We start from the raw sequence: 144179 nt of genomic DNA on the forward strand, positions 1-144179 counted from the left end.
ATTGGAACACGTCTCCCGATCACACGGTTGATCATATTCTGGGTTCCACATGCATGTTTTAGCTGAAGGAAGAATACCTTAAACCTGGAGAGTTGAGACCCGTGGAATGGGTACCATGCAATATGACTTCAAAGGGTCTTCATTTGCTCACCGAACCTCTCCAATCCTATCACTGCTGCGTTTATGCCCCTGTACACACGCTTGATTCTCTTTTGGAGACATAGCAATCCATAGGTTTTAAGATACTTACTAGTCAGGTACATTCTTAGGCGTTTAATATGCGGTGTTGAGTCCATTTCATTGAGCAAGGAGTAGATCTTGTCTATTCCATATTTGGCTTAAGGAACTTTATCTGTGCTCATTTCAATCTCTGGTTTTATGCAGCACCCCAACTCACCTTTCCCCTTAAGCAAGCAGAAGTTGGTTTTCTAAATTTGAGACCCTGTTCTGTTTTGGAATTCAGTTCCTGTGTAGCCAAGTTTACATTCCGTGTATTAGTGATATCTTATGATGTTTCTTTTTCTGTGTGACTTATTTCAGTTAGAATCATCGTACCTGAATCCACTCATTATGCTGCTACGGGCCTGATGACATAGATTTCATTGCTGAGTGATACTGCATTGTACGTAAGTACCACAAGTTCTTTATCCATTTTTCACTTTCTGTGATATTGAACTTGTACGGTAAATGAGGTTCTTGTAAACAGAGGCGTCCCAAACATTGGGGTGGCTGTGTCTTTTTGATTTTAATTTCCCTAAGCTATAGGACCATAAGTGGAAGTGCCCTAGGCTCTGTTGCTTTGTTTTTTAGATGTTTCAGGAAACACCATACACTTCTCCTGAGTGTCTGTTGGCAATTTACATCCCGCCCATCAGCATAACAAGGCTCCTAGTTCTCCATGGCCTGTCCTGCCTTTCTGGATTTTACACTTTTTTCAGATGGCCCTTTTGACTGCGGGGAAGTGAGACTTCATTGTAGTGCAGATTTCCTTTGCAAGCTTGCTTGGTTGGCCAAAAAGGGCGTATGCGTTTTTTCCTGAATATATTCAGGAAAAAACGCATACGCCCTTTTTTGCCAAGTGCATCATTGTGGACGTTCTGCCTCTTTTCCTATGCTTTCAATGCAATTCCAGTCTACCTCCTGAAATCGGTTTCCTGCAATTCTGCCCCGCTTTCAAGTCCTCTTGGCAGCCTTACTTCAGTATATTTTTGGACGATAGCTGTCATTTATAACTCTGCAGGTTTGTGAATTACACTGCCCCTGAGCTCCTTTCTTCAACTCGCTTTCTTGTGACCTGGCCGCAACACCGCAGGATGGCTTCAGGCCCTAATGTGGATCCGGCACGGCATGCTGAGCCTTTGGTTATTTCCTCTTCCTGGTGGGAAATGAGAGTTAAATTTGCCCGTCCAGACACCTCCAGCTAGTCTCTCATTGGTTCTCCCTATTCCTGTTCATCTTCCGCAGAAATTGCAAACTGGGCCAAACAGGAGGTTAAAGGCGCTGACTCTCCAAGAGGGGAGAGTGTTAGTAAAGCATCTGGAATGTTGCACCCGAGTAGCAGGGGAGGAAAACTGAGACAAATTTAAACACGTCTCCCGTTCACACGGTTGATCATACTCTGGGTTCCACATGCATGTTTTAGCTGAAGGAAGAATACCTTAAACCCGGAGAGTTGAGACCCGTGGAATGGGTACCATGCAATATGACTTCAAAGGGTCTTCATTTGCTCACCGAACCTCTCCAATCCTATCACTGCTGTGTTTATGCCCCTGTACACACGCTTGATTCTCTTATCGAGACATAGCAATCCATAGGTTTTAAGATACTTACTAGTCAGGTACATTCTTAGGCGTTTAATATGTGGTGTTGAGTCCATTTCGTTGAGCAAGGAGTAGCTCTTGTCTATTACATATTTGGCTTAAGGAACTTTATCTGTGCTCATTTCAATCTCTGGTTTTATGCAGCACCCCAACTCACCTTTCCCCTTAAGCAAGCATAAGTTGGTTTTCTAAATTTGAGACCCTGTTCTGTTTTGGAATTCAGGTCCTGTATAGCCCAGTTTACATTCCGTGTATTAGTGATACCTTATGATGTTTCTTTTTCTGTGTGACTTATTTCAGTTAGAATCATCGTACCTGAATCCACTCATTATGCTGCTACGGGCCTGATGACATAGATTTCATTGCTGAGTGATACTGCATTGTACGTAAGTACCACAAGTTCTTTATCCATTTTTCACTTTCTGTGATATTGAACTGGTACGGTAAACGAGGTTCTTGTAAACAGAGGTGTCCCAACTTTGGGGTGGCTGTGTCTTTTTGATTTTAATTTCCCTAAGCTATAGGACCATAAGTGGAAGTGCCCTAGGCTCTGTTGCTTTGTTTTTTAGATGTTTCAGGAAACACCATACACTTCCCCCGAGTGTCTGTTGGCAATTTACATCCCGCCCATCAGCATAACAAGGCTCCCAGTTCTCCATGGCCTGTCCTGCCTTTCTGGATTTTACACTTTTTTCAGATGGCCCTTTTGACCGGGGGGAAGTGAGACTTCATTGTAGTGCAGATTTCCTTTGCAAGCTTGCTTGGTTGGCCAAAAAGGGCGTATGCGTTTTTTCCTGAATATATTCAGGAAAAAACGCATACGCCCTTTTTGGCCAAGTGCATCATTGTGGACGTTCTGCCTCTTTTCCTATGCTTTCAATGCAATTCCAGTCTACCTCTTGAAATCGGTTTCCTGCAATTCTGCCCCGCTTTCAAGTCCTCTTGGCAGCCTTACTTCAGTCTATTTTTGGACGATAGCTGTCATTTATAACTCTGCAGGTTTGTGAATTACAGTGCCCCTGAGCTCCTTTCTTCAACTCGCTTTCTTGTGACCTGGCCGCAACACCGCAGGATGGCTTCAGGCCCTAATCTGGTTCCGGCACGGCACGCTGAGCCTTTGGTTATTTCCTCTTCCTGGTGGGAAATGAGTGTTAAATTTGCCCGTCCAGACACCTCCAGCTAGTCTCTCATTGGTTCTCCCTATTCCTGTTCATCTTCCGCAGAAATTGCAAACTGGGCCAAACAGGAGGTTAAAGGCGCTGACTCTCCAAGTGGGGAGAGTGTTAGTAAAGCATCTGGAATGTTGCACCCGAGTACCAGGGGAGGAAAACTGAGACATATTTGAACATGTCTCCCGTTCACATGGTTGATCATACTCTGGGTTCCACATGCATGATTTAGCTGAAGGAAGAATACCTTAAACCTGGAGAGTTGAGACCCGTGGAATGGGTACCATGCAATATGACTTCAAAGGGTCTTCATTTGCTCACCGAACCTCTCCAATCCTATCACTGCTGCGTTTATGCCCCTGTACACACGCTTGATTCTCTTTTGGAGACATAGCAATCCATAGGTTTTAAGATACTTACTACTCAGGTACATTCTTAGGCGTTTAATATGGGGTGTTGAGTCCATTTCGTTGAGCAAGGAGTAGCTCTTGTCTATTCCATATTTGGCTTAAGGAACTTTATCTGAGCTCATTTCAATCTCTGGTTTTATGCAGCACCCCAACTCACCTTTCCCCTTAAGCAAGCATAAGTTGGTTTTCTAAATTTGAGACCCTGTTCTGTTTTGGAATTCAGGTCCTGTATAGCCCAGTTTACATTCTGTGTATTAGTGATATCTTATGATGTTTCTTTTTCTGTGTGACTTATTTCAGTTAGAATCATCATACCTGAATCCACTCATTGTGCTGCTAAGGGCCTGATGACATAGATTTCATTGGTGAGTGATATTGCTTTGTAAGTAAATACCACAACTTCTTTATCCATTTTTCACTTTCTGTGATGTTGAACTTGTACTGTAAACGAGGTTCTTGTAAACAGAGGCGTCCCAAACTTTGGGGTGGCTGTGTCTTTTTTATTTTAATTTCCCTAAGCTATAGGACCATAAGTGGAAGTGCCCTAGGCTCTGTTGCTTTGTTTTTTAGATGTTTCAGGAAACACCATACACTTCTCCCGAGTGTCTGTTGGCAATTTACATCCCGCCCATCAGCATAACAAGGCTCCCAGTTCTCCATGGCCTGTCCTGCCTTTCTGGATTTTACACTTTTTTCAGATTGCCCTTTTGACCAGGGGGAAGTGAGACTTCATTGTAGTGCAGATTTCCTTTGCAAGCTTGCTTGGTTGGCCAAAAAGGGCGTATGCGTTTTTTCCTGAATATATTCAGGAAAAAACGCATACGCCCTTTTTGGCCAAGTGCATCATTGTGGACGTTCTGCCTCTTTTCCTATGCTTTCAATGCAATTCCAGTCTACCTCCTGAAATCGGTTTCCTGCAATTCTGCCCCGCTTTCAAGTCCTCTTGGCAGCCTAACTTCAGTATATTTTTGGACGATAGCTGTCATTTATAACTCTACAGGTTTGTGAATTACAGTGCCCCTGAGCTCCTTTCTTCAACTCGCTTTCTTTTGAGGTGGCCGCAACACCGCAGGATGGCTTCAGGCCCTAATCTGGTTCCGGCACGGCACGCTGAGCCTTTGGTTATTTCCTCTTCCTGGTGGGAAATGAGAGTTAAATTTGCCCGTCCAGACACCTCCAGCTAGTCTCTCATTGGTTCTCCCTATTCCTGTTCATCTTCCGCAGAAATTGCAAACTGGGCCAAACAGGAGGTTAAAGGGACTGACTCTCCAAGTCGGGAGAGTGTTAGTAAAGCGTCTGGAATGTTGCACCCGAGTACCAGGGTACGAAAACTGAGACATATTTGAACACGTCTCCCGATCACATGGTTGATCATACTCTGGGTTCCACATGCATGTTTTAGCTGAAGGAAGAATACCTTAAACCTGGAGAGTTGAGACCCGTGGAATGGGTACCATGCAATATGACTTCAAAGGGTCTTCATTTGCTCACCGAACCTCTCCAATCCTATCACTGCTGCGTTTATGCCCCTGTACACACGCTTGATTCTCTTTCGGAGACATAGCAATCCATAGGTTTTAAGATACTTACTAGTCAGGTACATTCTTAGGCGTTTAATATGTGGTGTTGAGTCCATTTCGTTGAGCAAGGAGTAGCTCTTGTCTATTCCATATTTGGCTTAAGGAACTTTATCTGTGCTCATTTCAATCTCTGGTTTTATGCAGCACCCCAACTCACCTTTCCCCTTGAGCAAGCATAAGTTGGTTTTCTAAATTTGAGACCCTGTTCTGTTTTGGAATTCAGTTCCTGTGTAGCCAAGTTTACATTCCGTGTATTAGTGATATCTTATGATGTTTCTTTTTCTGTGTGACTTATTTCAGTTAGAATCATCATACCTGAATCCACTCATTGTGCTGCTAAGAGCCTGATGACATAGATTTCATTGCTGAGTGATATTGCTTTGTAAGTAAATACCACAACATCTTTATCCATTTTTCACTTTCTGCGATGTTGAACTTGTACTGTAAACAAGGTTCTTGTAAACAGAGGCGTCCCAAACTTTGGGGTGGTTGTGTCTTTTTGATTTTAATTTCCCTAAGCTATAGGACCATAAGTGGAAGTGCCCTAGGCTCTGTTGCTTTGTTTTTTAGATGTTTCAGGAAACACCATACACTCCTCCCGAGTGTCTGTTGGCAATTTACATCCTGCCCATCAGCATAACAAGGCTCACAGTTCTCCATGGCCTGTCCTGCCTTTCTGGATTTTACACTTTTATCAGATGGCCCTTTTGACCGGGGGGAAGTGAGACTTCATTGTAGTGCAGATTTCCTTTGCAAGCTTGCTTGGTTGGCCAAAAAGGGCGTATGCGTTTTTTCCTGAATATATTCAGGAAAAAACGCATACGCCCTTTTTGGCCAAGTGCATCATTGTGGACGTTCTGCCTCTTTTCCTATGCTTTCAATGCAATTCCAGTCTACCTCTTGAAATCGGTTTCCTGCAATTCTGCCCCGCTTTCAAGTCCTCTTGGCAGCCTTACTTCAGTCTATTTTTGGACGATAGCTGTCATTTATAACTCTGCAGGTTTGTGAATTACAGTGCCCCTGAGCTCCTTTCTTCAACTCGCTTTCTTGTGACCTGGCCGCAACACCGCAGGATGGCTTCAGGCCCTAATCTGGTTCCGGCACGGCACGCTGAGCCTTTGGTTATTTCCTCTTCCTGGTGGGAAATGAGTGTTAAATTTGCCCGTCCAGACACCTCCAGCTAGTCTCTCATTGGTTCTCCCTATTCCTGTTCATCTTCCGCAGAAATTGCAAACTGGGCCAAACAGGAGGTTAAAGGCGCTGACTCTCCAAGTGGGGAGAGTGTTAGTAAAGCATCTGGAATGTTGCACCCGAGTACCAGGGGAGGAAAACTGAGACATATTTGAACATGTCTCCCGTTCACATGGTTGATCATACTCTGGGTTCCACATGCATGATTTAGCTGAAGGAAGAATACCTTAAACCTGGAGAGTTGAGACCCGTGGAATGGGTACCATGCAATATGACTTCAAAGGGTCTTCATTTGCTCACCGAACCTCTCCAATCCTATCACTGCTGCGTTTATGCCCCTGTACACACGCTTGATTCTCTTTCGGAGACATAGCAATCCATAGGTTTTAAGATACTTACTAGTCAGGTACATTCTTAGGCGTTTAATATGTGGTGTTGAGTCCATTTCGTTGAGCAAGGAGTAGCTCTTGTCTATTCCATATTTGGCTTAAGGAACTTTATCTGTGCTCATTTCAATCTCTGGTTTTATGCAGCACCCCAACTCACCTTTCCCCTTGAGCAAGCATAAGTTGGTTTTCTAAATTTGAGACCCTGTTCTGTTTTGGAATTCAGTTCCTGTGTAGCCAAGTTTACATTCCGTGTATTAGTGATATCTTATGATGTTTCTTTTTCTGTGTGACTTATTTCAGTTAGAATCATCATACCTGAATCCACTCATTGTGCTGCTAAGAGCCTGATGACATAGATTTCATTGCTGAGTGATATTGCTTTGTAAGTAAATACCACAACATCTTTATCCATTTTTCACTTTCTGCGATGTTGAACTTGTACTGTAAACAAGGTTCTTGTAAACAGAGGCGTCCCAAACTTTGGGGTGGTTGTGTCTTTTTGATTTTAATTTCCCTAAGCTATAGGACCATAAGTGGAAGTGCCCTAGGCTCTGTTGCTTTGTTTTTTAGATGTTTCAGGAAACACCATACACTCCTCCCGAGTGTCTGTTGGCAATTTACATCCTGCCCATCAGCATAACAAGGCTCACAGTTCTCCATGGCCTGTCCTGCCTTTCTGGATTTTACACTTTTATCAGATGGCCCTTTTGACCGGGGGGAAGTGAGACTTCATTGTAGTGCAGATTTCCTTTGCAAGTTTACTTGGTTGGCCAAAAAGGGCGTATGCGTTTTTTCCTGAATATATTCAGGAAAAAACGCATACGCCCTTTTTGGCCAAGTGCATCATTGTGGACGTTCTGCCTCTTTTCCTATGCTTTCAATGCAATTCCAGTCTACCTCCTGAAATCGGATTCCTGCAATTCTGCCCCGCTTTCAAGTCCTCTTGGCAGCCTTACTTCAGTATATTTTTGGACGATAGCTGTCATTTATAACTCTGCAGGTTTGTGAATTGCAGTGCTCCTGAGCTCCTTTCTTCAACTCGCTTTCTTGTGACCTGGCCGCAACACCGCAGGATGGCTTCAGGCCCTAATCTGGTTCCAGCATGGCACGCTGAGCCTTTGGTTAATTCCTCTTCCTGGTGGGAAATGAGAGTTAAATTTGCCCGTCCAGACACCTCCAGCTAGTCTCTCATTGGTTCTTGCTATTCCTGTTCATCTTCCGCAGAAATTGCAAACTGGGCCAAACAGGAGGTTAAAGGGACTGACTCTCCAAGTCGGGAGAGTGTTAGTAAAGCGTCTGGAATGTTGCACCCGAGTACCAGGGGAGGAAAACTGAGACATATTTGAACACGTCTCCCGATCACATGGTTGATCATACTCTAGGTTCCACATGCATGTTTTAGCTGAAGGAAGAATACCTTAAACCTGGGTAGTTGAAACCCGTGGAATGGGTACCATGCAATATGACTTCAAAGGGTCTTCATTTGCTCACCGAACCTCTCCAATCCTATCACTGCTGCGTTTATGTCCCTGTACACATGCTTGATTCTCTTTCGGAGACATAGCAATCCATAGGTTTTAAGATACTTACTAGTCAGGTACATTCTTAGGCGTTTAATATGCAGTGTTGAGTCCATTTCGTTGAGCAAGGAGTAGCTCTTGTCTATTCCATATTTGGCTTAAGGAACTTTATCTGTGCTCATTTCAATCTCTGGTTTTATGCAGCACCCCAACTCACCTTTCCCCTTAAGCAAGCATAAGTTGGTTTTCTAAATTTGAGACCCTGTTCTGTTTTGGAATTCAGTTCCTGTGTAGCCAAGTTTACATTCCATGTATTAGTGATATCTTATGATGTTTCTTTTTCTGTGTGACTTATTTCAGTTAGAATCATCGTACCTTAATCCACTCATTATGCTGCTACGGGCCTGATGACATAGATTTCATTGCTGAGTGATACTGCATTGTACGTAAGTACCACAAGTTCTTTATCCATTTTTCACTTTCTGTGATATTGAACTTGTACGGTAAATGAGGTTCTTCTAAACAGAGGCGTCCCAAACTTTGGGGTGGCTGTGTCTTTTTGATTTTAATTTCCCTAAGCTATAGGACCATAAGTGGAAGTGCCCTAGGCTCTGTTGCTTTGTTTTTCAGATGTTTCAGGAAACACCATACACTTCTCCCGAGTGTCTGTTGGCAATTTACATCCCGCCCATCAGCATAACAAGGCTCCCAGTTCTCCATGGCCTGTCCTGCCTTTCTGGATTTTACACTTTTTTCAGATTGCCCTTTTGACCGGGGGGAAGTGAGACTTCATTGTAGTGCAGATTTTCTTTGCAAGCTTGCTTGGTTGGCCAAAAAGGGCGTATGCGTTTTTTCCTGAATATATTCAGGAAAAAACGCATACGCCCTTTTTGGCCAAGTGCATCATTGTGGACGTTCTGCCTCTTTTCCTATGCTTTCAATGCAATTCCAGTCTACCTCCTGAAATCGGTTTCCTGCAATTCTGCCCCGCTTTCAAGTCCTCTTGGCAGCCTTACTTCAGTATATTTTTGGACGATATCTGTCATTTATAACTCTGCAGGTTTGTGAATTACAGTGCCCCTGAGCTCCTTTCCTCAACTCGCTTTCTTTTGAGCTGGCCGCAATACCACAGGATGGCTTCAGGCCCTAATGTGGTTCCGGCACGGCACGCTGAGCCTTTGGTTAATTCCTCTTCCTGGTGGGAAATGAGAGTTAAATTTGCCCGTCCAGACACCTCCAGCTAGTCTCTCATTGGTTCTCCCTATTCCTGTTCATCTTCCGCAGAAATTGCAAACTGGGCCAAACAGGAGGTTAAAGGCGCTGACTCTCCAAGTCGGGAGAGTGTTAGTAAAGCCTCTGGAATGTTGCACCCGAGTACCAGGGGAGGAAAACTGAGACATATTGGAACACGTCTCCCGATCACACGGTTGATCATATTCTGGGTTCCACATGCATGTTTTAGCTGAAGGAAGAATACCTTAAACCTGGAGAGTTGAGACCCGTGGAATGGGTACCATGCAATATGACTTCAAAGGGTCTTCATTTGCTCACCGAACCTCTCCAATCCTATCACTGCTGCGTTTATGCCCCTGTACACATGCTTGATTCTCTTTCAGAGACATAGCAATCCATAGGTTTTAAGATACTTACTAGTCAGGTACATTCTTAGGCGTTTAATTTGGGGTTTTGAGTCCATTTCGTTGAGCAAGGAGTAGCTCTTGTCTATTCCATATTTGGCTTAAGGAACTTTATCTGTGCTCATTTCAATCTCTGGTTTTATGCAGCACCCCAACTCACCTTTCCCCTTAAGCAAGCATAAGTTGGTTTTCTAAATTTGAGACCCTGTTCTGTTTTGGAATTCAGTTCCTTTGTAGCCAAGTTTACATTCCGTGTATTAGTGATATCTTATGATGTTTCTTTTTCTGTGTGACTTATTTCAGTTAGAATCATCGTACCTGAATCCACTCATTATGCTGCTACGGGCCTGATGACATAGATTTCATTGCTGAGTGATACTGCATTGTACGTAAGTACCACAAGTTCTTTATCCATTTTTCACTTTCTGTGATATTGAACTTGTATGGTAAACAAGGTTCTTGTAAACAGAGGCGTCCCAAACTTTGGGGTGGCTGTGTCTTTTTGATTTTAATTTCCCTAAGCTATAGGACCATAAGTGGAAGTGCCCTAGGCTCTGTTGCTTTGTTTTTTAGATGTTTCAGGAAACACCATACACTTCTCCGGAGTGTCTGTTGGCAATTTACATCCCGCCCATCAGCATAACAAGGCTCCCAGTTCTCCATGGCCTGTCCTGCCTTTCTGGATTTTACACTTTTTTCAGATGGCCCTTTTGACTGCGGGGAAGTGAGACTTCATTGTAGTGCAGATTTCCTTTGCAAGCTTGCTTGGTTGGCCAAAAAGGGCGTATGCGTTTTTTCCTGAATATATTCAGGAAAAAACGCATACGCCCTTTTTGGCCAAGTGCATCATTGTGGACGTTCTGCCTCTTTTCCTATGCTTTCAATGCAATTCCAGTCTACCTCCTGAAATCGGTTTCCTGCAATTCTGCCCCGCTTTCAAGTCCTCTTGGCAGCCTAACTTCAGTATATTTTTGGACGATAGCTGTCATTTATAACTCTACAGGTTTGTGAATTACAGTGCCCCTGAGCTCCTTTCTTCAACTCGCTTTCTTTTGAGGTGGCTGCAACACCGCAGGATGGCTTCAGGCCCTAATCTGGTTCCGGCACGGCACGCTGAGCCTTTGGTTATTTCCTCTTCCTGGTGGGAAATGAGAGTTAAATTTGCCCGTCCAGACACCTCCAGCTAGTCTCTCATTGGTTCTCCCTATTCCTGTTCATCTTCCGCAGAAATTGCAAACTGGGCCAAACAGGAGGTTAAAGGGACTGACTCTCCAAGTCGGGAGAGTGTTAGTAAAGCGTCTGGAATGTTGCACCCGAGTACCAGGGTACGAAAACTGAGACATATTTGAACACGTCTCCCGATCACATGGTTGATCATACTCTGGGTTCCACATGCATGTTTTAGCTGAAGGAAGAATACCTTAAACCTGGAGAGTTGAGACCCGTGGAATGGGTACCATGCAATATGACTTCAAAGGGTCTTCATTTGCTCACCGAACCTCTCCAATCCTATCACTGCTGCGTTTATGCCCCTGTACACACGCTTGATTCTCTTTCGGAGACATAGCAATCCATAGGTTTTAAGATACTTACTAGTCAGGTACATTCTTAGGCGTTTAATATGTGGTGTTGAGTCCATTTCGTTGAGCAAGGAGTAGCTCTTGTCTATTCCATATTTGGCTTAAGGAACTTTATCTGTGCTCATTTCAATCTCTGGTTTTATGCAGCACCCCAACTCACCTTTCCCCTTGAGCAAGCATAAGTTGGTTTTCTAAATTTGAGACCCTGTTCTGTTTTGGAATTCAGTTCCTGTGTAGCCAAGTTTACATTCCGTGTATTAGTGATATCTTATGATGTTTCTTTTTCTGTGTGACTTATTTCAGTTAGAATCATCATACCTGAATCCACTCATTGTGCTGCTAAGAGCCTGATGACATAGATTTCATTGCTGAGTGATATTGCTTTGTAAGTAAATACCACAACATCTTTATCCATTTTTCACTTTCTGCGATGTTGAACTTGTACTGTAAACAAGGTTCTTGTAAACAGAGGCGTCCCAAACTTTGGGGTGGTTGTGTCTTTTTGATTTTAATTTCCCTAAGCTATAGGACCATAAGTGGAAGTGCCCTAGGCTCTGTTGCTTTGTTTTTTAGATGTTTCAGGAAACACCATACACTCCTCCCGAGTGTCTGTTGGCAATTTACATCCTGCCCATCAGCATAACAAGGCTCACAGTTCTCCATGGCCTGTCCTGCCTTTCTGGATTTTACACTTTTATCAGATGGCCCTTTTGACCGGGGGGAAGTGAGACTTCATTGTAGTGCAGATTTCCTTTGCAAGTTTACTTGGTTGGCCAAAAAGGGCGTATGCGTTTTTTCCTGAATATATTCAGGAAAAAACGCATACGCCCTTTTTGGCCAAGTGCATCATTGTGGACGTTCTGCCTCTTTTCCTATGCTTTCAATGCAATTCCAGTCTACCTCCTGAAATCGGTTTCCTGCAATTCTGCCCCGCTTTCAAGTCCTCTTGGCAGCCTTACTTCAGTATATTTTTGGACGATAGCTGTCATTTATAACTCTGCAGGTTTGTGAATTGCAGTGCTCCTGAGCTCCTTTCTTCAACTCGCTTTCTTGTGACCTGGCCGCAACACCGCAGGATGGCTTCAGGCCCTAATCTGGTTCCAGCATGGCACGCTGAGCCTTTGGTTAATTCCTCTTCCTGGTGGGAAATGAGAGTTAAATTTGCCCGTCCAGACACCTCCAGCTAGTCTCTCATTGGTTCTTGCTATTCCTGTTCATCTTCCGCAGAAATTGCAAACTGGGCCAAACAGGAGGTTAAAGGGACTGACTCTCCAAGTCGGGAGAGTGTTAGTAAAGCGTCTGGAATGTTGCACCCGAGTACCAGGGGAGGAAAACTGAGACATATTTGAACACGTCTCCCGATCACATGGTTGATCATACTCTAGGTTCCACATGCATGTTTTAGCTGAAGGAAGAATACCTTAAACCTGGGTAGTTGAAACCCGTGGAATGGGTACCATGCAATATGACTTCAAAGGGTCTTCATTTGCTCACCGAACCTCTCCAATCCTATCACTGCTGCGTTTATGTCCCTGTACACATGCTTGATTCTCTTTCGGAGACATAGCAATCCATAGGTTTTAAGATACTTACTAGTCAGGTACATTCTTAGGCGTTTAATATGCAGTGTTGAGTCCATTTCGTTGAGCAAGGAGTAGCTCTTGTCTATTCCATATTTGGCTTAAGGAACTTTATCTGTGCTCATTTCAATCTCTGGTTTTATGCAGCACCCCAACTCACCTTTCCCCTTAAGCAAGCATAAGTTGGTTTTCTAAATTTGAGACCCTGTTCTGTTTTGGAATTCAGTTCCTGTGTAGCCAAGTTTACATTCCATGTATTAGTGATATCTTATGATGTTTCTTTTTCTGTGTGACTTATTTCAGTTAGAATCATCGTACCTTAATCCACTCATTATGCTGCTACGGGCCTGATGACATAGATTTCATTGCTGAGTGATACTGCATTGTACGTAAGTACCACAAGTTCTTTATCCATTTTTCACTTTCTGTGATATTGAACTTGTACGGTAAATGAGGTTCTTCTAAACAGAGGCGTCCCAAACTTTGGGGTGGCTGTGTCTTTTTGATTTTAATTTCCCTAAGCTATAGGACCATAAGTGGAAGTGCCCTAGGCTCTGTTGCTTTGTTTTTCAGATGTTTCAGGAAACACCATACACTTCTCCCGAGTGTCTGTTGGCAATTTACATCCCGCCCATCAGCATAACAAGGCTCCCAGTTCTCCATGGCCTGTCCTGCCTTTCTGGATTTTACACTTTTTTCAGATTGCCCTTTTGACCGGGGGGAAGTGAGACTTCATTGTAGTGCAGATTTCCTTTGCAAGCTTGCTTGGTTGGCCAAAAAGGGCGTATGCGTTTTTTCCTGAATATATTCAGGAAAAAACGCATACGCCCTTTTTGGCCAAGTGCATCATTGTGGACGTTCTGCCTCTTTTCCTATGCTTTCAATGCAATTCCAGTCTACCTCTTGAAATCGGTTTCCTGCAATTCTGCCCCGCTTTCAAGTCCTCTTGGCAGCCTTACTTCAGTCTATTTTTGGACGATAGCTGTCATTTATAACTCTGCAGGTTTGTGAATTACAGTGCCCCTGAGCTCCTTTCTTCAACTCGCTTTCTTGTGACCTGGCCGCAACACCGCAGGATGGCTTCAGGCCCTAATCTGGTTCCGGCACGGCACGCTGAGCCTTTGGTTATTTCTTCTTCCTGGTGGGAAATGAGTGTTAAATTTGCCCGTCCAGACACCTCCAGCTAGTCTCTCATTGGTTCTCCCTATTCCTGTTCATCTTCCGCAGAAATTGCAAACTGGGCCAAACAGGAGGTTAAAGGCGCTGACTCTCCAAGTGGGGAGAGTGTTAGTAAAGCATCTGGAATGTTGCACCCGAGTACCAGGGGAGGAAAACTGAGACATATTTGAACATGTCTCCCGTTCACATGGTTGATCATACTCTGGGTTCCACATGCATGATTTAGCTGAAGGAAGAATACCTTAAACCTGGAGAGTTGAGACCCGTGGAATGGGTACCATGCAATATGACTTCAAAGGGTCTTCATTTGCTCACCGAACCTCTCCAATCCTATCACTGCTGCGTTTATGCCCCTGTACACACGCTTGATTCTCTTTTGGAGACATAGCAATCCATAGGTTTTAAGATACTTACTACTCAGGTACATTCTTAGGCGTTTAATATGGGGTGTTGAGTCCATTTCGTTGAGCAAGGAGTAGCTCTTGTCTATTCCATATTTGGCTTAAGGAACTTTATCTGAGCTCATTTCAATCTCTGGTTTTATGCAGCACCCCAACTCACCTTTCCCCTTAAGCAAGCATAAGTTGGTTTTCTAAATTTGAGACCCTGTTCTGTTTTGGAATTCAGGTCCTGTATAGCCCAGTTTACATTCTGTGTATTAGTGATATCTTATGATGTTTCTTTTTCTGTGTGACTTATTTCAGTTAGAATCATCATACCTGAATCCACTCATTGTGCTGCTAAGGGCCTGATGACATAGATTTCATTGGTGAGTGATATTGCTTTGTAAGTAAATACCACAACTTCTTTATCCATTTTTCACTTTCTGTGATGTTGAACTTGTACTGTAAACGAGGTTCTTGTAAACAGAGGCGTCCCAAACTTTGGGGTGGCTGTGTCTTTTTTATTTTAATTTCCCTAAGCTATAGGACCATAAGTGGAAGTGCCCTAGGCTCTGTTGCTTTGTTTTTTAGATGTTTCAGGAAACACCATACACTTCTCCCAAGTGTCTGTTGGCAATTTACATCCCGCCCATCAGCATAACAAGGCTCCCAGTTCTCCATGGCCTGTCCTGCCTTTCTGGATTTTACACTTTTTTCAGATTGCCCTTTTGACCAGGGGGAAGTGAGACTTCATTGTAGTGCAGATTTCCTTTGCAAGCTTGCTTGGTTGGCCAAAAAGTGCGTATGCGTTTTTTCCTGAATATATTCAGGAAAAAACGCATACGCCCTTTTTGGCCAAGTGCATCATTGTGGACGTTCTGCCTCTTTTCCTATGCTTTCAATGCAATTCCAGTCTACCTCCTGAAATCGGTTTCCTGCAATTCTGCCCCGCTTTCAAGTCCTCTTGGCAGCCTAACTTCAGTATATTTTTGGACGATAGCTGTCATTTATAACTCTACAGGTTTGTGAATTACAGTGCCCCTGAGCTCCTTTCTTCAACTCGCTTTCTTTTGAGGTGGCCGCAACACCGCAGGATGGCTTCAGGCCCTAATCTGGTTCCGGCACGGCACGCTGAGCCTTTGGTTATTTCCTCTTCCTGGTGGGAAATGAGAGTTAAATTTGCCCGTCCAGACACCTCCAGCTAGTCTCTCATTGGTTCTCCCTATTCCTGTTCATCTTCCGCAGAAATTGCAAACTGGGCCAAACAGGAGGTTAAAGGGACTGACTCTCCAAGTCGGGAGAGTGTTAGTAAAGCGTCTGGAATGTTGCACCCGAGTACCAGGGTACGAAAACTGAGACATATTTGAACACGTCTCCCGATCACATGGTTGATCATACTCTGGGTTCCACATGCATGTTTTAGCTGAAGGAAGAATACCTTAAACCTGGAGAGTTGAGACCCGTGGAATGGGTACCATGCAATATGACTTCAAAGGGTCTTCATTTGCTCACCGAACCTCTCCAATCCTATCACTGCTGCGTTTATGCCCCTGTACACACGCTTGATTCTCTTTCGGAGACATAGCAATCCATAGGTTTTAAGATACTTACTAGTCAGGTACATTCTTAGGCGTTTAATATGTGGTGTTGAGTCCATTTCGTTGAGCAAGGAGTAGCTCTTGTCTATTCCATATTTGGCTTAAGGAACTTTATCTGTGCTCATTTCAATCTCTGGTTTTATGCAGCACCCCAACTCACCTTTCCCCTTGAGCAAGCATAAGTTGGTTTTCTAAATTTGAGACCCTGTTCTGTTTTGGAATTCAGTTCCTGTGTAGCCAAGTTTACATTCCGTGTATTAGTGATATCTTATGATGTTTCTTTTTCTGTGTGACTTATTTCAGTTAGAATCATCATACCTGAATCCACTCATTGTGCTGCTAAGAGCCTGATGACATAGATTTCATTGCTGAGTGATATTGCTTTGTAAGTAAATACCACAACATCTTTATCCATTTTTCACTTTCTGCGATGTTGAACTTGTACTGTAAACAAGGTTCTTGTAAACAGAGGCGTCCCAAACTTTGGGGTGGTTGTGTCTTTTTGATTTTAATTTCCCTAAGCTATAGGACCATAAGTGGAAGTGCCCTAGGCTCTGTTGCTTTGTTTTTTAGATGTTTCAGGAAACACCATACACTCCTCCCGAGTGTCTGTTGGCAATTTACATCCTGCCCATCAGCATAACAAGGCTCACAGTTCTCCATGGCCTGTCCTGCCTTTCTGGATTTTACACTTTTATCAGATGGCCCTTTTGACCGGGGGGAAGTGAGACTTCATTGTAGTGCAGATTTCCTTTGCAAGTTTACTTGGTTGGCCAAAAAGGGCGTATGCGTTTTTTCCTGAATATATTCAGGAAAAAACGCATACGCCCTTTTTGGCCAAGTGCATCATTGTGGACGTTCTGCCTCTTTTCCTATGCTTTCAATGCAATTCCAGTCTACCTCCTGAAATCGGTTTCCTGCAATTCTGCCCCGCTTTCAAGTCCTCTTGGCAGCCTTACTTCAGTATATTTTTGGACGATAGCTGTCATTTATAACTCTGCAGGTTTGTGAATTGCAGTGCTCCTGAGCTCCTTTCTTCAACTCGCTTTCTTGTGACCTGGCCGCAACACCGCAGGATGGCTTCAGGCCCTAATCTGGTTCCAGCATGGCACGCTAAGCCTTTGGTTAATTCCTCTTCCTGGTGGGAAATGAGAGTTAAATTTGCCCGTCCAGACACCTCCAGCTAGTCTCTCATTGGTTCTTGCTATTCCTGTTCATCTTCCGCAGAAATTGCAAACTGGGCCAAACAGGAGGTTAAAGGGACTGACTCTCCAAGTCGGGAGAGTGTTAGTAAAGCGTCTGGAATGTTGCACCCGAGTACCAGGGGAGGAAAACTGAGACATATTTGAACACGTCTCCCGATCACATGGTTGATCATACTCTAGGTTCCACATGCATGTTTTAGCTGAAGGAAGAATACCTTAAACCTGGGTAGTTGAAACCCGTGGAATGGGTACCATGCAATATGACTTCAAAGGGTCTTCATTTGCTCACCGAACCTCTCCAATCCTATCACTGCTGCGTTTATGCCCCTGTACACATGCTTGATTCTCTTTCGGAGACATAGCAATCCATAGGTTTTAAGATACTTACTAGTCAGGTACATTCTTAGGCGTTTAATATGCAGTGTTGAGTCCATTTCGTTGAGCAAGGAGTAGCTCTTGTCTATTCCATATTTGGCTTAAGGAACTTTATCTGTGCTCATTTCAATCTCTGGTTTTATGCAGCACCCCAACTCACCTTTCCCCTTAAGCAAGCATAAGTTGGTTTTCTAAATTTGAGACCCTGTTCTGTTTTGGAATTCAGTTCCTGTGTAGCCAAGTTTACATTCCATGTATTAGTGATATCTTATGATGTTTCTTTTTCTGTGTGACTTATTTCAGTTAGAATCATCGTACCTTAATCCACTCATTATGCTGCTACGGGCCTGATGACATAGATTTCATTGCTGAGTGATACTGCATTGTACGTAAGTACCACAAGTTCTTTATCCATTTTTCACTTTCTGTGATATTGAACTTGTACGGTAAATGAGGTTCTTCTAAACAGAGGCGTCCCAAACTTTGGGGTGGCTGTGTCTTTTTGATTTTAATTTCCCTAAGCTATAGGACCATAAGTGGAAGTGCCCTAGGCTCTGTTGCTTTGTTTTTCAGATGTTTCAGGAAACACCATACACTTCTCCCGAGTGTCTGTTGGCAATTTACATCCCGCCCATCAGCATAACAAGGCTCCCAGTTCTCCATGGCCTGTCCTGCCTTTCTGGATTTTACACTTTTTTCAGATTGCCCTTTTGACCGGGGGGAAGTGAGACTTCATTGTAGTGCAGATTTTCTTTGCAAGCTTGCTTGGTTGGCCAAAAAGGGCGTATGCGTTTTTTCCTGAATATATTCAGGAAAAAACGCATACGCCCTTTTTGGCCAAGTGCATCATTGTGGACGTTCTGCCTCTTTTCCTATGCTTTCAATGCAATTCCAGTCTACCTCCTGAAATCGGTTTCCTGCCATTCTGCCCCGCTTTCAAGTCCTCTTGGCAGCCTTACTTCAGTATATTTTTGGACGATATCTGTCATTTATAACTCTGCAGGTTTGTGAATTACAGTGCCCCTGAGCTCCTTTCCTCAACTCGCTTTCTTTTGAGCTGGCCGCAATACCACAGGATGGCTTCAGGCCCTAATGTGGTTCCGGCACGGCACGCTGAGCCTTTGGTTAATTCCTCTTCCTGGTGGGAAATGAGAGTTAAATTTGCCCGTCCAGACACCTCCAGCTAGTCTCTCATTGGTTCTCCCTATTCCTGTTCATCTTCCGCAGAAATTGCAAACTGGGCCAAACAGGAGGTTAAAGGCGCTGACTCTCCAAGTCGGGAGAGTGTTAGTAAAGCCTCTGGAATGTTGCACCCGAGTACCAGGGGAGGAAAACTGAGACATATTGGAACACTTCTCCCGATCACACGGTTGATCATATTCTGGGTTCCACATGCATGTTTTAGCTGAAGGAAGAATACCTTAAACCTGGAGAGTTGAGACCCGTGGAATGGGTACCATGCAATATGACTTCAAAGGGTCTTCATTTGCTCACCGAACCTCTCCAATCCTATCACTGCTGCGTTTATGCCCCTGTACACATGCTTGATTCTCTTTCAGAGACATAGCAATCCATAGGTTTTAAGATACTTACTAGTCAGGTACATTCTTAGGCGTTTAATTTGGGGTTTTGAGTCCATTTCGTTGAGCAAGGAGTAGCTCTTGTCTATTCCATATTTGGCTTAAGGAACTTTATCTGTGCTCATTTCAATCTCTGGTTTTATGCAGCACCCCAACTCACCTTTCCCCTTAAGCAAGCATAAGTTGGTTTTCTAAATTTGAGACCCTGTTCTGTTTTGGAATTCAGTTCCTTTGTAGCCAAGTTTACATTCCGTGTATTAGTGATATCTTATGATGTTTCTTTTTCTGTGTGACTTATTTCAGTTAGAATCATCGTACCTGAATCCACTCATTATGCTGCTACGGGCCTGATGACATAGATTTCATTGCTGAGTGATACTGCATTGTACGTAAGTACCACAAGTTCTTTATCCATTTTTCACTTTCTGTGATATTGAACTTGTACGGTAAACAAGGTTCTTGTAAACAGAGGCGTCCCAAACTTTGGGGTGGCTGTGTCTTTTTGATTTTAATTTCCCTAAGCTATAGGACCATAAGTGGAAGTGCCCTAGGCTCTGTTGCTTTGTTTTTTAGATGTTTCAGGAAACACCATACACTTCTCCGGAGTGTCTGTTGGCAATTTACATCCCGCCCATCAGCATAACAAGGCTCCCAGTTCTCCATGGCCTGTCCTGCCTTTCTGGATTTTACACTTTTTTCAGATGGCCCTTTTGATTGGGGGGAAGTGAGACTTCATTGTAGTGCAGATTTCCTTTGCAAGCTTGCTTGGTTGGCCAAAAAGGGCGTATGCGTTTTTTCCTGAATATATTCAGGAAAAAACGCATACGCCCTTTTTGGCCAAGTGCATCATTGTGGACGTTCTGCCTCTTTTCCTATGCTTTCAATGCAATTCCAGTCTACCTCCTGAAATCGGTTTCCTGCAATTCTGCCCCGCTTTCAAGTCCTCTTGGCAGCCTAACTTCAGTATATTTTTGGACGATAGCTGTCATTTATAACTCTACAGGTTTGTGAATTACAGTGCCCCTGAGCTCCTTTCTTCAACTCGCTTTCTTTTGAGGTGGCCGCAACACCGCAGGATGGCTTCAGGCCCTAATCTGGTTCCGGCACGGCACGCTGAGCCTTTGGTTATTTCCTCTTCCTGGTGGGAAATGAGAGTTAAATTTGCCCGTCCAGACACCTCCAGCTAGTCTCTCATTGGTTCTCCCTATTCCTGTTCATCTTCCGCAGAAATTGCAAACTGGGCCAAACAGGAGGTTAAAGGGACTGACTCTCCAAGTCGGGAGAGTGTTAGTAAAGCGTCTGGAATGTTGCACCCGAGTACCAGGGTACGAAAACTGAGACATATTTGAACACGTCTCCCGATCACATGGTTGATCATACTCTGGGTTCCACATGCATGTTTTAGCTGAAGGAAGAATACCTTAAACCTGGAGAGTTGAGACCCGTGGAATGGGTACCATGCAATATGACTTCAAAGGGTCTTCATTTGCTCACCGAACCTCTCCAATCCTATCACTGCTGCGTTTATGCCCCTGTACACACACTTGATTCTCTTTCGGAGACATAGCAATCCATAGGTTTTAAGATACTTACTAGTCAGGTACATTCTTAGGCGTTTAATATGTGGTGTTGAGTCCATTTCGTTGAGCAAGGAGTAGCTCTTGTCTATTCCATATTTGGCTTAAGGAACTTTATCTGTGCTCATTTCAATCTCTGGTTTTATGCAGCACCCCAACTCACCTTTCCCCTTGAGCAAGCATAAGTTGGTTTTCTAAATTTGAGACCCTGTTCTGTTTTGGAATTCAGTTCCTGTGTAGCCAAGTTTACATTCCGTGTATTAGTGATATCTTATGATGTTTCTTTTTCTGTGTGACTTATTTCAGTTAGAATCATCATACCTGAATCCACTCATTGTGCTGCTAAGAGCCTGATGACATAGATTTCATTGCTGAGTGATATTGCTTTGTAAGTAAATACCACAACATCTTTATCCATTTTTCACTTTCTGCGATGTTGAACTTGTACTGTAAACAAGGTTCTTGTAAACAGAGGCGTCCCAAACTTTGGGGTGGTTGTGTCTTTTTGATTTTAATTTCCCTAAGCTATAGGACCATAAGTGGAAGTGCCCTAGGCTCTGTTGCTTTGTTTTTTAGATGTTTCAGGAAACACCATACACTCCTCCCGAGTGTCTGTTGGCGATTTACATCCTGCCCATCAGCATAACAAGGCTCACAGTTCTCCATGGCCTGTCCTGCCTTTCTGGATTTTACACTTTTATCAGATGGCCCTTTTGACCGGGGGGAAGTGAGACTTCATTGTAGTGCAGATTTCCTTTGCAAGTTTACTTGGTTGGCCAAAAAGGGCGTATGCGTTTTTTCCTGAATATATTCAGGAAAAAACGCATACGCCCTTTTTGGCCAAGTGCATCATTGTGGACGTTCTGCCTCTTTTCCTATGCTTTCAATGCAATTCCAGTCTACCTCCTGAAATCGGTTTCCTGCAATTCTGCCCCGCTTTCAAGTCCTCTTGGCAGCCTTACTTCAGTATATTTTTGGACGATAGCTGTCATTTATAACTCTGCAGGTTTGTGAATTGCAGTGCTCCTGAGCTCCTTTCTTCAACTCGCTTTCTTGTGACCTGGCCGCAACACCGCAGGATGGCTTCAGGCCCTAATCTGGTTCCAGCATGGCACGCTGAGCCTTTGGTTAATTCCTCTTCCTGGTGGGAAATGAGAGTTAAATTTGCCCGTCCAGACACCTCCAGCTAGTCTCTCATTGGTTCTTGCTATTCCTGTTCATCTTCCGCAGAAATTGCAAACTGGGCCAAACAGGAGGTTAAAGGGACTGACTCTCCAAGTCGGGAGAGTGTTAGTAAAGCGTCTGGAATGTTGCACCCGAGTACCAGGGGAGGAAAACTGAGACATATTTGAACACGTCTCCCGATCACATGGTTGATCATACTCTAGGTTCCACATGCATGTTTTAGCTGAAGGAAGAATACCTTAAACCTGGGTAGTTGAAACCCGTGGAATGGGTACCATGCAATATGACTTCAAAGGGTCTTCATTTGCTCACCGAACCTCTCCAATCCTATCACTGCTGCGTTTATGTCCCTGTACACATGCTTGATTCTCTTTTGGAGACATAGCAATCCATAGGTTTTAAGATACTTACTAGTCAGGTACATTCTTAGGCGTTTAATATGCAGTGTTGAGTCCATTTCGTTGAGCAAGGAGTAGCTCTTGTCTATTCCATATTTGGCTTAAGGAACTTTATCTGTGCTCATTTCAATCTCTGGTTTTATGCAGCACCCCAACTCACCTTTCCCCTTAAGCAAGCATAAGTTGGTTTTCTAAATTTGAGACCCTGTTCTGTTTTGGAATTCAGTTCCTGTGTAGCCAAGTTTACATTCCATGTATTAGTGATATCTAATGATGTTTCTTTTTCTGTGTGACTTATTTCAGTTAGAATCATCGTACCTTAATCCACTCATTATGCTGCTACGGGCCTGATGACATAGATTTCATTGCTGAGTGATACTGCATTGTACGTAAGTACCACAAGTTCTTTATCCATTTTTCACTTTCTGTGATATTGAACTTGTACGGTAAATGAGGTTCTTCTAAACAGAGGCGTCCCAAACTTTGGGGTGGCTGTGTCTTTTTGATTTTAATTTCCCTAAGCTATAGGACCATAAGTGGAAGTGCCCTAGGCTCTGTTGCTTTGTTTTTCAGATGTTTCAGGAAACACCATACACTTCTCCCGAGTGTCTGTTGGCAATTTACATCCCGCCCATCAGCATAACAAGGCTCCCAGTTCTCCATGGCCTGTCCTGCCTTTCTGGATTTTACACTTTTTTCAGATTGCCCTTTTGACCTGGGGGAAGCGAGACTTCATTGTAGTGCAGATTTTCTTTGCAAGCTTGCTTGGTTGGCCAAAAAGGGCGTATGCGTTTTTTCCTGAATATATTCAGGAAAAAACGCATACGCCCTTTTTGGCCAAGTGCATCATTGTGGACGTTCTGCCTCTTTTCCTATGCTTTCAATGCAATTCCAGTCTACCTCCTGAAATCGGTTTCCTGCCATTCTGCCCCGCTTTCAAGTCCTCTTGGCAGCCTTACTTCAGTATATTTTTGGACGATATCTGTCATTTATAACTCTGCAGGTTTGTGAATTACAGTGCCCCTGAGCTCCTTTCCTCAACTCGCTTTCTTTTGAGCTGGCCGCAATACCACAGGATGGCTTCAGGCCCTAATGTGGTTCCGGCACGGCACGCTGAGCCTTTGGTTAATTCCTCTTCCTGGTGGGAAATGAGAGTTAAATTTGCCCGTCCAGACACCTCCAGCTAGTCTCTCATTGGTTCTCCCTATTCCTGTTCATCTTCCGCAGAAATTGCAAACTGGGCCAAACAGGAGGTTAAAGGCGCTGACTCTCCAAGTCGGGAGAGTGTTAGTAAAGCCTCTGGAATGTTGCACCCGAGTACCAGGGGAGGAAAACTGAGACATATTGGAACACGTCTCCCGATCACACGGTTGATCATATTCTGGGTTCCACATGCATGTTTTAGCTGAAGGAAGAATACCTTAAACCTGGAGAGTTGAGACCCGTGGAATGGGTACCATGCAATATGACTTCAAAGGGTCTTCATTTGCTCACCGAACCTCTCCAATCCTATCACTGCTGCGTTTATGCCCCTGTACACATGCTTGATTCTCTTTCAGAGACATAGCAATCCATAGGTTTTAAGATACTTACTAGTCAGGTACATTCTTAGGCGTTTAATTTGGGGTTTTGAGTCCATTTCGTTGAGCAAGGAGTAGCTCTTGTCTATTCCATATTTGGCTTAAGGAACTTTATCTGTGCTCATTTCAATCTCTGGTTTTATGCAGCACCCCAACTCACCTTTCCCCTTAAGCAAGCATAAGTTGGTTTTCTAAATTTGAGACCCTGTTCTGTTTTGGAATTCAGTTCCTTTGTAGCCAAGTTTACATTCCGTGTATTAGTGATATCTTATGATGTTTCTTTTTCTGTGTGACTTATTTCAGTTAGAATCATCGTACCTGAATCCACTCATTATGCTGCTACGGGCCTGATGACATAGATTTCATTGCTGAGTGATACTGCATTGTACGTAAGTACCACAAGTTCTTTATCCATTTTTCACTTTCTGTGATATTGAACTTGTACGGTAAACAAGGTTCTTGTAAACAGAGGCGTCCCAAACTTTGGGGTGGCTGTGTCTTTTTGATTTTAATTTCCCTAAGCTATAGGACCATAAGTGGAAGTGCCCTAGGCTCTGTTGCTTTGTTTTTTAGATGTTTCAGGAAACACCATACACTTCTCCGGAGTGTCTGTTGGCAATTTACATCCCGCCCATCAGCATAACAAGGCTCCCAGTTCTCCATGGCCTGTCCTGCCTTTCTGGATTTTACACTTTTTTCAGATGGCCCTTTTGATTGGGGGGAAGTGAGACTTCATTGTAGTGCAGATTTCCTTTGCAAGCTTGCTTGGTTGGCCAAAAAGGGCGTATGCGTTTTTTCCTGAATATATTCAGGAAAAAACGCATACGCCCTTTTTGGCCAAGTGCATCATTGTGGACGTTCTGCCTCTTTTCCTATGCTTTCAATGCAATTCCAGTCTACCTCCTGAAATCGGTTTCCTGCAATTCTGCCCCGCTTTCAAGTCCTCTTGGCAGCCTTACTTCAGTATATTTTTGGACGATATCTGTAATTTATAACTCTGCAGGTTTGTGAATTACACTGCCCCTGAGCTCCTTTCTTCAACTCGCTTTCTTGTGACCTGGCCGCAACACCGCATGATGGCTTCAGGCCCTAATCTGGTTCCGGCACGGCACGCTGAGCCTTTGGTTATTTGCTCTTCCTGGTGGGAAATGAGAGTTAAATTTGCCCGTCCAGACACCTCCAGCTAGTCTCTCATTGGTTCTCCCTATTCCTGTTCATCTTCCGCAGAAATTGCAAACTGGGCCAAACACGAGGTTAAAGGCGCTGACTCTCCAAGTGGGGAGAGTGTTATAAAGCACCTGGAATGTTGCACCCGAGTAGCAGGGGAGAAAAACTGAGACATATTTGAACACGTCTCCCGATCACATGGTTGATCATACTCTAGGTTCCACATGCATGTTTTAGCTGAAGGAAGAATACCTTAAAACTGGGTAGTTGAAACCCGTGGAATGGGTACCATGCAATATGACTTCAAAGGGTCTTCATTTGCTCACCGAACCTCTCCAATCCTATCACTGCTGCGTTTATGCCCCTGTACACACGCTTGATTCTCTTATCGAGACATAGCAATCCATAGGTTTTAAGATACTTACTAGTCAGGTACATTATTCGGCGTTTAATATGGGGTGTTGTGTCCATTTCGTTGAGCAAGGAGTAGCTCTTGTCTATTCCATATTTGGCTTAAGGAACTTTATCTGTGCTCATTTCAATCTCTGGTTTTATGCAGCACCCTAACTCACCTTTCCCCTTAAGCAAGCATAAGTTGGTTTTCTAAATTTGAGACCCTGTTCTGTTTTGGAATTCAGGTCCTGTATAGCCCAGTTTACATTCCGTGTATTAGTGATACCTTATGATGTTTCTTTTTCTGTGTGACTTATTTCAGTTAGAATCATCGTACCTGAATCCACTCATTATGCTGCTACGGGCCTGATGACATAGATTTCATTGCTGAGTGATACTGCATTGTACATAAGTACCACAATTTCTTTATCTATTTTTCACTTTCTGTGATATTGAACATGTACGGTAAACGAGGTTCTTGTAAACAGAGGTGTCCCAAACTTTGGGGTGGCTGTGTCTTTTTGATTTTAATTTCCCTAAGCTATAGGACCATAAGTGGAAGTGCACTAGGCTCTGTTGCTTTGTTTTTTAGATGTTTCAGGAAACACCATACACTTTTCCCGAGTGTCTCTTGGCAATTTACATCCCGCCCATCAGCATAACAAGGCTCCCCGTTCTCCATGGCCTGTCCTGCCTTTCTGGATTTTACACTTTTTTCAGATGGCCCTTTTGACCGGGGGGAAGTGAGACTTCATTGTAGTGCAGATTTCCTTTGCAAGCTTGCTTGGTTGGCCAAAAAGGGCGTATGCGTTTTTTCCTGAATATATTCAGGAAAAGACGCATACGCCCTTTTTGGCCAAGTGCATCATTGTGGACGTTCTGCCTCTTTTCCTATGCTTTCAATTCAATTCCAGTCTACCTCCTGAAATCGGTTTCCTGCAATTCTGCCCCGCTTTCAAGTCCTCTTGTCAGCCTTACTTCAGTCTATTTTTGGACGATAGCTGTCATTTATAACTCTGCAGGTTTGTGAATTACAGTGCCCCTGAGCTCCTTTCTTCAACTCGCTTTCTTGTGAGCTGGCCGCAACACCGCAGGATGGCTTCAGGCCCTAATCTGGTTCCGGCACGGCACGCTGAGCCTTTGGTTATTTCCTCTTCCTGGTGGGAAATGAGAGTTAAATTTGCCCGTCCAGACACCTCCAGCTAGTCTCTCATTGGTTCTCCCTATTCCTGTTCATCTTCCGGAGAAATTGCAAACTGGGCCAAACAGGAGGTTAAAGGCGCTGACTCTCCAAGTGGGGAGAGTGTTAGTAAAGCATCTGGAATGTTGCACCCGAGTACCAGGGGAGGAAAACTGAGACGTATTTGAACATGTCTCCCGTTCACATGGTTGATCATACTCTGGGTTCCACATGCATGATTTAGCTGAAGGAAGAATACCTTAAACCTGGAGAGTTGAGACCCGTGTAATGGGTACCATGCAATATGACTTCAAAGGGTCTTCATTTGCTCACCGAACCTCTCCAATCCTATCACTGCTGCGTTTATGCCCCTGTACACACGCTTGATTCTCTTTTGGAGACATAGCAATCCATAGGTTTTAAGATACTTACTAGTCAGGTACATTCTTAGGCGTTTAATATGGGGTGTTGAGTCTATTTCGTTGAGCAAGGAGTAGCTCTTGTCTATTCCATATTTGGCTTAAGGAACTTTATCTGTGCTCATTTCAATCTCTGGTTTTATGCAGCACCCCAACTCACCTTTCCCCTTAAGCAAGCATAAGTTGGTTTTCTAAATTTGAGACCCTGTTCTGTTTTGGAATTCAGGTCCTGTATAGCCCAGTTTACATTCTGTGTATTAGTGATACCTTATGATGTTTCTTTTTCTGTGTGACTTATTTCAGTTAGAATCATCATACCTGAATCCACTCATTGTGCTGCTAAGGGCCTGATGACATAGATTTCATTGGTGAGTGATATTGCTTTGTAAGTAAATACCACAACTTCTTTATCCATTTTTCACTTTCTGTGATGTTGAACTTGTACTGTAAACGAGGTTCTTGTAAACAGAGGCGTCCCAAACTTTGGGGTGGCTGTGTCTTTTTGATTTTAATTTCCCTAAGCTATAGGACCATAAGTGGAAGTGCCCTAGGCTCTGTTGCTTTGTTTTTAGATGTTTCAGGAAACACCATACACTTCTCCCGAGTGTCTGTTGGCAATTTACATCCCGCCCATCAGCATAACAAGGCTCCCAGTTCTCCATGGCCTGTCCTGCCTTTCTGGATTTTACACTTTTTTCAGATGGCCCTTTTGACCAGGGGGAAGTGAGACTTCATTGTAGTGCAGATTTCCGTTGCAAGCTTGCTTGGTTGGCCAAAAAGGGCGTATGCGTTTTTTCCTGAATATATTCAGGAAAAAACGCATACGCCCTTTTTGGCCAAGTGCATCATTGTGGACGTTCTGCCTCTTTTCCTATGCTTTCAATGCAATTCCAGTCTACCTCCTGAAATCGGTTTCCTGCAATTCTGCCCCGCTTTCAAGTCCTCTTGGCAGCCTTACTTCAGTATATTTTTGGACGATAGCTGTCATTTATAACTCTGCAGGTTTGTGAATTACAGTGCCCCTGAGCTCCTTTCTTCAACTCGCTTTCTTGTGAGCTGGCCGCAACACCACAGGATGGCTTCAGGCCCTAATCTGGTTCCGGCACGGCACACTGAGCCTTTGGTTATTTCCTCTTCCTGGTGGGAAATGAGAGTTAAATTTGCCCGTCCAGACACCTCCAGCTAGTCTCTCATTGGTTCTCCCTATTCCTGTTCATCTTCCGCAGAAATTGCAAACTGGGCCAAACAGGAGGTTAAAGGCGCTGACTCTCCAAGTGGGGAGAGTGTTAGTAAAGCATCTGGAATGTTGCACCCGAGTAGCAGGGGAGGAAAACTGAGACATATTTGAACACGTCTCCCGATCACATGGTTGATCATACTCTAGGTTCCACATGCATGTTTTAGCTGAAGGAAGAATACCTTAAAACTGGGTAGTTGAAACCCGTGGAATGGGTACCATGCAATATGACTTCAAAGGGTCTTCATTTGCTCACCGAACCTCTCCAATCCTATCACTGCTGCGTTTATGCCCCTGTACACACGCTTGATTCTCTTATCGAGACATAGCAATCCATAGGTTTTAAGATACTTACTAGTCAGGTATATTCTTAGGCGTTTAATATGGTGTGTTGAGTCCATTTCGTTGAGCAAGGAGTAGCTCTTGTCTATTCCATATTTGGCTTAAGGAACTTTATCTGTGCTCATTTCAATCTCTGGTTTTATGCAGCACCCCAACTCACCTTTCCCCTTAAGCAAGCATAAGTTGGTTTTCTAAATTTGAGACCCTGTTCTGTTTTGGAATTCAGGTCCTGTATAGCCCAGTTTACATTCCGTGTATTAGTGATACCTTATGATGTTTCTTTTTCTGTGTGACTTATTTCAGTTAGAATCATCGTACCTGAATCCACTCATTATGCTGCTACGGGCCTGATGACATAGATTTCATTGGTGAGTGATATTGCTTTGTAAGTAAATACCACAACTTCTTTATCCATTTTTCACTTTCTGTGATGTTGAACTTGTACTGTAAACGAGGTTCTTGTAAACAGAGGCGTCCCAAACTTTGGGGTGGCTGTGTCTTTTTGATTTTAATTTCCCTAAGCTATAGGACCATAAGTGGAAGTGCCCTAGGCTCTGTTGCTTTGTTTTTAGATGTTTCAGGAAACACCATACACTTCTCCCGAGTGTCTGTTGGCAATTTACATCCCGCCCATCAGCATAACAAGGCTCCCAGTTCTCCATGGCCTGTCCTGCCTTTCTGGATTTTACACTTTTTTCAGATTGCCCTTTTGACCGGGGGGAAGTGAGACTTCATTGTAGTGCAGATTTCCTTTGCAAGCTTGCTTGGTTGGCCAAAAAGGGCGTATGCGTTTTTGCTGAATATATTCAGGAAAAAACGCATACGCCCTTTTTGGCCAAGTGCATCATTGTGGACGTTCTGCCTCTTTTCCTATGCTTTCAATGCAATTCCAGTCTACCTCCTGAAATTGGTTTCCTGCAATTCGGCCCCGCTTTCAAGTCCTCTTGGCAGCCTTACTTCAGTATATTTTTGGACGATAGCTGTCATTTATAACTCTGCAGGTTTGTGAATTACAGTACCCCTGAGCTCCTTTCTTCAACTTGCTTTCTTTTGAGTGGCCGCAACACCGCAGGATGGCTTCAGGCCCTAATCTGGTTCCGGCACGGCATGCTGAGCCTTTGGTTATTTCCTCTACCAGGTGGGAAATGAGAGTTAAATTTGCCCGTCCAGACACCTCCAGCTAGTCTCTCATTGGTTCTCCCTATTCCTGTTCATCTTCCGCAGAAATTTCAAACTGGGCCAAACAGGAGGTTAAAGGCGCTGACTCTCCAAGTGGGGAGAGTGTTAGTAAAGCACCTGGAAGGTTGCGCCCGAGTACCAGGGGAGGAAAACTGAGACATATTTGAACACGTCTCCCGTTCACACGGTTGATCAACTCTGGGTTCCTCATGCATGTTTTAGCTGAAGGAAGAATACCATAAAACAGGAGAGTTGAGACCCGTGGAATGGGTACCATGCAATATGACTTCAAAGGGTCTTCATTTGCTCACCGAACCTCTCCAATCCTATCACTGCTGCATTTATGCCCCTGTACACATGCTTGATTCTCTTTTGGAGACATAGCAATCCATAGGTTTTAAGATACTTACTAGTCAGGTACATTCTTAGGCATTTAATATGGGGTGTTGAGTCCATTTCGTTGAGCAAGGCGTAGCTCTTGACTATTCCATATTTGGCTTAAGGAAGTTTATCTGTGCTCATTTCAATCTCTGGTTTTATGCAGCACCCCAACTCACCTTTACCCTTAAGCAAGCATAAGTTGGTTTCCTAAATTTGAGACCCTGTTCTGTTCTGTAATTCAGTTCCTGTGTAGCCAAGTTTGCATTCCGTGTATTACTGATATCTTATGATGTTTCTTTTTCTGTGTGACTTATTTCAGTTAGAATCATCATACCTGAATCTACTCATTGTGCTGCTAAGGGCCTGATGACATAGATTTCATTGGTGAGTGATATTGCTTTGTAAGTAAATACCACAACTTCTTTATCCATTTTTCACTTTCTGCGATGGTGAACTTGTACTGTAAACGAGATTCTTGTAAGCCGAGCCGTTCCAGAATTTGGGATGGCTGTGGCTTATTGATTTTAATTTCCTAAGCTATAGGACCATAAGTGGAAGTGCCCTACGCTCTGTTGCTTTGTTTTTTAAATGTTTCAGGAAACACCATACACTTCTCCCGAGTGTCTGTTGGCAATTTACATCCCGCCCATCATCATAACAAGGATCCCAGTTCTCCATGGCCTGTCCTGCCTTCTGGACTTTATACTTTTTTCAGATGGCCCTTTTGAACGGGGGGAAGTGAGACTTCATTGTAGTGCAGATTTCCTTTGCAAGCTTGTTTGGTTGGCCAAAAAGGGCGTATACGTTTTTTCCTCAATTCAGGAAATATATTCAGGAAAATATATTCAGGCAATATATTCAGGAATATATTCAGGAAATATATTCAGGAAAAAATGTATACACCCTTTTTGACCAAGTGCATCGTTGTGGACGTTCTGCCTCTTTTCCTATGCTTTCTATGCAATTCCAGTCTACCTCCTGAAATCCGTTTCCTGCAATTCTGCCCCACGCTCAAGTCCTCTTGGCAGCTTCACTTCAATATATTTTTGGACGATAGCTGTCATTTATAACTCTGCAGGTTTGTGAATTACAGTGCCCCTGAGCTCCTTTCTTCAACTCGCTTTCTTGTGAGCTGGCCGCAACACCGCAGGATGGCTGCAGGCCCTAATCTGGTTCCAGCACGGCACGCTGAGCCTTTGGTTAATTCCTCTTCCTGGTGGGAAATGAGAGTTAAATTTGCCCGTCCAGACACCTCCAGCTAGTCTCTCATTGGTTCTCGCTATTCCTGTTCATCTTCCGCAGAAATTGCAAACTGGGCCAAACAGGAGGTTAAAGGGACTGACTCTAAAAGTCGGGAGAGTGTTAGTAAAGCGTCTGGAATGTTGCACCCGAGTACCAGGGGCGGAAAACTGAGACATATTTGAACACGTCTCCCATTGACACGGTTGATCATACTCTGGGTTCCACATGCATGTTTAGGCTGAAGGAAGAATACCTTAATCCTGGAGAGTCGAGACCCGTGTAATGGGTACCATGCAATATGACTTCAAAGGGTCTTCATTTGCTCACCGAACCTCTCCAATCCTATCACTGCTGCGTTTATGCCCCTGTACACACGCTTGATTCTCTTTCAGAGACATAGCCATCCATAGGTTTTAAGATACTTACTAGTCAGGTACATTCTTAGGCGTTTAATATGGGGTGTTGAATCCATTTCATTGACCAAGGAGTAGCTCTTGTCTATTCCATATTTGGCTTAAGGAACTTTATCTGTGCTCATTTCAATCTCTGGTTTTATGCAGCACCCCAACTCACCTTTCCCCATAAGCAAGCATAAGTTGCTTTTCTAAATTTGAGACCCTGTTCTGTTTTGGAATTCAGTTCCTGTGTAGCCAAGTTTACATTCCGTGTATTAGTGATATCTTATGATGTTTCTTTTTCTGTGTGACTTATTTCAGTTAGAATCATCGTACCTGAATCCACTCATTATGCTGCTATGGGCCTGATGACATAGATTTCATTGCTGAGTGATACTGCATTGTACGTAAGTACCACAAGTTCTTTATCCATTTTTCACTTTCTGTGATATTGAACTTGTACGGGAAACGAGGTTCTTGTAAACAGAGGCGTCCCAAACTTTGGGGTGGCTGTGTCTTTTTGATTTTAATTTCCCTAAGCTATAGGACCATAAGTGGAAGTGCCCTAGGCTCTGTTACTTTGTGTTTTAGATGTTTAAGGAAACACCATACACTTCTCCCCAGTGTCTGTTGGCAATTTACATCCCGCCCATCAGCATAACAAGGCTCCCAGTTCTCCATGGCCTGTCCTGCCTTTCTGGATTTTACACTTTTTTCAGATGGCCCTTTTGACCGGGGGGAAGTGAGACTTCATTGTAGTGCAGATTTCCTTTGCAAGCTTGCTTGGTTGGCCAAAAAGGGCATATGCCTTTTTTCCTGAATATATTCAGGAAAAAACGCATACGCCCTTTTTGGCCAAGTGCATCATTGTGGACGTTCTGCCTCTTTTCCTATGCTTTCAATGCAATTCCAGTCTACCTCCTGAAATCGGTTTCCTGCAATTCTGCCCCGCTTTCAAGTCCTCTTGGCAGCCTTACTTCAGTATATTTTTGGACGATAGCTGTCATTTATAACTCTGCAGGTTTGTGAATTACAGTGCCCCTGAGCTCCTTTCTTCAACTCGCTTTCTTATGACCTGGCCGCAACACCGCAGGATGGCTTCAGGCCCTAATCTGGTTCCGGCACGGCACGCTGAGCCTTTGGTTAATTCCTCTTCCTGGTGGGAAATGAGAGTTAAATTTGCCCGTCCAGACACCTCCAGCTAGTCTCTCATTGGTTCTCGCTATTCCTGTTCATCTTCCACAGAAATTGCAAACTGGGCCAAACAGGAGGTTAAAGGGACTGACTCTCCAAGTCCGGAGAGTGTTAGTAAAGCGTCTGGAATGTTGCACCCGGGTACCAGGGGAGGAAAACTGAGACATATTTGAACACGTCTCCCGTTCACACGGTTGATCATACTCTGGGTTCCATATGCATATTTTAGCTGAAGGAAGAATACCTTAAACCTGGAGAGTTGAGACCCGTGGAATGGGTACCATGCAATATGACTTCAAAGGGTCTTCATTTGCTCACCGAACCTCTCCAATCCTATCACTGCTGCATTCATGCCCCTGTACACACGCTTGATTCTCTTTTGGAGACATAGCAATCCATAGGTTTTAAGATACTTACTAGTCAGGTACATTCTTAGGCGTTTAATATGGGGTGTTGAGTCCATTTCTTTGAGCAAGGAGTAGCTCTTGTCTATTCCATATTTGGCTTAAGGAACTTTATCTGTGCTCATTTCAATCTCTGGTTTTATACAGCACCCCAACTCACCTTTCCCCTTAAGCATGCATAAGTTGGTTTTCTAAATTTGAGACCCTCTTCTGTTCTGTAATTCAGTTCCTGTGTAGCCAAGTTTACATTCTGTGTATTACTGATATCTTATGATGTTTCTTTTTCTGTGTGACTTATTTCAGTTAGAATCATCATACCTGAATCCACTCATTGTGCTGCTAAGGGCCTGATGACATAGATTTCATTGCTGAGTGATATTGCTTTGTAAGTAAATACCACAACTTCTTTATCCATTTTTCACTTTCTGCGATGTTGAACTTGTACTGTAAACGAGGTTCTTGTAAACAGAGGCGTTCCAAACGTTGGGGTGGCTGTGTCTTTTTGATTTTAATTTCCCTAAGCTATAGGACCATAAGTGGAAGTGCCCTAGGATCTGTTGCTTTGATTTTTAGATGTTTCAGGAAACACCATACACTTCTCCCGAGTATCTGTTGGCAATTTACATCCCGCCCATCAGCATAACAAGGCTCCCAGTTCTCCATGGCCTGTCCTGCCTTTCTGGATTTTACACATTTTTCAGATGGCCCTTTTGACCGGGGGGAAGTGAGACTTCATTGTAGTGCAGATTTCCTTTGCAAGCTTGCTTGGTTGGCCAAAAAGGGCGTATGCGTTTTTTCCTGAATATATTCAGGAAAAAACGCATACGCCCTTTTTGGCCAAGTGCATCATGGTGGACGTTCTGCCTCTTTTCCTATGCTTTCAATGCAATCCCAGTCTACCTCCTGAAATCGGTTTCCTGCAATTCTGCCCCGCTTTCAAGTCCTCTTGGCAGCCTTACTTCAGTATATTTTTGGACGATAGCTGTCATTTATAACTCTGCAGGTTTGTGAATTACAGTGCCCCTGAGCTCCTTTCTTCAACTCGCTTTCTTGTGACCTGGCCGCAACACCGCAGGATGGCTTCAGGCCCTAATCTGGTTCCGGCACGGCACGCTGAGCCTTTGGTTAATTCCTCTTCCTGGTGGGAAATGAGAGTTAAATTTGCCCGTCCAGACACCTCCAGCTAGTCTCTCATTGGTTCTCGCTATTCCTGTTCATCTTCCACAGAAATTGCAAACTGGGCCAAACAGGAGGTTAAAGGGACTGACTCTCCAAGTCCGGAGAGTGTTAGTAAAGCGTCTGGAATGTTGCACCCGGGTACCAGGGGAGGAAAACTGAGACATATTTGAACACGTCTCCCGTTCACACGGTTGATCATACTCTGGGTTCCATATGCATATTTTAGCTGAAGGAAGAATACCTTAAACCTGGAGAGTTGAGACCCGTGGAATGGGTACCATGCAATATGACTTCAAAGGGTCTTCATTTGCTCACCGAACCTCTCCAATCCTATCACTGCTGCGTTCATGCCCCTGTACACACGCTTGATTCTCTTTTGGAGACATAGCAATCCATAGGTTTTAAGATACTTACTAGTCAGGTACATTCTTAGGCGTTTAATATGGGGTGTTGAGTCCATTTCTTTGAGCAAGGAGTAGCTCTTGTCTATTCCATATTTGGCTTAAGGAACTTTATCTGTGCTCATTTCAATCTCTGGTTTTATACAGCACCCCAACTCACCTTTCCCCTTAAGCATGCATAAGTTGGTTTTCTAAATTTGAGACCCTCTTCTGTTCTGTAATTCAGTTCCTGTGTAGCCAAGTTTACATTCTGTGTATTACTGATATCTTATGATGTTTCTTTTTCTGTGTGACTTATTTCAGTTAGAATCATCATACCTGAATCCACTCATTGTGCTGCTAAGGGCCTGATGACATAGATTTCATTGCTGAGTGATATTGCTTTGTAAGTAAATACCACAACTTCTTTATCCATTTTTCACTTTCTGCGATGTTGAACTTGTACTGTAAACGAGGTTCTTGTAAACAGAGGCGTTCCAAACGTTGGGGTGGCTGTGTCTTTTTGATTTTAATTTCCCTAAGCTATAGGACCATAAGTGGAAGTGCCCTAGGATCTGTTGCTTTGATTTTTAGATGTTTCAGGAAACACCATACACTTCTCCCGAGTATCTGTTGGCAATTTACATCCCGCCCATCAGCATAACAAGGCTCCCAGTTCTCCATGGCCTGTCCTGCCTTTCTGGATTTTACACATTTTTCAGATGGCCCTTTTGACCGGGGGGAAGTGAGACTTCATTGTAGTGCAGATTTCCTTTGCAAGCTTGCTTGGTTGGCCAAAAAGGGCGTATGCGTTTTTTCCTGAATATATTCAGGAAAAAACGCATACGCCCTTTTTGGCCAAGTGCATCATGGTGGACGTTCTGCCTCTTTTCCTATGCTTTCAATGCAATCCCAGTCTACCTCCTGAAATCGGTTTCCTGCAATTCTGCCCCGCTTTCAAGTCCTCTTGGCAGCCTTACTTCAGTATATTTTTGGACGATAGCTGTCATTTATAACTCTGCAGGTTTGTGAATTACAGTGCCCCTGAGCTCGTTTCTTCAACTCGCTTTCTTTTGAGCTGGCCGCAGCACCACAGGATGGCTTCAGGCCCTAATCTGGTTCCGGCACGGCTCGCTGAGCCTTTGGTTATTTCCTCTTCCTGGTGGGAAATGAGAGTTAAATTTGCCCGGCCAGATACCTCCAGCTAGTCTCTCATTGGTTCTCCCTATTCCTGTTCATCTTCCGCAGAAATTGCAAACTGGGCCAAACAGGAGGTTAAAGGCACTGACTCTCCAAGTCGGGAGAGTGTTAGTAAAGCGTCTGGAATGTTGCACCCGAGTACCAGGGTACGAAAACTGAGACATATTTTAACTCGTCTCCCGATCACATGGTTGATCATACTCTAGGTTCCACATGCATGTTTTAGCTGAAGGAAGAATACCTTAAATCTGGGTAGTTGAAACCCTTGGAATGGGTACCATGGAATATGACTTCAAAGGGTCTTCATTTGCTCACCGAACCTCTCCAATCCTATCACTGCTGCGTTTATGCCCCTGTACACACTCTTGATTCTCTTTTGGAGACATAGCAATCCATAGGTTTTAAGATACTTACTAGTCAGGTACATTCTTAGGCATTTAATATGGGGTGTTGAGTCCATTTCGTTGAGCAAGGAGTAGCTCTTGTCTATTCCATATTTGGCTTAAGGAACTTTATCTGTGCTCATTTCAATCTCTGGTTTTATGCAGCACCCCAACTCACCTTTACCCTTAAGCAAGCATAAGTTGCTTTTCTAAATTTGAGACCCTGTTCTGTTCTGTAATTCAGTTCCTGTGTAGCCAAGTTTACATTCCGTGTATTACTGATATCTTATGATGTTTCTTTTTCTGTGTGACTTATTTCAGTTAGAGTCATCATACCTGAATCCACTCATTGTGCTGCTACAGGCCTGATGACATAGATTTCATTGCTGAGTGATATTGCTTTGTAAGTAAATACCACAACTTCTTTATCCATTTTTCACCTTCTGCGATGTTGAACTTGTACTGTAAACGAGGTTCTTGTAAACAGAGGCGTCCCAAACTTTGGGGTGGCTGTGTCTTTTTGATTTTAATTTCCCTAAGCTATAGGACCATAAGTGGAAGTGCCCTAGGCTCTGTTGCTTTGTTTTTTAGATGTTTCAGGAAACACCATACACTTCTCCTGAGTGTCTGTTGGCAATTTACATCTCGCCCATCAGCATAACAAGGCTCCCAGTTCTCCATGGCCTGTCCTGCCTTTCTGGATTTTACACTTTTTTCAGATGGCCCTTTTGACCGGGGGGAAGTGAGACTTCATTGTAGTGCAGGTTTCCTTTGCAAGCTTGCTTGGTTGGCCAAAAAGGGCCTATGCGTTTTTTCCTGAATATATTCAGGGAAAAACGCATACGCCCTTTTTGGCCAAGTGCATCATTGTGGACGTTCTGCCTCTTTTTCTATGCTTTCAATGCAATTCCAGTCTACCTCCTGAAATCGGTTTCCTGCAATTCTGCCCCGCTTTCAAGACCTCTTGGCAGCCTTACTTCAGTATATTTTTGGACGATAGCTGTCATTTATAACTCTGCAGGTTTGTGAATTACAGTGCCCCTGAGCTCCTTTCTTCAACTCGCTTTCTTGTGACCTGGCTGCAACACCGCAGGATGGCTTCAGGCCCTAATCTGGTTCCGGCACGGCATGCTGAGCCTTTGGTTATTTCCTCTTCCTGGTGGGAAATGAGAGTTAAATTTGCCCGTCCAGACACCTCCAGCTAGTCTCTCATTGGTTCTCGCTATTCCTGTTCATCTTCCGCAGAAATTGCAAACTGGGCCAATCAGGAGGTTAAAGGCGCTGACTCTCCAAGTGGGGAGAGTGTTAGTAAAGCATCTGGAATGTTGCACCCGAGTACCAGGGGAGGAAACCTGAGACATATTTGAACACGTCTCCCGTTCACACGGTTGATCATACTCTGGGTTCCACATGCATGTTTTAGCTGAAGGAAGATCTTAAACCTGGAGAGTTGAGACCCGAGGAATGGGTACCATGCAATATGACTTCAAAGGGTCTTCATTTGCTCACCGAGCCTCTCCAATCCTATCACTGCTGCGTTTATGCCCCTGTACACATGCTTGATTCTCTTTCGGAGACATAGCAATCCATAGGTTTTAAGATATTTACTAGTCAGGTACATTCTTAGGCATTTAATATGGGGTGTTGAGTCCATTTCATTGAGCAAGGAGTAGCTCTTGTCTATTCCATATTTGGCTTAAGGAACTTTATCTGTGCTCATTTCAATCTCTGGTTTTATGCAGCACCCCAACTCACCTTTCCCCTTAAGCAAGCATAAGTTGGTTTTCTAAATTTGAGACCCTGTTCTGTTTTGGAATTCAGTTCCTGTGTAGCCAAGTTTACATTCCGTGTATTACTGATATCTTATGATGTTTCTTTTTCTGTGTGACTTATTTCAGTTAGAATCATCGTACCTGAATCCACTCATTATGCTGCTACGGGGCTGATGACGTAGATTTCATTGCTGAGTGATACTGCATTGTACGTAAGTACCACAAGATCTTTATCCATTTTTCACTTTCTGTGATATTGAACTTGTACGGTAAACGAGGTTCTTGTAAACAGAGGCGTCCCAAACTTTGGGGTGGCTGTGTCTTTTTGATTTTAATTTCTCTAAGCTATAGGACCATAAGTGGAAGTGTCCTAGGCTCTGTTGCTTTGTGTTTTAGATGTTTAAGGAAACACCATACACTTCTCCCGAGTGTCTGTTGGCAATTTACATCCCACCCATCAGCATAATAAGGCTCCCAGTTCTCCATGGCCTGTCCTGCCTTTCTGGATTTTACACTTTTTTCAGATGGCCCTTTTGACCAGGGGGAAGTGAGACTTCATTGTAGTGCCGATTTCCTTTGCAAGTTTGCTTGGTTGGCCAAAAAGGGCGTATGCGTTTTTTCCTGAATATATTCAGGAAAAAACGCATACGCCCTTTTTGGTCAAGTGCATCATTGTGGACGTTCTGCCTCTTTTCCTATGCTTTCAATGCAATTCCAGTCTACCTCCTGAAATTGGTTTCTTGCAATTCTGCCCCGCTTTCAGGTCCTCTTGGCAGCCTTACTTCAGTATATTTTTGGACGATAGCTGTCATTTATAACTCTGCAGGTTTGTGAATTACAGTGCCCCTGAGCTCCTTTCTTCAACTCGCTTTCTTCTGACCTGGCCGCAACACCGCAGGATGGCTTCAGGCCCTAATCTGGTTCCGGCACGGGACGCTGAGCCTTTGGTTAATTCCTCTTCCTGGTGGGAAATGAGAGTTAAATTTGCCCGTCCAGACACCTCCAGCTAGTCTCTCATTGGTTCTCGCTATTCCTGTTCATCTTCCGCAGAAATTGCAAACTGGGCCAAACAGGAGGTTACAGGGACTGACTGTCAAAGTCGGGAGAGTGTTAGTAAAGCGTCTGGAATGTTGCACCCGAGTACCAGGGTACGAAAACTGAGACATATTTGAACATGTATCCCGATCACATGGTTGATCATACTCTAGGTTCCACATGCATGTTTTAGCTGAAGGAAGAATACCTTAAACCTGGGTAGTTGAAACCCGTGGAATGGGTACCATGCAATATGACTTCAAAGGGTCTTCATTTGCTCACCGAGCCTCTGCAATCCTATCACTGCTGCGTTTATGCCCCTGTACACATGCTTGATTCTCTTTCGGAGACATAGCAATCCATAGGTTTTAAGATACTTACTAGTCAGGTACATTCTTAGGCGTTAAATATGGTGTGTTGAGTCCATTTCGTTGAGCAAGGAGTAGCTCTTGTCTATTCCATATTTGGCTTAAGGAACTTTATCTGTGCTCATTTCAATCTCTGGTTTTATGCAGCACCCCAACTCACCTTTCCCCTTAAGCAAGCATAAGTTGCTTTTCTAAATTTGAGACCCTGTTCTGTTTTGGAATTCAGTTCCTGTGTAGCCAAGTTTACATTCCGTGTATTAGTGATATCTTATGATGTTTCTTTTTCTGTGTGACTTATTTCAGTTAGAATCATCGTACCTGAATCCACTCATTATGCTGCTACGGGCCTGATGACATAGATTTCATTGCTGAGTGATACTGCATTGTACGTAAGTACCACAAGATCTTTATCCATTTTTCACTTTCTGTGATATTGAACTTGTACGGTAAACGAGGTTCTTGTAAACAGAGGCGTCCCAAACTTTGGGGTGGCTGTGTCTTTTTGATTTTAATTTCTCTAAGCTATAGGACCATAAGTGGAAGTGTCCTAGGCTCTGTTGCTTTGTGTTTTAGATGTTTAAGGAAACACCATACACTTCTCCCGAGTGTCTGTTGGCAATTTACATCCCACCCATCAGCATAATAAGGCTCCCAGTTCTCCATGGCCTGTCCTGCCTTTCTGGATTTTACACTTTTTTCAGATGGCCCTTTTGACCAGGGGGAAGTGAGACTTCATTGTAGTGCAGATTTCTTTTACAAGTTTGCTTGGTTGGCCCAAAAGGGCGTATGCGTTTTTTCCTGAATATATTCAGGAAAAAACGCATATGCCCTTTTTGGCCAAGTGCATCATTGTGGACGTTCTGCCTCTTTTCCTATGCTTTCAATGCAATTCCAGTCTACCTCCTGAAATCGGTTTCCTGCAATTCTGCCCCGCTTTCAAGTCCTCTTCGCAGCCTTATTTCAGTATATTTTTGGACGATAGCTGTCATTTATAACTCTGCAGTTTTGTGAATTACAGTGACCCTGAGCTCCTTTCTTCAACTCGCTTTCTTGTGACCTGGCCGCAACACCACAGGATGGCTTCAGGCCCTAATCTGGTTCCGGCACGGCATGCTGAGCCTTTGGTTATTTCCTCTTCCTGGTGGGAAATGAGAGTTAAATTTGCCCGTCCAGACACCTCCAGCTAGTCTCTCATTGGTTCTCGCTATTCCTGTTCATCTTCCGCAGAAATTGCAAACTGGGCCAAACAGGAGGTTAAAGGCGCTGACTCTCCAAGTGGGGAGAGTGTTAGTAAAGCATCTGGAATGTTGCACCCGAGTACCAGGGGAGGAAAACTGAGACATATTTGAACACGTCTCCAGTTCACATGGTTTATCATACTCTGGGTTCCACATGCATGTTTTAGCTGAAGGAAGAATACCTTAAACCTGGAGAGTTGAAACCCGTGGAATGGGTACCATGCAATATGACTTCAAAGGGTCTTCATTTGCTCACCGAACCTCTCCAATCCTATCAGTGCTGCGTTTATGCCCCTGTACACACGCTTGATTCTCTTTTGGAGACATAGCAATCCATAGGTTTTAAGATACTTACTAGTCAGGTACATTCTTAGGCGTTTAATATGGGGTGTTGAGTCCATTTCGTTGAGCAAGGAGTAGCTCTTGTCTATTCCATATTTGGCTTAAGGAAATTTATCTGTGCTCATTTCAATCTCTGGTTTTATGCAGCACCCCAACTCACCTTTCCCCTTAAGCAAGCATAAGTTGGTTTTCTAAATTTGAGACCCTGTTCTGTTTTGGAATTCAGTTCCTGTGTAGTCAAGTTTACATTCCGTATATTAGTGATATCTTATGATGTTTCTTTTTCTGTGTGACTTATTTCAGGTAGAATCATCATACCTGAATCCACTCATTGTGCTGCTAAGGGCCTGATGACATAGATTTCATTGCTGAGTGATACTGCATTGTACGTAAGTACCACAAGATCTTTATCCATTTTTCACTTTCTGTGATATTGAACTTGTACGGTAAACGAGGTTCTTGTAAACAGAGGCGTCCCAAACTTTGGGGTGGCTGTGTCTTTTTGATTTTAATTTCCCTAAGCTATAGGACCATAAGTGGAAGTGTCCTAGGCTCTGTTGCTTTGTGTTTTAGATGTTTAAGGAAACACCATACACTTCTCCCGAGTGTCTGTTGGCAATTTACATCCCACCCATCAGCATAATAAGGCTCCCAGTTCTCCATGGCCTGTCCTGCCTTTCTGGATTTTACACTTTTTTCAGATGGCCCTTTTGACCAGGGGGAAGTGAGACTTCATTGTAGTGCCGATTTCCTTTGCAAGTTTGCTTGGTTGGCCAAAAAGGGCGTATGCGTTTTTTCCTGAATATATTCAGGAAAAAACGCATACGCCCTTTTTGGTCAAGTGCATCATTGTGGACGTTCTGCCTCTTTTCCTATGCTTTCAATGCAATTCCAGTCTACCTCCTGAAATTGGTTTCCTGCAATTCTGCCCCGCTTTCAGGTCCTCTTGGCAGCCTTACTTCAGTATATTTTTGGACGATAGCTGTCATTTATAACTCTGCAGGTTTGTGAATTACAGTGCCCCTGAGCTCCTTTCTTCAACTCGCTTTCTTGTGACCTGGCCGCAACACCGCAGGATGGCTTCAGGCCCTAATCTTGTTCCGGCACGGGACGCTGAGCCTTTGGTTAATTCCTCTTCCTGGTGGGAAATGAGAGTTAAATTTGCCCGTCCAGACACCTCCAGCTAGTCTCTCATTGGTTCTCGCTATTCCTGTTCATCTTCCGCAGAAATTGCAAACTGGGCCAAACAGGAGGTTAAAGGGACTGACTGTCAAAGTCGGGAGAGTGTTAGTAAAGCGTCTAGAATGTTGCACCCGAGTACCAGGGTACGAAAACTGAGACATATTTGAACATGTATCCCGATCACATGGTTGATCATACTCTAGGTTCCACATGCATGTTTTAGCTGAAGGAAGAATACCTTAATCCTGGGTAGTTGAAACCCGTGGAATGGGTACCATGCAATATGACTTCAAAGGGTCTTCATTTGCTCACCGAACCTCTCCAATCCTATCACTGCTGCGTTTATGCCCCTGTACACATGCTTGATTCTCTTTCGGAGACACAGCAATCCATAGGTTTTAAGATACTTACTAGTCAGGTACATTCTTAGGCGTTTAATATGGTGTGTTGAGTCCATTTCGTTGAGCAAGGAGTAGCTCTTGTCTATTCCATATTTGGCTTAAGGAACTTTATCTGTGCTCATTTCAATCTCTGGTTTTATGCAGCACCCCAACTCACCTTTCCCCTTAAGCAAGCATAAGTTGCTTTTCTAAATTTGAGACCCTGTTCTGTTTTGGAATTCAGTTCCTGTGTAGCCAAGTTTACATTCCGTGTATTAGTGATATCTTATGATGTTTCTTTTTCTGTGTGACTTATTTCAGTTAGAATCATCGTACCTGAATCCACTCATTATGCTGCTACGGGCCTGATGACATAGATTTCATTGCTGAGTGATACTGCATTGTACGTAAGTACCACAAGATCTTTATCCATTTTTCACTTTCTGTGATATTGAACTTGTACGGTAAACGAGGTTCTTGTAAACAGAGGCGTCCCAAACTTTGGGGTGGCTGTGTCTTTTTGATTTTAATTTCCCTAAGCTATAGGACCATAAGTGGAAGTGCCCTAGGCTCTGTTGCTTTGTGTTTTAGATGTTTAAGGAAACACCATACACTTCTCCCGAGTGTCTGTTGGCAATTTACATCCCACCCATCAGCATAATAAGGCTCCCAGTTCTCCATGGCCTGTCCTGCCTTTCTGGATTTTACACTTTTTTCAGATGGCCCTTTTGACCAGGGGGAAGTGAGACTTCATTGTAGTGCCGATTTCCTTTGCAAGTTTGCTTGGTTGGCCAAAAAGTGCGTATGCGTTTTTTCCTGAATATATTCAGGAAAAAACGCATACGCCCTTTTTGGTCAAGTGCATCATTGTGGACGTTCTGCCTCTTTTCCTATGCTTTCAATGCAATTCCAGTCTACCTCCTGAAATCGGTTTCCTGCAATTCTGCCCCGCTTTCAGGTCCTCTTGGCAGCCTTACTTCAGTATATTTTTGGACGATAGCTGTCATTTATAACTCTGCAGGTTTGTGAATTACAGTGACCCTGAGCTCCTTTCTTCAACTCGCTTTCTTGTGACCTGGCCGCAACACCGCAGGATGGCTTCAGGCCCTAATCTGGTTCCGGCACGGCACGCTGAGCCTTTGGTTAATTCCTCTTCCTGGTGGGAAATGAGAGTTAAATTTGCCCGTCCAGACACCTCCAGCTAGTCTCTCATTGGTTCTCGCTATTCCTGTTCATCTTCCGCAGAAATTGCAAACTGGGCCAAACAGGAGGTTAAAGGGACTGACTGTCAAAGTCGGGAGAGTGTTAGTAAAGCGTCTAGAATGTTGCACCCGAGTACCAGGGTACGAAAACTGAGACATATTTGAACATGTATCCCGATCACATGGTTGATCATACTCTAGGTTCCACATGCATGTTTTAGCTGAAGGAAGAATACCTTAATCCTGGGTAGTTGAAACCCGTGGAATGGGTACCATGCAATATGACTTCAAAGGGTCTTCATTTGCTCACCGAGCCTCTGCAATCCTATCACTGCTGCGTTTATGCCCCTGTACACATGCTTGATTGTCTTTCGGAGACATAGCAATCCATAGGTTTTAAGATACTTACTAGTCAGGTACATTCTTAGGCGTTTAATATGGTGTGTTGAGTCCATTTCGTTGAGCAAGGAGTAGCTCTTGTCTATTCCATATTTGGCTTAAGGAACTTTATCTGTGCTCATTTCAATCTCTGGTTTTATGCAGCACCCCAACTCACCTTTCCCCTTAAGCAAGCATAAGTTGCTTTTCTAAATTTGAGACCCTGTTCTGTTTTGGAATTCAGTTCCTGTGTAGCCAAGTTTACATTCTGTGTATTAGTGATATCTTATGATGTTTCTTTTTCTGTGTGACTTATTTCAGTTAGAATCATCGTACCTGAATCCACTCATTATGCTGCTACGGGCCTGATGACATCGATTTCATTGCTGAGTGATACTGCATTGTACGTAAGTACCACAACTTCTTTATCCATTTTTCACTTTCTGTGATGTTGAACTTGTACGGTAAACGAGGTTCTTGTAAACAGAGGCGTCCCAAACTTTGGGGTGGCTGTGTCTTTCTGATTTTAATTTCCCTAAGCTATAGGACCATAAGTGGAAGTGCCCTAGGTTCTGTTGCTTTGTTTTTTACATGTCTCAGGAAACACCATACACTTCTCCCGAGTGGTTGTTGGCAATTTACATCCCGCCCATCAGCATAACAAGGCTCCCAGTTGTCCATGGCCTGTCCTGCCTTTCTGGATTTTACACTTTTTTCAGATGGCCCTTTTGACCGGGGGGAAGTGAGACTTCATTGTAGTGCAGATTTCCTTTGCAAGCTTGCTTGGTTGGCCAAAAAGGGCGTATGCGTTTTTTCCTGAATATATTCAGGAAAAAACGCATACGCCCTTTTTGGCCAAGTGCATCATTGTGGACGTTCTGCCTCTTTTCCTATGCTTTCAATGCAATTCCAGTCTACCTCCTGAAATCGGTTTCCTGCAATTCTGCCCCGCTTTCAAGTCCTCTTGGCAGCCTTACTTCAGTCTATTTTTGGACGATAGCTGTCATTTATAACTCTGCAGGTTTGTGAATTACAGTGCCCCTGAGCTCCTTTCTTCAACTCGCTTTCTTGTGAGCTGGCCGCAACACCGCAGGATGGCTTCAGGCCCTAATCTTGTTCCGGCACGGCACGCTGAGCCTTTGGTTATTTCCTCTTCCTGGTGGGAAATGAGAGTTAAATTTGCCCGTCAAGACACCTCCAGCTAGTCTCTCATTGGTTCTCGCTATTCCTGTTCATCTTCCGCAGAAATTGCAAACTGGGCCAAACAGGAGGTTAAAGGTGCTGACTCTCCAAGTGGGGAGAGTGTTAGTAAAGCGTCTGGAATGTTGCACCCGAGTACCAGGGTACGAAAACTGAGACATATTTGAACACGTCTCCCGATCACATGGTTGATCATACTCTGGGTTCCACATGCATGTTTTAGCTGAAGGAAGAATACCTAAAACCTGGGTAGTTGAAACCCGTGGAATGGGTACCATGCAATATGACTTCAAAGGGTCTTCATTTGCTCACCGAACCTCTCCAATCCTATCACTGCTGCGTTTATGCCCCTGTACACATGCTTGATTCTCTTTCGGAGACATAGCAATCCATAGGTTTTAAGATACTTACTAGTCAGGTACATTCTTAGGCGTTTAATATGCGGTGTTGAGTCCATTTCGTTGAGCAAGGAGTAGCTCTTGTCTATTCCATATTTGGCTTAAGGAACTTTATCTGTGCTCATTTCAATCTCTGGTTTTATGCAGCACCCCAACTCACCTTTCCCCCTAAGCAAGCATAAGTTGGTTTTCTAAATTTGAGACCCTGTTCTGTTCTGTAATTCAGTTCCTGTGTAGCCAAGTTTACATTCCGTGTATTACTGATATCTTATGATGTTTCTTTTTCTGTGTGACTTATTTCAGTTAGAATCATCATACCTGAATCCACTCATTGTGCTGCTAAGGGCCTGATGACACAGATTTCATTGCTGAGTGATATTGCTTTGTACGTAAATACCACAACTTCTTTCTCCATTTTTCACTTTCTGCGATGTTGAACTTGTACTGTAAACGAGGTTCTTGTAAACAGAGCCGTTCCAAACTTTCGGGTGGCTGTGTCTTTCTGATTTTAATTTCCCTAAGCTATAGGACCATAAGTGGAAGTGCCCTAGGTTCTGTTGCTTTGTTTTTTACATATTTCAGGAAACACCATACACTTCTCCCGAGTGGTTGTTGGCAATTTACATCCCGCCCATCAGCATAACAAGGCTCCCAGTTCTCCATGGCCTGTCCTGCCTTTCTGGATTTTACACTTTTTTCAGATGGCCCTTTTGACCGGGGGGAAGTGAGACTTCATTGTAGTGCAGATTTCCTTTGCAAGCTTGCTTGGTTGGCCAAAAAGTGCGTATGCGTTTTTTCCTGAATATATTCAGGAAAAAACGCATACGCCCTTTTTGGCCAAGTGCATCATTGTGGACGTTCTGCCTCTTTTCCTATGCTTTCAATGCAATTCCAGTCTACCTCCTGAAATCGGTTTCCTGCAATTCTGCCCCGCTTTCAAGTCCTCTTGGCAGCCTTACTTCAGTGTATTTTTGGACGATAGCTGTCATTTATAACTCTGCAGGTTTGTGAATTACAGTGCCCCTGAGCTCCTTTCTTCAACTCGCTTTCTTGTGACCTGGCCGCAACACCGCAGGATGGCTTCAGGCCGTAATCTTGTTCCGGACCGGCATGCTGAGCCTTTGGTTAATTCGTCTTCCTGGTGGGAAATGAGAGTTAAATTTGCCCGTCCAGACACCTCCAGCTAGTCTGTCATTGGTTCTCGCTATTCCTGTTCATCTTCCGCAGAAATTGCAAACTGGGCCAAACAGGAGGTTAAAGGGACTGACTCTCCAAGTCGGGAGAGTGTTAGTAAAGCGTCTGGAATGTTGCACCCGAGTACCAGTGGAGGAAAACTGAGACATATTTGAACACGTCTCCCGTTCACATGGTTGATCATACTCTGGGTCCCACATGCATGTTTTAGCTGAAGGAAGAATACCTTAAACCTGGAGAGTTGAGACCCATGTAATGGGTACCATGCAATATGACTTCAAAGGGTCTTCATTTGCTCACCGAACCTCTCCAATCCTATCACTGCTGCGTTTATGCCCCTGTACACACGCTTGATTCTCTTTTGGAGACATAGCAATCCATAGGTTTTAAGATACTTACTAGTCAGGTACATTCTTAGGCGTTTAATATGGGGTTTTGAGTCCATTTCGTTGAGCAAGGAGTAGCTCTTGTCTATTCCATATTTGGCTTAAGCAACTTTATCTGTGCTCATTTCAATCTCTGGTTTTATGCAGCACCCCAACTCACCTTTCCCCTTAAGCAAGCATAAGTTGGTTTTCTAAATTTGAGACCCTGTTCTGTTTTGGAATGCAGTTCCTGTGTAGCCAAGTTTACATTCCGTGTATTAGTGATATCTTATGATGTTTCTTTTTCTGTGTGACTTATTTCAGTTAGAATCATCGTACCTGAATCCACTCATTATGCTGCTACGGGCCTGATGACATAGATTTCATTGCTGAGTGATACTGCATTGTACGTAAGTACCACAAGTTCTTTATCCATTTTTCACTTTCTGCGATGTTGAACTTGTACGGTAAACGAGGTTCTTGTAAACAGAGCCATTCCAAACTTTGGGGTGGCTGTGTCTTTTTGATTTTAATTTCCCTAAGCTATAGGACCATAAGTGGAAGTGCCCTAGGTTCTGTTGCTTTGTTTTTTAGATGTTTCAGGAAACACCATACACTTCTCCCGAGTGGTTGTTGGCAATTTACATCCCGCCCATCAGCATAACAAGGCTCCCAGTTCTCCATGGCCTGTCCTGCCTTTCTGGATTTTACACTTTTTTCAGATGGCCCTTTTGACGGGGGGAAGTGAGACTTCATTGTAGTGCAGATTTCCTTTGCAAGCTTGCTTGGTTGGCCAAAAAGGGCGTATGCGTTTTTTCCTGAATATATTCAGGAAAAAACGCATACGCCCTTTTTGGCCAAGTGCATCATTGTGGACGTTCTGCCTCTTTTCCTATGCTTTCAATGCAATTCCAGTCTACATCCTGAAATCGGTTTCCTGCAATTCTGCCCCGCTTTCAAGTCCTCTTGGCAGCCTTACTTCAGTCTATTTTTGGACGATAGCTGTCATTTATAACTCTGCAGGTTTGTGAATTACAGTGCCCCTGAGCTCCTTTCTTCTACTCGTTTTCTTGTGAGCTGGCCGCAACACCGCAGGATGGCTTCAGGCCCTAATCTGGTTCCGGCACGGCACGCTGAGCCTTTGGTTCATTCCACTTCCTGGTGGGAAATGAGAGTTAAATTTGCCCGTCCAGACACCTCCAGCTAGCCTCTCATTGGTTCTCGCTATTCCTGTTCATCTTCCGCAGAAATTGCAAACTGGGCCATACAGGAGGTTAAAGGGACTGACTCTCCAAGTCGGGAGAGTGTTAGTAAAGCGTCTGGAATGTTGCACCAGAGTCCCAGGGTACGAAAACTGAGACATATTTAAACACGTCTCCCGATCACATGGTTGATCATACTCTAGGTTCCACATGCATGTTTTAGCTGAAGGAAGAATACCTTAAACCTGGGTAGTTGAAACCCGTGGAATGGGTACCATGCAATATGACTTCAAAGGGTCTTCATTTGTTCACCGAACCTCTCCAATCCTATCACTGCTGTGTTTATGTCCCTGTACACATGCTTGATTCTCTTTTGGAGACATAGCAATCCATAGGTTTTAAGATACTTACAAGTCAGGTACATTCTTAGGCGTTTAATATGCGGTGTTGAGTCCATTTCGTTGAGCAAGGAGTAGCTCTTGTCTATTCCATATTTGGCTTAAGGAACTTTATCTGTGCTCATTTCAATCTCTGGTTTTATGCAGCACCCCAACTCACCTTTCCCCTTAAGCAAGCATAAGTTGTTTTTCTAAATTTGAGACCCTGTTCTGTTCTGTAATTCAGTTCCTGTGTAGCCAAGTTTACATTCCGTGTATTACTGATATCTTATGATGTTTCTTTTTCTGTGTGACTTATTTCAGTTAGAATCATCATACCTGAATCCACTCATTGTGCTGCTAAGGGCCTGATGACACAGATTTCATTGCTGAGTGATATTGCTTTGTAAGTAAATACCACAACTTCTTTATCCATTTTTCACTTTCTGCGATGTTGAACTTGAACTGTAAACGAGGTTCTTGTAAACAGAGCCATTCCAAACTTTGGGGTGGCTGTGTCTTTTTGATTTTAATTTCCCTAAGCTATAGGACCATAAGTGGAATTGCCCGAGGTTCTGTTGCTTTGTTTTTTAGATGTTTCAGGAAACACCATACACTTCTCCCGAGTGGTTATTGGCAATTTACATCCCGCCCATCAGCATAACAAGGCTCCCAGTTCTCCATGGCCTGTCCTGCCTTTCTGGATTTTACACTTTTTTCAGATGGCCCTTTTGACCAGGGGGGAAGTGAGACTTCATTGTAGTGCAGATTTCCTTTGCAAGCTTGCTTGGTTGGCCAAAAAGGGCGTATGCGTTTTTTCCTGAATATACTCAGGAAAAAACGCATACGCCCTTTTTGGCCAAGTGCATCATTGTGGACGTTCTGCCTCTTTTCCTATGCTTTCAATGCAATTCCAGTCTACCTCCTGAAATCGGTTTCCTGCAATTCTGCCCTGCTTTCAAGTCCTCTTGGCAGCCTTACTTCAGTCTATTTTTGGACGATAGCTGTCATTTATAACTCTGCAGGTTTGTGAATTACAGTGCCCCTGAGCTCCTTTCTTCAACTCGCTTTCTTGTGACCTGGCCGCAACACCGCAGGATGGCTTCAGGCCCTAATCTTGTTCCGGCACGGCATGCTGAGCCTTTGGTTAATTCCTCTTCCTGGTGGGAAATGAGAGTTAAATTTGCCCGTCCAGACACCTCCAGCTAGCCTCTCATTGGTTCTCGCTATTCCTGTTCATCTTCCGCAGAAATTGCAAACTGGGCCAAACAGGAGGTTAAAGGGACTGACTCTCCAAGTGGGGAGAGTGTTAGTAAAGCGTCTGGAATGTTGCACCCGAGTACCAGGGGAGGAAAACTGAGACATATTTGAACACGTCTCCCGATCACATGGTTGATCATACTCTAGGTTCCACATGCATGTTTTAGCTGAAGGAAGAATACCTTAAACCTGGGTAGTTGAAACCCGTGGAATGGGTACCATGCAATATGACTTCAAAGGGTCTTCATTTGCTCACCGAACCTCTCCAATCCTATCACTGCTGCGTTTATGCCCCTTTACACATGCTTGATTCTCTTTCGGAGACATAGCAATCCATAGGTTTTAAGATACTTACTAGTCAGGTACATTCTTAGGCGTTTAATATGGGGTTCTGTGTCCATTTCGTTGAGCAAGGAGTAGCTCTTGTCTATTCCATATTTGGCTTAAGGAACTTTATCTGTGCTCATTTCAATCTCTGGTTTTATGCAGCACCCCAACTCACCTTTCCCCTTAAGCAAGCATAAGTTGGTTTTCTAAATTTGAGACCCTGTTCTGTTTTGGAATGCAGTTCCTGTGTAGCCAAGTTTACATTCCGTGTATTAGTGATATCTTATGATGTTTCTTTTTCTGTGTGACTTATTTCAGTTAGAATCATCGTACCTGAATCCACTCATTATGCTGCTACGGGCCTGATGACATAGATTTCATTGCTGAGTGATACTGTATTGTACGTAAGTACCACAAGTTCTTTTTCCATTTTTCACTTTCTGTGATATTGAACTTGTACGGTAAACGAGGTTCTTGTAAACGGAGGCGTACGAAATTTGGGGTGGCTGTGTCTTTTTGATTTTAATTTCCCTAAGCTATAGGACCATAAGTGGAAGTGCCCTAGGCTCTGTTGCTTTGTTTTTTAGATGTTTCAGGAAACACCATACACTTCTCCCGAGTGTCTGTTGGCAATTTACATCCCGCCCATCAGCATAACAAGGCTCCCAGTTCTCCATGGCCTGTCCTGCCTTTCTGGATTTTACACTTTTTTCAGATCGCCCTTTTGACCGGGGGGAAGTGAGACTTCATTGTAGTGCAGATTTCCTTTGCAAGCTTGCTTGGTTGGCCAAAAAGGGCGTATGCGTTTTTTCCTGAATATATTCAGGAAAAAACGCATACGCCCTTTTTGGCCAAGTGCATCATTGTGGACGTTCTGCCTCTTTTCCTATGCTTTCAATGCAATTCCAGTCTACCTCCTGAAATCGGTTTCCTGCAATTCTGCCCCGCTTTCAAGTCCTCTTGGCAGCCTTACTTCAGTCTATTTTTGGACGATAGCTGTCATTTATAACTCTGCAGGTTTGTGAATTACAGTGCCCCTGAGCTCCTTTCTTCAACTCGCTTTCTTGTGAACTGGCCGCAACACCGCATGATGGCTTCAGGCCCTAATCTTGTTCCGGCACGGCATGCTGAGCCTTTGGTTAATTCCTCTTCCTGGTGGGAAATGAGAGTTAAATTTGCCCGTCCAGACACCTCCAGCTAGCCTCTCATTGGTTCTCGCTATTCCTGTTCATCTTCCGCAGAAATTGCAAACTGGGCCAAACAGGAGGTTAAAGGGACTGACTCTCCAAGTCGGGAGAGTGTTAGTAAAGCGTCTGGAATGTTGCACCCGAGTACCAGGGGAGGAAAACTGAGACATATTTGAACACGTCTCCCGTTCACATGGTTGATCATACTCTGGGTTCCACATGCATGTTTTAGCTGAAGGAAGAATACCTTAAACCTAGAGAGTTGAGACCCGTGTAATGGGTACCATGCAATATGACTTCAAAGGGTCTTCATTTGCTCACCGAACCTCTCCAATCCTATCACTGCTGCGTTTATGCCCCTGTACACACGCTTGATTCTCTTTTGGAGACATAGCAATCCATAGGTTTTAAGATACTTACTAGTCAGGTACATTCTTAGGCGTTTAATATGGGGTTTTGAGTCCATTTCGTTGAGCAAGGAGTAGCTCTTGTCTATTCCATATTTGGCTTAAGGAACTTTATCTGTGCTCATTTCAATCTCTGGTTTTATGCAGCACCCCAACTCACCTTTCCCCTTAAGCAAGCATAAGTTGGTTTTCTAAATTTGAGACCCTGTTCTGTTTTGGAATGCAGTTCCTGTGTAGCCAAGTTTACATTCCGTGTATTAGTGATATCTTATGATGTTTCTTTTTCTGTGTGACTTATTTCAGTTAGAATCATCGTACCTGAATCCACTCATTATGCTGCTACGGGCCTGATGACATAGATTTCATTGCTGAGTGATACTGCATTGTACGTAAGTACCACAAGTTCTTTATCCATTTTTCACTTTCTATGATATTGAACTTGTACGGTAAACGAGGTTCTTGTAAACGGAGGCGTCCCAAACTTTGGGGTGGCTGTGTCTTTTTGATTTTAATTTCCCTAAGCTATAGGACCATAAGTGGAAGTGCCCTAGGCTCTGTTGCTTTGTTTTTTAGATGTTTCAGGAAACACCATACACTTCTCCCTAGTGTCTGTTGGCAATTTACATCCCGCCCATCAGCATAACAAGGCTCCCAGTTCTCCATGGCCTGTCCTGCCTTTCTGGATTTTACACTTTTTTCAGATGGCCCTTTTGACCGGGGGGAAGTGAGACTTCATTGTAGTGCAGATTTCCTTTGCAAGCTTGCTTGGTTGGCCAAAAAGGGCGTATGCGTTTTTTCCTGAATATATTCAGGAAAAAACGCATACGCCCTTTTTGGCCAAGTGCATCATTGTGGACGTTCTGCCTCTTTTCCTATGCTTTCAATGCAATTCCAGTCTACCTCCTGAAATCGGTTTCCTGCAATTCTGCCCTGCTTTCAAGTCCTCTTGGCAGCCTTACTTCAGTCTATTTTTGGACGATAGCTGTCATTTATAACTCTGCAGGTTTGTGAATTACAGTGCCCCTGAGCTCCTTTCTTCAACTCGCTTTCTTGTGAGCTGGCCGCAACACCGCAGGATGGCTTCAGGCCCTAATCTGGTTCCGGCACGGCACGCTGAGCCTTTGGTTAATTCCTCTTCCTGGTGGGAAATGAGAGTTAAATTTGCCCGTCCAGACACCTCCAGCTAGTCTCTCATTGGTTCTCGCTATTCCTGTTCATCTTCCGCAGAAATTGCAAACTGGGCCAAACAGGAGGTTAAAGGTGCTTACTCTCCAAGTGGGGAGAGTGTTAGTAAAGCGTCTGGAATGTTGCACCCGAGTACCAGGGTACGAAAACTGAGACATATTTGAACACGTCTCCCGATCACATGGTTGATCATACTCTGGGTTCCACATGCATGTTTTAGCTGAAGGAAGAATACCTAAAACCTGGGTAGTTGAAACCCGTGGAATGGGTACCATGCAATATGACTTCAAAGGGTCTTCATTTGCTCACCGAACCTCTCCAATCCTATCACTGCTGCGTTTATGCCCCTGTACACATGCTTGATTCCCCTTCGGAGACATAGCAATCCATAGGTTTTAAGATACTTACTAGTCAGGTACATTCTTAGGCGTTTAATATGCCGTGTTGAGTCCATTTCATTGAGCAAGGAGTAGCTCTTGTCTATTCCATATTTGGCTTAAGGAACTTTATCTGTGCTCATTTCAATCTCTGGTTTTATGCAGCACCCCAACTCACCTTTCCCCTTAAGCAAGCATAAGTTGGTTTTCTAAATTTGAGACCCTGTTCTGTTTTGGAATGCAGTTCCTGTGTAGCCAAGTTTACATTCCGTGTATTAGTGATATCTTATGATGTTTCTTTTTCTGTGTGACTTATTTCAGTTAGAATCATCGTACCTGAATCCACTCATTATGCTGCTACGGGCCTGATGACATAGATTTCATTGCTGAGTGATACTGCATTGTACGTAAGTACCACAAGTTCTTTATCCATTTTTCACTTTCTGTGATATTGAACTTGTACGGTAAACGAGGTTCTTGTAAACAGAGGCGTCCCAAATTTGGGGTGGCTGTGTCTTTTTGATTTTAATTTCCCTAAGCTATAGGACCATAAGTGGAAGTGCCCTAGGCTCTGTTGCTTTGTTTTTTAGATGTTTCAGGAAACACCATACACTTCTCCCGAGTGTCTGTTGGCAATTTACATCCCGCCCATCAGCATAACAAGGCTCCCAGTTCTCCATGGCCTGTCCTGCCTTTCTGGATTTTACACTTTTTTCAGATGGCCCTTTTGACCGGGGGGAAGTGAAACTTCATTGTAGTGCAGATTTCCTTTGCAAGCTTGCTTGGTTGGCCAAAAAGGGCGTATGCGTTTTTTCCTGAATATATTCAGGAAAAAACGCATACGCCCTTTTTGGCCAAGTGCATCATTGTGGACGTTCTGCCTCTTTTCCTATGCTTTCAATGCAATTCCAGTCTACCTCCTGAAATTGGTTTCCTGCAATTCTGCCCCGCTTTCAAGTCCTCTTGGCAGTCTTACTTCAGTCTATTTTTGGACGATAGCTGTCATTTATAACTCTGCAGGTTTGTGAATTACAGTGCCCCTGAGCTCCTTTCTTCAACTCGCTTTCTTGTGAGCTGGCCGCAACACCGCAGGATGGCTTCAGGCCCTAATCTGGTTCCGGCACGGCACGCTGAGCCTTTGGTTAATTCCTCTTCCTGGTGGGAAATGAGAGTTAAATTTGCCCGTCCAGACACCTCCAGCTAGTCTCTCATTGGTTCTCGCTATTCCTGTTCATCTTCCGCAGAAATTGCAAACTGGGCCAAACAGGAGGTTAAAGGTGCTGACTCTCCAAGTGGGGAGAGTGTTAGTAAAGCGTCTGGAATGTTGCACCCGAGTACCAGGGTACGAAAACTGAGACATATTTGAACACGTCTCCCGATCACATGGTTGATCATACTCTGGGTTCCACATGCATGTTTTAGCTGAAGGAAGAATACCTTAAACCTGGGTAGTTGAAACCCGTGGAATGGGTACCATGCAATATGACTTCAAAGGGTCTTCATTTGCTCACCGAACCTCTCCAATCCTATCACTGCTGCGTTTATGCCCCTGTACACATGCTTGATTCCCCTTCGGAGACATAGCAATCCATAGGTTTTAAGATACTTACTAGTCAGGTACATTCTTAGGCGTTTAATATGCGGTGTTGAGTCCATTTCGTTGAGCAAGGAGTAGCTCTTGTCTATTCCATATTTGGCTTAAGGAACTTTATCTGTGTTCATTTCAATCTCTGGTTTTATGCAGCACCCCAACTCACCTTTACCCTTAAGCAAGCATAAGTTGGTTTTCTAAATTTGAGACCCTGTTCTGTTCTGTAATTCAGTTCCTGTGTAGCCACGTTTCCATTCCGTGTATTATTGATATCTTATGATGTTTCCTTTTCTGTGTGACTTATTTCAGTTAGAATCATCATACCTGAATCCACTCATTGTGCTGCTAAGGGCCTGATGACACAGATTTCATTGCTGAGTGATATTGCTTTGTAAGTAAATACCACAACTTCTTTATCCATTTTTCACTTTCTGCGATGTTGAACTTGAACTGTAAACGAGGTTCTTGTAAACAGAGCCATTCCAAACTTTGGGGTGGCTGTGTCTTTTTGATTTTAATTTCCCTAAGCTATAGGACCATAAGTGGAATTGCCCGAGGTTCTGTTGCTTTGTTTTTTAGATGTTTCAGGAAACACCATACACTTCTCCCGAGTGGTTATTGGCAATTTACATCCCGCCCATCAGCATAACAAGGCTCCCAGTTCTCCATGGCCTGTCCTGCCTTTCTGGATTTTACACTTTTTTCAGATGGCCCTTTTGACCAGGGGGGAAGTGAGACTTCATTGTAGTGCAGATTTCCTTTGCAAGCTTGCTTGGTTGGCCAAAAAGGGCGTATGCGTTTTTTCCTGAATATACTCAGGAAAAAACGCATACGCCCTTTTTGGCCAAGTGCATCATTGTGGACGTTCTGCCTCTTTTCCTATGCTTTCAATGCAATTCCAGTCTACCTCCTGAAATCGGTTTCCTGCAATTCTGCCCTGCTTTCAAGTCCTCTTGGCAGCCTTACTTCAGTCTATTTTTGGACGATAGCTGTCATTTATAACTCTGCAGGTTTGTGAATTACAGTGCCCCTGAGCTCCTTTCTTCAACTCGCTTTCTTGTGACCTGGCCGCAACACCGCAGGATGGCTTCAGGCCCTAATCTTGTTCCGGCACGGCATGCTGAGCCTTTGGTTAATTCCTCTTCCTGGTGGGAAATGAGAGTTAAATTTGCCCGTCCAGACACCTCCAGCTAGCCTCTCATTGGTTCTCGCTATTCCTGTTCATCTTCCGCAGAAATTGCAAACTGGGCCAAACAGGAGGTTAAAGGGACTGACTCTCCAAGTGGGGAGAGTGTTAGTAAAGCGTCTGGAATGTTGCACCCGAGTACCAGGGGAGGAAAACTGAGACATATTTGAACACGTCTCCCGATCACATGGTTGATCATACTCTAGGTTCCACATGCATGTTTTAGCTGAAGGAAGAATACCTTAAACCTGGGTAGTTGAAACCCGTGGAATGGGTACCATGCAATATGACTTCAAAGGGTCTTCATTTGCTCACCGAACCTCTCCAATCCTATCACTGCTGCGTTTATGCCCCTGTACACATGCTTGATTCTCTTTCGGAGACATAGCAATCCATAGGTTTTAAGATACTTACTAGTCAGGTACATTCTTAGGCGTTTAATATGGGGTTCTGTGTCCATTTCGTTGAGCAAGGAGTAGCTCTTGTCTATTCCATATTTGGCTTAAGGAACTTTATCTGTGCTCATTTCAATCTCTGGTTTTATGCAGCACCCCAACTCACCTTTCCCCTTAAGCAAGCATAAGTTGGTTTTCTAAATTTGAGACCCTGTTCTGTTTTGGAATGCAGTTCCTGTGTAGCCAAGTTTACATTCCGTGTATTAGTGATATCTTATGATGTTTCTTTTTCTGTGTGACTTATTTCAGTTAGAATCATCGTACCTGAATCCACTCATTATGCTGCTACGGGCCTGATGACATAGATTTCATTGCTGAGTGATACTGTATTGTACGTAAGTACCACAAGTTCTTTTTCCATTTTTCACTTTCTGTGATATTGAACTTGTACGGTAAACGAGGTTCTTGTAAACGGAGGCGTACGAAATTTGGGGTGGCTGTGTCTTTTTGATTTTAATTTCCCTAAGCTATAGGACCATAAGTGGAAGTGCCCTAGGCTCTGTTGCTTTGTTTTTTAGATGTTTCAGGAAACACCATACACTTCTCCCGAGTGTCTGTTGGCAATTTACATCCCGCCCATCAGCATAACAAGGCTCCCAGTTCTCCATGGCCTGTCCTGCCTTTCTGGATTTTACACTTTTTTCAGATGGCCCTTTTGACCGGGGGGAAGTGAGACTTCATTGTAGTGCAGATTTCCTTTGCAAGCTTGCTTGGTTGGCCAAAAAGGGCGTATGCGTTTTTTCCTGAATATATTCAGGAAAAAACGCATACGCCCTTTTTGGCCAAGTGCATCATTGTGGACATTCTGCCTCTTTTCCTATGCTTTCAATGCAATTCCAGTCTACCTCCTGAAATCGGTTTCCTGCAATTCTGCCCCGCTTTCAAGTCCTCTTGGCAGCCTTACTTCAGTCTATTTTTGGACGATAGCTGTCATTTATAACTCTGCAGGTTTGTGAATTACAGTGCCCCTGAGCTCCTTTCTTCAACTCGCTTTCTTGTGAACTGGCCGCAACACCGCATGATGGCTTCAGGCCCTAATCTTGTTCCGGCACGGCATGCTGAGCCTTTGGTTAATTCCTCTTCCTGGTGGGAAATGAGAGTTAAATTTGCCCGTCCAGACACCTCCAGCTAGCCTCTCATTGGTTCTCGCTATTCCTGTTCATCTTCCGCAGAAATTGCAAACTGGGCCAAACAGGAGGTTAAAGGGACTGACTCTCCAAGTCGGGAGAGTGTTAGTAAAGCGTCTGGAATGTTGCACCCGAGTACCAGGGGAGGAAAACTGAGACATATTTGAACACGTCTCCCGTTCACATGGTTGATCATACTCTGGGTTCCACATGCATGTTTTAGCTGAAGGAAGAATACCTTAAACCTAGAGAGTTGAGACCCGTGTAATGGGTACCATGCAATATGACTTCAAAGGGTCTTCATTTGCTCACCGAACCTCTCCAATCCTATCACTGCTGCGTTTATGCCCCTGTACACACGCTTGATTCTCTTTTGGAGACATAGCAATCCATAGGTTTTAAGATACTTACTAGTCAGGTACATTCTTAGGCGTTTAATATGGGGTTTTGAGTCCATTTCGTTGAGCAAGGAGTAGCTCTTGTCTATTCCATATTTGGCTTAAGGAACTTTATCTGTGCTCATTTCAATCTCTGGTTTTATGCAGCACCCCAACTCACCTTTCCCCTTAAGCAAGCATAAGTTGGTTTTCTAAATTTGAGACCCTGTTCTGTTTTGGAATGCAGTTCCTGTGTAGCCAAGTTTACATTCCGTGTATTAGTGATATCTTATGATGTTTCTTTTTCTGTGTGACTTATTTCAGTTAGAATCATCGTACCTGAATCCACTCATTATGCTGCTACGGGCCTGATGACATAGATTTCATTGCTGAGTGATACTGCATTGTACGTAAGTACCACAAGTTCTTTATCCATTTTTCACTTTCTATGATATTGAACTTGTACGGTAAACGAGGTTCTTGTAAACGGAGGCGTCCCAAACTTTGGGGTGGCTGTGTCTTTTTGATTTTAATTTCCCTAAGCTATAGGACCATAAGTGGAAGTGCCCTAGGCTCTGTTGCTTTGTTTTTTAGATGTTTCAGGAAACACCATACACTTCTCCCTAGTGTCTGTTGGCAATTTACATCCCGCCCATCAGCATAACAAGGCTCCCAGTTCTCCATGGCCTGTCCTGCCTTTCTGGATTTTACACTTTTTTCAGATGGCCCTTTTGACCGGGGGGAAGTGAGACTTCATTGTAGTGCAGATTTCCTTTGCAAGCTTGCTTGGTTGGCCAAAAAGGGCGTATGCGTTTTTTCCTGAATATATTCAGGAAAAAACGCATACGCCCTTTTTGGCCAAGTGCATCATTGTGGACGTTCTGCCTCTTTTCCTATGCTTTCAATGCAATTCCAGTCTACCTCCTGAAATCGGTTTCCTGCAATTCTGCCCTGCTTTCAAGTCCTCTTGGCAGCCTTACTTCAGTCTATTTTTGGACGATAGCTGTCATTTATAACTCTGCAGGTTTGTGAATTACAGTGCCCCTGAGCTCCTTTCTTCAACTCGCTTTCTTGTGAGCTGGCCGCAACACCGCAGGATGGCTTCAGGCCCTAATCTGGTTCCGGCACGGCACGCTGAGCCTTTGGTTAATTCCTCTTCCTGGTGGGAAATGAGAGTTAAATTTGCCCGTCCAGACACCTCCAGCTAGTCTCTCATTGGTTCTCGCTATTCCTGTTCATCTTCCGCAGAAATTGCAAACTGGGCCAAACAGGAGGTTAAAGGTGCTTACTCTCCAAGTGGGGAGAGTGTTAGTAAAGCGTCTGGAATGTTGCACCCGAGTACCAGGGTACGAAAACTGAGACATATTTGAACACGTCTCCCGATCACATGGTTGATCATACTCTGGGTTCCACATGCATGTTTTAGCTGAAGGAAGAATACCTAAAACCTGGGTAGTTGAAACCCGTGGAATGGGTACCATGCAATATGACTTCAAAGGGTCTTCATTTGCTCACCGAACCTCTCCAATCCTATCACTGCTGCGTTTATGCCCCTGTACACATGCTTGATTCCCCTTCGGAGACATAGCAATCCATAGGTTTTAAGATACTTACTAGTCAGGTACATTCTTAGGCGTTTAATATGCCGTGTTGAGTCCATTTCATTGAGCAAGGAGTAGCTCTTGTCTATTCCATATTTGGCTTAAGGAACTTTATCTGTGCTCATTTCAATCTCTGGTTTTATGCAGCACCCCAACTCACCTTTCCCCTTAAGCAAGCATAAGTTGGTTTTCTAAATTTGAGACCCTGTTCTGTTTTGGAATGCAGTTCCTGTGTAGCCAAGTTTACATTCCGTGTATTAGTGATATCTTATGATGTTTCTTTTTCTGTGTGACTTATTTCAGTTAGAATCATCGTACCTGAATCCACTCATTATGCTGCTACGGGCCTGATGACATAGATTTCATTGCTGAGTGATACTGCATTGTACGTAAGTACCACAAGTTCTTTATCCATTTTTCACTTTCTGTGATATTGAACTTGTACGGTAAACGAGGTTCTTGTAAACAGAGGCGTCCCAAATTTGGGGTGGCTGTGTCTTTTTGATTTTAATTTCCCTAAGCTATAGGACCATAAGTGGAAGTGCCCTAGGCTCTGTTGCTTTGTTTTTTAGATGTTTCAGGAAACACCATACACTTCTCCCGAGTGTCTGTTGGCAATTTACATCCCGCCCATCAGCATAACAAGGCTCCCAGTTCTCCATGGCCTGTCCTGCCTTTCTGGATTTTACACTTTTTTCAGATGGCCCTTTTGACCGGGGGGAAGTGAAACTTCATTGTAGTGCAGATTTCCTTTGCAAGCTTGCTTGGTTGGCCAAAAAGGGCGTATGCGTTTTTTCCTGAATATATTCAGGAAAAAACGCATACGCCCTTTTTGGCCAAGTGCATCATTGTGGACGTTCTGCCTCTTTTCCTATGCTTTCAATGCAATTCCAGTCTACCTCCTGAAATTGGTTTCCTGCAATTCTGCCCCGCTTTCAAGTCCTCTTGGCAGTCTTACTTCAGTCTATTTTTGGACGATAGCTGTCATTTATAACTCTGCAGGTTTGTGAATTACAGTGCCCCTGAGCTCCTTTCTTCAACTCGCTTTCTTGTTAGCTGGCCGCAACACCGCAGGATGGCTTCAGGCCCTAATCTGGTTCCGGCACGGCACGCTGAGCCTTTGGTTAATTCCTCTTCCTGGTGGGAAATGAGAGTTAAATTTGCCCGTCCAGACACCTCCAGCTAGTCTCTCATTGGTTCTCGCTATTCCTGTTCATCTTCCGCAGAAATTGCAAACTGGGCCAAACAGGAGGTTAAAGGTGCTGACTCTCCAAGTGGGGAGAGTGTTAGTAAAGCGTCTGGAATGTTGCACCCGAGTACCAGGGTACGAAAACTGAGACATATTTGAACACGTCTCCCGATCACATGGTTGATCATACTCTGGGTTCCACATGCATGTTTTAGCTGAAGGAAGAATACCTTAAACCTGGGTAGTTGAAACCCGTGGAATGGGTACCATGCAATATGACTTCAAAGGGTCTTCATTTGCTCACCGAACCTCTCCAATCCTATCACTGCTGCGTTTATGCCCCTGTACACATGCTTGATTCCCCTTCGGAGACATAGCAATCCATAGGTTTTAAGATACTTACTAGTCAGGTACATTCTTAGGCGTTTAATATGCGGTGTTGAGTCCATTTCGTTGAGCAAGGAGTAGCTCTTGTCTATTCCATATTTGGCTTAAGGAACTTTATCTGTGTTCATTTCAATCTCTGGTTTTATGCAGCACCCCAACTCACCTTTACCCTTAAGCAAGCATAAGTTGGTTTTCTAAATTTGAGACCCTGTTCTGTTCTGTAATTCAGTTCCTGTGTAGCCACGTTTCAATTCCGTGTATTATTGATATCTTATGATGTTTCCTTTTCTGTGTCACTTATTTCAGTTAGAATCATCATACCTGAATCCACTCATTGTGCTGCTACGGGCCTGATGACATAGATTTCATTGCTCTGTGATATTGCTTTCTAAGTGAATACCACAACTTCTTTATCAATTTTTCAATTTCGGCGATGTTGAACTTGTACTGTAAACGAGGTTCTTGTAAACAGAGCCGTTCCAAACTTTGGGGTGGCTGTGTCTTTTTGATTTTAATTTCCCTAAGCTATAGGACCATAAGTGGAAGTGCCCTAGGCTCTGTTGCTTTGTTTTTTAGATGTTTCAGGAAACACCATACACTTCTCCCGAGTGTCTGTTGGCAATTTACATCCCGCCCATCAGCATAACAAGGCTCCCAGTTCTCCATGGCCTGTCCTGCCTTTCTGGATTTTACACTTTTTTCAGATGGCCCTTTTGACCGGGGGGAAGTGAAACTTCATTGTAGTGCAGATTTCCTTTGCAAGCTTGCTTGGTTGGCCAAAAAGGGCGTATGCGTTTTTTCCTGAATATATTCTGGAAAAAACGCATACGCCCTTTTTGGCCAAGTGCATCGTTGTGGACGTTCTGCCTCTTTTCCTATGCTTTCAATGCAATTCCAGTCTACCTCCTGAAATCGGTTTCCTGCAATTCTGCCCCGCTTTCAAGTCCTCTTGGCAGCCTTACTTCAGTCTATTTTTGGACGATAGCTGTCATTTATAACTCTGCAGGTTTGTGAATTACAGTGCCCCTGTGCTCCTTTCTTCAACTCACTTTCTTGTGACCTGGCCGCAACACCGCAGGATGGCTTCAGGCCCTAATCTGGTTCCGGCCCGGCATGCTGAGCCTTTGGTTAATTCCTCTTCCTGGTGCGAAATGAGAGTTAAATTTGCCCGTCCAGACACCTCCAGCTAGCCTCTCATTGGTTCTCGCTATTCCTGTTCATCTTCCGCAGAAATTGCAAACTGGGCCAAACAGGAGGTTAAAGGGACTGACTCTCCAAGTCGGGAGAGTGTTAGTAAAGCGTCTGGAATGTTGCACCCGAGTACCAGGGTACGAAAACTGAGACATATTTGAACACGTGTCCTGATCACATGGTTGATCATACTCTGGGTTCCACATGCATGTTTTAGCTGAAGGAAGAATACCTAAAACCTGGGTAGTTGAAACCCGTGGAAAAGGTACCATGCAATATGACTTCAAAGGGTCTTCATTTGCTCACCGAACCTCTCCAATCCTATCACTGCTGCGTTTATGCCCCTGTACACATGCTTGATTCCCCTTCGGAGACATAGCAATCCATAGGTTTTAAGATACTTACTAGTCAGGTACATTCTTAGGCGTTTAATATGCGGTGTTGAGTCCATTTCGTTGAGAAAGGAGTAGCTCTTGTCTATTCAATATTTGGCTTAAGGAACTTTATCTGTGCTCATTTCAATCTCTGGTTTTATGCAGCACCCCAACTCACCTTTCCCCTTAAGCAAGCATAAGTTGGTTTTCTAAATTTGAGACCCTGTTCTGTTTTGGAATGCAGTTCCTGTGTAGCCAAGTTTACATTCCGTGTATTAGTGATATCTTATGATGTTTCTTTTTCTGTGTGACTTATTTCAGTTAGAATCATCGTACCTGAATCCACTCATTATGCTGCTACGGGCCTGATGACATAGATTTCTTTGCTGAGTGATACTGCATTGTACGTAAGTACCACAAGTTCTTTATCCATTTTTCACTTTCTGTGATATTGAACTTGTACGGTAAACGAGGTTCTTGTAAACGGAGGCGTCCCAAATTTGGGGTGGCTGTGTCTTTTTGATTTTAATTTCCCTAAGCTATAGGACCATAAGTGGAAGTGCCCTAGGCTCTGTTGCTTTGTTTTTTAGATGTTTCAGGAAACACCATACACTTCTCCCGAGTGTCTGTTGGCAATTTACATCCCGCCCATCAGCATAACAAGGCTCCCAGTTCTCCATGGCCTGTCCTGCCTTTCTGGATTTTACACTTTTTTCAGATGGCCCTTTTGACCGGGGGGAAGTGAAACTTCATTGTAGTGCAGATTTCCTTTGCAAGCTTGCTTGGTTGGCCAAAAAGGGCGTATGCGTTTTTTCCTGAATATATTCAGGAAAAAACGCATACGCCCTTTTTGGCCAAGTGCATCATTGTGGACGTTCTGCCTCTTTTCCTATGCTTTCAATGCAATTCCAGTCTACCTCCTGAAATCGGTTTCCTGCAATTCTGCCCCGCTTTCAAGTCCTCTTGGCAGCCTTACTTCAGTCTATTTTTGGACGATAGCTGTCATTTATAACTCTGCAGGTTTGTGAATTACAGTGCCCCTGAGCTCCTTTCTTCAACTCGCTTTCTTGTGAGCTGGCCGCAACACCGCAGGATGGCTTCAGGCCCTAATCTGGTTCCGGCACGGCACGCTGAGCCTTTGGTTAATTCCTCTTCCTGGTGGGAAATGAGAGTTAAATTTGCCCGTCCAGACACCTCCAGCTAGTCTCTCATTGGTTCTCGTTATTCCTGTTCATCTTCCGCAGAAATTGCGAACTGGGCCAAACAGGAGGTTAAAGGTGCTGACTCACCAAGTGGGGAGAGTGTTAGTAAAGCGTCTGGAATGTTTCACCCGAGTACCAGGGTACGAAAACTGAGACATATTTGAACATGTCTCCCGATCACATGGTTGATCATACTCTGGGTTCCACATGCATGTTTTAGCTGAAGGAAGAATACCTAAAACCTGGGTAGTTGAAACCCGTGGAATGGGTACCATGCAATATGACTTCAAAGGGTCTTCATTTGCTCACCGAACCTCTCCAATCCTATCACTGCTGCGTTTATGCCCCTGTACACATGCTTGATTCCCCTTCGGAGACATAGCAATCCATAGGTTTTAAGATACTTACTAGTCAGGTACATTCTTAGGCGTTTAATATGCGGTGTTGAGTCCATTTCGTTGAGCAAGGCGTAGCTCTTGTCTATTCCATATTTGGCTTAAGGAACTTTATCTGTGCTCATTTCAATCTCTGGTTTTATGCAGCACCCCAACTCACCTTTCCCCTTAAGCAAGCATAAGTTGGTTTTCTAAATTTGAGACCCTGTTCTGTTTTGGAATGCAGTTCCTGTGTAGCCAAGTTTACATTCCGTGTATTAGTGATATCTTATGATGTTTCTTTTTCTGTGTGACTTATTTCAGTTAGAATCATCGTACCTGAATCCACTCATTATGCTGCTACGGGCCTGATGACATAGATTTCATTGCTGAGTGATACTGCATTGTACGTAAGTACCACAAGTTCTTTATCCATTTTTCACTTTCTGTGATATTGAACTTGTACGGTAAACGAGGTTCTTGTAAACGGAGGCGTCCCAAACTTTGGGGTGGCTGTGTCTTTTTGATTTTAATTTCCCTAAGCTATAGGACCATAAGTGGCAGTGCCCTAGGCTCTGTTGCTTTGTTTTTTAGATGTTTCAGGAAACACCATACACTTCTCCCGAGTGTCTGTTGGCAATTTACATCCCGCCCATCAGCATAACAAGGCTCCCAGTTCTCCATGGCCTGTCCTGCCTTTCTGGATTTTACACTTTTTTCAGATGGCCCTTTTGACCGGGGGGAAGTGAGACTTCATTGTAGTGCAGATTTCCTTTGCAAGCTTGCTTGGTTGGCCAAAAAGGGCGTATGCGTTTTTTCCTGAATATATTCAGGAAAAAACGCATACGCCCTTTTTGGCCAAGTGCATCATTGTGGACGTTCTGCCTCTTTTCCTATGCTTTCAATGCAATTCCAGTCTACCTCCTGAAATTGGTTTCCTGCAATTCTGCCCCGCTTTCAAGTCCTCTTGGCAGCCTTACTTCAGTCTATTTTTGGACGATAGCTGTCATTTATAACTCTGCAGGTTTGTGAATTACAGTGCCCCTGAGCTCCTTTCTTCAACTCGCTTTCTTGTGAGCTGGCCGCAACACCGCAGGATGGCTTCAGGCCCTAATCTGGTTCCGGCACGGCACGCTGAGCCTTTGGTTAATTCCTCTTCCTGGTGGGAAATGAGAGTTAAATTTGCCCGTCCAGACACCTCCAGCTAGTCTCTCATTGGTTCTCGCTATTCCTGTTCATCTTCCGCAGAATTTGCAAACTGGGCCAAACAGGAGGTTAAAGGTGCTGACTCTCCAAGTGGGGAGAGTGTTAGTAAAGCGTCTGGAATGTTGCACCCGAGTACCAGGGTACGAAAACTGAGACATATTTGAACACGTCTCCCGATCACATGGTTGATCATACTCTGGGTTCCACATGCATGTTTTAGCTGAAGGAAGAATACCTTAAACCTGGGTAGTTGAAACCCGTGGAATGGGTACCATGCAATATGACTTCAAAGGGTCTTCATTTGCTCACCGAACCTCTCCAATCCTATCACTGCTGCGTTTATGCCCCTGTACACATGCTTGATTCCCCTTCGGAGACATAGCAATCCATAGGTTTTAAGATACTTACTAGTCAGGTACATTCTTAGGCGTTTAATATGCGGTGTTGAGTCCATTTCGTTGAGCAAGGAGTAGCTCTTGTCTATTCCATATTTGGCTTAAGGAACTTTATCTGTGTTCATTTCAATCTCTGGTTTTATGCAGCACCCCAACTCACCTTTACCCTTAAGCAAGCATAAGTTGGTTTTCTAAATTTGAGACCCTGTTCTGTTCTGTAATTCAGTTCCTGTGTAGCCACGTTTCCATTCCGTGTATTATTGATATCTTATGATGTTTCCTTTTCTGTGTCACTTATTTCAGTTAGAATCATCATACCTGAATCCACTCATTGTGCTGCTACGGGCCTGATGACATAGATTTCATTGCTCTGTGATATTGCTTTCTAAGTGAATACCACAACTTCTTTATCAATTTTTCACTTTCGGCGATGTTGAACTTGTACTGTAAACGAGGTTCTTTTAAACAGAGCCGTTCCAAACTTTGGGGTGGCTGTGTCTTTTTGATTTTAATTTCCCTAAGCTATAGGACCATAAGTGGAAGTGCCCTAGGCTCTGTTGCTTTGTTTTTTAGATGTTTCAGGAAACACCATACACTTCTCCCGAGTGTCTGTTGGCAATTTACATCCCGCCCATCAGCATAACAAGGCTCCCAGTTCTCCATGGCCTGTCCTGCCTTTCTGGATTTTACACTTTTTTCAGATGGCCCTTTTGACCGGGGGGAAGTGAAACTTCATTGTAGTGCAGATTTCCTTTGCAAGCTTGCTTGGTTGGCAAAAAAGGGCGTATGCGTTTTTTCCTGAATATATTCTGGAAAAAACGCATACGCCCTTTTTGGCCAACTGCATCGTTGTGGACGTTCTGCCTCTTTTCCTATGCTTTCAATGCAATTCCAGTCTACCTCCTGAAATCGGTTTCCTGCAATTCTGCCCCGCTTTCAAGTCCTCTTGGCAGCCTTACTTCAGTCTATTTTTGGACGATAGCTGTCATTTATAACTCTGCAGGTTTGTGAATTACAGTGCCCCTGAGCTCCTTTCTTCAACTCACTTTCTTGTGACCTGGCCGCAACACCGCAGGATGGCTTCAGGCCCTAATCTGGTTCCGGCCCGGCATGCTGAGCCTTTGGTTAATTCCTCTTCCTGGTGCGAAATGAGAGTTAAATTTGCCCGTCCAGACACCTCCAGCTAGCCTCTCATTGGTTCTCGCTATTCCTGTTCATCTTCCGTAGAAATTGCAAACTGGGCCAAACAGGAGGTTAAAGGGACTGACTCTCCAAGTCGGGAGAGTGTTAGTAAAGCGTCTGGAATGTTGCACCCGAGTACCAGGGTACGAAAACTGAGACATATTTGAACACGTGTCCTGATCACATGGTTGATCATACTCTGGGTTCCACATGCATGTTTTAGCTGAAGGAAGAATACCTAAAACCTGGGTAGTTGAAACCCGTGGAATGGGTACCATGCAATATGACTTCAAAAGGTCTTCATTTGCTCACCGAACCTCTCCAATCCTATCACTGCTGCGTTTATGCCCCTGTACACATGCTTGATTCCCCTTCGGAGACATAGCAATCCATAGGTTTTAAGATACTTACTAGTCAGGTACATTCTTAGGCGTTTAATATGCGGTGTTGAGTCCATTTCGTTGAGCAAGGAGTAGCTCTTGTCTATTCCATATTTGGCTTAAGGAACTTTATCTGTGCTCATTTCAATCTCTGGTTTTATGCAGCACCCCAACTCACCTTTCCCCTTAAGCAAGCATAAGTTGGTTTTCTAAATTTGAGACCCTGTTCTGTTTTGGAATGCAGTTCCTGTGTAGCCAAGTTTACATTCCGTGTATTAGTGATATCTTATGATGTTTCTTTTTCTGTGTGACTTATTTCAGTTAGAATCATCGTACCTGAATCCACTCATTATGCTGCTACGGGCCTGATGACATAGATTTCATTGCTGAGTGATACTGCATTTTACGTAAGTACCACAAGTTCTTTATCCATTTTTCACTTTATGTGATATTGAACTTGTACGGTAAACGGGGTTCTTGTAAACGGAGGCGTCCCAAACTTTGGGGTGGCTGTGTCTTTTTGATTTTAATTTCCCTAAACTATAGGACCATAAGTGGAAGTGCCCGAGGCTATGTTGCTTTGTTTTTTACATGTTTCAGGAAACACCATACACTTCTCCTGAGTGGTTGTTGGCAATTTACATCCCGCCCATCAGCATAACAAGGCTCCCAGTTGTCCATGGCCTGTCCTGCCTTTCTGGATTTTACACTTTTTTCAGATGGCCCTTTTGACCGGGGGGAAGTGAGACTTCATTGTAGTGCAGATTTCCTTTGCAAGCTTGCTTGGTTGGCCAAAAAGGGCGTATGCGTTTTTTCCTGAATATATTCAGGAAAAAACGCATACGCCCTTTTTGGCCAAGTGCATCATTGTGGACGTTCTGCCTCTTTTCCTATGCTTTCAATGCAATTCCAGTCTACCTCCTGAAATCGGTTTCCTGCAATTCTGCCCCGCTTTCAAGTCCTCTTGGCAGCCTTACTTCAGTCTATTTTTGGACGATAGCTGTCATTTATAACTCTGCAGGTTTGTGAATTACAGTGCCCCTGAGCTCCTTTCTTCAACTCGCTTTCTTGTGACCTGGCCGCAACACCGCAGGATGGCTTCAGGCCCTAATCTGGTTCCGGCACGGCACGCTGAGCCTTTGGTTATTTCCTCTTCCTGGTGGGAAATGAGAGTTAAATTTGCCCGTCCAGACACCTCCAGCTAGTCTCTCATTGGTTCTCGCTATTCCTGTTCATCTTCCGCAGAAATTGCAAACTGGGCCAAACAGGAGGTTAAAGGTGCTGACTCTCCAAGTGGGGAGAGTGTTAGTAAAGCGTCTGGAATGTTGCACCCGAGTACCAGGGTACGAAAACTGAGACATATTTGAACACGTCTCCCGATCACATGGTTGATCATACTCTGGGTTCCACATGCATGTTTTAGCTGAAGGAAGAATACCTAAAACCTGGGTAGTTGAAACCCGTGGAATGGGTACCATGCAATATGACTTCAAAGGGTCTTCATTTGCTCACCGAACCTCTCCAATCCTATCACTGCTGCGTTTATGCCCCTGTACACATGCTTGATTCTCTTTCGGAGACATAGCAATCCATAGGTTTTAAGATACTTACTAGTCAGGTACATTCTTAGGCGTTTAATATGCGGTGTTGAGTCCATTTCGTTGAGCAAGGAGTAGCTCTTGTCTATTCCATATTTGGCTTAAGGAACTTTATCTGTGCTCATTTCAATCTCTGGTTTTATGCAGCACCCCAACTCACCTTTCCCCTTAAGCAAGCATAAGTTGGTTTTCTAAATTTGAGACCCTGTTCTGTTCTGTAATTCAGTTCCTGTGTAGCCAAGTTTACATTCCATGTATTACTGATATCTTATGATGTTTCTTTTTCTGTGTGACTTATTTCAGTTAGAATCATCATACCTGAATCCACTCATTGTGCTGCTAAGGGCCTGATGACACAGATTTCATTGCTGAGTGATATTGCTTTGTAAGTAAATACCACAACTTCTTTCTCCATTTTTCACTTTCTGCGATGTTGAACTTGTACTGTAAACGAGGTTCTTGTAAACAGAGCCTTTCCAAACTTTGGGGTGGCTGTGTCTTTTTGATTTTAATTTCCCTAAGCTATAGGACCATAAGTGGAAGTGCCCTAGGTTCTGTTGCTTTGTTTTTTAGATGTTTCAGGAAACACCATACACTTCTCCCGAGTGGTTGTTGGCAATTTACATCCCGCCCTTCAGCATAACAAGGCTCCCAGTTCTCCATGGCCTGTCCTGCCTTTCTGGATTTTACACTTTTTTCAGATGGCCCTTTTGACCGGGGGGAAGTGAGACTTCATTGTAGTGCAGATTTCCTTTGCAAGCTTGCTTGGTTGGCCAAAAAGTGCGTATGCGTTTTTTCCTGAATATATTCAGGAAAAAACGCATACGCCCTTTTTGGCCAAGTGCATCATTGTGGACGTTCTGCCTCTTTTCCTATGCTTTCAATGCAATTCCAGTCTACCTCCTGAAATCGGTTTCCTGCAATTCTGCCGTGCTTTCAAGTCCTCTTGGCAGCCTTACTTCAGTCTATTTCTGGACGATAGCTGTCATTTATAACTCTGCAGGTTTGTGAATTACAGTGCCCCTGAGCTCCTTTCTTCAACTCGCTTTCTTGTGAGCTGGCCGCAACACCGCAGGATGGCTTCAGGCCCTAATCTTGTTCCGGCCCGGCATGCTGAGCCTTTGGTTAATTCGTCTTCCTGGTGGGAAATGAGAGTTAAATTTGCCCGTCCAGACACCTCCAGCTAGTCTCTCATTGGTTCTCGCTATTCCTGTTCATCTTCCGCAGAAATTGCAAACTGGGCCAAACAGGAGGTTAAAGGGACTGACTCTCCAAGTCGGGAGAGTGTTAGTAAAGCGTCTGGAATGTTGCACCCGAGTACCAGTGGAGGAAAACTGAGACATATTTGAACACGTCTCCCGTTCACATGGTTGATCATACTCTGGGTTCCACATGCATGTTTTAGCTGAAGGAAGAATGCCTTAAACCTGGAGAGTTGAGACCCATGTAATGGGTACCATGCAATATGACTTCAAAGGGTCTTCATTTGCTCACCGAACCTCTCCAATCCTATCACTGCTGCGTTTATGCCCCTGTACACACGCTTGATTCTCTTTTGGAGACATAGCAATCCATAGGTTTTAAGATACTTAGTAGTCAGGTACATTCTTAGGCGTTTAATATGGGGTTTTGAGTCCATTTCGTTGAGCAAGGAGTAGCTCTTGTCTATTCCATATTTGGCTTAAGGAACTTTATCTGTGCTCATTTCAATCTCTGGTTTTATGCAGCACCCCAACTCACCTTTCCCCTTAAGCAAGCATAAGTTGGTTTTCTAAATTTGAGACCCTGTTCTGTTTTGGAATGCAGTTCCTGTGTAGCCAAGTTTACATTCCGTGTATTAGTGATATCTTATGATGTTTCTTTTTCTGTGTGACTTATTTCATTTAGAATCATCGTACCTGAATCCACTCATTATGCTGCTACGGGCCTGATGACATAGATTTCATTGCTGAGTGATACTGCATTGTACGTAAGTACCACAAGTTCTTTATCCATTTTTCACTTTCTGTGATATTAAACTTGTACGGTAAACGAGGTTCTTGTAAATGGAGGCGTCCCAAACTTTGGGGTGGCTGTGTCTTTTTGATTTTAATTTCCCTAAGCTATAGGACCATAAGTGGAAGTGCCCTAGGTTCTGTTGCTTTGTTTTTTAGATGTTTCAGGAAACACCATACACTTCTCCCGAGTGGTTGTTGGCAATTTACATCCCGCCCATCAGCATAACAAGGCTCCCAGTTCTCCATGGCCTGTCCTGCCTTTCTGGATTTTACACTTTTTTCAGATGGCCCTTTTGACGGGGGGAAGTGAGACTTCATTGTAGTGCAGATTTCCTTTGCAAGCTTGCTTGGTTGGCCAAAAAGGGCGTATGCGTTTTTTCCTGAATATATTCAGGAAAAAACGCATACGCCCTTTTTGGCCAAGTGCATCATTGTGGACGTTCTGCCTCTTTTCCTATGCTTTCAATGCAATTCCAGTCTACCTCCTGAAATCGGTTTCCTGCAATTCTGCCCCGCTTTCAAGTCCTCTTGGCAGCCTTACTTCAGTCTATTTTTGGACGATAGCTGTCATTTATAACTCTGCAGGTTTGTAAATTACAGTGCCCCTGAGCTCCTTTCTTCAACTCGCTTTCTTGTGAGCTGGCCGCAACACCGCAGGATGGCTTCAGGCCCTAATCTGGTTCCGGCACGGCACGCTGAGCCTTTGGTTAATTCCTCTTCCTGTTGGGAAATGAGAGTTAAATTTGCCCGTCCAGACACCTCCAGCTAGTCTCTCATTGGTTCTCGCTATTCCTGTTCATCTTCCGCAGAAATTCCAAACTGGGCCATACAGGAGGTTAAAGGGACTGACTCTCCAAGTCGGGAGAGTGTTAGTAAAGCGTCTGGAATGTTGCACCAGAGTCCCAGGGTACGAAACCTGAGACATATTTAAACACGTCTCCCGATCACATGGTTGATCATACTCTAGGTTCCACATGCATGTTTTAGCTGAAGGAAGAATACCTTAAACCTGGGTAGTTGAAACCCGTGGAATGGGTACCATGCAATATGACTTCAAAGGGTCTTCATTTGTTCACCGAACGTCTCCAATCCTATCACTGCTGTGTTTATGCCCCTGTACACATGCTTGATTCTCTTTCGGAGACATAGCAATCCATAGGTTTTAAGATACTTACAAGTCAGGTACATTCTTAGGCGTTTAATATGCGGTGTTGAGTCCATTTCGTTGAGCAAGGAGTAGCTCTTGTCTATTCAATATTTGGCTTAAGGAACTTTATCTGTGCTCATTTCAATCTCTGGTTTTATGCAGCACCCCAACTCACCTTTCCCCTTAAGCAAGCATAAGTTGTTTTTCTAAATTTGAGACCCTGTTCTGTTCTGTAATTCAGTTCCTGTGTAGCCAAGTTTACATTCCGTGTATTACTGATATCTTATGATGTTTCTTTTTCTGTGTGACTTATTTCAGTTAGAATCATCATACCTGAATCCACTCATTGTGCTGCTAAGGGCCTGATGACACAGATTTCATTGCTGAGTGATATTGCTTTGTAAGTAAATACCACAACTTCTTTATCCATTTTTCACTTTCTGCGATGTTGAACTTGTACTGTAAACGAGGTTCTTGTAAACAGAGCCATTCCAAACTTTGGGGTGGCTGTGTCTTTTTGATTTTAATTTCCCTAAGCTATAGGACCATAAGTGGAATTGCCCGAGGTTCTGCTGCTTTGTTTTTTAGATGTTTCAGGAAACACCATACACTTCTCCCGAGTGGTTGTTGGCAATTTACATCCCGCCCATCAGCATAACAAGGCTCCCAGTTCTCCATGGCCTGTCCTGCCTTTCTGGATTTTACACTTTTTTCAGATGGCCCTTTTGACCAGTGGGGAAGTGAGACTTCATTGTAGTGCAGATTTCCTTTGCAAGCTTGCTTGGTTGGCCAAAAAGGGCGTATGCGTTTTTTCCTGAATATATTCAGGAAAAAACGCATACGCCCTTTATGGCCAAGTGCATCATTGTGGACGTTCTGCCTCTTTTCCTATGCTTTCAATGCAATTCCAGTCTACCTCCTGAAATCGATTTCCTGCAATTCTGCCCCACTTTCAAGTCCTCTTGGCAGCCTTACTTCAGTCTATTTTTGGACGATAGCTGTCATTTATAACTCTGCAGGTTTGTGAATTACAGTGCCCCTGAGCTCCTTTCTTCAACTCGCTTTCTTGTGAGCTGGCCGCAACACCGCAGGATGGCTTCAGGCCCTAATCTGGTTCCGGCACGGCACGCTGAGCCTTTGGTTAATTCCTCTTCCTGGTGGGAAATGAGAGTTAAATTTGCCCGTCCAGACACCTCCAGCTAGTCTCTCATTGGTTCTCGCTATTCCTGTTCATCTTCCGCAGAAATTGCAAACTGGGCCAAACAGGAGGTTAAAGGGACTGACTCTCCAAGTCGGGAGAGTGTTAGTAAAGCGTCTGGAATGTTGCACCCGAGTACCAGGGGAGGAAAACTGAGACATATTTGAACACGTCTCCCGTTCACATGGTTGATCATACTCTGGGTTCCACATGCATGTTTTAGCTGAAGGAAGAATACCTTAAACCTGGAGAGTTGAGACCCGTGTAATGGGTACCATGCAATATGACTTCAAAGGGTCTTCATTTGCTCACCGAACCTCTCCAATCCTATCACTGCTGCGTTTATGCCCCTGTACACACGCTTGATTCTCTTTTGGAGACATAGCAATCCATAGGTTTTAAGATACTTACTAGTCAGGTACATTCTTAGGCGTTTAATATGGGGTTTTGAGTCCATTTCGTTGAGCAAGGAGTAGCTCTTGTCTATTCAATATTTGGCTTAAGGAACTTTATCTGTGCTCATTTCAATCTCTGGTTTTATGCAGCACCCCAACTCACCTTTCCCCTTAAGCAAGCATAAGTTGGTTTTCTAAATTTGAGACCCTGTTCTGTTTTGGAATGCAGTTCCTGTGTAGCCAAGTTTACATTCCGTGTATTAGTGATATCTTATGATGTTTCTTTTTCTGTGTGACTTATTTCAGTTAGAATCATCGTACCTGAATCCACTCATTATGCTGCTACGGGCCTGATGACATAGATTTCATTGCTGAGTGATACTGCATTGTACGTAAGTACCACAAGTTCTTTATCCATTTTTCACTTTCTGCGATGTTGAACTTGTACTGTAAACGAGGTTCTTGTAAACAGAGCCGTTCCAAACTTTGGGGTGGCTGTGTCTTTTTTATTTTAATTTCCCTAAGCTATAGGACCATAAGTGGAAGTGCCCTAGGCTCTGTTGCTTTGTTTTTTAGATGTTTCAGGAAACACCATACACTTCTCCCGAGTGTCTGTTGGCAATTTACATCCCGCCCATCAGCATAACAAGGCTCCCAGTTCTCAATGGCCTGTTGCCTTTCTGGATTTTACACTTTTTTCAGATGGCCCTTTTGACCGGGGGGAAGTGAGACTTCATTGTAGTGCAGATTTCCTTTGCAAGCTTGCTTGGTTGGCCAAAAAGGGCGTATGCGTTTTTTCCTGATTATATTCAGGAAAAAACTCATACGCCCTTTTTGGCCAAGTGCATCATTGTGGACGTTCTGCCTCTTTTCCTATGCTTTCAATGCAATTCCAGTCTACCTCCTGAAATCGGTTTCCTGCAATTCTGCCCCGCTTTCAAGTCCTCTTGGCAGCCTTACTTCAGTCTATTTTTGGACGATAGCTGTCATTTATAACTCTGCAGGTTTGTGAATTACAGTGCCCCTGAGCTCCTTTCTTCAACTCGCTTTCTTGTGACCTGGCCGCAACACCGCAGGATGGCTTCAGGCCCTAATCTGGTTGCGGCCCGGCATGCTGAGCCTTTTGTTAATTCCTCTTCCTGGTGGGAAATGAGAGTTAAATTTGCCCGTCCAGACACCTCCAGCTAGCCTCTCATTGGTTCTTGCCATTCCTGTTCATCTTCCGCAGAAATTGCAAACTGGGCCAAACAGGAGGTTAAAGGGACTGACTCTCCAAGTGGGGAGAGTGTTAGTAAAGCGTCTGGAATGTTGCACCCGAGTACCAGGGGAGGAAAATTGAGACATATTTGAACACGTCTCCCGATCACATGGTTGATCATACTCTAGGTTCCACATGCATGTTTTAGCTGAAGGAAGAATACCTTAAACCTGGGTAGTTGAAACCTGTGGAATGGGTACCATGCAATATGACTTCAAAGGGTCTTCATTTGCTCACCGAACCTCTCCAATCCTAGCACTGCTGCGTTTATGCCCCTGTACACATGCTTGATTCTCTTTCGGAGACATAGCAATCCATAGGTTTTAAGATACTTACTAGTCAGGTACATTCTTAGGCGTTTAATATGGGGTGTTGAGTCCATTTCGTTGAGCAAGGAGTAGCTCTTGTCTATTCCATATTTGGCTTAAGGAACTTTATCTGTGCTCATTTCAATCTCTGGTTTTATGCAGCACCCCAACTCACCTTTACCCTTAAGCAAGAATAAGTTGGTTTTCTAAATTTGAGACCCTGTTCTGTTCTGTAATTCAGTTCCTGTGTAGCCAAGTTTACATTCCGTGTATTACTGATATCTTATGATGTTTCTTTTTCTGTGTGACTTATTTCAGTTAGAATCATCATACCTGAATCCACTCATTGTGCTGCTAAGGGCCTGATGACACAGATTTCATTGCTGAGTGATATTGCTTTGTAAGTAAATACCACAACTTGTTTATCCATTTTTCTCTTTCTGCGATGTTGAACTTGTACTGTAAACGAGGTTCTTGTAAACAGAGCCGTTCCAAACTTTGGGGTGGCTGTGTCTTTTTGATTTTAATTTCCCTAAGCTATAGGACCATAAGTGGAAGTGCCCTAGGTTCTGTTGATTTGTTTTTTAGATGTTTCAGGAAACACCATACACTTCTCCCGAGTGGTTGTTGGCAATTTACATCCCGCCCATCAGCATAACAAGGCTGCCAGTTCTCCATGGCCTGTCCTGCCTTTCTGGATTTTACACTTTTTTCAGATGGCCCTTTTGACCGGGGGGAAGTGAGACTTCATTGTAGTGCAGATTTCCTTTGCAAGCTTGCTTGGTTGGCCAAAAAGGGCGTATGCGTTTTTTCCTGAATATATTCAGGAAAAAACGCATACACCCTTTTTGGCCAAGTGCATCATTGTGGACATTCTGCCTCTTTTCCTATGCTTTCAATGCAATTCCAGTCTACCTCCTGAAATCGGTTTCCTGCAATTCTGCCCCGCTTTCAAGTCCTCTTGGCAGCCTTACTTCAGTCTATTTTTGGATGATAGCTGTCATTTATAACTCTGCAGGTTTGTGAATTACAGTGCCCCTGAGCTCCTTTCTTCAACTCGCTGTCTTGTGACCTGGCCGCAACACCGCAGGATGGCTTCAGGCCCTAATCTGGTTGCGGCCCGGCATGCTGAGCCTTTTGTTAATTCCTCTTCCTGGTGGGAAATGAGAGTTAAATTTGCCCGTCCAGACACCTCCAGCTAGCCTCTCATTGGTTCTTGCCATTCCTGTTCATCTTCCGCAGAAATTGCAAACTGGGCCAAACAGGAGGTTAAAGGGACTGACTCTCCAAGTGGGGAGAGTGTTAGTAAAGCGTCTGGAATGTTGCACCCGAGTACCAGGGGAGGAAAATTGAGACATATTTGAACACGTCTCCCGATCACATGGTTGATCATACTCTAGGTTCCACATGCATGTTTTAGCTGAAGGAAGAATACCTTAAACCTGGGTAGTTGAAACCTGTGGAATGGGTACCATGCAATATGACTTCAAAGGGTCTTCATTTGCTCACCGAACCTCTCCAATCCTAGCACTGCTGCGTTTATGCCCCTGTACACATGCTTGATTCTCTTTCAGAGACATAGCAATCCATAGGTTTTAAGATACTTACTAGTCAGGTACATTCTTAGGCGTTTAATATGGGGTGTTGAGTCCATTTCGTTGAGCAAGGAGTAGCTCTTGTCTATTCCATATTTGGCTTAAGGAACTTTATCTGTGCTCATTTCAATCTCTGGTTTTATGCAGCACCCCAACTCACCTTTACCCTTAAGCAAGAATAAGTTGGTTTTCTAAATTTGAGACCCTGTTCTGTTCTGTAATTCAGTTCCTGTGTAGCCAAGTTTACATTCCGTGTATTACTGATATCTTATGATGTTTCTTTTTCTGTGTGACTTATTTCAGTTAGAATCATCATACCTGAATCCACTCATTGTGCTGCTAAGGGCCTGATGACACAGATTTCATTGCTGAGTGATATTGCTTTGTAAGTAAATACCACAACTTGTTTATCCATTTTTCTCTTTCTGCGATGTTGAACTTGTACTGTAAACGAGGTTCTTGTAAACAGAGCCGTTCCAAACTTTGGGGTGGCTGTGTCTTTTTGATTTTAATTTCCCTAAGCTATAGGACCATAAGTGGAAGTGCCCTAGGTTCTGTTGATTTGTTTTTTAGATGTTTCAGGAAACACCATACACTTCTCCCGAGTGGTTGTTGGCAATTTACATCCCGGGCATCAGCATAACAAGGCTGCCAGTTCTCCATGGCCTGTCCTGCCTTTCTGGATTTTACACTTTTTTCAGATGGCCCTTTTGACCGGGGGGAAGTGAGACTTCATTGTAGTGCAGATTTCCTTTGCAAGCTTGCTTGGTTGGCCAAAAAGGGCGTATGCGTTTTTTCCTGAATATATTCAGGAAAAAACGCATACGCCCTTTTTGGCCAAGTGCATCATTGTGGACATTCTGCCTCTTTTCCTATGCTTTCAATGCAATTCCAGTCTACCTCCTGAAATCGGTTTCCTGCAATTCTGCCCCGCTTTCAAGTCCTCTTGGCAGCCTTACTTCAGTCTATTTTTGGACGATAGCTGTCATTTATAACTCTGCAGGTTTGTGAATTACAGTGCCCCTGAGCTCCTTTCTTCAACTCGCTTTCTTTTCAGCTGGCCGCAACACCGCAGGATGGCTTCAGGCCCTAATCTGGTTCCGGCACGGCACGCTGAGCCTTTGGTTATTTCCTCTTCCTGGTGGGAAATCAGAGTTAAATTTGCCCGTCCAGACACCTCCAGCTAGTCTCTCATTGGTTCTCCCTATTCCTGTTCATCTTCCGCAGAAATTGCAAACTGGGCCATACAGGAGGTTAAAGGGACTGACTCTCCAAGTCTGGAGAGTGTTAGTAAAGCGTCTGGAATGTTGCACCAGAGTCCCAGGGTACGAAAACTGAGACATATTTAAACACGTCTCCCGATCACATGGTTGATCATACTCTAGGTTCCACATGCATGTTTTAGCTGAAGGAAGAATACCTTAAACCTGGGTAGTTGAAACCCGTGGAATGGGTACCATGCAATATGACTTCAAGGGGTCTTCATTTGTTCACCGAACCTCTCCAATCCTATCACTGCTGTGTTTATGCCCCTGTACACATGCTTGATTCTCTTTCGGAGACATAGCAATCCATAGGTTTTAAGATACTTACAAGTCAGGTACATTCTTAGGCGTTTAATATGCGGTGTTGAGTCCATTTCGTTGAGCAAGGAGTAGCTCTTGTCTATTCAATATTTGGCTTAAGGAACTTTATCTGTGCTCATTTCAATCTCTGGTTTTATGCAGCACCCCAACTCACCTTTCCCCTTAAGCAAGCATAAGTTGTTTTTCTAAATTTGAGACCCTGTTCTGTTCTGTAATTCAGTTCCTGTGTAGCCAAGTTTACATTCCGTGTATTACTGATATCTTATGATGTTTCTTTTTCTGTGTGACTTATTTCAGTTAGAATCATCATACCTGAATCCACTCATTGTGCTGCTAAGGGCCTGATGACACAGATTTCATTGCTGAGTGATATTGCTTTGTAAGTAAATACCACAACTTCTTTATCCATTTTTCACTTTCTGCGATGTTGAACTTGTACTGTAAACGAGGTTCTTGTAAACAGAGCCATTCCAAACTTTGGGGTGGCTGTGTCTTTTTGATTTTAATTTCCCTAAGCTATAGGACCATAAGTGGAATTGCCCGAGGTTCTGTTGCTTTGTTTTTTAGATGTTTCAGGAAACACCATACACTTCTCCCGAGTGGTTGTTGGCAATTTACATCCCGCCCATCAGCATAACAAGGCTCCCAGTTCTCCATGGCCTGTCCTGCCTTTCTGGATTTTACACTTTTTTCAGATGGCCCTTTTGACCAGTGGGGAAGTGAGACTTCATTGTAGTGCAGATTTCCTTTGCAAGCTTGCTTGGTTGGCCAAAAAGGGCGTATGCGTTTTTTCCTGAATATATTCAGGAAAAAACGCATACGCCCTTTATGGCCAAGTGCATCATTGTGGACGTTCTGCCTCTTTTCCTATGCTTTCAATGCAATTCCAGTCTACCTCCTGAAATCGATTTCCTGCAATTCTGCCCCACTTTCAAGTCCTCTTGGCAGCCTTACTTCAGTCTATTTTTGGACGATAGCTGTCATTTATAACTCTGCAGGTTTGTGAATTACAGTGCCCCTGAGCTCCTTTCTTCAACTCGCTTTCTTGTGAGCTGGCCGCAACACCGCAGGATGGCTTCAGGCCCTAATCTGGTTCCGGCACGGCACGCTGAGCCTTTGGTTAATTCCTCTTCCTGGTGGGAAATGAGAGTTAAATTTGCCCGTCCAGACACCTCCAGCTAGTCTCTCATTGGTTCTCGCTATTCCTGTTCATCTTCCGCAGAAATTGCAAACTGGGCCAAACAGGAGGTTAAAGGGACTGACTCTCCAAGTCGGGAGAGTGTTAGTAAAGCGTCTGGAATGTTGCACCCGAGTACCAGGGGAGGAAAACTGAGACATATTTGAACACGTCTCCCGTTCACATGGTTGATCATACTCTGGGTTCCACATGCATGTTTTAGCTGAAGGAAGAATACCTTAAACCTGGAGAGTTGAGACCCGTGTAATGGGTACCATGCAATATGACTTCAAAGGGTCTTCATTTGCTCACCGAACCTCTCCAATCCTATCACTGCTGCGTTTATGCCCCTGTACACACGCTTGATTCTCTTTTGGAGACATAGCAATCCATAGGTTTTAAGATACTTACTAGTCAGGTACATTCTTAGGCGTTTAATATGGGGTTTTGAGTCCATTTCGTTGAGCAAGGAGTAGCTCTTGTCTATTCAATATTTGGCTTAAGGAACTTTATCTGTGCTCATTTCAATCTCTGGTTTTATGCAGCACCCCAACTCACCTTTCCCCTTAAGCAAGCATAAGTTGGTTTTCTAAATTTGAGACCCTGTTCTGTTTTGGAATGCAGTTCCTGTGTAGCCAAGTTTACATTCCATGTATTAGTGATATCTTATGATGTTTCTTTTTCTGTGTGACTTATTTCAGTTAGAATCATCGTACCTGAATCCACTCATTATGCTGCTACGGGCCTGATGACATAGATTTCATTGCTGAGTGATACTGCATTGTACGTAAGTACCACAAGTTCTTTATCCATTTTTCACTTTCTGCGATGTTGAACTTGTACTGTAAACGAGTTTCTTGTAAACAGAGCCGTCCCAAACTTTGGGGTGGCTGTGTCTTTTTGATTTTAATTTCCCTAAGCTATAGGACCATAAGTGGAAGTGCCCTAGGCTCTGCTGCTTTGTTTTTTAGATGTTTCAGGAAACACCATACACTTCTCCCGAGTGTCTGTTGGCAATTTACATCCCGCCCATCAGCATAACAAGGCTCCCAGTTCTCAATGGCCTGTTGCCTTTCTGGATTTTACACTTTTTTCAGATGGCCCTTTTGACCGGGGGGAAGTGAGACTTCATTGTAGTGCAGATTTCCTTTGCAAGCTTGCTTGGTTGGCCAAAAAGGGCGTATGCGTTTTTTCCTGATTATATTCAGGAAAAAACTCATACGCCCTTTTTGGCCAAGTGCATCATTGTGGACGTTCTGCCTCTTTTCCTATGCTTTCAATGCAATTCCAGTCTACCTCCTGAAATCGGTTTCCTGCAATTCTGCCCCGCTTTCAAGTCCTCTTGGCAGCCTTACTTCAGTCTATTTTTGGACGATAGCTGTCATTTATAACTCTGCAGGTTTGTGAATTACAGTGTCCCTGAGCTCCTTTCTTCAACTCGCTTTCTTGTGACCTGGCCGCAACACCGCAGGATGGCTTCAGGCCCTAATCTGGTTGCGGCCCGGCATGCTGAGCCTTTGGTTAATTCCTCTTCCTGGTGGGAAATGAGAGTTAAATTTGCCCGTCCAGACACCTCCAGCTAGCCTCTCATTGGTTCTCGCCATTCCTGTTCATCTTCCGCAGAAATTGCAAACTGGGCCAAACAGGAGGTTAAAGGGACTGACTCTCCAAGTGGGGAGAGTGTTAGTAAAGCGTCTGGAATGTTGCACCCGAGTACCAGGGGAGGAAAACTGAGACATATTTGAACACGTCTCCCGATCACATGGTTGATCATACTCTAGGTTCCACATGCATGTTTTAGCTGAAGGAAGAATACCTTAAACCTGGGTAGTTGAAACCTGTGGAAGGGGTACCATGCAATATGACTTCAAAGGGTCTTCATTTGCTCACCGAACCTCTCCAATCCTAGCACTGCTGCGTTTATGCCCCTGTACACATGCTTGATTCTCTTTCGGAGACATAGCAATCCATAGGTTTTAAGATACTTACTAGTCAGGTACATTCTTAGGCGTTTAATATGGGGTGTTGAGTCCATTTCGTTGAGCAAGGAGTAGCTCTTGTCTATTCCATATTTGGCTTAAGGAACTTTATCTGTGCTCATTTCAATCTCTGGTTTTATGCAGCACCCCAACTCACCTTTACCCTTAAGCAAGAATAAGTTGGTTTTCTAAATTTGAGACCCTGTTCTGTTCTGTAATTCAGTTCCTGTGTAGCCAAGTTTACATTCCGTGTATTACTGATATCTTATGATGTTTCTTTTTCTGTGTGACTTATTTCAGTTAGAATCATCATACCTGAATCCACTCATTGTGCTGCTAAGGGCCTGATGACACAGATTTCATTGCTGAGTGATATTGCTTTGTAAGTAAATACCACAACATGTTTATCCATTTTTCTCTTTCTGCGATGTTGAACTTGTACTGTAAACGAGGTTCTTGTAAACAGAGCCGTTCCAAACTTTGGGGTGGCTGTGTCTTTTTGATTTTAATTTCCCTAAGCTATAGGACCATAAGTGGAAGTGCCCTAGGTTCTGTTGATTTGTTTTTTAGATGTTTCAGGAAACACCATACACTTCTCCCGAGTGGTTGTTGGCAATTTACATCCCGCCCATCAGCATAACAAGGCTGCCAGTTCTCCATGGCCTGTCCTGCCTTTCTGGATTTTACACTTTTTTCAGATGGCCCTTTTGACCGGGGGGAAGTGAGACTTCATTGTAGTGCAGATTTCCTTTGCAAGCTTGCTTGGTTGGCCAAAAAGGGCGTATGCGTTTTTTCCTGAATATATTCAGGAAAAAACGCATACACACTTTTTGGCCAAGTGCATCATTGTGGACATTCTGCCTCTTTTCCTATGCTTTCAATGCAATTCCAGTCTACCTCCTGAAATCGGTTTCCTGCAATTCTGCCCCGCTTTCAAGTCCTCTTGGCAGCCTTACTTCAGTCTATTTTTGGACGATAGCTGTCATTTATAACTCTGCAGGTTTGTGAATTACAGTGCCCCTGAGCTCCTTTCTTCAACTCGCTTTCTTGTGAGCTGGCCGCAACACCGCAGGATGGCTTCAGGCCCTAATCTGGTTCCGGCACGGCACGCTGAGCCTTTGGTTAATTCCTCTTCCTGGTGGGAAATGAGAGTTAAATTTGCCCGTCCAGACACCTCCAGCTAGTCTCTCATTGGTTCTCGCTATTCCTGTTCATCTTCCGCAGAAATTGCAAACTGGGCCAAACAGGAGGTTAAAGGGACTGACTCTCCAAGTCGGGAGAGTGTTAGTAAAGCGTCTGGAATGTTGCACCCGAGTACCAGGGGAGGAAAACTGAGACATATTTGAACACGTCTCCCGTTCACATGGTTGATCATACTCTGGGTTCCACATGCATGTTTTAGCTGAAGGAAGAATACCTTAAACCTGGAGAGTTGAGACCCGTGTAATGGGTACCATGCAATATGACTTCAAAGGGTCTTCATTTGCTCACCGAACCTCTCCAATCCTATCACTGCTGCGTTTATGCCCCTGTACACACGCTTGATTCTCTTTTGGAGACATAGCAATCCATAGGTTTTAAGATACTTACTAGTCAGGTACATTCTTAGGCGTTTAATATGGGGTTTTGAGTCCATTTCGTTGAGCAAGGAGTAGCTCTTGTCTATTCAATATTTGGCTTAAGGAACTTTATCTGTGCTCATTTCAATCTCTGGTTTTATGCAGCACCCCAACTCACCTTTCCCCTTAAGCAAGCATAAGTTGGTTTTCTAAATTTGAGACCCTGTTCTGTTTTGGAATGCAGTTCCTGTGTAGCCAAGTTTACATTCCATGTATTAGTGATATCTTATGATGTTTCTTTTTCTGTGTGACTTATTTCAGTTAGAATCATCGTACCTGAATCCACTCATTATGCTGCTACGGGCCTGATGACATAGATTTCATTGCTGAGTGATACTGCATTGTACGTAAGTACCACAAGTTCTTTATCCATTTTTCACTTTCTGCGATGTTGAACTTGTACTGTAAACGAGTTTCTTGTAAACAGAGCCGTCCCAAACTTTGGGGTGGCTGTGTCTTTTTGATTTTAATTTCCCTAAGCTATAGGACCATAAGTGGAAGTGCCCTAGGCTCTGCTGCTTTGTTTTTTAGATGTTTCAGGAAACACCATACACTTCTCCCGAGTGTCTGTTGGCAATTTACATCCCGCCCATCAGCATAACAAGGCTCCCAGTTCTCAATGGCCTGTTGCCTTTCTGGATTTTACACTTTTTTCAGATGGCCCTTTTGACCGGGGGGAAGTGAGACTTCATTGTAGTGCAGATTTCCTTTGCAAGCTTGCTTGGTTGGCCAAAAAGGGCGTATGCGTTTTTTCCTGATTATATTCAGGAAAAAACTCATACGCCCTTTTTGGCCAAGTGCATCATTGTGGACGTTCTGCCTCTTTTCCTATGCTCTCAATGCAATTCCAGTCTACCTCCTGAAATCGGTTTCCTGCAATTCTGCCCCGCTTTCAAGTCCTCTTGGCAGCCTTACTTCAGTCTATTTTTGGACGATAGCTGTCATTTATAACTCTGCAGGTTTGTGAATTACAGTGCCCCTGAGCTCCTTTCTTCAACTCGCTTTCTTGTGAGCTGGCCGCAACACCGCAGGATGGCTTCAGGCCCTAATCTGGTTCCGGCACGGCACGCTGAGCCTTTGGTTAATTCCTCTTCCTGGTGGGAAATGAGAGTTAAATTTGCCCGTCCAGACACCTCCAGCTAGTCTCTCATTGGTTCTCGCTATTCCTGTTCATCTTCCGCAGAAATTGCAAACTGGGCCAAACAGGAGGTTAAAGGGACTGACTCTCCAAGTCGGGAGAGTGTTAGTAAAGCGTCTGGAATGTTGCACCCGAGTACCAGGGGAGGAAAACTGAGACATATTTGAACACGTCTCCCGTTCACATGGTTGATCATACTCTGGGTTCCACATGCATGTTTTAGCTGAAGGAAGAATACCTTAAACCTGGAGAGTTGAGACCCGTGTAATGGGTACCATGCAATATGACTTCAAAGGGTCTTCATTTGCTCACCGAACCTCTCCAATCCTATCACTGCTGCGTTTATGCCCCTGTACACACGCTTGATTCTCTTTTGGAGACATAGCAATCCATAGGTTTTAAGATACTTACTAGTCAGGTACATTCTTAGGCGTTTAATATGGGGTTTTGAGTCCATTTCGTTGAGCAAGGAGTAGCTCTTGTCTATTCAATATTTGGCTTAAGGAACTTTATCTGTGCTCATTTCAATCTCTGGTTTTATGCAGCACCCCAACTCACCTTTCCCCTTAAGCAAGCATAAGTTGGTTTTCTAAATTTGAGACCCTGTTCTGTTTTGGAATGCAGTTCCTGTGTAGCCAAGTTTACATTCCATGTATTAGTGATATCTTATGATGTTTCTTTTTCTGTGTGACTTATTTCAGTTAGAATCATCGTACCTGAATCCACTCATTATGCTGCTACGGGCCTGATGACATAGATTTCATTGCTGAGTGATACTGCATTGTACGTAAGTACCACAAGTTCTTTATCCATTTTTCACTTTCTGCGATGTTGAACTTGTACTGTAAACGAGTTTCTTGTAAACAGAGCCGTCCCAAACTTTGGGGTGGCTGTGTCTTTTTGATTTTAATTTCCCTAAGCTATAGGACCATAAGTGGAAGTGCCCTAGGCTCTGCTGCTTTGTTTTTTAGATGTTTCAGGAAACACCATACACTTCTCCCGAGTGTCTGTTGGCAATTTACATCCCGCCCATCAGCATAACAAGGCTCCCAGTTCTCAATGGCCTGTTGCCTTTCTGGATTTTACACTTTTTTCAGATGGCCCTTTTGACCGGGGGGAAGTGAGACTTCATTGTAGTGCAGATTTCCTTTGCAAGCTTGCTTGGTTGGCCAAAAAGGGCGTATGCGTTTTTTCCTGATTATATTCAGGAAAAAACTCATACGCCCTTTTTGGCCAAGTGCATCATTGTGGACGTTCTGCCTCTTTTCCTATGCTTTCAATGCAATTCCAGTCTACCTCCTGAAATCGGTTTCCTGCAATTCTGCCCCGCTTTCAAGTCCTCTTGGCAGCCTTACTTCAGTCTATTTTTGGACGATAGCTGTCATTTATAACTCTGCAGGTTTGTGAATTACAGTGTCCCTGAGCTCCTTTCTTCAACTCGCTTTCTTGTGACCTGGCCGCAACACCGCAGGATGGCTTCAGGCCCTAATCTGGTTGCGGCCCGGCATGCTGAGCCTTTGGTTAATTCCTCTTCCTGGTGGGAAATGAGAGTTAAATTTGCCCGTCCAGACACCTCCAGCTAGCCTCTCATTGGTTCTCGCCATTCCTGTTCATCTTCCGCAGAAATTGCAAACTGGGCCAAACAGGAGGTTAAAGGGACTGACTCTCCAAGTGGGGAGAGTGTTAGTAAAGCGTCTGGAATGTTGCACCCGAGTACCAGGGGAGGAAAACTGAGACATATTTGAACACGTCTCCCGATCACATGGTTGATCATACTCTAGGTTCCACATGCATGTTTTAGCTGAAGGAAGAATACCTTAAACCTGGGTAGTTGAAACCTGTGGAAGGGGTACCATGCAATATGACTTCAAAGGGTCTTCATTTGCTCACCGAACCTCTCCAATCCTAGCACTGCTGCGTTTATGCCCCTGTACACATGCTTGATTCTCTTTCGGAGACATAGCAATCCATAGGTTTTAAGATACTTACTAGTCAGGTACATTCTTAGGCGTTTAATATGGGGTGTTGAGTCCATTTCGTTGAGCAAGGAGTAGCTCTTGTCTATTCCATATTTGGCTTAAGGAACTTTATCTGTGCTCATTTCAATCTCTGGTTTTATGCAGCACCCCAACTCACCTTTACCCTTAAGCAAGAATAAGTTGGTTTTCTAAATTTGAGACCCTGTTCTGTTCTGTAATTCAGTTCCTGTGTAGCCAAGTTTACATTCCGTGTATTACTGATATCTTATGATGTTTCTTTTTCTGTGTGACTTATTTCAGTTAGAATCATCATACCTGAATCCACTCATTGTGCTGCTAAGGGCCTGATGACACAGATTTCATTGCTGAGTGATATTGCTTTGTAAGTAAATACCACAACATGTTTATCCATTTTTCTCTTTCTGCGATGTTGAACTTGTACTGTAAACGAGGTTCTTGTAAACAGAGCCGTTCCAAACTTTGGGGTGGCTGTGTCTTTTTGATTTTAATTTCCCTAAGCTATAGGACCATAAGTGGAAGTGCCCTAGGTTCTGTTGATTTGTTTTTTAGATGTTTCAGGAAACACCATACACTTCTCCCGAGTGGTTGTTGGCAATTTACATCCCGCCCATCAGCATAACAAGGCTGCCAGTTCTCCATGGCCTGTCCTGCCTTTCTGGATTTTACACTTTTTTCAGATGGCCCTTTTGACCGGGGGGAAGTGAGACTTCATTGTAGTGCAGATTTCCTTTGCAAGCTTGCTTGGTTGGCCAAAAAGGGCGTATGCGTTTTTTCCTGAATATATTCAGGAAAAAACGCATACACACTTTTTGGCCAAGTGCATCATTGTGGACATTCTGCCTCTTTTCCTATGCTTTCAATGCAATTCCAGTCTACCTCCTGAAATCGGTTTCCTGCAATTCTGCCCCGCTTTCAAGTCCTCTTGGCAGCCTTACTTCAGTCTATTTTTGGACGATAGCTGTCATTTATAACTCTGCAGGTTTGTGAATTACAGTGCCCCTGAGCTCCTTTCTTCAACTCGCTTTCTTTTGAGCTGGCCGCAACACCGCAGGATGGCTTCAGGCCCTAATCTGGTTCCGGTACGGCACGCTGAGCCTTTGGTTATTTCCTCTTCCTGGTGGGAAATGAGAGTTAAATTTGCCCGTCCAGACACCTCCAGCTAGCCTCTCATTGGTTCTCGCTATTCCTGTTCATCTTCCGCAGAAATTGCAAACTGGGCCAAACAGGAGGTTAAAGGCGCTGACTCTCCAAGTGGGGAGAGTGTTAGTAAAGCGTCTGGAATGTTGCACCCGAGTACCAGGGGAGGAAAACTGAGACATATTTGAACACGTCTCCCGTTCACATGGTTGATCATACTGAGGTTCCACATGCATGTTTTAGCTGAAGGAAGAATACCTTAAACCTGGAGAGTTGAGACTCGTGTAATGGGTACCATGCAATATGACTTCAAAGGGTCTTCATTTGCTCACCGAACCTCTCCAATCCTATCACTGCTGCGTTTATGCCCCTGTACACATGCTTGATTCTCTTTTGGAGACATAGCAATCCATAGGTTTTACGATACTTACTAGTCAGGTACATTCTTAGGCGTTTAATATGCGGTGTTGAGTCCATTTCGTTGAGCAAGGAGTAGCTCTTGTCTATTCCATATTTGACTTAAGGAACTTTATCTGTGCTCATTTCAATCTCTGGTTTTATGCAGCACCCCAACTCACCTTTACCCTTAAGCAAGCATAAGTTGGTTTTCTAAATTTGAGACCCTGTTCTGTTCTGTAATTCAGTTCCTGTGTAGCCAAGTTTACATTCCGTGTATTACTGATATCTTATGATGTTTCTTTTTCTGTGTGACTTATTTCAGTTAGAATCATCATACCTGAATCCACTCATTGTGATGCTAAGGGCCTGATGACATAGATTTCATTGCTGAGTGATATTGCTTTGTAAGTAAATACCACAACTTCTTTATCCATTTTTCACTTTCTGCGATGTTGAACTTGTACTGTAAACGAGTTTCTTGTAAACACAGGCGTCCCAAACTTTGGGGTGGCTGTGTCTTTTTGATTTTAATTTCCCTAAGTTATAGGACCATAAGTGGCAGTGCCCTAGGCTCTGTTGCTTTGTTTTTTAGATGTTTCAGGAAACACCATACACTTCTCCCGAGTGTCTGTTGGCAATTTACATCCCGCCCATCAGCATAACAAGGCTCCCAGTTCTCCATGGCCTGTCCTGCCTTTCTGGATTTTACACTTTCTTCAGATGGCCCTTTTGACCGGGGGGAAGTGAGACTTCATTGTAGTGCAGATTTCCTTTGCAAGCTTGCTTGGTTGGCCAAAAAGGGCGTATGCGTTTTTTCCTGAATATATTCAGGAAAAAACGCATACACCCTTTTTGGCCAAGTGCATCATTGTGGACGTTCTGCCTCTTTTCCTATGCTTTCAATGCAATTCCAGTCTACCTCCTGAAATCGGTTTCCTGCAATTCTGCCCCGCTTTCAAGTCCTCTTGGCAGCCTTACTTCAGTCTATTTTTGGACGATAGCTGTCATTTATAACTCTGCAGGTTTGTGAATTACAGTGCCCCTGAGCTCCTTTCTTCAACTCGCTTTCTTTTGAGCTGGCCGCAACACCGCAGGATGGCTTCAGGCCCTAAACTGGTTCCGGTACGGCACGCTGAGCCTTTGGTTATTTCCTCTTCCTGGTGGGAAATGAGAGTTAAATTTGCCCGTCCAGACACCTCCAGCTAGCCGCTCATTGGTTCTCGCTATTCCTGTTCATCTTCCGCAGAAATTGCAAACTGGGACAAACAGGAGGTTAAAGGCGCTGACTCTCCAAGTGGGGAGAGTGTTAGTAAAGCGTCTGGAATGTTGCACCCGAGTACCAGGGGAGGAAAACTGAGACATATTTAAACACGTCTCCCGTTCACATGGTTGATCATACTTAGGTTCCACATGCATGTTTTAGCTGAAGGAAGTATACCTTAAACCTGGAGAGTTGAGACTCGTGTAATGGGTACCATGCAATATGACTTCAAAGGGTCTTCATTTGCTCACCGAACCTCTCCAATCCTATCACTGCTGCGTTTATGCCCCTGTACACATGCTTGATTCTCTTTCGGAGACATAGCAATCCATAGGTTTTAAGATACTTACTAGTCAGGTACATTCTTAGGCGTTTAATATGCGGTGTTGAGTCCATTTCGTTGAGCAAGGAGTAGCTCTTGTCTATTCCATATTTGGCTTAAGGAACTTTATCTGTGCTCATTTCAATCTCTGGTTTTATGCAGCACCCCAACTCACCTTTACCCTTAAGCAAGTATAAGTTGGTTTTCTAAATTTGAGACCCTGTTCTGTTCTGTAATTCAGTTCCTGTGTAGCCAAGTTTACATTCCGTGTATTACTGATATCTTATGATGTTTCTTTTTCTGTGTGACTTATTTCAGTTAGAATCATCATACCTGAATCCACTCATTTTGCTGCTAAGGGCCTGATGACACAGATTTCATTGCTGAGTGATATTGCTTTGTAAGTAAATACCACAACTTCTTTATCCATTTTTCACTTTCTGCGATGTTGAACTTGTACTGTAAACGAGGTTCTTGTAAACAGAGTCGTTCCAAACTTTGGGGTGGCTGTGTCTTTTTGATTTTAATTTCCCTAAGCTATAGGACCATAAGTGGAAGTGTCCTCGGTTCTGTTGCTTTGTTTTTTAGATGTTTCAGGAAACACCATACACTTCTCCCGAGTGGTTGTTGGCAATTTACATCCCGCCCATCAGCATAACAAGGCTCCCAGTTCTCCATGGCCTGTCCTGCCTTTCTGGATTTTACACTTTTTTCAGATGGCCCTTTTGACCGGGGGGAAGTGAGACTTCATTGTAGTGCAGATTTCCTTTGCAAGCTTGCTTGGTTGGCCAAAAAGGGCGTATGCGTTTTTTCCTGAATATATTCAGGAAAAAACGCATACGCCCTTTTTGGCCAAGTGCATCATTGTGGACGTTCTGCCTCTTTTCCTATGCTTTCAATGCAATTCCAGTCTACCTCCTGAAATCGGTTTCCTGCAATTCTGCCCCGCTTTCAAGTCCTCTTGGCAGCCTTACTTCAGTCTATTTTTGGACGATAGCTGTCATTTATAACTCTGCAGGTTTGTGAATTACAGTGCCCCTGAGCTCCTTTCTTCAACTCGCTTTTTTGTGAGCTGGCCGCAACACCGCAGGATGGCTTCAGGCCCTAATCTGGTTCCGGCACGGCACGCTGAGCCTTTGGTTATTTCCTCTTCCTGGTGGGAAATGAGAGTTAAATTTGCCCGTCCAGACACCTCCAGCTAGCCTCTCATTGGTTCTCGCTATTCCTGTTCATCTTCCGCAGAAATTGCAAACTGGGCCAAACAGGAGGTTAAAGGCGCTGACTCTCCAAGTGGGGAGAGTGTTAGTAAAGCGTCTGGAATGTTGCACCCGAGTACCAGGGGAGGAAAACTGAGACATATTTGAACACGTCTCCCGTTCACATGGTTGATCATACTTAGGTTCCACATGCATGTTTTAGCTGAAGGAAGAATACCTTAAACCTGGAGAGTTGAGACTCGTGTAATGGGTACCATGCAATATGACTTCAAAGGGTCTTCATTTGCTCACCGAACCTCTCCAATCCTATCACTGCTGCGTTTATGCCCCTGTACACATGCTTGATTCTCTTTTGGAGACATAGCAATCCATAGGTTTTACGATACTTACTAGTCAGGTACATTCTTAGGCGTTTAATATGCGGTGTTGAGTCCATTTCGTTGAGCAAGGAGTAGCTCTTGTCTATTCCATATTTGACTTAAGGAACTTTATCTGTTCTCATTTCAATCTCTGGTTTTATGCAGCACCCCAACTCACCTTTACCCTTAAGCAAGCATAAGTTGGTTTTCTAAATTTGAGACCCTGTTCTGTTCTGTAATTCAGTTCCTGTGTAGCCAAGTTTACATTCCGTGTATTACTGATATCTTATGATGTTTCTTTTTCTGTGTGACTTATTTCAGTTAGAATCATCATACCTGAATCCACTCATTGTGATGCTAAGGGCCTGATGACATAGATTTCATTGCTGAGTGATATTGCTTTGTAAGTAAATACCACAACTTCTTTATCCATTTTTCACTTTCTGCGATGTTGAACTTGTACTGTAAACGAGGTTCTTGTAAACAGAGGCGTCCCAAACTTTGGGGTGGCTGTGTCTTTTTGATTTTAATTTCCCTAAGCTATAGGACCATAAGTGGCAGTGCCCTAGGCTCTGTTGCTTTGTTTTTTAGATGTTTCAGGAAACACCATACACTTCTCCCGAGTGTCTGTTGGCAATTTACATCCCGCCCATCAGCATAACAAGGCTCCCAGTTCTCCATGGCCTGTCCTGCCTTTCTGGATTTTACACTTTTTTCAGATGGCCCTTTTGACCGGGGGGAAGTGAGACTTCATTGTAGTGCAGATTTCCTTTGCAAGCTTGCTTGGTTGGCCAAAAAGGGCGTATGCGTTTTTTCCTGAATATATTCAGGAAAAAACGCATACACCCTTTTTGGCCAAGTGCATGATTGTGGACGTTCTGCCTCTTTTCCTATGCTTTCAATGCAATTCCAGTCTACCTCCTGAAATCGGTTTCCTGCAATTCTGCCCCGCTTTCAAGTCCTCTTGGCAGCCTTACTTCAGTCTATTTTTGGACGATAGCTGTCATTTATAACTCTGCAGGTTTGTGAATTACAGTGCCCCTGAGCTCCTTTCTTCAACTTGCTTTCTTGTGACCTGGCCGCAACACCGCAGGATGGCTTCAGGCCCTAATCTGGTTCCGGCACGGCACGCTGAGCCTTTGGTTATTTCCTCTTCCTGTTGGGAAATGAGAGTTAAATTTGCCCGTCCAGACATCTCCAGCTAGCCTCTCATTGGTTCTCGCTATTCCTGTTCATCTTCCGCAGAAATTGCAAACTGGGCCAAACAGGAGGTTAAAGGCGCTGACTCTCCAAGTGGGGAGAGTGTTAGTAAAGCGTCTGGAATGTTGCACCCGAGTAGCAGGGGAGGAAAACTGAGACATATTTGAACACGTCTCCCAATCACATGGTTGATCATACTCTGGGTTCCACATGCATGTTTTAGCTGAAGGAAGAATACCTAAAACCTGGGTAGTTGAAACCCGTGGAATGGGCACCATGCAATATGACTTCAAAGGGTCTGCATTTGCTCACCGAACCTCTCCAATCCTATCACTGCTGCGTTTATGCCCCTGTACACATGCTTGATTCTCTTTCGGAGACATAGCAATCCATAGGTTTTAAAATACTTACTAGTCAGGTACATTCTTAGGCGTTTAATATGCGGTGTTGAGTCCATTTCGTTGAGCAAGGAGTAGCTCTTGTCTATTCCATATTTGGCTTAAGGAACTTTATCTGTACTCATTTCAATCTCTGGTTTTATGCAGCACCCCAACTCACCTTTCCCCTTAAGCAAGCATAAGTTGGTTTTCTAAATTTGAGACCCTGTTCAGTTTTGGAATGCAGTTCCTGTGTAGCCAAGTTTACATTCCGTGTATTAGTGATATCTTATGATGTTTCTTTTTCTGTGTGACTTATTTCAGTTAGAATCATCGTACCTGAATCCACTCATTATGTTGCTACGGGCCTGATGACATAGATTTCATTGATGAGTGATACTGCATTGTATGTAAGTACCACAAGTTCTTTATCCATTTTTCACTTTCTGTGATATTGAACTTGTACGGTAAACGAGGTTCTTGTAAACGGAGGCATCCCAAACTTTGGGGTGGCTGTGTCTTTTTTATTTTAATTTCCCTAAGCTATAGGACCATAAGTGGAAGTGCCCTAGGCTCTGTTGCTTTGTTTTTTAGATGTTTCAGGAAACACCATACACTTCTCCCGAGTGTCTGTTGGCAATTTACATCCCGCCCATCAGCATAACAAGGCTCCCAGTTCTCCATGGCCTGTCCTGCCTTTCTGGATTTTACACTTTTTTCAGATGGCCCTTTTGACCGGGGGGAAGTGAGACTTCATTGTAGTGCAGATTTCCTTTGCAAGCTTGCTTGGTTGGCCAAAAAGGGCGTATGCGTTTTTTCCTGAATATATTCAGGAAAAAACGCATACGCCCTTTTTGGCCAAGTGCATCATTGTGGACGTTCTGCCTCTTTTCCTATGCTTTCAATGCAATTCCAGTCTACCTCCTGAAATCGGTTTCCTGCAATTCTGCCCCGCTTTCAAGTCCTCTTGGCAGCCTTACTTCAGTCTATTTTTGGACGATAGCTGTCATTTATAACTCTGCAGGTTTGTGAATTACAGTGCCCCTGAGCTCCTTTCTTCAACTCGCTTTCTTGTGACCTGGCCGCAACACCGCAGGATGGCTTCAGGCCCTAATCTGGTTCCGGTACGGCACGCTGAGCCTTTGGTTATTTCCTCTTCCTGGTGGGAAATGAGAGTTAAATTTGCCCGTCCAGACACCTCCAGCTAGCCTCTCATTGGTTCTCGCTATTCCTGTTCATCTTCCGCAGAAATTGCAAACTGGGCCAAACAGGAGGTTAAAGGCGCTGACTCTCCAATTGTGGAGAGTGTTAGTAAAGCGTCTGGAATGTTGCACCCGAGTACCAGGGGAGGAAAACTGAGACATATTTGAACACGTCTCCCGTTCACATGGTTGATCATACTTGGGTTCCACATGCATGATTTAGCTGAAGGAAGAATACCTTAAACCTGGGTAGTTGAAACCCGTGGAATGGGTACCATGCAATATGACTTCAAAGGGTCTTCATTTGCTCACCGAACCTCTCCAATCCTATCACTGCTGCGTTTATGCCCCTGTACACATGCTTGATTCTCTTTCGGAGACATAGCAATCCATAGGTTTTAAGATACTTACTAGTCAGGTACATTCTTAGGCGTTTAATATGGGGTGTTGAGTCCATTTCGTTGAGCAAGGAGTAGGTCTTGTCTATTCCATATTTGGCTTAAGGAACTTTATCTGTGCTCATTTCAATCTCTGGTTTTATGCAGCACCCCAACTCACCTTTACCCTTAAGCAAGAATAAGTTGGTTTTCTAAATTTGAGACCCTGTTCTGTTCTGTAATTCAGTTCCTGTGTAGCCAAGTTTACATTCCGTGTATTACTGATATCTTATGATGTTTCTTTTTCTGTGTGACTTATTTCAGTTAGAATCATCATACCTGAATCCACTCATTGTGCTGCTAAGTGCCTGATGACACAGATTTCATTGCTGAGTGATATTGCTTTGTAAGTAAATACCACAACTTCTTTATCCATTTTTCACTTTCTGCGATGTTGAACTTGTACTGTAAACGAGGTTCTTGTAAACAGAGCCGTTCCATACTTTGGGGTGGCTGTGTCTTTTTAATTTTAATTTCCCTAAGCTATAGGACCATAAGTGGAAGTGCCCTAGGTTCTGTTGCTTTGTTTTTTAGATGTTTCAGGAAACACCATACACTTCTCCCGAGTGGTTGTTGGCAATTTACATCACGCCCATCAGCATAACAAGGCTCCCAGTTCTCCATGGCCTGTCCTGCCTTTCTGGATTTTACACTTTTTTCAGATGGCCCTTTTGACCGGGGGGAAGTGAGACTTCATTGTAGTGCAGATTTCCTTTGCAAGCTTGCTTGGTTGGCCAAAAAGGGCGTATGCGTTTTTTCCTGAATATATTCAGGAAAAAACGCATACGCCCTTTTTGGCCAAGTGCATCATTGTGGACGTTCTGCCTCTTTTCCTATGCTTTCAATGCAATTCCAGTCTACCTCCTGAAATCGGTTTCCTGCAATTCTGCCCCGCTTTCAAGTCCTCTTGGCAGCCTTACTTCAGTCTATTTTTGGACGATAGCTGTCATTTATAACTCTGCAGGTTTGTGAATTACAGTGCCCCTGAGCTCCTTTCTTCAACTTGCTTTCTTGTGACCTGGCCGCAACACCGCAGGATGGCTTCAGGCCCTAATCTGGTTCCGGCACGGCACGCTGAGCCTTTGGTTATTTCCTCTTCCTGGTGGGAAATGAGAGTTAAATTTGCCCGTCCAGACACCTCCAGCTAGCCTCTCATTGGTTCTCGCTATTCCTGTTCATCTTCCGCAGAAATTGCAAACTGGGCCAAACAGGAGGTTAAAGGGACTGACTCTCCAAGTGGGGAGAGTGTTAGTAAAGCGTCTGGAATGTTGCACCCGAGTACCAGGGGAGGAAAACTGAGACATATTTGAACACGTCTCCCGATCACATGGTTGATCATACTCTGGGTTCCACATGCATATTTTAGCTGAAGGAAGAATACCTAAAACCTTGGTAGTTGAAACCCGTGGAATGGGTACCATGCAATATGACTTCAAAGGGTCTTCATTTGCTCACCGAACCTCTCCAATCCTATCACTGCTGCGTTTATGCCCCTGTACACATGCTTGATTCTCTTTCGGAGACATAGCAATCCATAGGTTTTAAGATACTTACTAGTCAGGTACATTCTTAGGCGTTTAATATGCGGTGTTGAGTCCATTTCGTTGAGCAAGGAGTAGCTCTTGTCTATTCCATATTTGGCTTAAGGAACTTTATCTGTGCTCATTTCAATCTCTGGTTTTATGCAGCACCCCAACTCACCTTTCCCCTTAAGCAAGCATAAGTTGGTTTTCTAAATTTGAGACCCTGTTCAGTTTTGGAATGCAGTTCCTGTGTAGCCAAGTTTACATTCCGTGTATTACTGATATCTTATGATGTTTCTTTTTCTGTGTGACTTATTTCAGTTAGAATCATCGTACCTGAATCCACTCATTATGCTGCTACGGGCCTGATGACATAGATTTCATTGATGAGTGATACTGCATTGTATGTAAGTACCACAAGTTCTTTATCCATTTTTCACTTTCTGTGATATTGAACTTGTACTGTAAACGAGGTTCTTGTAAACAGAGGCGTCCCAAACTTTGGGGTGGCTGTGTCTTTTTGATTTTAATTTCCCTAAGCTATAGGACCATAAGTGGCAGTGCCCTAGGCTCTGTTGCTTTGTTTTTTAGATGTTTCATTAAACACCATACACTTCTCCTGAGTGTCTGTTGGCAATTTACAAACCGCCCATCAGCATAACAAGGCTCCCAGTTCTCCATGGCCTGTCCTGCCTTTCTGGATTTTACACTTTTTTCAGATGGCCCTTTTGACCGGGGGGAAGTGAGACTTCATTGTAGTGCAGATTTCCTTTGCAAGCTTGCTTGGTTGGCCAAAAAGTGTGTATGCGTTTTTTCCTGAATATATTCAGGAAAAAACGCATACGCCCTTTTTGGCCAAGTGCATCATTGTGGACGTTCTGCCTCTTTTCCTATGCTTTCAATGCAATTCCAGTCTACCTCCTGAAATCGGTTTCCTGCAATTCTGCCCCGCTTTCAAGTCCTCTTGGCAGCCTTACTTCAGTCTATTTTTGGACGATAGCTGTCATTTATAACTCTGCAGGTTTGTGAATTACAGTGACCCTGAGCTCCTTTCTTCAACTCGCTTTCTTGTGACCTGGCCGCAACACCGCAGGATGGCTTCAGGCCCTAATCTGGTTCCGGTACGGCATGCTGAGCCTTTCGTTATTTCCACTTCCTGGTGGGAAATGAGAGTTAAATTTGCCCGTCCAGACACCTCCAGCTAGCCTCTCATTGGTTCTCGCTATTCCTGTTCATCTTCCGCAGAAATTGCAAACTGGGCCAAACAGGAGGTTAAAGGCGCTGACTCTCCAAGTGGGGAGAGTGTTAGTAAAGCGTCTGGAATGTTGCACCCGAGTACCAGGGGAGGAAAACTGAGACATATTTGAACACATCTCCCGATCACATGGTTGATCATACTCTGGGTTCCACATGCATGTTTTAGCTGAAGGAAGAATACCTAAAACCTGGGTAGTTGAAACCCGTGGAATGGGTACCATGCAATATGACTTCAAAGGGTCTTCATTTGCTCACCGAACCTCTCCAATCCTATCACTGCTGCGTTTATGCCCCTGTACACATGCTTGATTCTCTTTCGGAGACATAGCAATCCATAGGTTTTAAGATACTTACTAGTCAGGTACATTCTTAGGCGTTTAATATGCGGTGTTGAGTCCATTTCGTTGAGCAAGGAGTAGCTCTTGTCTATTCCATATTTGGCTTAAGGAACTTTATCTGTGCTCATTTCAATCTCTGGTTTTATGCAGCAACCCAACTCACCTTTCCCCTTAAGCAAGCATAAGTTGGTTTTCTAAATTTGAGAACCTGTTCTGTTTTGGAATTCAGTTCCTGTGTAGCCAAGTTTCCATTCCGTGTATTAGTGATATCTTATGATGTTTCTTTTTCTGTGTGACTTATTTCAGTTAGAATCATCGTACCTGAATCTACTCATTATGCTGCTACGGGCCTGATGACATAGATTTCATTGCTGAGTGATACTGCATTGTACGTAAGTACCACTAGTTCTTTATCCATTTTTCAATTTCTGCCATGTTGAACTTGTACTGTAAACGAGGTTCTTGTAAACAGAGCTGTTCCAAACTTTGGGGTGGCTGTGTCTTTTTGATTTTAATTTCCCTAAGCTATAGGACCATAAGTGGAAGTGCCCTAGGCTCTGTTGCTTTGTTTTTTAGATGTTTCAGGAAACACCATACACTTCTCCCACGTGTCTGTTGGCAATTTACATCCCGCCCATCAGCATAACAAGGCTCCCAGTTCTCAATGGCCTGTTGCTTTTCTGGATTTTACTTTTTTCAGATGGCCCTTTTGACCGAGGGGAAGTGAGACTTCATTGTAGTGCAGATTTCCTTTGCAAGCTTGCTTGGTTGGCCAAAAAGGGCGTATGCGTTTTTTCCTGAATATATTCAGGAAAAAACGCATACGCACTTTTTGGCCAAGTGCATCATTGTGGACGTTCTGCCTCATTTCCTATGCTTTCAATGCAATTCCAGTCTACCTCCTGAAATCGGTTTCCTGCAATTCTGCCCCGCTTTCAAGTCCTCTTGGCAGCCTTACTTCAGTCTATTTTTGGACGATAGCTGTCATTTATAACTCTGCAGGTTTGTGAATTACAGTGCCCCTGAGCTCCTTTCTTCAACTCGCTTTCTTGTGACCTGGCCGCAACACCGCAGGATGGCTTCAGGCCCTAATCTGGTTCCGGCCCGGCATGCTGAGCCTTTGGTTAATTCCTCTTCCTGGTGGGAAATGAGAGTTAAATTTGCCCGTCCAGACACCTCCAGCTAGCCTCTCATTGGTTCTCGCTATTCCTGTTCATCTTCCGCAGAAATTGCAAACTGGGCCAAACAGGAGGTTAAAGGGACTGACTCTCCAAGTCGGGAGAGTGTTAGTAAAGCGTCTGGAATGTTGCACCCGAGTACCAGGGGAGGAAAACTGAGACATATTTGAACACGTCTCCCGTTCACATGGTTGATCATACTCTGGGTTCCACATGCATGTTTTAGCTGAAGGAAGAATACCTTAAACCTGGAGAGTTGAGACCCGTGTAATGGGTACCATGCAATATGACTTCAAAGGGTCTTCATTTGCTCACCGAACCTCTCCAATCCTATCACTGCTGCGTTTATGCCCCTGTACACATGCTTGATTCTCTTTCGGAGACATAGCAATCCATAGGTTTTAAGATACTTACTAGTCAGGTACATTCTTAGGCGTTTAATATGCGGTGTTGAGTCCATTTCGTTGAGCAAGGAGTAGCTCTTGTCTATTCCATATTTGACTTAAGGAACTTTATCTGTGCTCATTTCAATCTCTGGTTTTATGCAGCACCCCAACTCACCTTTACCCTTAAGCAAGCATAAGTTGGTTTTCTAAATTTGAGACCCTGTTCTGTTCTGTAATTCAGTTCCTGTGTAGCCAAGTTTCCATTCCGTGTATTACTGATATCTTATGATGTTTCTTTTTCTGTGTGACTTACTTCAGTTAGAATCATCATACCTGAATCCACTCATTGTGCTGCTAAGGGCCTGATGACACAGATTTCATTGCTGAGTGATATTGCTTTGTAAGTAAATACCACAACTTCTTTATCCATTTTTCACTTTCTGCGATGTTGAACTTGTACTGTAAACGAGGTTCTTGTAAACAGAGGCGTCCCAAACTTTGGGGTGGCTGTGTCTTTTTGATTTTAATTTCCCTAAGCTATAGGACCATAAGTGGAAGTGCCCTAGGCTCTGTTGCTTTGTTTTTTAGATGTTTCAGGAAACACCATACACTTCTCCCGAGTGGTTGTTGGCAATTTACATCCCGCCCATCAGCATAACAAGGCTCCCAGTTCTCCATGGCCTGTCCTGCCTTTCTGGATTTTACACTTTTTTCAGATGGCCCTTTTGACCTGGGGGAAGTGAGACTTCATTGTAGTGCAGATTTCCTTTGCAAGCTTGCTTGGTTGGCCAAAAAGGGCGTATGCGTTTTTTCCTTAATATATTCAGGAAAAAACGCATACGCCCTTTTTGGCCAAGTGCATCATTGTGGACGTTCTGCCTCTTTTCCTATGCTTTCAATGCAATTCCAGTCTACCTCCTGAAATCGGTTTCCTGCAATTCTGCCCCGCTTTCAAGTCCTCTTGGCAGCCTTACTTCAGTCTATTTTTGGACGATAGCTGTCATTTATAACTCTGCAGGTTTGTGAATTACAGTGCCCCTGAGCTCCTTTCTTCAACTCGCTTTCTTGTGACCTGGCCGCAACACCGCAGGATGGCTTCAGGCCCTAATCTGGTTCCGGCACGGCACGCTGAGCCTTTGGTTATTTCCTCTTCCTGGTGGGAAATGAGAGTTAAATTTGCCCGTCCAGACACCTCCAGCTAGCCTCTCATTGGTTCTCGCTATTCCTGTTCATCTTCCGCAGAAATTGCAAACTGGGCCAAACAGGAGGTTAAAGGCGCTGACTCTCCAAGTGGGGAGAGTGTTAGTAAAGCGTCTGGAATGTTGCACCCGAGTACCAGGGGAGGAAAACTGAGACATATTTGAACACGTCTCCCGTTCACATGGTTGATCATACTGAGGTTCCACATGCATGTTTTAGCTGAAGGAAGAATACCTTAAACCTGGAGAGTTGAGACTCGTGTAATGGGTACCATGCAATATGACTTCAAAGGGTCTTCATTTGCTCACCGAACCTCTCCAATCCTATCACTGCTGCGTTTATGCCCCTGTACACATGCTTGATTCTCTTTTGGAGACATAGCAATCCATAGGTTTTACGATACTTACTAGTCAGGTACATTCTTAGGCGTTTAATATGCGGTGTTGAGTCCATTTCGTTGAGCAAGGAGTAGCTCTTGTCTATTCCATATTTGACTTAAGGAACTTTATCTGTGCTCATTTCAATCTCTGGTTTTATGCAGCACCCCAACTCACCTTTACCCTTAAGCAAGCATAAGTTGGTTTTCTAAATTTGAGACCCTGTTCTGTTCTGTAATTCAGTTCCTGTGTAGCCAAGTTTACATTCCGTGTATTACTGATATCTTATGATGTTTCTTTTTCTGTGTGACTTATTTCAGTTAGAATCATCATACCTGAATCCACTCATTGTGATGCTAAGGGCCTGATGACATAGATTTCATTGCTGAGTGATATTGCTTTGTAAGTAAATACCACAACTTCTTTATCCATTTTTCACTTTCTGCGATGTTGAACTTGTACTGTAAACGAGGTTCTTGTAAACACAGGCGTCCCAAACTTTGGGGTGGCTGTGTCTTTTTGATTTTAATTTCCCTAAGTTATAGGACCATAAGTGGCAGTGCCCTAGGCTCTGTTGCTTTGTTTTTTAGATGTTTCAGGAAACACCATACACTTCTCCCGAGTGTCTGTTGGCAATTTACATCCCGCCCATCAGCATAACAAGGCTCCCAGTTCTCCATGGCCTGTCCTGCCTTTCTGGATTTTACACTTTCTTCAGATGGCCCTTTTGACCGGGGGGAAGTGAGACTTCATTGTAGTGCAGATTTCCTTTGCAAGCTTGCTTGGTTGGCCAAAAAGGGCGTATGCGTTTTTTCCTGAATATATTCAGGAAAAAACGCATACACCCTTTTTGGCCAAGTGCATCATTGTGGACGTTCTGCCTCTTTTCCTATGCTTTCAATGCAATTCCAGTCTACCTCCTGAAATCGGTTTCCTGCAATTCTGCCCCGCTTTCAAGTCCTCTTGGCAGCCTTACTTCAGTCTATTTTTGGACGATAGCTGTCATTTATAACTCTGCAGGTTTGTGAATTACAGTGCCCCTGAGCTCCTTTCTTCAACTCGCTTTCTTTTGAGCTGGCCGCAACACCGCAGGATGGCTTCAGGCCCTAAACTGGTTCCGGTACGGCACGCTGAGCCTTTGGTTATTTCCTCTTCCTGGTGGGAAATGAGAGTTAAATTTGCCCGTCCAGACACCTCCAGCTAGCCGCTCATTGGTTCTCGCTATTCCTGTTCATCTTCCGCAGAAATTGCAAACTGGGACAAACAGGAGGTTAAAGGCGCTGACTCTCCAAGTGGGGAGAGTGTTAGTAAAGCGTCTGGAATGTTGCACCCGAGTACCAGGGGAGGAAAACTGAGACATATTTAAACACGTCTCCCGTTCACATGGTTGATCATACTTAGGTTCCACATGCATGTTTTAGCTGAAGGAAGTATACCTTAAACCTGGAGAGTTGAGACTCGTGTAATGGGTACCATGCAATATGACTTCAAAGGGTCTTCATTTGCTCACCGAACCTCTCCAATCCTATCACTGCTGCGTTTATGCCCCTGTACACATGCTTGATTCTCTTTCGGAGACATAGCAATCCATAGGTTTTAAGATACTTACTAGTCAGGTACATTCTTAGGCGTTTAATATGCGGTGTTGAGTCCATTTCGTTGAGCAAGGAGTAGCTCTTGTCTATTCCATATTTGGCTTAAGGAACTTTATCTGTGCTCATTTCAATCTCTGGTTTTATGCAGCACCCCAACTCACCTTTACCCTTAAGCAAGTATAAGTTGGTTTTCTAAATTTGAGACCCTGTTCTGTTCTGTAATTCAGTTCCTGTGTAGCCAAGTTTACATTCCGTGTATTACTGATATCTTATGATGTTTCTTTTTCTGTGTGACTTATTTCAGTTAGAATCATCATACCTGAATCCACTCATTTTGCTGCTAAGGGCCTGATGACACAGATTTCATTGCTGAGTGATATTGCTTTGTAAGTAAATACCACAACTTCTTTATCCATTTTTCACTTTCTGCGATGTTGAACTTGTACTGTAAACGAGGTTCTTGTAAACAGAGTCGTTCCAAACTTTGGGGTGGCTGTGTCTTTTTGATTTTAATTTCCCTAAGCTATAGGACCATAAGTGGAAGTGTCCTCGGTTCTGTTGCTTTGTTTTTTAGATGTTTCAGGAAACACCATACACTTCTCCCGAGTGGTTGTTGGCAATTTACATCCCGCCCATCAGCATAACAAGGCTCCCAGTTCTCCATGGCCTGTCCTGCCTTTCTGGATTTTACACTTTTTTCAGATGGCCCTTTTGACCGGGGGGAAGTGAGACTTCATTGTAGTGCAGATTTCCTTTGCAAGCTTGCTTGGTTGGCCAAAAAGGGCGTATGCGTTTTTTCCTGAATATATTCAGGAAAAAACGCATACGCCCTTTTTGGCCAAGTGCATCATTGTGGACGTTCTGCCTCTTTTCCTATGCTTTCAATGCAATTCCAGTCTACCTCCTGAAATCGGTTTCCTGCAATTCTGCCCCGCTTTCAAGTCCTCTTGGCAGCCTTACTTCAGTCTATTTTTGGACGATAGCTGTCATTTATAACTCTGCAGGTTTGTGAATTACAGTGCCCCTGAGCTCCTTTCTTCAACTCGCTTTTTTGTGAGCTGGCCGCAACACCGCAGGATGGCTTCAGGCCCTAATCTGGTTCCGGTACGGCACGCTGAGCCTTTGGTGATTTCCTCTTCCTGGTGGGAAATGAGAGTTAAATTTGCCCGTCCAGACACCTCCAGCTAGCCTCTCATTGGTTCTCGCTATTCCTGTTCATCTTCCGCAGAAATTGCAAACTGGGCCAAACAGGAGGTTAAAGGCGCTGACTCTCCAAGTGGGGAGAGTGTTAGTAAAGCGTCTGGAATGTTGCACCCGAGTACCAGGGGAGGAAAACTGAGACATATTTGAACACGTCTCCCGTTCACATGGTTGATCATACTTAGGTTCCACATGCATGTTTTAGCTGAAGGAAGAATACCTTAAACCTGGAGAGTTGAGACTCGTGTAATGGGTACCATGCAATATGACTTCAAAGGGTCTTCATTTGCTCACCGAACCTCTCCAATCCTATCACTGCTGCGTTTATGCCCCTGTACACATGCTTGATTCTCTTTTGGAGACATAGCAATCCATAGGTTTTACGATACTTACTAGTCAGGTACATTCTTAGGCGTTTAATATGCGGTGTTGAGTCCATTTCGTTGAGCAAGGAGTAGCTCTTGTCTATTCCATATTTGACTTAAGGAACTTTATCTGTTCTCATTTCAATCTCTGGTTTTATGCAGCACCCCAACTCACCTTTACCCTTAAGCAAGCATAAGTTGGTTTTCTAAATTTGAGACCCTGTTCTGTTCTGTAATTCAGTTCCTGTGTAGCCAAGTTTACATTCCGTGTATTACTGATATCTTATGATGTTTCTTTTTCTGTGTGACTTATTTCAGTTAGAATCATCATACCTGAATCCACTCATTGTGATGCTAAGGGCCTGATGACATAGATTTCATTGCTGAGTGATATTGCTTTGTAAGTAAATACCACAACTTCTTTATCCATTTTTCACTTTCTGCGATGTTGAACTTATACTGTAAACGAGGTTCTTGTAAACAGAGGCGTCCCAAACTTTGGGGTGGCTGTGTCTTTTTGATTTTAATTTCCCTAAGCTATAGGACCATAAGTGGCAGTGCCCTAGGCTCTGTTGCTTTGTTTTTTAGATGTTTCAGGAAACACCATACACTTCTCCCGAGTGTCTGTTGGCAATTTACATCCCGCCCATCAGCATAACAAGGCTCCCAGTTCTCCATGGCCTGTCCTGCCTTTCTGGATTTTACACTTTTTTCAGATGGCCCTTTTGACCGGGGGGAAGTGAGACTTCATTGTAGTGCAGATTTCCTTTGCAAGCTTGCTTGGTTGGCCAAAAAGGGCGTATGCGTTTTTTCCTGAATATATTCAGGAAAAAACGCATACACCCTTTTTGGCCAAGTGCATGATTGTGGACGTTCTGCCTCTTTTCCTATGCTTTCAATGCAATTCCAGTCTACCTCCTGAAATCGGTTTCCTGCAATTCTGCCCCGCTTTCAAGTCCTCTTGGCAGCCTTACTTCAGTCTATTTTTGGACGATAGCTGTCATTTATAACTCTGCAGGTTTGTGAATTACAGTGCCCCTGAGCTCCTTTCTTCAACTTGCTTTCTTGTGACCTGGCCGCAACACCGCAGGATGGCTTCAGGCCCTAATCTGGTTCCGGCACGGCACGCTGAGCCTTTGGTTATTTCCTCTTCCTGTTGGGAAATGAGAGTTAAATTTGCCCGTCCAGACATCTCCAGCTAGCCTCTCATTGGTTCTCGCTATTCCTGTTCATCTTCCGCAGAAATTGCAAACTGGGCCAAACAGGAGGTTAAAGGCGCTGACTCTCCAAGTGGGGAGAGTGTTAGTAAAGCGTCTGGAATGTTGCACCCGAGTAGCAGGGGAGGAAAACTGAGACATATTTGAACACGTCTCCCAATCACATGGTTGATCATACTCTGGGTTCCACATGCATGTTTTAGCTGAAGGAAGAATACCTAAAACCTGGGTAGTTGAAACCCGTGGAATGGGCACCATGCAATATGACTTCAAAGGGTCTGCATTTGCTCACCGAACCTCTCCAATCCTATCACTGCTGCGTTTATGCCCCTGTACACATGCTTGATTCTCTTTCGGAGACATAGCAATCCATAGGTTTTAAAATACTTACTAGTCAGGTACATTCTTAGGCGTTTAATATGCGGTGTTGAGTCCATTTCGTTGAGCAAGGAGTAGCTCTTGTCTATTCCATATTTGGCTTAAGGAACTTTATCTGTACTCATTTCAATCTCTGGTTTTATGCAGCACCCCAACTCACCTTTCCCCTTAAGCAAGCATAAGTTGGTTTTCTAAATTTGAGACCCTGTTCAGTTTTGGAATGCAGTTCCTGTGTAGCCAAGTTTACATTCCGTGTATTAGTGATATCTTATGATGTTTCTTTTTCTGTGTGACTTATTTCAGTTAGAATCATCGTACCTGAATCCACTCATTATGTTGCTACGGGCCTGATGACATAGATTTCATTGATGAGTGATACTGCATTGTATGTAAGTACCACAAGTTCTTTATCCATTTTTCACTTTCTGTGATATTGAACTTGTACGGTAAACGAGGTTCTTGTAAACGGAGGCATCCCAAACTTTGGGGTGGCTGTGTCTTTTTTATTTTAATTTCCCTAAGCTATAGGACCATAAGTGGAAGTGCCCTAGGCTCTGTTGCTTTGTTTTTTAGATGTTTCAGGAAACACCATACACTTCTCCCGAGTGTCTGTTGGCAATTTACATCCCGCCCATCAGCATAACAAGGCTCCCAGTTCTCCATGGCCTGTCCTGCCTTTCTGGATTTTACACTTTTTTCAGATGGCCCTTTTGACCGGGGGGAAGTGAGACTTCATTGTAGTGCAGATTTCCTTTGCAAGCTTGCTTGGTTGGCCAAAAAGGGCGTATGCGTTTTTTCCTGAATATATTCAGGAAAAAACGCATACGCCCTTTTTGGCCAAGTGCATCATTGTGGACGTTCTGCCTCTTTTCCTATGCTTTCAATGCAATTCCAGTCTACCTCCTGAAATCGGTTTCCTGCAATTCTGCCCCGCTTTCAAGTCCTCTTGGCAGCCTTACTTCAGTCTATTTTTGGACGATAGCTGTCATTTATAACTCTGCAGGTTTGTGAATTACAGTGCCCCTGAGCTCCTTTCTTCAACTCGCTTTCTTGTGACCTGGCCGCAACACCGCAGGATGGCTTCAGGCCCTAATCTGGTTCCGGTACGGCACGCTGAGCCTTTGGTTATTTCCTCTTCCTGGTGGGAAATGAGAGTTAAATTTGCCCGTCCAGACACCTCCAGCTAGCCTCTCATTGGTTCTCGCTATTCCTGTTCATCTTCCGCAGAAATTGCAAACTGGGCCAAACAGGAGGTTAAAGGCGCTGACTCTCCAATTGTGGAGAGTGTTAGTAAAGCGTCTGGAATGTTGCACCCGAGTACCAGGGGAGGAAAACTGAGACATATTTGAACACGTCTCCCGTTCACATGGTTGATCATACTTGGGTTCCACATGCATGATTTAGCTGAAGGAAGAATACCTTAAACCTGGGTAGTTGAAACCCGTGGAATGGGTACCATGCAATATGACTTCAAAGGGTCTTCATTTGCTCACCGAACCTCTCCAATCCTATCACTGCTGCGTTTATGCCCCTGTACACATGCTTGATTCTCTTTCGGAGACATAGCAATCCATAGGTTTTAAGATACTTACTAGTCAGGTACATTCTTAGGCGTTTAATATGGGGTGTTGAGTCCATTTCGTTGAGCAAGGAGTAGGTCTTGTCTATTCCATATTTGGCTTAAGGAACTTTATCTGTGCTCATTTCAATCTCTGGTTTTATGCAGCACCCCAACTCACCTTTACCCTTAAGCAAGAATAAGTTGGTTTTCTAAATTTGAGACCCTGTTCTGTTCTGTAATTCAGTTCCTGTGTAGCCAAGTTTACATTCCGTGTATTACTGATATCTTATGATGTTTCTTTTTCTGTGTGACTTATTTCAGTTAGAATCATCATACCTGAATCCACTCATTGTGCTGCTAAGTGCCTGATGACACAGATTTCATTGCTGAGTGATATTGCTTTGTAAGTAAATACCACAACTTCTTTATCCATTTTTCACTTTCTGCGATGTTGAACTTGTACTGTAAACGAGGTTCTTGTAAACAGAGCCGTTCCATACTTTGGGGTGGCTGTGTCTTTTTAATTTTAATTTCCCTAAGCTATAGGACCATAAGTGGAAGTGCCCTAGGTTCTGTTGCTTTGTTTTTTAGATGTTTCAGGAAACACCATACACTTCTCCCGAGTGGTTGTTGGCAATTTACATCACGCCCATCAGCATAACAAGGCTCCCAGTTCTCCATGGCCTGTCCTGCCTTTCTGGATTTTACACTTTTTTCAGATGGCCCTTTTGACCGGGGGGAAGTGAGACTTCATTGTAGTGCAGATTTCCTTTGCAAGCTTGCTTGGTTGGCCAAAAAGGGCGTATGCGTTTTTTCCTGAATATATTCAGGAAAAAACGCATACGCCCTTTTTGGCCAAGTGCATCATTGTGGACGTTCTGCCTCTTTTCCTATGCTTTCAATGCAATTCCAGTCTACCTCCTGAAATCGGTTTCCTGCAATTCTGCCCCGCTTTCAAGTCCTCTTGGCAGCCTTACTTCAGTCTATTTTTGGACGATAGCTGTCATTTATAACTCTGCAGGTTTGTGAATTACAGTGCCCCTGAGCTCCTTTCTTCAACTTGCTTTCTTGTGACCTGGCCGCAACACCGCAGGATGGCTTCAGGCCCTAATCTGGTTCCGGCACGGCACGCTGAGCCTTTGGTTATTTCCTCTTCCTGGTGGGAAATGAGAGTTAAATTTGCCCGTCCAGACACCTCCAGCTAGCCTCTCATTGGTTCTCGCTATTTCTGTTCATCTTCCGCAGAAATTGCAAACTGGGCCAAACAGGAGGTTAAAGGGACTGACTCTCCAAGTGGGGAGAGTGTTAGTAAAGCGTCTGGAATGTTGCACCCGAGTACCAGGGGAGGAAAACTGAGACATATTTGAACACGTCTCCCGATCACATGGTTGATCATACTCTGGGTTCCACATGCATATTTTAGCTGAAGGAAGAATACCTAAAACCTTGGTAGTTGAAACCCGTGTAATGGGTACCATGCAATATGACTTCAAAGGGTCTTCATTTGCTCACCGAACCTCTCCAATCCTATCACTGCTGCGTTTATGCCCCTGTACACATGCTTGATTCTCTTTCGGAGACATAGCAATCCATAGGTTTTAAGATACTTACTAGTCAGGTACATTCTTAGGCGTTTAATATGCGGTGTTGAGTCCATTTCGTTGAGCAAGGAGTAGCTCTTGTCTATTCCATATTTGGCTTAAGGAACTTTATCTGTGCTCATTTCAATCTCTGGTTTTATGCAGCACCCCAACTCACCTTTCCCCTTAAGCAAGCATAAGTTGGTTTTCTAAATTTGAGACCCTGTTCAGTTTTGGAATGCAGTTCCTGTGTAGCCAAGTTTACATTCCGTGTATTACTGATATCTTATGATGTTTCTTTTTCTGTGTGACTTATTTCAGTTAGAATCATCGTACCTGAATCCACTCATTATGCTGCTACGGGCCTGATGACATAGATTTCATTGATGAGTGATACTGCATTGTATGTAGGTACCACAAGTTCTTTATCCATTTTTCACTTTCTGTGATATTGAACTTGTACTGTAAACGAGGTTCTTGTAAACAGAGGCGTCCCAAACTTTGGGGTGGCTGTGTCTTTTTGATTTTAATTTCCCTAAGCTATAGGACCATAAGTGGCAGTGCCCTAGGCTCTGTTGCTTTGTTTTTTAGATGTTTCATTAAACACCATACACTTCTCCTGAGTGTCTGTTGGCAATTTACAAACCGCCCATCAGCATAACAAGGCTCCCAGTTCTCCATGGCCTGTCCTGCCTTTCTGGATTTTACACTTTTTTCAGATGGCCCTTTTGACCGGGGGGAAGTGAGACTTCATTGTAGTGCAGATTTCCTTTGCAAGCTTGCTTGGTTGGCCAAAAAGTGTGTATGCGTTTTTTCCTGAATATATTCAGGAAAAAACGCATACGCCCTTTTTGGCCAAGTGCATCATTGTGGACGTTCTGCCTCTTTTCCTATGCTTTCAATGCAATTCCAGTCTACCTCCTGAAATCGGTTTCCTGCAATTCTGCCCCGCTTTCAAGTCCTCTTGGCAGCCTTACTTCAGTCTATTTTTGGACGATAGCTGTCATTTATAACTCTGCAGGTTTGTGAATTACAGTGCCCCTGAGCTCCTTTCTTCAACTCGCTTTCTTGTGACCTGGCCGCAACACCGCAGGATGGCTTCAGGCCCTAATCTGGTTCCGGTACGGCATGCTGAGCCTTTCGTTATTTCCACTTCCTGGTGGGAAATGAGAGTTAAATTTGCCCGTCCAGACACCTCCAGCTAGCCTCTCATTGGTTCTCGCTATTCCTGTTCATCTTCCGCAGAAATTGCAAACTGGGCCAAACAGGAGGTTAAAGGCGCTGACTCTCCAAGTGGGGAGAGTGTTAGTAAAGCGTCTGGAATGTTGCACCCGAGTACCAGGGGAGGAAAACTGAGACATATTTGAACACATCTCCCGATCACATGGTTGATCATACTCTGGGTTCCACATGCATGTTTTAGCTGAAGGAAGAATACCTAAAACCTGGGTAGTTGAAACCCGTGGAATGGGTACCATGCAATATGACTTCAAAGGGTCTTCATTTGCTCACCGAACCTCTCCAATCCTATCACTGCTGCGTTTATGCCCCTGTACACATGCTTGATTCTCTTTCGGAGACATAGCAATCCATAGGTTTTAAGATACTTACTAGTCAGGTACATTCTTAGGCGTTTAATATGCGGTGTTGAGTCCATTTCGTTGAGCAAGGAGTAGCTCTTGTCTATTCCATATTTGGCTTAAGGAACTTTATCTGTGCTCATTTCAATCTCTGGTTTTATGCAGCAACCCAACTCACCTTTCCCCTTAAGCAAGCATAAGTTGGTTTTCTAAATTTGAGAACCTGTTCTGTTTTGGAATTCAGTTCCTGTGTAGCCAAGTTTCCATTCCGTGTATTAGTGATATCTTATGATGTTTCTTTTTCTGTGTGACTTATTTCAGTTAGAATCATCGTACCTGAATCTACTCATTATGCTGCTACGGGCCTGATGACATAGATTTCATTGCTGAGTGATACTGCATTGTACGTAAGTACCACTAGTTCTTTATCCATTTTTCAATTTCTGCCATGTTGAACTTGTACTGTAAACGAGGTTCTTGTAAACAGAGCTGTTCCAAACTTTGGGGTGGCTGTGTCTTTTTGATTTTAATTTCCCTAAGCTATAGGACCATAAGTGGAAGTGCCCTAGGCTCTGTTGCTTTGTTTTTTAGATGTTTCAGGAAACACCATACACTTCTCCCACGTGTCTGTTGGCAATTTACATCCCGCCCATCAGCATAACAAGGCTCCCAGTTCTCAATGGCCTGTTGCTTTTCTGGATTTTACTTTTTTCAGATGGCCCTTTTGACCGAGGGGAAGTGAGACTTCATTGTAGTGCAGATTTCCTTTGCAAGCTTGCTTGGTTGGCCAAAAAGGGCGTATGCGTTTTTTCCTGAATATATTCAGGAAAAAACGCATACGCCCTTTTTGGCCAAGTGCATCATTGTGGACGTTCTGCCTCATTTCCTATGCTTTCAATGCAATTCCAGTCTACCTCCTGAAATCGGTTTCCTGCAATTCTGCCCCGCTTTCAAGTCCTCTTGGCAGCCTTACTTCAGTCTATTTTTGGACGATAGCTGTCATTTATAACTCTGCAGGTTTGTGAATTACAGTGCCCCTGAGCTCCTTTCTTCAACTCGCTTTCTTGTGACCTGGCCGCAACACCGCAGGATGGCTTCAGGCCCTAATCTGGTTCCGGCCCGGCATGCTGAGCCTTTGGTTAATTCCTCTTCCTGGTGGGAAATGAGAGTTAAATTTGCCCGTCCAGACACCTCCAGCTAGCCTCTCATTGGTTCTCGCTATTCCTGTTCATCTTCCGCAGAAATTGCAAACTGGGCCAAACAGGAGGTTAAAGGGACTGACTCTCCAAGTCGGGAGAGTGTTAGTAAAGCGTCTGGAATGTTGCACCCGAGTACCAGGGGAGGAAAACTGAGACATATTTGAACACGTCTCCCGTTCACATGGTTGATCATACTCTGGGTTCCACATGCATGTTTTAGCTGAAGGAAGAATACCTTAAACCTGGAGAGTTGAGACCCGTGTAATGGGTACCATGCAATATGACTTCAAAGGGTCTTCATTTGCTCACCGAACCTCTCCAATCCTATCACTGCTGCGTTTATGCCCCTGTACACATGCTTGATTCTCTTTCGGAGACATAGCAATCCATAGGTTTTAAGATACTTACTAGTCAGGTACATTCTTAGGCGTTTAATATGCGGTGTTGAGTCCATTTCGTTGAGCAAGGAGTAGCTCTTGTCTATTCCATATTTGACTTAAGGAACTTTATCTGTGCTCATTTCAATCTCTGGTTTTATGCAGCACCCCAACTCACCTTTACCCTTAAGCAAGCATAAGTTGGTTTTCTAAATTTGAGACCCTGTTCTGTTCTGTAATTCAGTTCCTGTGTAGCCAAGTTTCCATTCCGTGTATTACTGATATCTTATGATGTTTCTTTTTCTGTGTGACTTACTTCAGTTAGAATCATCATACCTGAATCCACTCATTGTGCTGCTAAGGGCCTGATGACACAGATTTCATTGCTGAGTGATATTGCTTTGTAAGTAAATACCACAACTTCTTTATCCATTTTTCACTTTCTGCGATGTTGAACTTGTACTGTAAACGAGGTTCTTGTAAACAGAGGCGTCCCAAACTTTGGGGTGGCTGTGTCTTTTTGATTTTAATTTCCCTAAGCTATAGGACCATAAGTGGAAGTGCCCTAGGCTCTGTTGCTTTGTTTTTTAGATGTTTCAGGAAACACCATACACTTCTCCCGAGTGGTTGTTGGCAATTTACATCCCGCCCATCAGCATAACAAGGCTCCCAGTTCTCCATGGCCTGTCCTGCCTTTCTGGATTTTACACTTTTTTCAGATGGCCCTTTTGACCTGGGGGAAGTGAGACTTCATTGTAGTGCAGATTTCCTTTGCAAGCTTGCTTGGTTGGCCAAAAAGGGCGTATGCGTTTTTTCCTGAATATATTCAGGAAAAAACGCATACGCCCTTTTTGGCCAAGTGCATCATTGTGGACGTTCTGCCTCTTTTCCTATGCTTTCAATGCAATTCCAGTCTACCTCCTGAAATCGGTTTCCTGCAATTCTGCCCCGCTTTCAAGTCCTCTTGGCAGCCTTACTTCAGTCTATTTTTGGACGATAGCTGTCATTTATAACTCTGCAGGTTTGTGAATTACAGTGCCCCTGAGCTCCTTTCTTCAACTCGCTTTCTTGTGACCTGGCCGCAACACCGCAGGATGGCTTCAGGCCCTAATCTGGTTCCGGCACGGCACGCTGAGCCTTTGGTTATTTCCTCTTCCTGGTGGGAAATGAGAGTTAAATTTGCCCGTCCAGACACCTCCAGCTAGTCTCTCATTGGTTCTCACTATTCCTGTTCATCTTCCGCAGAAATTGCAAACTGGGCCAAACAGGAGGTTAAAGGCGCTGACTCTCCAAGTGGGGAGAGTGTTAGTAAAGCGTCTGGAATGTTGCACCCGAGTACCAGGGTACGAAAACTGAGACATATTTGAACACGTCTCCCGTTCACATGGTTGATCATACTTGGGTTCCACATGCATGTTTTAGCTGAAGGAAGAATACCTTAAACCTGGAGAGTTAAGACCCGTGTAATGGGTACCATGCAATATGACTTCAAAGGGTCTTCATTTGCTCACCGAACCTCTCCAATCCTATCACTGCTGCGTTTATGCCCCTGTACACATGCTTGATTCTCTTTCGGAGACATAGCAATCCATAGGTTTTAAGATACTTACTAGTCAGGTACATTCTTAGGCGTTTAATATGCGGTGTTGAGTCCATTTCGTTGAGCAAGGAGTAGCTCTTGTCTATTTCCATATTTGACTTAAGGAACTTTATCTGTGCTCATTTCAATCTCTGGTTTTATGCAGCACCCCAACTCACCTTTACCCTTAAGCAAGCATAAGTTGGTTTTCTAAATTTGAGACCCTGTTCTGTTCTGTAATTCAGTTCCTGTGTAGCCAAGTTTACATTCCGTGTATTACTGATATCTTATGATGTTTCTTTTTCTGTGTGACTTACTTCAGTTAGAATCATCATACCTGAATCCACTCATTGTGCTGCTAAGGGCCTGATGACACAGATTTCATTGCTGAGTGATATTGCTTTGTAAGTAAATACCACAACTTCTTTATCCATTTTTCACTTTCTGCGATGTTGAACTTGTACTGTAAACGAGGTTCTTGTAAACAGAGCCGTTCCAAACTTTGGGGTGGCTGTGTCTTTTTGATTTTAATTTCCCTAAGCTATAGGACCATAAGTGGAAGTGCCCTAGGTTCTGTTGCTTTGTTTTTTAGATGTTTCAGGAAACACCATACACTTCTCCCGAGTGGTTGTTGGCAATTTACATCCCGCCCATCAGCATAACAAGGCTCCCAGTTCTCAATGGCCTGTTGCCTTTCTGGATTTTACACTTTTTTCAGATGGCAATTTTGACCGGGGGGAAGTGAGACTTCATTGTAGTGCAGATTTCCTTTGCAAGCTTGCTTGGTTGGCCAAAATGGGCGTATGCGTTTTTTCCTGAATATATTCAGGAAAAAACGCATACGCCCTTTTTGGCCAAGTGCATCATTGTGGACGTTCTGCCTCTTTTCCTATGCTTTCAATGCAATTCCAGTCTACCTCCTGAAATCGGTTTCCTGCAATTCTGCCCCGCTTTCAAGTCCTCTTGGCAGCCTTACTTCAGTCTATTTTTGGACGATAGCTGTCATTTATAACTCTGCAGGTTTGTGAATTACAGTGCCCCTGAGCTCCTTTCTTCAACTCGCTTTCTTGTGACCTGGCCGCAACACCGCAGGATGGCTTCAGGCCCTACTCTGGTTCCGGCCCGGCATGCTGAGCCTTTGGTTAATTCCTCTTCCTGGTGGGAAATGAGAGTTAAATTTGCCCGTCCAGACACCTCCAGCTAGCCTCTCATTGGTTCTCGCTATTCCTGTTCATCTTCCGCAGAAATTGCAAACTGGGCCAAACAGGAGGTTAAAGGGACTGACTCTCCAAGTGGGGAGAGTGTTAGTAAAGCGTCTGGAATGTTGCACCCGAGTACCAGGGGAGGAAAACTGAGACATATTTGAACACGTCTCCCGATCACATGGTTGATCATACTCTAGGTTCCACATGCATGTTTTAGCTGAAGGAAGAATACCTTAAACCTGGGTAGTTGAAACCCGTGGAATGGGTACCATGCAATATGACTTCAAGTGGTCTTCATTTGCTCACCAAACCTCTCCAATCCTATCACTGCTGCGTTTATGCCCCTGTACACATGCTTGATTCTCTTTCGGAGACATAGCAATCCATAGGTTTTAAGATACTTACTAGTCAGGTACATTCTTAGGCGTTTAATATGGGGTTTTGAGTCCATTTCATTGAGCAAAGAGTAGCTCTTGTCTATTCCATATTTGGCTTAAGGAACTTTATCTGTGCTCATTTCAATCTCTGGTTTTATGCAGCACCCCAACTCACCTTTACCCTTAAGCAAGCATAAGTTGGTTTTCTAAATTTGAGACCCTGTTCTGTTCTGTAATTCAGTTCCTGTGTAGCCAAGTTTACATTCCGTGTATTACTGATATCTTATGATGTTTCTTTTTCTGTGTGACTTACTTCAGTTAGAATCATCATACCTGAATCCACTCATTGTGCTGCTAAGGGCCTGATGACACAGATTTCATTGCTGAGTGATATTGCTTTGTAAGTAAATACCACAACTTCTTTATCCATTTTTCACTTTCTGCGATGTTGAACTTGTACTGTAAACGAGGTTCTTGTAAACAGAGCCGTTCCAAACTTTGGGGTGGCTGTGTCTTTTTGATTTTAATTTCCCTAAGCTATAGGACCATAAGTGGAAGTGCCCTAGGTTCTGTTGCTTTGTTTTTTAGATGTTTCAGGAAACACCATACACTTCTCCCGAGTGGTTGTTGGCAATTTACATCCCGCCCATCAGCATAACAAGGCTCCCAGTTCTCCATGGCCTGTCCTGCCTTTCTGGATTTTACACTTTTTTCAGATGGCCCTTTTGACCGGGGGGAAGTGAGACTTCATTGTAGTGCAGATTTCCTTTGCAAGCTTGCTTGGTTGGCCAAAAAGGGCGTATGCGTTTTTTCCTGAATATATTCAGGAAAAAACGCATACGCCCTTTTTGGCCAAGTGCATCATTGTGGACGTTCTGCCTCTTTTCCTATGCTTTCAATGCAATTCCAGTCTACCTCCTGAAATCGGTTTCCTGCAATTCTGCCCCGCTTTCAAGTCCTCTTGGCAGCCTTACTTCAGTATATTTTTGGACGATAGCTGTCATTTATAACTCTGCAGGTTTGTGAATTACAGTGCCCCTGAGCTCCTTTCTTCAACTCGCTTTCTTGTGACCTGGCCGCAACACTGCAGGATGGCTTCAGGCCCTAATCTGGTTCCGGCACGGCACGCTGAGCCTTTGGTTATTTCCTCTTCCTGGTGGGAAATGAGAGTTAAATTTGCCCGTCCAGACACCTCCAGCTAGCCTCTCATTGGTTCTCGCTATTCCTGTTCATCTTCCGCAGAAATTGCAAACTGGGCCAAACAGGAGGTTAAAGGGACTGACTCTCCAAGTGGGGAGAGTGTTAGTAAAGCGTCTGGAATGTTGCACCCGAGTACCAGGGGAGGAAAACTGAGACATATTTGAACACGTCTCCCGATCACATGGTTGATCATACTCTGGGTTCCACATGCATATTTTAGCTGAAGGAAGAATACCTAAAACCTGGGTAGTTGAAACCCGTGGAATGGGTACCATGCAATATGACTTCAAAGGGTCTTCATTTGCTCACTGAACCTCTCCAATCCTATCACTGCTGCGTTTATCCCCCTGTACACATGCTTGATTCTCTTTTGGAGACATAGCAATCCATAGGTTTTACGATACTTACTAGTCAGGTACATTCTTAGGCGTTTAATATGCGGTGTTGAGTCCATTTCATTGAGCAAGGAGTAGCTCTTGTCTATTCCATATTTGACTTAAGGAACTTTATCTGTGCTCATTTCAATCTCTGGTTTTATGCAGCACCCCAACTCACCTTCACCCTTAAGCAACCATAAGTTGGTTTTCTAAATTGGAGACCCTGTTCTGTTCTGTAATTCAGTTCCTGTGTAGCCAAGTTTACATTCCGTGTATTACTGATATCTTATGATGTTTCTTTTTCTGTGTGACTTACTTCAGTTAGAATCATCATACCTGAATCCACTCATTGTGCTGCTAAGGGCCTGATGACATAAATTTCATTGCTGAGTGATAATGCTTTGTAAGTAAAGACCACAACTTCTTTATCAATTTTTCACTTTCTGCAATGTTGAACTTGTACTGTAAACGAGGTTCTTGTAAACAGAGCCGTTCCAAACTTTGGGGTGGCTGTGTCTTTTTGATTTTAATTTCCCTAAGCTATAGGACCATAAGTGGAAGTGCCCTAGGTTCTGTTGCTTTGTTTTTTAGATGTTTCAGGAAACACCATACACTTCTCCCGAGTGGTTGTTGGCAATTTACATCCCGCCCATCAGCATAACAAGGCTCCCAGTTCTCCATGGCCTGTCCTGCCTTTCTGGATTTTACACTTTTTTCAGATGGCCCTTTTGACCGGGGGGAAGTGAGACTTCATTGTAGTGCAGATTTCCTTTGCAAGCTTGCTTGGTTGGCCAAAAAGGGCGTATGCGTTTTTTCCTGAATATATTCAGGAAAAAACGCATACGCCCTTTTTGGCCAAGTGCATCATTGTGGACGTTCTGCCTCTTTTCCTATGCTTTCAATGCAATTCCAGTCTACCTCCTGAAATCGGTTTCCTGCAATTCTGCCCCGCTTTCAAGTCCTCTTGGCAGCCTTACTTCAGTCTATTTTTGGACGATAGCTGTCATTTATAACTCTGCAGGTTTGTGAATTACAGTGCCCCTGGGCTCCTTTCTTCTACTCGCTTTCTTTTGAGCTGGCCGCAACACCGCAGGATGGCTTCAGGCCCTAATCTGGTTCCGGTACGGCACGCTGAGCCTTTGGTTATTTCCTCTTCCTGGTGGGAAATGAGAGTTAAATTTGCCCGTCCAGACACCTCCAGCTAGCCTCTCATTGGTTCTCGCTATTCCTGTTCATCTTCCGCAGAAATTGCAAACTGGGCCAAACAGGAGGTTAAAGGGACTGACTCTCCAAGTGGGGAGAGTGTTAGTAAAGCGTCTGGAATGTTGCACCCGAGTACCAGGGGAGGAAAACTGAGACATATTTGAACACGTCTCCCGTTCACATGGTTGATCATACTCTGGGTTCCACATGCATGTTTTAGCTGAAGGAAGAATACCTTAAACCTGGAGAGTTGAGACCCGTGTAATGGGTACCATGCAATATGACTTCAAAGGGTCTTCATTTGCTCACCGAACCTCTCCAATCCTATCACTGCTGCGTTTTTTCCCCTGTACACACGCTTGATTCTCTTTTGGAGACATAGCAATCCATAGGTTTTAAGATACTTACTAGTCAGGTACATTCTTAGGGGTTTAATATGGGGTTTTGTGTCCATTTCGTTGAGCAAGGAGTAGCTCTTGTCTATTCCATATTTGGATTAAGGAACTTTATCTGTGCTCATTTCAATCTCTGGTTTTATGCAGCACCCCAACTCACCTTTCCCCTTAAGCAAGCATAAGTTGGTTTTCTAAATTTGAGACCCTGTTCTCTTCTGGAATGCAGTTCCTGTGTAGCCAAGTTTACATTCCGTGTATTAGTGATATCTTATGATGTTTCTTTTTCTGTGTGACTTATTTCAGTTAGAATCATCGTACCTGAATCCACTCATTGTGCTGCTAAGGGCCTGATGACACAGATTTCATTGCTGAGTGATATTGCTTTGTAAGTAAATACCACAACTTCTTTATCCATTTTTCACTTTCTGCGATGTTGAACTTGTACTGTAAACGAGGTTCTTGTAAACAGAGCCGTTCCAAACTTTGGGGTGGCTGTGTCTTTTTGATTTTAATTTCCCTAAGCTATAGGACCATAAGTGGAAGTGCCCTAGGTTCTGTTGCTTTGTTTTTTACATGTTTCAGGAAACACCATACACTTCTCCCGAGTGGTTGTTGGCAATTTACATCCCGCCCATCAGCATAACAAGGCTCCCAGTTCTCCATGGCCTGTCTTGTCTTTCTGGATTTTACACTTTTTTCAGATGGCCCTTTTGACCGGGGGGAAGTGAGACTTCATTGTAGTGCAGATTTCCTTTGCAAGCTTGCTTGGTTGGCCAAAAAGGGCGTATGCGTTTTTTCCTGAATATATTCAGGAAATATATTCAGGAAAAAACGCATACGCCCTTTTTGGCCAAGTGCATCATTGTGGACGTTCTGCCTCTTTTCCTATGCTTTCAATGCAATTCCAGTCTACCTCCTGAAATCGGTTTCCTGCAATTCTGCCCCGCTTTCAAGTCCTCTTGGCAGCCTTACTTCAGTCTATTTTTGGACGATAGCTGTCATTTATAAGTCTGCAGGTTTGTGAATTACAGTGCCCCTGAGCTCCTTTCTTCAACTCGCTTTCTTGTGACGTGGCCGCAACACCGCAGGATGGCTTCAGGCCCTAATCTGGTTCTGGCACGGCACGCTGAGCCTTTGGTTAATTCCTCTTCCTGGTGGGAAATGAGAGTTAAATTTGCCCGTCCAGAAACCTCCAGCTAGTCTCTCATTGGTTCTCGCTATTCCTGTTCATCTTCCGCAGAAATTGCAAACTGGGCCAAACAGGAGGTTAAAGGGACTGACTCTCCAAGCGGGGAGAGTGTTAGTAAAGCGTCTGGAATGTTGCACCCGAGTACCAGGGGAGGAAAACTGAGACATATTTGAACACGTCTCCCGATCACATGGTTGATAATACTCTAGGTTCCACATGCATGTTTTAGCTGAAGGAAGAATACCTTAAACCTTGAGAGTTGAGACCCGTGTAATGCGTACCATGCAATATGACTTCAAAGGGTCTTCATTTGCTCACCGAACCTCTCCAGTACTATCACTGCTGCGTTTATGCCCCTGTACACATGCTTGATTCTCTTTTGGAGACATAGCAATCCATAGGTTTTACGATACTTACTAGTCAGGTACATTCTTAGGCGTTCAATATGCGGTGTTGAGTCCATTTCGTTGAGCAAGGAGTAGCTCTTGTCTATTCCATATTTGACTTAAGGAACTTTATCTGTGCTCATTTCAATCTCTGGTTTTATGCAGCACCCCAACTCACCTTTCCCCTTAAGCAAGCATAAGTTGGTTTTCTAAATTTGAGACCCTGTTCTGTTCTGTAATTCAGTTCCTGTGTAGCCAAGTTTACATTCCGTGTATTACTGATATCTTATGATGTTTCTTTTCTGTGTGACTTATTTCAGTTAGAATCATCATACCTGAATCCACTCATTGTGCTGCTACGGGCCTGATGACACAGATTTCATTGCTGAGTGATATTGCTTTGTAAGTAAATACCACAACTTCTTTATCCATTTTTCACTTTCTGCGATGTTGAACTTGTACTGTAAACGAGGTTCTTGTAAACAGAGCCGTTCGAAAGTTTGGGGTGGCTGTGTCTTTTTGATTTTAATTTCCCTAAGCTATAGGACCATAAGTGGCAGTGCCCTAGGCTCTGTTGCTTTGTTTTTTAGATGTTTCAGGAAACACCATACACTTCTCCCTAGTGTCTGTTGGCAATTTACATCCCGCCCATCAGCATAACAAGGCTCCCAGTTGTCCATGGCCTGTCCTGCCTTTCTGGATTTTACACTTTTTTCAGATGGCCCTTTTGACCGGGGGGAAGTGAGACTTCATTGTAGTGCAGATTTCCTTTGCAAGCTTGCTTGGTTGGCCAAAAAGGGCGTATGCGTTTTTTCCTGAATATATTCAGGAAAAAACGCATACGCCCTTTTTGGCCAAGTGCATCATTGTGGACGTTCTGCCTCTTTTCCTATGCTTTCAATGCAATTCCAGTCTACCTCCTGAAATCGGTTTCCTGCAATTCTGCCCCGCTTTCAAGTCCTCTTGGCAGCCTTACTTCAGTATATTTTTGGACGATAGCTGTCATTTATAACTCTGCAGGTTTGTGAATTACAGTGCCCCTGAGCTCCTTTCTTCAACTCGCTTTCTTGTGACCTGGCCGCAACACCGCAGGATGGCTTCAGGCCCTAATCTGGTTCCGGCACGGCACGCTGAGCCTTTGGTTAATTCCTCTTCCTGGTGGGAAATGAGAGTTAAATTTGCCCGTCCAGACACCTCCAGCTAGTCTCTCATTGGTTCTCGCTATTCCTGTTCATCTTCCGCAGAAATTGCAAACTGGGCCAAACAGGAGGTTAAAGGGACTGACTCTCCAAGTCGGAAGAGTGTTAGTAAAGCGTCTGGAATGTTGCACCCGAGTACCAGGGGAGGAAAACTGAGACATATTTGAACACGTCTCCCGTTCACATGGTAGATCATACTCTGGGTTCCACATGCATGTTTTAGCTGAAGGAAGAATACCTTAAACCTGGAGAGTTGAGACCCGTGTAATGGGTACCATGCAATATGACTTCAAAGGGTCTTCATTTGCTCACCGAACCTCTCCAATCCTATCACTGCTGCGTTTATGCCCCTGTACACACGCTTGATTCTCTTTTGGAGACATAGCAATCCATAGGTTTTAAGATACTTACTAGTCAGGTACATTCTTAGGCGTTTAATATGGGGTGTTGAGTCCATTTCGTTGAGCAAGGAGTAGCTCTTGTCTATTCCATATTTGGCTTAAGGTACTTTATCTGTGCTCATTTCAATCTCTGGTTTTATGCAGCACCCCAACTCACCTTTCCCCTTAAGCAAGCATAAGTTGGTTTTCTAAATTTGAGACCCTGTTCTGTTTTGGAAAGCAATTCCTGTGTAGCCAAGTTTACATTCCGTGTATTACTGATATCTTATGATGTTGCTTTTTCTGTGTGACTTATTTCAGTTAGAATCATCGTACCTTAATCCACTCATTATGCTGCTACGGGCCTGATGACATAGATTTCATTGCTGAGTGATACTGCATTGTACGTAAGTACCACAAGTTCTTTATCCATTTTTCACTTTCTGTGATATTGAACTTGTATGGTAAACGAGGTTCTTGTAAACGGAGGCGTCCCAAACTTTGGGGTGGCTGTGTCTTTTTGATTTTAATTTCCGTAAGCTATAGGACCATAAGTGGAAGTGCCCTAGGTTCTGTTGCTTTGTTTTTTAGATGTTTCAGGAAACACCATACACATCTCCCGAGTGGTTGTTGGCAATTTACATCCCGCCCATCAGCATAACAAGCCTCCCAGTTCTCCATGGCCTGTCCTGCCTTTCTGGATTTTACACTTTTTTCAGATGGCCCTTTTGCCCGGGGAGAAGTGAGACTTCATTGTAGTGCAGATTTCCTTTGCAAGCTTGCTTGGTTGGCCAAAAAGGGCGTATGCGTTTTTTCCTGAATATATTCAGGAAAAAACGCATACGCCCTTTTTGGCCAAGTGCATCATTGTGGACGTTCTGCCTCTTTTCCTATGCTTTCAATGCAATTCCAGTCTACCTCCTGAAATCGGTTTCCTGCAATTCTGCCCTGCTTTCAAGTCCTCTTGGCAGCCTTACTTCAGTCTATTTTTGGACGATAGCTGTCATTTATAACTCTGCAGGTTTGTGAATTACAGTGCCCCTGAGCTCCTTTCTTCACCTCGCTTTCTTTTGAGCTGGCCGCAACACCACAGGATGGCTTCAGGCCCTAATCTGGTTCCGGCACGGCATGCTGAGCCTTTGGTTATTTCCTCTTTCTGGTGGGAAATGAGAGTTAAATTTGCCCGTCCAGACACCTCCAGCTAGCCTCTCATTGGTTCTCGCTATTCCTGTTCATCTTCCGCAGAAATTGCAAACTGGGCCAAACAGGAGGTTAAAGGGACTGACTCTCCAAGTGGGGAGAGTGTTAGTAAAGCGTCTGGAATGTTGCACCCGAGTACCAGGGTACAAAAACTGAGACATATTTGAACACGTCTCCCGATCACATGGTTGATCATACTCTAGGTTCCACATGAATGTTTTAGCTGAAGGAAGAATAACTTAAACCTGGGTAGTTGAAAGCCGTGGAATGGGTACCATGCAATATGACTTCAAAGGGTCTTCATTTGCTCACCGAACCTCTCCAATCCTATCACTGCTGCGTTTATGTCCCTGTACACATGCTTGATTCTCTTTCGGAGACATAGCAATCCATAGGTTTTAAGATACTTACTAGTCAGGTACATTCTTAGGCGTTTAATATGGGGTGTTGAGTCCATTTCGTTGAGCAAGGAGTAGCTCTTGTCTATTCCATATTTGACTTAAGGAACTTTATCTGTGCTCATTTCAATCTCTGGTTTTATGCAGCACCCCAACTCACCTTTACCCTTAAGCAAGCATAAGTTGGTTTTCTAAATTTGAGTCCCTGTTCTGTTCTGTAATTCAGTTCCTGTGTAGCCAAGTTTACATTCCGTGTATTACTGATATCTTATGATGTTTCTTTTTCTGTGTGACTTACTTCAGTTAGAATCATCATACCTGAATCCACTCATTGTGCTGCTAAGGGCCTGATGACACAGATTTCATTGCTGAGTGATATTGCTTTGTAAGTAAATACCACAACTTCTTTATCCATTTTTCACTTTCTGCGATGTTGAACTTGTACTGTAAACGAGGTTCTTGTAAACAGAGCCGTTCCAAACTTTGGGGTGGCTGTGTCTTTTTGATTTTAATTTCCCTAAGCTATAGGACCATAAGTGGAAGTGCCCTAGGTTCTGTTGCTTTGTTTTTTAGATGTTTCAGGAAACACCATACACTTCTCCCGAGTGGTTGTTGGCAATTTACATCCCGCCCATCAGCATAACAAGGCTCCCAGTTGTCCATGGCCTGTCCTGCCTTTCTGGATTTTACACTTTTTTCAGATGGCCCTTTTGACCGGGGGGAAGTGAGACTTCATTGTAGTGCAGATTTCCTTTGCAAGCTTGCTTGGTTGGCCAAAAAGGGCGTATGCGTTTTTTCCTGAATATATTCAGGAAAAAACGCATACGCCCTTTTTGGCCAAGTGCATCATTGTGGACGTTCTGCCTCTTTTCCTATGCTTTCAATGCAATTCCAGTCTACCTCCTGAAATCGGTTTCCTGCAATTCTGCCCCGCTTTCAAGTCCTCTTGGCAGCCTTACTTCAGTCTATTTTTGGACGATAGCTGTCATTTATAACTCTGCAGGTTTGTGAATTACAGTGCCCCTGAGCTCCTTTCTTCAACTCGCTTTCTTGTGACCTGGCTGCAACACCGCAGGGTGTCTTCAGGCCCTAATCTGGTTCCGGTACGGCACGCTGAGCCTTTGGTTATTTCCTCTTCCTGGTGGGAAATGAGAGTTAAATTTGCCCGTCCAGACACCCCCAGCTAGCCTCTCATTGGTTCTCGCTATTCCTGTTCATCTTCCGCAGAAATTGCAAACTGGGCCAAACAGGAGGTTAAAGGCGCTGACTCTCCAAGTGGGGAGAGTGTTAGTAAAGCGTCTGGAATGTTGCACCCGAGTACCAGGGGAGGAAAACTGAGACATATTTGAACACGTCTCCCGTTCACATGGTTGATCATACTTGGGTTCCACATGCATGTTTTAGCTGAAGGAAGAATACCTTAAACCTGGAGAGTTGAGACCCGTGGAATGGGTACCATGCAATATGACTTCAAAGGGTCTTCATTTGCTCACCGAACCTCTCCAATCCTATCACTGCTGCGTTTATGCCCCTGTACACACGCTTGATTCTCTTTTGGAGACATAGCAATCCATAGGTTTTAAGATACTTACTAGTCAGGTACATTCTTAGGGGTTTAATATGGGGTTTTGAGTCCATTTCGTTGAGCAAGGAGTAGCTCTTGTCTATTCCATATTTGGCTTAAGGAACTTTATCTGTGCTCATTTCAATCTCTGGTTTTATGCAGCACCCCAACTCACCTTTACCCTTAAGCAAGCATAAGTTGGTTTTCGAAATTTGAGACCCTGTTCTGTTCTGGAATGCAGTTCCTGTGTAGCCAAGTTTACATTCCGTGTATTAGTGATATCTTATGATGTTTCTTTTTCTGTGTGACTTATTTCAGTTAGAATCATCGTACCTGAATCCACTCATTATGCTGCTACGGGCCTGATGACATAGATTTCATTGCTGAGTGATACTGCATTGTACGTAAGTACCACAAGTTCTTTATCCATTTTTCACTTTCTGCGATGTTGAACTTGTACTGTAAACGAGTTTCTTGTAAACAGAGGCGTCCCAAACTTTGGGGTGGCTGTGTCTTTTTGATTTTAATTTCCCTAAGCTATAGGACCATAAGTGGCAGTGCCCTAGGCTCTGCTGCTTTGTTTTTTAGATGTTTCAGGAAACACCATACACTTCTCCCGAGTGTCTGTTGGCAATTTACATCCCGCCCATCAGCATAACAAGGCTCCCAGTTCTCCATGGCCTGTCCTGCCTTTCTGGATTTTACACTTTTTTCAGATGGCCCTTTTGACCGGGGGGAAGTGAGACTTCATTGTAGTGCAGATTTCCTTTGCAAGCTTGCTTGGTTGGCCAAAATGGGTGTATGCGTTTTTTCCTGAATATATTCAGGAAAAAACGCATACGCCCTTTTTGGCCAAGTGCATCATTGTGGACGTTCTGCCTCTTTTCCTATGCTTTCAATGCAATTCCAGTCTACCTCCTGAAATCGGTTTCCTGCAATTCTGCCCCGCTTTCAAGTCCTCTTGGCAGCCTTACTTCAGTCTATTTTTGGACGATAGCTGTCATTTATAACTCTGCAGGTTTGTGAATTACAGTGCCCCTGAGCTCCTTTCTTCAACTCGCTTTCTTTTGAGCTGGCCGCAACACCGCAGGATGGCTTCAGGCCCTAATCTGGTTCCGGTACGGCATGCTGAGCCTTTGGTTATTTCCTCTTCCTGGTGGGAAATGAGAGTTAAATTTGCCCGTCCAGACACCTCCAGCTAGCCTCTCATTGGTTCTTGCTATTCCTGTTCATCTTCCGCAGAAATTGCAAACTGGGCCAAACAGGAGGTTAAAGGGACTGACTCTCCAAGTCGGGAGAGTGTTAGTAAAGCGTCTGGAATGTTGCACCCGAGTACCAGGGGAGGAAAACTGAGACATATTTGAACACGTCTCCCGATCACATGGTTGATCATACTCTAGGTTCCACATGCATGTTTTAGCTGAAGGAAGAATACCTTAAACCTGGGTAGTTGAAACCCGTGGAATGGGTACCATGCAATATGACTTCAAAGGGTCTTCATTTGCTCACCGAACCTCTCCAATCCTATCACTGCTGCGTTTATGCCCCTGTACACATGCTTGATTCTCTTTCGGAGACATAGCAATCCATAGGTTTTAAGATACTTACTAGTCAGGTACATTCTTAGGCGTTTAATATGCGGTGTTGAGTCCATTTCGTTGAGCAAGGAGTAGCTCTTGTCTATTCCATATTTGACTTAAGGAACTTTATCTGTGCTCATTTCAATCTCTGGTTTTATGCAGCACCCCAACTCACCTTTACCCTTAAGCAAGCATAAGTTGGTTTTCTAAATTTGAGACCCTGTTCTGTTCTGTAATTCAGTTCCTGTGTAGCCAAGTTTACATTCTGTGTATTACTGATATCTTATGATGTTTCTTTTCCTGTGTGACTTACTTCAGTTAGAATCATCATACCTGAATCCACTCATTGTGCTGCTAAGGGCCTGATGACACAGATTTCATTGCTGAGTGATATTGCTTTGTAAGTAAATACCACAACTTCTTTATCCATTTTTCACTTTCTGCGATGTTGAACTTGTACTGTAAACGAGGTTCTTGTAAACAGAGCCGTTCCAAACTTTGGGGTGGCTGTGTCTTTTTGATTTTAATTTCCCTAAGCTATAGGACCATAAGTGGAAGTGCCCTAGGTTCTGTTGCTTTGTTTTTTAGATGTTTCAGGAAACACCATACACTTCTCCCGAGTGGTTGTTGGCAATTTACATCCCGCCCATCAGCATAACAAGGCTCCCAGTTCTCCATGGCCTGTCCTGCCTTTCTGGATTTTACACTTTTTTCAGATGGCCCTTTCGACCGGGGGGAAGTGAGACTTCATTGTAGTGCAGATTTCCTTTGCAAGCTTGCTTGGTTGGCCAAAAAGGGCGTATGCGTTTTTTCCTGAATATATTCAGGAAAAAACGCATACGCCCTTTTTGGCCAAGTGCATGATTGTGGACGTTCTGCCTCTTTTCCTATGCTTTCTATGCAATTCCAGTCTACCTCCTGAAATCGGTTTCCTGCAATTCTGCCCCACTTTCAAGTCCTCTTGGCAGCCTTACTTCAGTCTATTTTTGGACGATAGCTGTCATTTATAACTCTGCAGGTTTGTGAATTACAGTGCCCCTGAGCTCCTTTCTTCAACTCGCTTTCTTGTGACCTGGCCACAACACCGCATGATGGCTTCAGGCCCTAATCTGGTTCCGGCCCGGCATGCTGAGCCTTTGGTTAATTCCTCTTCCTGGTGGGAAATGAGAGTTAAATTTGCCCGTCCAGACACCTCCAGCTAGCCTCTCATTGGTTCTCACTATTCCTGTTCATCTTCCACAGAAATTGCAAATTGGGCCAAACAGGAGGTTAAAGGGACTGACTCTCCAAGTCGGGAGAGTGTTAGTAAAGCGTCTGGAATGTTGCACCCGAGTACCAGGGGAGGAAAACTGAGACATATTTGAACACGTCTCCCGATCACATGGTTGATCATACTCTAGGTTCCACATGCATGTTTTAGCTGAAGGAAGAATACCTTAAACCTGGGTAGTTGAAACCCGTGGAATGGGTACCATGCAATATGACTTCAAAGGGTCTTCATTTGCTCACCGAACCTCTCCAATCCTATCACTGCTGCGTTTATGCCCCTGTACACATGCTTGATTCTCTTTCGGAGACATAGCAATCCATAGGTTTTACGATACTTACTAGTCAGGTACATTCTTAGGCGTTTAATATGCGGTGTTGAGTCCATTTCGTTGAGCAAGGAGTAGCTCTTGTCTATTCCATATTTGACTTAAGGAACTTTATCTGTGCTCATTTCAATCTCTGGTTTTATGCAGCACCCCAACTCACCTTTACCCTTAAGCAAGCATAAGTTGGTTTTCTAAATTTGAGACCCTGTTCTGTTCTGTAATTCAGTTCCTGTGTAGCCAAGTTTACATTCCGTGTATTACTGATATCTTATGATGTTTCTTTTTCTGTGTGACTTACTTCAGTTAGAATCATCATACCTGAATCCACTCATTGTGCTGCTAAGGGCCTGATGACACAGATTTCATTGCTGAGTGATATTGCTTTGTAAGTAAATACCACAATTTCTTTATCCATTTTTCACTTTCTGCGATGTTGAACTTGTACTGTAAACGAGGTTCTTGTAAACAGAGCCGTTCCAAACTTTGGGGTGGCTGTGTCTTTTTGATTTTAATTTCCCTAAGCTATAGGACCATAAGTGGAAGTGCCCTAGGTTCTGTTGCTTTGTTTTTTAGATGTTTCAGGAAACACCATACACTTCTCCCGAGTGGTTGTTGGCAATTTACATCCCGCCCATCAGCATAACAAGGCTCCCAGTTCTCCATGGCCTGTCCTGCCTTTCTGGATTTTACACTTTTTTCAGATGGCCCTTTTGACTGGGGGGAAGTGAGACTTCATTGTAGTGCACATTTCCTTTGCAAGCTTGCTTGGTTGGCCAAAAAGGGCGTATGCGTTTTTTCCTGAATATATTCAGGAAAAAACGCATACGCCCTTTTTGGCCAAGTGCATGATTGTGGACGTTCTGCCTCTTTTCCTATGCTTTCAATGCAATTCCAGTCTACCTCCTGAAATCGGTTTCCTGCAACTCTGCCCCGCTTTCAAGTCCTCTTGGCAGCCTTACTTCAGTCTATTTTTGGACGATAGCTGTCATTTATAACTCTGCAGGTTTGTGAATTACAGTGCCCCTGAGCTCCTTTCTTCAACTCGCTTTCTTTTGAGCTGGCCGCAACCCCGCAGGATGGCTTCAGGCCCTAATCTGGTTCCGGTATGGCACGCTGAGCCTTTGGTTATTTCCTCTTCCTGGTGGGAAATGAGAGTTAAATTTGCCCGTCCAGACACCTCCAGCTAGCCTCTCATTGGTTCTCGCTATTCCTGTTCATCTTCCGCAGAAATTGCAAACTGGGCCAAACAGGAGGTTAAAGGCGCTGACTCTCCAAGTGGGGAGAGTGTTAGTAAAACGTCTGGAATGTTGCACCCGAGTACCAGGGGAGGAAGACTGAGACATATTTGAACACGTCTCCCGTTCACATGGTTGATCATACTTGGGTTCCACATGCATGTTTTAGCTGAAGGAAGAATACCTTAAACCTGGAGAGTTGAGACCCGTGTAATGGGTACCATGCAATATGACTTCAAAGGGTCTTCATTTGCTCACCGAACCTCTCCAATCCTATCACTGCTGCGTTTATGCCCCTGTACACACGCTTGATTCTCTTTTGGAGACATAGCAATCCATAGGTTTTACGATACTTACTAGTCAGGTACATTCTTAGGCGTTTAATATGGGGTGTTGAGTCCATTTCGTTGAGCAAGGAGTAGCTCTTGTCTATTCCATATTTGGCTTAAGGAACTTTATCTGTGCTCATTTCAATCTCTGGTTTTATGCAGTACCCCAACTCACCTTTACCCTTAAGCAAGCATAAGTTGGTTTTCTAAATTTGAGACACTGTTCTGTTTTGGAATTCAGTTCCTGTGTAGCCAAGTTTACATTCCGTGTATTAGTGATATCTTATGATGTTTCTTTTTCTGTGTGACTTATTTCAGTTAGAATCATCGTACCTGAATCCACTCATTGTGCTGCTAAGGGCCTGATGACACAGATTTCATTGCTGAGTGATATTGCTTTGTAAGTAAATACCACAACTTCTTTATCCATTTTTCACTTTCTGCGATGTTGAACTTGTACTGTAAACGAGGTTCTTGTAAACAGAGCCGTTCGAAAGTTTGGGGTGGCTGTGTCTTTTTGATTTTAATTTCCCTAAGCTATAGGACCATAAGTGGCAGTGCCCTAGGCTCTGTTGCTTTGTTTTTTAGATGTTTCAGGAAACACCATACACTTCTCCCGAATGGTTGTTAGCAATTTACATCCCGCCCATCAGCATAACAAGGCTCCCAGTTCTCCATGGCCTGTCCTGCCTTTCTGGATTTTACACTTTTTTCAGATGGCCCTTTTGACCGGGGGGAAGTGAGACTTCATTGTAGTGCAGATTTCCTTTGCAAGCTTGCTTGGTTGGCCAAAAAGGGCGTATGCGTTTTTTCCTGAATATATTCAGGAAAAAACGCATACGCCCTTTTTGGCCAAGTGCATCATTGTGGACGTTCTGCCTCTTTTCCTATGCTTTCAATGCAATTCCAGTCTACCTCCTGAAATTGGTTTCCTGCAATTCTGCCCCGCTTTCAAGTCCTCTTGGCAGCCTTACTTCAGTCTATTTTTGGACGATAGCTGTCATTTATAACTCTGCAGGTTTGTGAATTACAGTGCCCCTGAGCTCCTTTCTTCAACTCGCTTTCTTGTGACCTGGCCGCAACACCGCAGGATGGCTTCAGGCCCTAATCTGGTTCCGGCACGGCACGCTGAGCCTTTGGTTAATTCCTCTTCCTGGTGGGAAATGAGAGTTAAATTTGCCCGTGCAGACACCTCCAGCTAGTCTCTCATTGGTTCTCGCTATTCCTGTTCATCTTCCGCAGAAATTGCAAACTGGGCCAAACAGGAGGTTAAAGGGACTGACTCTCCAAGTCGGAAGAGTGTTAGTAAAGCGTCTGGAATGTTGAACCCGAGTACCAGGGGAGGAAAACTGAGACATATTTGAACACGTCTCCCGTTCACATGGTTGATCATACTCTGGGTTCCACATGCATGTTTTAGCTGAAGGAAGAATACCTTAAACCTGGAGAGTTGAGACCCGTGGAATGGGTACCATGCAATATGACTTCAAAGGGTCTTCATTTGCACACCGAACCTCTCCAATCCTATCACTGCTGCGTTTATGCCCCTGTACACACGCTTGATTCTCTTTTGGAGACATAGCAATCCATAGGTTTTAAGATACTTACTAGTCAGGTACATTCTTAGGCGTTTAATATGGGGTGTTGAGTCCATTTCGTTGAGCAAGGAGTAGCTCTTGTCTATTCCATATTTGGCTTAAGGAACTTTATCTGTGCTCATTTCAATCTCTGGTTTTATGCAGCACCCCAACTCACCTTTACCCTTAAGCAAGCATAAGTTGGTTTTCTAAATTTGAGACCCTGTTCTGTTTTGGAATGCAGTTCCTGTGTAGCCAAGTTTACATTCCGTGTATTAGTGATATCTTATGATGTTTCTTTTTCTGTGTGACTTATTTCAGTTAGAATCATCGTACCTGAATCCACTCATTATGCTGCTACGGGCCTGATGACATAGATTTCATTGCTGAGTGATACTGCATTGTACGTAAGTACCACAAGTTCTTTATCCATTTTTCACTTTCTGCGATGTTGAACTTGTACTGTAAACGAGTTTCTTGTAAACAGAGGCGTCCCAAACTTTGGGGTGGCTGTGTCTTTTTGATTTTAATTTCCCTAAGCTATAGGACGATAAGTGGCAGTGCCCTAGGCTCTGCTGCTTTGTTTTTTAGATGTTTCAGGAAACACCATACACTTCTCCCGAGTGTCTGTTGGCAATTTACATCCCGCCCATCAGCATAACAAGGCTCCCAGTTCTCCATGGCCTGTCCTGCCTTTCTGGATTTTACACTTTTTTCAGATGGCCCTTTTGACCGGGGGGAAGTGAGACTTCATTGTAGTGCAGATTTCCTTTGCAAGCTTGCTTGGTTGGCCAAAATGGGTGTATGCGTTTTTTCCTGAATATATTCAGGAAAAAACGCATACGCCCTTTTTGGCCAAGTGCATCATTGTGGACGTTCTGCCTCTTTTCCTATGCTTTCAATGCAATTCCAGTCTACCTCCTGAAATCGGTTTCCTGCAATTCTGCCCCGCTTTCAAGTCCTCTTGGCAGCCTTACTTCAGTCTATTTTTGGACGATAGCTGTCATTTATAACTCTGCAGGTTTGTGAATTACAGTGCCCCTGAGCTCCTTTCTTCAACTCGCTTTCTTTTGAGCTGGCCGCAACACCGCAGGATGGCTTCAGGCCCTAATCTGGTTCCGGTACGGCATGCTGAGCCTTTGGTTATTTCCTCTTCCTGGTGGGAAATGAGAGTTAAATTTGCCCGTCCAGACACCTCCAGCTAGCCTCTCATTGGTTCTTGCTATTCCTGTTCATCTTCCGCAGAAATTGCAAACTGGGCCAAACAGGAGGTTAAAGGGACTGACTCTCCAAGTCGGGAGAGTGTTAGTAAAGCGTCTGGAATGTTGCACCCGAGTACCAGGGGAGGAAAACTGAGACATATTTGAACACGTCTCCCGATCACATGGTTGATCATACTCTAGGTTCCACATGCATGTTTTAGCTGAAGGAAGAATACCTTAAACCTGGGTAGTTGAAACCCGTGGAATGGGTACCATGCAATATGACTTCAAAGGGTCTTCATTTGCTCACCGAACCTCTCCAATCCTATCACTGCTGCGTTTATGCCCCTGTACACATGCTTGATTCTCTTTCGGAGACATAGCAATCCATAGGTTTTAAGATACTTACTAGTCAGGTACATTCTTAGGCGTTTAATATGCGGTGTTGAGTCCATTTCGTTGAGCAAGGAGTAGCTCTTGTCTATTCCATATTTGACTTAAGGAACTTTATCTGTGCTCATTTCAATCTCTGGTTTTATGCAGCACCCCAACTCACCTTTACCCTTAAGCAAGCATAAGTTGGTTTTCTAAATTTGAGACCCTGTTCTGTTCTGTCATTCAGTTCCTGTGTAGCCAAGTTTACATTCTGTGTATTACTGATATCTTATGATGTTTCTTTTTCTGTGTGACTTATTTCAGTTAGAATCATCATACCTGAATCCACTCATTGTGCTGCTAAGGGCCTGATGACACAGATTTCATTGCTGAGTGATATTGCTTTGTAAGTAAATACCACAACTTCTTTATCCATTTTTCACTTTCTGCGATGTTGAACTTGTACTGTAAACGAGGTTCTTGTAAACAGAGCCGTTCCAAACTTTGGGGTGGCTGTGTCTTTTTGATTTTAATTTCCCTAAGCTATAGGACCATAAGTGGAAGTGCCCTAGGTTCTGTTGCTTTGTTTTTTAGATGTTTCAGGAAACACCATACACTTCTCCCGAGTGGTTGTTGGCAATTTACATCCCGCCCATCAGCATAACAAGGCTCCCAGTTCTCCATGGCCTGTCCTGCCTTTCTGGATTTTACACTTTTTTCAGATGGCCCTTTCGACCGGGGGGAAGTGAGACTTCATTGTAGTGCAGATTTCCTTTGCAAGCTTGCTTGGTTGGCCAAAAAGGGCGTATGCGTTTTTTCCTGAATATATTCAGGAAAAAACGCATACGCCCTTTTTGGCCAAGTGCATGATTGTGGACGTTCTGCCTCTTTTCCTATGCTTTCTATGCAATTCCAGTCTACCTCCTGAAATCGGTTTCCTGCAATTCTGCCCCGCTTTCAAGTCCTCTTGGCAGCCTTACTTCAGTCTATTTTTGGACGATAGCTGTCATTTATAACTCTGCAGGTTTGTGAATTACAGTGCCCCTGAGCTCCTTTCTTCAACTCGCTTTCTTGTGACCTGGCCACAACACCGCATGATGGCTTCAGGCCCTAATCTGGTTCCGGCCCGGCATGCTGAGCCTTTGGTTAATTCCTCTTCCTGGTGGGAAATGAGAGTTAAATTTGCCCGTCCAGACACCTCCAGCTAGCCTCTCATTGGTTCTCGCTATTCCTGTTCATCTTCCACAGAAATTGCAAATTGGGCCAAACAGGAGGTTAAAGGGACTGACTCTCCAAGTCGGGAGAGTGTTAGTAAAGCGTCTGGAATGTTGCACCCGAGTACCAGGGGAGGAAAACTGAGACATATTTGAACACGTCTCCCGATCACATGGTTGATCATACTCTAGGTTCCACATGCATGTTTTAGCTGAAGGAAGAATACCTTAAACCTGGGTAGTTGAAACCCGTGGAATGGGTACCATGCAATATGACTTCAAAGGGTCTTCATTTGCTCACCGAACCTCTCCAATCCTATCACTGCTGCGTTTATGCCCCTGTACACATGCTTGATTCTCTTTCGGAGACATAGCAATCCATAGGTTTTACGATACTTACTAGTCAGGTACATTCTTAGGCGTTTAATATGCGGTGTTGAGTCCATTTCGTTGAGCAAGGAGTAGCTCTTGTCTATTCCATATTTGACTTAAGGAACTTTATCTGTGCTCATTTCAATCTCTGGTTTTATGCAGCACCCCAACTCACCTTTACCCTTAAGCAAGCATAAGTTGGTTTTCTAAATTTGAGACCCTGTTCTGTTCTGTAATTCAGTTCCTGTGTAGCCAAGTTTACATTCCGTGTATTACTGATATCTTATGATGTTTCTTTTTCTGTGTGACTTACTTCAGTTAGAATCATCATACCTGAATCCACTCATTGTGCTGCTAAGGGCCTGATGACACAGATTTCATTGCTGAGTGATATTGCTTTGTAAGTAAATACCACAATTTCTTTATCCATTTCTCACTTTCTGCGATGTTGAACTTGTACTGTAAACGAGGTTCTTGTAAACAGAGCCGTTCCAAACTTTGGGGTGGCTGTGTCTTTTTGATTTTAATTTCCCTAAGCTATAGGACCATAAGTGGAAGTGCCCTAGGTTCTGTTGCTTTGTTTTTTAGATGTTTCAGGAAACACCATACACTTCTCCCGAGTGGTTGTTGGCAATTTACATCCCGCCCATCAGCATAACAAGGCTCCCAGTTCTCCATGGCCTGTCCTGCCTTTCTGGATTTTACACTTTTTTCAGATGGCCCTTTTGACTGGGGGGAAGTGAGACTTCATTGTAGTGCACATTTCCTTTGCAAGCTTGCTTGGTTGGCCAAAAAGGGCGTATGCGTTTTTTCCTGAATATATTCAGGAAAAAACGCATACGCCCTTTTTGGCCAAGTGCATGATTGTGGACGTTCTGCCTCTTTTCCTATGCTTTCAATGCAATTCCAGTCTACCTCCTGAAATCGGTTTCCTGCAACTCTGCCCCGCTTTCAAGTCCTCTTGGCAGCCTTACTTCAGTCTATTTTTGGACGATAGCTGTCATTTATAACTCTGCAGGTTTGTGAATTACAGTGCCCCTGAGCTCCTTTCTTCAACTCGCTTTCTTTTGAGCTGGCCGCAACCCCGCAGGATGGCTTCAGGCCCTAATCTGGTTCCGGTATGGCACGCTGAGCCTTTGGTTATTTCCTCTTCCTGGTGGGAAATGAGAGTTAAATTTGCCCGTCCAGACACCTCCAGCTAGCCTCTCATTGGTTCTCGCTATTCCTGTTCATCTTCCGCAGAAATTGCAAACTGGGCCAAACAGGAGGTTAAAGGCGCTGACTCTCCAAGTGGGGAGAGTGTTAGTAAAACGTCTGGAATGTTGCACCCGAGTACCAGGGGAGGAAGACTGAGACATATTTGAACACGTCTCCCGTTCACATGGTTGATCATACTTGGGTTCCACATGCATGTTTTAGCTGAAGGAAGAATACCTTAAACCTGGAGAGTTGAGACCCGTGTAATGGGTACCATGCAATATGACTTCAAAGGGTCTTCATTTGCTCACCGAACCTCTCCAATCCTATCACTGCTGCGTTTATGCCCCTGTACACACGCTTGATTCTCTTTTGGAGACATAGCAATCCATAGGTTTTAAGATACTTACTAGTCAGGTACATTCTTAGGCGTTTAATATGGGGTGTTGAGTCCATTTCGTTGAGCAAGGAGTAGCTCTTGTCTATTCCATATTTGGCTTAAGGAACTTTATCTGTGCTCATTTCAATCTCTGGTTTTATGCAGCACCCCAACTCACCTTTACCCTTAAGCAAGCATAAGTTGGTTTTCTAAATTTGAGACCCTGTTCTGTTTTGGAATGCAGTTCCTGTGTAGCCAAGTTTACATTCCGTGTATTAGTGATATCTTATGATGTTTCTTTTTCTGTGTGACTTATTTCAGTTAGAATCATCGTACCTGAATCCACTCATTATGCTGCTACGGGCCTGATGACATAGATTTCATTGCTGAGTGATACTGCATTGTACGTAAGTACCACAAGTTCTTTATCCATTTTTCACTTTCTGCGATGTTGAACTTGTACTGTAAACGAGTTTCTTGTAAACAGAGGCGTCCCAAACTTTGGGGTGGCTGTGTCTTTTTGATTTTAATTTCCCTAAGCTATAGGACGATAAGTGGCAGTGCCCTAGGCTCTGCTGCTTTGTTTTTTAGATGTTTCAGGAAACACCATACACTTCTCCCGAGTGTCTGTTGGCAATTTACATCCCGCCCATCAGCATAACAAGGCTCCCAGTTCTCCATGGCCTGTCCTGCCTTTCTGGATTTTACACTTTTTTCAGATGGCCCTTTTGACCGGGGGGAAGTGAGACTTCATTGTAGTGCAGATTTCCTTTGCAAGCTTGCTTGGTTGGCCAAAATGGGTGTATGCGTTTTTTCCTGAATATATTCAGGAAAAAACGCATACGCCCTTTTTGGCCAAGTGCATCATTGTGGACGTTCTGCCTCTTTTCCTATGCTTTCAATGCAATTCCAGTCTACCTCCTGAAATCGGTTTCCTGCAATTCTGCCCCGCTTTCAAGTCCTCTTGGCAGCCTTACTTCAGTCTATTTTTGGACGATAGCTGTCATTTATAACTCTGCAGGTTTGTGAATTACAGTGCCCCTGAGCTCCTTTCTTCAACTCGCTTTCTTTTGAGCTGGCCGCAACACCGCAGGATGGCTTCAGGCCCTAATCTGGTTCCGGTACGGCATGCTGAGCCTTTGGTTATTTCCTCTTCCTGGTGGGAAATGAGAGTTAAATTTGCCCGTCCAGACACCTCCAGCTAGCCTCTCATTGGTTCTTGCTATTCCTGTTCATCTTCCGCAGAAATTGCAAACTGGGCCAAACAGGAGGTTAAAGGGACTGACTCTCCAAGTCGGGAGAGTGTTAGTAAAGCGTCTGGAATGTTGCACCCGAGTACCAGGGGAGGAAAACTGAGACATATTTGAACACGTCTCCCGATCACATGGTTGATCATACTCTAGGTTCCACATGCATGTTTTAGCTGAAGGAAGAATACCTTAAACCTGGGTAGTTGAAACCCGTGGAATGGGTACCATGCAATATGACTTCAAAGGGTCTTCATTTGCTCACCGAACCTCTCCAATCCTATCACTGCTGCGTTTATGCCCCTGTACACATGCTTGATTCTCTTTCGGAGACATAGCAATCCATAGGTTTTAAGATACTTACTAGTCAGGTACATTCTTAGGCGTTTAATATGCGGTGTTGAGTCCATTTCGTTGAGCAAGGAGTAGCTCTTGTCTATTCCATATTTGACTTAAGGAACTTTATCTGTGCTCATTTCAATCTCTGGTTTTATGCAGCACCCCAACTCACCTTTACCCTTAAGCAAGCATAAGTTGGTTTTCTAAATTTGAGACCCTGTTCTGTTCTGTCATTCAGTTCCTGTGTAGCCAAGTTTACATTCTGTGTATTACTGATATCTTATGATGTTTCTTTTTCTGTGTGACTTATTTCAGTTAGAATCATCATACCTGAATCCACTCATTGTGCTGCTAAGGGCCTGATGACACAGATTTCATTGCTGAGTGATATTGCTTTGTAAGTAAATACCACAACTTCTTTATCCATTTTTCACTTTCTGCGATGTTGAACTTGTACTGTAAACGAGGTTCTTGTAAACAGAGCCGTTCCAAACTTTGGGGTGGCTGTGTCTTTTTGATTTTAATTTCCCTAAGCTATAGGACCATAAGTGGAAGTGCCCTAGGTTCTGTTGCTTTGTTTTTTAGATGTTTCAGGAAACACCATACACTTCTCCCGAGTGGTTGTTGGCAATTTACATCCCGCCCATCAGCATAACAAGGCTCCCAGTTCTCCATGGCCTGTCCTGCCTTTCTGGATTTTACACTTTTTTCAGATGGCCCTTTCGACCGGGGGGAAGTGAGACTTCATTGTAGTGCAGATTTCCTTTGCAAGCTTGCTTGGTTGGCCAAAAAGGGCGTATGCGTTTTTTCCTGAATATATTCAGGAAAAAACGCATACGCCCTTTTTGGCCAAGTGCATGATTGTGGACGTTCTGCCTCTTTTCCTATGCTTTCTATGCAATTCCAGTCTACCTCCTGAAATCGGTTTCCTGCAATTCTGCCCCGCTTTCAAGTCCTCTTGGCAGCCTTACTTCAGTCTATTTTTGGACGATAGCTGTCATTTATAACTCTGCAGGTTTGTGAATTACAGTGCCCCTGAGCTCCTTTCTTCAACTCGCTTTCTTGTGACCTGGCCACAACACCGCATGATGGCTTCAGGCCCTAATCTGGTTCCGGCCCGGCATGCTGAGCCTTTGGTTAATTCCTCTTCCTGGTGGGAAATGAGAGTTAAATTTGCCCGTCCAGACACCTCCAGCTAGCCTCTCATTGGTTCTCGCTATTCCTGTTCATCTTCCACAGAAATTGCAAATTGGGCCAAACAGGAGGTTAAAGGGACTGACTCTCCAAGTCGGGAGAGTGTTAGTAAAGCGTCTGGAATGTTGCACCCGAGTACCAGGGGAGGAAAACTGAGACATATTTGAACACGTCTCCCGATCACATGGTTGATCATACTCTAGGTTCCACATGCATGTTTTAGCTGAAGGAAGAATACCTTAAACCTGGGTAGTTGAAACCCGTGGAATGGGTACCATGCAATATGACTTCAAAGGGTCTTCATTTGCTCACCGAACCTCTCCAATCCTATCACTGCTGCGTTTATGCCCCTGTACACATGCTTGATTCTCTTTCGGAGACATAGCAATCCATAGGTTTTACGATACTTACTAGTCAGGTACATTCTTAGGCGTTTAATATGCGGTGTTGAGTCCATTTCGTTGAGCAAGGAGTAGCTCTTGTCTATTCCATATTTGACTTAAGGAACTTTATCTGTGCTCATTTCAATCTCTGGTTTTATGCAGCACCCCAACTCACCTTTACCCTTAAGCAAGCATAAGTTGGTTTTCTAAATTTGAGACCCTGTTCTGTTCTGTAATTCAGTTCCTGTGTAGCCAAGTTTACATTCCGTGTATTACTGATATCTTATGATGTTTCTTTTTCTGTGTGACTTACTTCAGTTAGAATCATCATACCTGAATCCACTCATTGTGCTGCTAAGGGCCTGATGACACAGATTTCATTGCTGAGTGATATTGCTTTGTAAGTAAATACCACAATTTCTTTATCCATTTCTCACTTTCTGCGATGTTGAACTTGTACTGTAAACGAGGTTCTTGTAAACAGAGCCGTTCCAAACTTTGGGGTGGCTGTGTCTTTTTGATTTTAATTTCCCTAAGCTATAGGACCATAAGTGGAAGTGCCCTAGGTTCTGTTGCTTTGTTTTTTAGATGTTTCAGGAAACACCATACACTTCTCCCGAGTGGTTGTTGGCAATTTACATCCCGCCCATCAGCATAACAAGGCTCCCAGTTCTCCATGGCCTGTCCTGCCTTTCTGGATTTTACACTTTTTTCAGATGGCCCTTTTGACTGGGGGGAAGTGAGACTTCATTGTAGTGCACATTTCCTTTGCAAGCTTGCTTGGTTGGCCAAAAAGGGCGTATGCGTTTTTTCCTGAATATATTCAGGAAAAAACGCATACGCCCTTTTTGGCCAAGTGCATGATTGTGGACGTTCTGCCTCTTTTCCTATGCTTTCAATGCAATTCCAGTCTACCTCCTGAAATCGGTTTCCTGCAACTCTGCCCCGCTTTCAAGTCCTCTTGGCAGCCTTACTTCAGTCTATTTTTGGACGATAGCTGTCATTTATAACTCTGCAGGTTTGTGAATTACAGTGCCCCTGAGCTCCTTTCTTCAACTCGCTTTCTTTTGAGCTGGCCGCAACCCCGCAGGATGGCTTCAGGCCCTAATCTGGTTCCGGTATGGCACGCTGAGCCTTTGGTTATTTCCTCTTCCTGGTGGGAAATGAGAGTTAAATTTGCCCGTCCAGACACCTCCAGCTAGCCTCTCATTGGTTCTCGCTATTCCTGTTCATCTTCCGCAGAAATTGCAAACTGGGCCAAACAGGAGGTTAAAGGCGCTGACTCTCCAAGTGGGGAGAGTGTTAGTAAAACGTCTGGAATGTTGCACCCGAGTACCAGGGGAGGAAGACTGAGACATATTTGAACACGTCTCCCGTTCACATGGTTGATCATACTTGGGTTCCACATGCATGTTTTAGCTGAAGGAAGAATACCTTAAACCTGGAGAGTTGAGACCCGTGTAATGGGTACCATGCAATATGACTTCAAAGGGTCTTCATTTGCTCACCGAACCTCTCCAATCCTATCACTGCTGCGTTTATGCCCCTGTACACACGCTTGATTCTCTTTTGGAGACATAGCAATCCATAGGTTTTACGATACTTACTAGTCAGGTACATTCTTAGGCGTTTAATATGGGGTGTTGAGTCCATTTCGTTGAGCAAGGAGTAGCTCTTGTCTATTCCATATTTGGCTTAAGGAACTTTATCTGTGCTCATTTCAATCTCTGGTTTTATGCAGTACCCCAACTCACCTTTACCCTTAAGCAAGCATAAGTTGGTTTTCTAAATTTGAGACACTGTTCTGTTTTGGAATTCAGTTCCTGTGTAGCCAAGTTTACATTCCGTGTATTAGTGATATCTTATGATGTTTCTTTTTCTGTGTGACTTATTTCAGTTAGAATCATCGTACCTGAATCCACTCATTGTGCTGCTAAGGGCCTGATGACACAGATTTCATTGCTGAGTGATATTGCTTTGTAAGTAAATACCACAACTTCTTTATCCATTTTTCACTTTCTGCGATGTTGAACTTGTACTGTAAACGAGGTTCTTGTAAACAGAGCCGTTCGAAAGTTTGGGGTGGCTGTGTCTTTTTGATTTTAATTTCCCTAAGCTATAGGACCATAAGTGGCAGTGCCCTAGGCTCTGTTGCTTTGTTTTTTAGATGTTTCAGGAAACACCATACACTTCTCCCGAATGGTTGTTAGCAATTTACATCCCGCCCATCAGCATAACAAGGCTCCCAGTTCTCCATGGCCTGTCCTGCCTTTCTGGATTTTACACTTTTTTCAGATGGCCCTTTTGACCGGGGGGAAGTGAGACTTCATTGTAGTGCAGATTTCCTTTGCAAGCTTGCTTGGTTGGCCAAAAAGGGCGTATGCGTTTTTTCCTGAATATATTCAGGAAAAAACGCATACGCCCTTTTTGGCCAAGTGCATCATTGTGGACGTTCTGCCTCTTTTCCTATGCTTTCAATGCAATTCCAGTCTACCTCCTGAAATCGGTTTCCTGCAATTCTGCCCCGCTTTCAAGTCCTCTTGGCAGCCTTACTTCAGTCTATTTTTGGACGATAGCTGTCATTTATAACTCTGCAGGTTTGTGAATTACAGTGCCCCTGAGCTCCTTTCTTCAACTCGCTTTCTTGTGACCTGGCCGCAACACCGCAGGATGGCTTCAGGCCCTAATCTGGTTCCGGCACGGCACGCTGAGCCTTTGGTTAATTCCTCTTCCTGGTGGGAAATGAGAGTTAAATTTGCCCGTGCAGACACCTCCAGCTAGTCTCTCATTGGTTCTCGCTATTCCTGTTCATCTTCCGCAGAAATTGCAAACTGGGCCAAACAGGAGGTTAAAGGGACTGACTCTCCAAGTCGGAAGAGTGTTAGTAAAGCGTCTGGAATGTTGAACCCGAGTACCAGGGGAGGAAAACTGAGACATATTTGAACACGTCTCCCGTTCACATGGTTGATCATACTCTGGGTTCCACATGCATGTTTTAGCTGAAGGAAGAATACCTTAAACCTGGAGAGTTGAGACCCGTGGAATGGGTACCATGCAATATGACTTCAAAGGGTCTTCATTTGCACACCGAACCTCTCCAATCCTATCACTGCTGCGTTTATGCCCCTGTACACACGCTTGATTCTCTTTTGGAGACATAGCAATCCATAGGTTTTAAGATACTTACTAGTCAGGTACATTCTTAGGCGTTTAATATGGGGTGTTGAGTCCATTTCGTTGAGCAAGGAGCAGCTCTTGTCTATTCCATATTTGGCTTAAGGAACTTTATCTGTGCTCATTTCAATCTCTGGTTTTATGCAGCACCCCAACTCACCTTTACCCTTAAGCAAGCATAAGTTGGTTTTCTAAATTTGAGACCCTGTTCTGTTTTGGAATGCAGTTCCTGTGTAGCCAAGTTTACATTCCGTGTATTAGTGATATCTTATGATGTTTCTTTTTCTGTGTGACTTATTTCAGTTAGAATCATCGTACCTGAATCCACTCATTATGCTGCTACGGGCCTGATGACATAGATTTCATTGCTGAGTGATACTGCATTGTAAGTAAATACCACAACTTCTTTATCCATTTTTCACTTTCTGCGATGTTGAACTTGTACTGTAAATGAGGTTCTTTTAAACAGAGGTGTCCCAAACTTTGGGGTGGCTGTGTCTTTCTGATTTTAATTTCCCTAAACTATAGGACCATAAGTGGCAGTGCCCTAGGCTCTGTTGCTTTGTTTTTTAGATGTTTCAGGAAACACCATACACTTCTCCCGAGTGTCTGTTGGCAATTTACATCCCGCCCATCAGCATAACAAGGCTCCCAGTTCTCCATGGCCTGTCCTGCCTTTCTGGATTTTACACTTTTTTCAGATGGCCCTTTTGACCGGGGGGAAGTGAGACTTCATTGTAGTGCAGATTTCCTTTGCAAGCTTGCTTGGTTGGCCAAAAAGGGCGTATGCGTTTTTTCCTGAATATATTCAGGAAAAAACGCATACGCCCTTTTTGGCCAAGTGCATCATTGTGGACGTTCTGCCTCTTTTCCTATGCTTTCAATGCAATTCCAGTCTACCTCCTGAAATCGGTTTCCTGCAATTCTGCCCCGCTTTCAAGTCCTCTTGGCAGCCTTACTTCAGTCTATTTTTGGACGATAGCTGTCATTTATAACTCTGCAGGTTTGTGAATTACAGTGCCCCTGAGCTCCTTTCTTCAACTCGCTTTCTTTTGAGCTGGCCGCAACACCGCAGGATGGCTTCAGGCCCTAATCTGGTTCCGGTACGGCACGCTGAGCCTTTGGTTATTTCCTCTTCCTGGTGGGAAATGAGAGTTAAATTTGCCCATCCAGACACCTCCAGCTAGCCTCTCATTGGTTCTCGCTATTCCTGTTCATCTTCCGCAGAAATTGCAAACTGGGCCAAACAGGAGGTTAAAGGCGCTGACTCTCCAAGTGGGGAGAGTGTTAGTAAAGCGTCTGGAATGTTGCACCCGAGTACCAGGGGAGGAAAACTGAGACATATTTGAACACGTCTCCCGTTCACATGGTTGATCATACTTGGGTTCCACATGCATGTTTTAGCTGAAGGAAGAATACCTAAAACCTGGGTAGTTGAAACCCGTGGAATGGGTACCATGCAATATGACTTCAAAGGGTCTTCATTTGCTCACCGAACCTCTCCAATCCTATCACTGCTGCGTTTATGCCCCTGTACACATGCTTGATTCTCTTTCGGAGACATAGCAATCCATAGGTTTTAAGATACTTACTAGTCAGGTACATTCTTAGGCGTTTAATATGCGGTGTTGAGTCCATTTCGTTGAGCAAGGAGTAGCTCTTGTCTATTCCATATTTGGCTTAAGGAACTTTATCTGTGCTCATTTCAATCTCT

The sequence above is a fragment of the Delphinus delphis genome, unplaced genomic scaffold (genome assembly GCF_949987515.2).
Source record: "Delphinus delphis unplaced genomic scaffold, mDelDel1.2 scaffold_48, whole genome shotgun sequence".
NCBI lineage: Eukaryota > Metazoa > Chordata > Mammalia > Artiodactyla > Delphinidae > Delphinus > Delphinus delphis.